This window comes from Mesoplodon densirostris, chromosome 8 (genome assembly GCF_025265405.1).
Source record: "Mesoplodon densirostris isolate mMesDen1 chromosome 8, mMesDen1 primary haplotype, whole genome shotgun sequence".
In the NCBI taxonomy this organism is placed as follows: Eukaryota; Metazoa; Chordata; class Mammalia; order Artiodactyla; family Ziphiidae; genus Mesoplodon; species Mesoplodon densirostris.
The window spans coordinates 84,668,846-84,813,024 of NC_082668.1; the positions used below are offsets into that span (position 1 = coordinate 84,668,846).

The 144,179-nt window shown below is 37.8% G+C and overlaps 1 protein-coding gene and 1 pseudogene across 1 annotated transcript; one reads left to right on the forward strand and one right to left on the reverse strand.

Annotated features, from left to right (window-relative positions):
- Positions 1 to 6,692: 6,692 nt before the first annotated feature.
- LOC132494896 (small ribosomal subunit protein eS4-like) lies at positions 6,693 to 7,489 on the reverse strand (annotated as a pseudogene).
- Positions 7,490 to 31,543: 24,054 nt separating this feature from the next.
- Positions 31,544 to 101,350, forward strand: CSRNP3 (cysteine and serine rich nuclear protein 3). The gene is made up of 4 exons (XM_060107130.1): positions 31,544 to 31,721; positions 83,229 to 83,488; positions 97,974 to 98,270; positions 100,295 to 101,350. The coding sequence occupies exons 1-4, from the start codon at positions 31,574 to 31,576 to the stop codon at positions 101,348 to 101,350; spliced, it is 1,761 nt and encodes a 586-aa protein (XP_059963113.1). The 5' UTR covers positions 31,544 to 31,573.
- Positions 101,351 to 144,179: the final 42,829 nt, after the last annotated feature.

Genomic DNA, 144,179 nt, shown 5'->3' on the forward strand with positions numbered 1-144,179 from the left:
TCAGGTTCTATTGTCACCATTTAGCTTTGACACATTAGAATTTAAGGGAATATAACTAAATTGAGATCTATAAGAATAGGAAAAATGTTAAATTTGCATTTTAAGCCATCTTTTTAGTCTCTTATTTGTCCCATATTATGGAATTACTCTGCATGTGATACTTTTTCAAACCTAATATCATTTTTTATTCATCCTTATCCAAGGACAAAAGGTTAGAGTTAGGTCCTATTTCTTGTCTTAGAGAGCTCACAAACTATTATTTTATCTGGAAATTTCCTCTTGTTAAATGATGGGATCAATGGACTTCTTCCCTAAAAATATATTTTTAATAGGAGTGTCAATTTTATATAGTATACATATACTCCCAGGAGCAGAGGAAGTTGCTTAGTGACTTCTGTAAAGCTTTTTTGAAAATGACCCATGGTACTGGTCTATGTAGTAAGAGAATCAGGGAGTTACGACTGCTTTTTAGCACTCAGCTCAACCATACTTTTCATAATACCTGTGAACAATCCTTATATGCCCATCTCTTTTCCAGCATCTTCGTCTATCATGTTATTCTATAGCCAACCCAAGCTGTATGCTATCTTTTCTCTCTACCCTTAAGCAATGTACTTCTCACTGAGTGATTCCGTGCATGCCCTGCAGCCTATTTAGGTAGACAGTGTCTACCCAAACCACCGGAAGCCTGGCTACCATGCTGAGCTTCAGTTCTTCAAATCACTCTGTTTCTGATAAGAAGAAAAGCAACACAGTAATCAGGTGATAAAGTACTATTTAAAAGCAAAGCTCAGAATATCTGTGTATAATTTGGTTAAGTACTTGATCAGATATGAAATGCATGTCCGTATGGCAAACCAGACTTTTTCCCGTTATGTGCTTGGCTTGCAGATCTACTCTGTTAGTGATTTGTCTTTAATCTCTAAACTGTGTATTTCACTGGTGTTTATGATATGATTTGGCTCACTAAAGCTTAAACCTTTGAAGGGTAAAAAATGCTATTATTTTTATATTTAGTTATAGCTGTCCACTTTCACACTGTGCATTTAGGAACAGGAAACTTCCCCTTAAACACTATCCATTTATCGAACATATAAAAGGAAAGACTTTAATTCCTTATAGTAGTTACTAAGGGCTACCACTTGTCAAATACATTTCTGCCGTTAAATAATAAAAAGCCAGAGTGTCTGAGTGAAAAGAACACTAGTCTAAGCTAAGAAAGTGGCTACTTGAAATATTTATGCCTTACTTTTCCCACCAGTAAAACTTCTTCCTTGCATGGCTACTTAAGGATGAAAAAAATATTTAAAACACCTCAGGAGAAAATTCAAGTCCATCAAAAGATTGAATAAATTCAAGTTACCCAGCAAAACCCTCTCAACCATCATATGAAATTGGACTCATAAAGGGAGAATGGTTGAAATGTTTTTTTCTTCCTCTCCAAGAATGATTTCTTACTTTTCCAATTCAGTAATGATTCTTCTGTTTATTCTGTGCTCTTGATATTCAACAAAAAGTCATTTCAATCTTGGCAATATATTCACTGAAACCGAAAATGAACTGTTCATTTGGATTTCATTCTCTCTGCAAATATTATAAAATCACATTTATTCTCTCTTCTATAAATGTAACACCAATATTTATAAAATTCTTGCAATACAGGCCACATTATATTCTCTTTTGTCCTATGAAATTCTCCACAAGTAAACTGAAATCTTACTATTTTCCATAGCACAGTATGTCCCTTGCCTCAAGAGGAAAGAATAGACAGTTGTGATAGACAAAAGCTGAGTAAGAAATTTCTACTTCATAAACCCTTTTTCCTTCTGGTCCATCTGCTGTAGATTTGATGTGGGAGGGTGTTCTCATCATCAATCAGTGTCTCAATAAGTATTTCTTATATTAATGGCCATTAAAGTCTAGTGAACTTAATGCTGAAAAAAATATAAACACAAAGCTCTTCTATATGTAATATTAGTGTGTGGACATTTTAGTCTATCTAGCATACTTTTATTTAACACAGGTCATGAATTGACAGAAAGCTTCTGTTTACAGAAATAACATTCTTAAAATAGCTTACATATTGGCAGACATGTTGATCCAAAATGTGAAATGTTTGTGAAGGCCCATTAGCAAAGCCTGAATACCTCTTGATGTGCAAGTGTCTGTACTCTAAAAGAAACCTACCTCTGACTTCAAAGAGACTATGTTAGACAAATAAGTACGTGCAAAATCACAGGCACTGCTCTTGGACATGGGAACAGTTGAAGCACATCTCTTCTGTATTTGGAAGAAAAGGAGGGAAGGGAGAAAAGCTGTTGGCAAAGGGGGTAGTAATGATGATTGGTACTTGAGGAAAAGGTCTAAGATGTTTTATCAGTTGGAGGAATTTTTAACAAGGCTGAAAATGTGTTACCAGCTGTGGAACAGCTATCAGAGGAGAAAAATTGCAAGGTATCCTGTCTGATCCAATTCTCATAACCCTGTTGTGACGGGTGGGGGGAGGAAGTGTGTGCAATATCTCCAGCTCTTCATTTGTTTTTTATTGAAACAAGCTCAGAAAACACAAACTGGAAGCTGGTGTTAAACAGTAATTCTGTCCTCTGAATAACAACCTGCATGTTGCCAGCATTATCAAACATTATAAAGACAGCTATCTAAAAGCTGTGTACACCTTATGTCTATATTCTAAAAACATTTTTGCAAGAACTTGTGCAATAGCATTGAGCATCTCTGGTGTGAAAAGCTTGTGGTAGGCACTAAAGATATAAATATGTATAATGTGGAGCCTTTATCTTTGAGATCCCAGTTTATTGGTATCTTTCTAGAAATGTAGACACATTAATACAGTATGATGTTATAAAGTGGATAGTAGAGTACTAAAAAAAGACACGTGAAAGAGAGAGAAAGGAATGGCCTTTTCTCTCCATGTGCAAAGGATATGGAGATAGGTTTTAAAAGGAGGGCAGGGCTTCCCTGGTGGCGCAGTGGTTGAGAGTCCGCCTGCCGATGCAGGGGACACGGGTTCGTGCGCCGGTCCGGGAGGATCCCACATGCTGTGGAGCGGCTAGGCCCGTGAGCCATGGCCACTGGGCCTGCGCATCCGGAGCCTGTGTTCCACAATGGGAGAGGCCACAACAGTGAGAGGCCCGCGTACCACAAAAAAAAAAATAAATAAATAAATAAATAAAAGGAGGGCAATTTTGAGCTAAGTCTTAAAGGAAAGGCAAGAGTTGATTGATGAGGGAAATAAGAGTATAAGAAATCAGAGGACCATCTCACAGTTAATACTGGCCTGTGGACTGAGAATAGGCTTCTATTCCAGATTCTCCTATTTATAGCTAAAGATTTATGGGTCATTACAGATTAAAAGTTACCCCTCAAATTGTTGCCTAGGAAACACTCTCCAACTATGTTATGATTGGTTCTTTTCCAGTATACAATTAATAACTATAACAAAACTGACAATAGTATATTTAGGTTCAGAAGTTTCAGCATCATTTCTCTCTGAGATAGCAAGAAAGCAAGAGCTCCACCCCTGGACATTTGCTTTGCAGGCACTCTCCAAGCATAAGGAAAATTTAGTATGAATACATCAATATTTTACCAATTAGATGTTTTTACCTCAGGCTTTCCAATTTTTCTGCTGTTAAATTTCAACCAGAACTACATAATGCCCAGCTATAGATTTTTTTTTTTAATTCTCAGGGTCTTCTTCCAGTTTAAACATGTATCTCTTACCTCTAGTGCCCTTACCATTTTTTGTGAAAATACAATCTCTCTCCTCCAGGCAAGTAAAATAATTTATCATAATGTAGGGCTCAGCAGCTAGGTCAGAAGTAGGGTTACTCTACTCACTGAGACCTTCTTGTGCCATCTCCAGTCACCCCTTCTCATCCACTGCCACTGAGAGAAAGCATGGGAGTAGATATGTGAATCTCTTTGCAGTGCCTCAAAAGTGAATTTAGAAAAGCAGTGCAGTATGTAGTTGCTTAAAGAAAATGTTGAAAAGGAATCTGTTCATCAATCAAAAGAAATCACATCTTTAACAAAGCTGGTAGACAGGATGGCATCATGTCCAATCCAGCCTAAGGGTGGAGTTTGGAGGCAGAGTTCCATTTCCTTCATATCTAAAGGCTTAAACTTAACAGCAGTTGAAATTGTTTGAACAATACCCTTATTTGAAGAACCTAGGGGCAAGATGGGAATAAAGATGCAGACCTACTAGAGAATGGACTTGAGGATATGGAGAGGGGGAAGGGTAAGTTGGGACAAAATGAGAGAGTGACATGGACATATATACACTACCAAACGTAAGGTAGATAGCTAGTGGGAAGCAGCCGCATAGCACAGGGAGATCATCTCAGTGCTTTGTGACCACCTAGAGGGGTGGAATGGGGAAGGTCGAGGGAGGGAGATGCAAGAGGGAAGAGATATGGGAACATATATATATGTATAACTGATTCACTTTGTTATAAAGCAGAAACTAACACACCATTGTAAAGCTATTATACTCCAATAAAGATGTTAAAAAATATATATATATCCTTATTTTTAAATGCCTTTCTTTTTTTTTTTTTTTTCTTTTTGCTGTATGCGGGCCTCTCACTGCTGTGGCCTCTCCCGTCGCGGAGCACAGGCTCCGGACGCGCAGGCCCAGCGGCCATGGCTCACAGGCCCAGCCGCTCCGCGGCATATGGGATCCTCCCAGACCGGGGCACGAACCCGTATCCCCTGCATCGGCAGGCGGACTCTCAACCACTGCGCCACCAGGGAGGCCCTTAAATGCCTTTCTTACCATTAAGTTAGCATAATTAATTTTAATATAAAAGTTCTAATGTTATTAATTTTACATTGTATCAGTAACAGGAAACAGAACACTTGTAAAATATAGAAAAAGCCAAAGTCAAAAATCAAAATCACCTATTACCTAACGTCCAAAAGATAACTATTTTTTATGATTTTGATTCTACTTTTCTAATTATTTTATGCTTATATATACTTAAAATATTGAGCCCGTAGTGTGTATATTGCTTTAAACTCACACATAGTCCCTTAATTCCTTTAATTCCTCTCCAGTCTTCTTCTATACATATTAGTTTTAATCATGTTTCTTTATATTTCTGGGAAATTTCTTCACTAATTATTAATTTTTAAACATATGTATTTTTTTACATGGTCAAAATACTGATTTCAATGGCTATCTGATATTCTACTACATTGATAAATATATATTAAGTATATTTAGGTAATTTAAAGTTTTAATTATTGTGTGATTTCTTGAAATAGCTTTGTATTTAAAAACCTCATTCTTCTTGTCGCCCATTAAACCATAAATTTATTGCTGCCACCTGTTTCTACAGTGGCCATAGAATATAGTAAATTAAAGTAAAGGGAAAATGGAATAATGTAGCCATAGGTGTCCTAGGTCAAAGAAATACTGTATAAATAAAATGTAATAAGCATATGTAGACAAACTTAAAGTCACCTCACTGTGAATGGCTGGGAAACAGTAGCAATATAATGCCTAATTTTGTCTCAGCCATCATAATTGCATGTTCCATAGATAACTATCAGTAATTAAAGAGGCAAAGATCCAAATCTTGCTTTGGCTTCGAAAGAGTAGCAATAGCTGTGGTATCCCCAGTTGTCAGCTAAAGTTATCAGGAGTTATAGTATTCAGATAAAATGTATTTACCATTCTCTCTATTCTTAATCCCACATAAGAAATTCTTAGAATATCTGGAGTTTAAATGAGACTGTGATCAAAACTTGTTTTTACTGTTTATTTGCAAGGCTAATGGCTTTTCTTCAATGGCATGTTGATGTTCTAAACTAAGACAAGTGTGACTAAGACAAGGTTCTTTAGCCTAACGACTGAATTAAATAACACCACCTTCCAAAACGAAGGAACACATATGCACTATGATCATATGCATACATAACAATCATATACTAGTATAATAAGGGTGTATAATTTCCTTCCCTCCAGAGATAAAAATTAGAGCCAAACATGCTTGGATCATGGTTTCATGTAATAATGCTCTTTGATAAAACAGACATGAATAGTGAATACTAAACAGGAAGCTGACTATATGAACAAGGAAGAAAATGCATGCCTCATTTCAAAGAAGCCAGTCACTAGCATTAATAGTAAGCCATGGGATTAAGCTCATTAAAAAATTTGCCTAAAGGAGAAATCTAATTTGTTTCTTGTATTTCTTCATGTCGTATGTTTAATATAAAGCATAGAGGTGGATTTTGTGATCTGGATCATGATTTTAATCTGCATAGAACACTTTAATATAGTTTCCTTATCTGAGTACCACAATTAAGTTCAATTGATGGTATCCCAGATTTGAAGTTTGATTGTGAAGTTGTTTTTCTTTCCTTACCTTTAATCAGGCCACTGAGAGAAATTCTGTTCTCTTAAAAGTTAGCTGTGATAGAGGGAATTGTTTATCTAGGTAATCGATTTTGTCTATGAGCTCCTCTGCCAGGCATTGAGCACTCAGAGATCAAGAAGGAATCTTTGTGTCCTTAGAACCATGTACTTTTGCCAGGTGCATGGTAGGCATTCAATATTTACCACTGAGTGGCTCCATATCTGATATTCCTCTTGTATTTCTTTCTTTCTTTTTTAATGTATTATTATCTTTAATTAAGTACAAAGACTTTCCCAATCATGTCACCTAGAGATCATTTTCTCCACTGCTCTGTTTGGCCGCCAGTCTCTTGTCTCTCTTCTCAGCAATGGTAAGGCAGATACCCCTTCCCTGGGGAAGAGAGATCCATGGTTTGTTGTTTTTGCCAATAACGAAAATGTTGGAGAGCCAGATGGCAAAGCTGTTGCCATTGGCATCCTTCACATGAACTATATCAAAAGAAACAGAATGTCTTTTCTGGTTGGTGGTCACACCAGTTCTTCCCAGGTTAGCATCTCCAGTCACCATGCTCAGGTTACCAGTGTCAAATTTGACAAAATCAGTAAACTTGCCAGTCTCCAAATCAACTTGAATGGTGTCACTTACCTTGACAAGGGGATCAGGGTAGCTGATGGTGTGAGCACCATGGGTCACCAGATGAGGGATTCCTTTTGTGCCCACAAAGATCTTTCTCACTTTGCACAACTTATACTTGGCCTCCTCAGGTGTAATATGATGAATAGCAAAGCGATCCTTGGTGTCATGGATCAGACGAAAATTCTCTCCAGTCTTGTCAATACTGATGACATCCATAAAACCATTAGGGTAGGTTATATCAGTGCGAACCTTGCCATCAATCTTAGTGAAACTCTGCATGCAGATCTTCTTTACTTCATCTTCTGTTAAGGCATACTTATGTCTGTTCCTTAGGAAAATGATTAGGGGGAGACATTCCTTCAGCTTGTGGGGACTTGTAGATGGACAAGGAGAAAACACACTAGTCAGTTTATCCAATGCTTTGGAGTTTCTACACAATTCAGGTGCTTCTTGGGACCACGAGCCATGGCTGCACTAGGCATGAAAAGAGTTCCTCTTATATTTCTATCCTTGGTTACTGGTATCATCATCCATACTGTCTCCTAAATTAAAAATCCTAGATTCAGGGTTCCCTCTCACTCCCACTTAAGTATCTGTTGAATTATTTCCTTAATATCTTTCCTCTCCATCGCCAGGGCTGCCACTGTTTTCATTCAGAGCTTTATAACTTTTTTCTAGGATATTTCAACTGTCTCATTTGGTCTCCTTTCTTCTAGACCCTCTCTCTAATTCATTCTCCTGAGTTACCTAATAAAACACAGTTGTAGTCAAGCCACTTAAACATCCCCTATAAGTACAAATTGATTCTTAGTTGAACTCCAAACAACCCAGCATTACAAACGCACAATCCCATATCAAGATCAAATAACATTACCATTTTCACAGTGAAAGTTTTAGTTTCTTTCACGTATACATTAGTCATGCCTCAGAATCTGTATAAATTATAGCTCTTCTTCCCAGAATACCCTTTTCCTTTTCCACAAAAGAACTCCTACTCATCCTTTAAGATTTATTTTCCATGTCACCTCCTCTATGAAGCCCACTGTGACTACCTTAAGTGATACCAGTAGAGCCACACTGCATTAAAGCCATACTACCTGGATTTGGATACTGACTCTGTCACCTTGGCAAGTCACTTAACCAGTCTATGCCTTAGTTGTCTCATAAATGAAATGGATATGGTAAAAGTAATTACCTCATAGGCTTGTTGCAATGGTTATATGAATCAATTAATACATGTAAAGTAAAACACTTCAGTCTTGGTTAAGTGTTTGATAACTGTTAGCTATTTTTATATAGTTTATTCACTCCTGCCTTTATGTTCTTATATAATTTTCAATTAGAGAATGTATCCCGTTATGCTGTATCTATCTCTTTATATAGGCCCTTACCTCTAGATGGAAAGCCACTTAGCTTGAAGACTGTGACTTATTCATCTCTTTAACCTGTCAGAGCACCAAACCAGATTCTGAGCACATAGTATTCAGTGAATGTAAAATGAATAAATGTGTGAGTGAATGAATGAATATACAAACTCAGGTAAATAATATGCCAAATCTGTTTCTGTATGTGTCTGTTACACAAATCAAAGTAGATTCAATCTATTAGCCAAGCATCTATAGACTTGTATTGGTGGAATAAAATATAGGAAACTCTTTCTTGTGCCTTGAACCCCAAAGCAGTGTCATAGCCCTTTTAGTTATGATGTAACCTTCCCATTGACATGGAAAAGCCACTGGTCCTATTAAATTATTATTTTTTTTCTTTTTTACCTACTCAGTTCACATTTGCTTTTGCATATGCTGTTTGACTCCATATTTTTGGTCCCAGGTTAGACATCTACTTCATTAATAAGAAGAAATCATTATAATCAACTCTGATAGTCACTAAGAAATAAATGTATCCTTTGTGTTCTCAGAGAGGAGGTTTGCTTCATTTGCTCTCTTCTCTTGATATATGCTGTTTTCTAATGCCTTTGTGGTGATAAAGAGAATGAAGGGTAAGGGGGAAACCTAGATACTTTCTTCTCTGGGTCACTTTGCATAAAGACTTCTTTACAGCCACGTTCAGATGATTTATGTACATATTGTATATGCAGCAGCAGCAGCAGTTATAGAGCTATTCCTACCATTTAACCTGCATCATTCTGAGTGGCCATTCACTGGCTGCTTAACTTAACATCTGCTACTTTGGGAGTCTAATATCCAGATAGAATGAAGAATCAGAAAAATAAAACTCCAATAGGCTTGTTTACTTCGATAGATAATGATGTGTGGTTTTGCGGGGTGGGGTGTATTTTGTCTTAGTTTGCATTATCCAAAATTATCTATCTTTTTAATCTTTGCAGAATTAAGACATGTTTGTCTTTTCCCAACTTAGGAATCAGACAGCAGAAAGAAATATAAATGGTCTCCTCTATGTACTCTATTTAAGGAAGGTCTTGTTGTTTTATAGTCTTTTGCAGCTTCCCAAACACAACATTAACAATATTTGATATTAACAAATTTTCACAATATTTGAAAGTAGACAGAGGCCAATACAAATCAAAATACCCATACAATTGCTAAATCTGTCTAACTAAACTAGTTAAATGCTCTCTAGTTGTCATATATAATTGGTAACTGAATCATAAAACCATTGACTTTTAAGGCTATAAATGAGATCAGAGCTCGGCTTAGCCAACCAATATAAAATTCCTTCTTTCTTTTTGACGAATTCCTTTCTCCTCATTCCTCAGTTGTCACCTTTAGTTCAGGCTTTCATCATATCTTCTTAACTCCTCTTCCTCCACCTCTGTGCTGCCTTGTTGCTCTATGAGTCTAGACACGCCTCAACTGCCAAAGGTGCTTTCTTTATTCATCACTTTGACTATACCGCTTTTCCTATGCCTTGGTCACTTCCCAACATCTCATAGGTTGCAAAAATCTCCTCACTTCAAGCTTCATTGCACTCCAAGAAGGGGCACCAGACTTCCTTTTCTCCTTCAACCTCCCAACACATGCCTAAATCTCCTGTCACCCAAAAAACTTCCTCAAAGTCCTCTCACTGTAGTTAGTAAAGCTCTTGCCCCTGTTTCTGGACTTTTCCCAAAGTACCATTACTGGGAATTCTCTTTTCTCCTGGCTAGTGAGGCAATCTCTTCCCTATTAGTTCAGAAACTCCATTCCTGCAATACAATCTTCTTAGATAAATCAGTCCTTATGTGCTTTGGACACACCCTGAATTTTTTTTTTTTTTTTTTGCTTCTTTCTCTGCCCACCTAAGTTGTATTTTCTTTTAATGCATCCATTAAATTCATCCATTTCACTGAATATATGTATCAGACAGTCCTTTCACGTACTTTTAGGTTTAGTATGTTGTCTCTGTCATACACATGTAAATAGGTTCCAGTTATCAATTGCTGAGTAACTACCACAACACTTCGTGTCTAAAACAGCAACCATTTAATTACATCTTATGAATTCTGTAGGACAAGAATTTGAGAAAAACTCAGCTCAGCGATTCTCCACATAGTGACAACTAGGATCACTTCATGATATCCGTTTGGTGGATGGGTAGGTTTGGAGGGTCCAAGGTGGCTTTACATACATGTTAGGCATCAGGAATGGCCAGAACCCTGGGCTCGGTTTGGACTGTTTGAACAAAGTGCTTATATGTGGCTTCTCCAAGGCAGTCTTAGGGTAATTAATCCTCTTACATGGCAACTCAAGGCTCCTGGAAGACTCAAGAGGCTCCAAGAGGCCCAAGTAGAAGCTTTAAAGTTTCTTAGGGCCTAACCTTGGACTTTCTAAAACATCACCTCTGCAGCCTCTATTGGATTAAGCAAATCATTAAGACTAGCTTAGAGTAAAGGCAAGTGAAATTAGATTCAACCTCTTGATGAGAAGGATAGCATAGGAATATGTAGCTATTATATGTAATATATAGATATAGAGATTAGATATAGATATGTAGATATGACATTTGATAAATGACTTTAATTACAGTAATGATTTTCTGATTTTAGGAAACAATATTGAAAAGAAATTGTATTGATTGTACCTATAATGCATGTTGTCAACAAAATATTCAAACTTTAGAAAACATTTTCTCTACTTTACCACCCTCCTGTAACTTGCTCAGCACCTTTTTTTTTTTTTTAACCTAGATAGACTACAATCTTCTTGGGTACAGTGTATATTTCATTTTTATATCCCTAGCAACTGTCTCAGAGCTTGGTACACAGTAAACTCTCAATAAATGTTTGCTGAATTGAATTGAATTAGTCCTGGATTTTGAGGCTGACATGGCCAACTTAATAACTTCTCTGAACATACCATAAAGAAGCATAAAGGTAGCAAGAAAATCCAGCCTTATCAAGGGTAAATCCAACAGGAGGTACTGATATATATATTAATATATATATTATATATGTTAATATATAAAATATATATTAATATATATGCCAACTAATACAGTTCTAGAAAACACAGGTGATGGTATCAGTTAATCTTTTCCATCTCCCTTCATGCAGTAGAAATTTTGAGACCATCCATTTAGCATGTCTATGCCCAAATTACTGCAAGAGCTGGATAGCAAACATTCTGGATTACTTCTGACAAGCTTTAGTTATTTTGGAGAAAACGGGGGCAAACAAAATGATTCTATTATGCCTCTCTGTCATTAGAGAAAAGCCAAACTACTAAGAGTCAATAATAAGAATTGACATATCTTTTTGAATTCGCAGCTTTTAATATACAAAGTAAATTAAAACGTCCTTTTAATCTTGGATGGAATTTCCTTCTTTAAGCTGTGATCTTGTGTTTCTCTGTTAATTTCAGATTTAAAGAACTCTTGGCTGATGAAACTGTTGTATAAGCAGAGGCACTGTTGTTCATTGTGTAATGTGAGAATCAGAAACTCTGCTGCAATTCTCTTGTCATGTTGCTGACAGAGTTCCAGAATTTTGATTGGAAGGATGGATATATTTTATAATTTGTTTTAATCCTGAGGCAATTTTATGAGATTTGTTTCAAATTACTTACTAAATTCATTTCTATTTTTTTTCTGTATGTATTAGGAAAATACTGCCTCTTGTTTCCACAAGTCCTATCTACTTATTATATCTGTTTGTCTTGGCTATTAGGATAATGCATTTAAAAATTCTTTTAAATAATCATTAGAAATTTACATCATTTTTTCTCATTTTACTAATATTAGTGGACAATGCTTGAATAAAACCAATTTAGGGAACTGAAGTATAAAAATATTGCTATATATTTCCAAGACATGCTTTCCAAAAAATTTTCTGTTCCTGTTTTGCAGACTTGACAAATAAGGCATAAGATGATAAAATAACTCACCAAGGTCATTTAAGATAATAGTAAACCTGGGAAGCTTATTACTATTTCGTGATCATTTTGTCTCTTTCTAGGTCTTTCCAACTCTGTTGTCCACCTTTAAATACCTTTTTCAACATTAATGAATTTAATAAGCTTTTACATTTAATACATTGTTTACAGACTATAGTCTTTCCATTGGAGACATTATTTTACTAATTTGTTTTAATTGCTAGCTATTTCTATATCCCTTGTATTTATTTATAGTTCTTTCTTACTGTAAATTATTTCTTTACATACATTCATACAAAATTCACATATATGGATTTTTATTTCTAATTTCACACCCATTGCCCTTCCCTATCCCAAGAATTTGGAAGTAACAGTTTTCTACTGTGTCTTTCCTTCCATTTGGCAACCATTTTATTTCACTGTTTTTGAAGTGATGCAGTAAGAGAAAAATGGCTGCCTTTTGTTTATTTCCTTGTACATTAACATGATGACATCATCAAAAAGATATTAGCTAGAATGTACATATCTTTAAGAACCAAGAGGTACACTATAAGCCAGAAACACTCTGTTTTCCTTTTCCTCTTAATGCCCCAAGGTTTTGCAGCTTTAGCGTAGCTCTTGTGTGCAGGGGGAAAAAGGAACTTGAGCGTTTTGGAACAAATGCATTAAAATGGTGGCATTTAAAACATATCTGAATATTTTTTTCAATGTTAAGAAAAATCCATGAAAAGGCATTTATTTAAGTCATGAAACATTCTAAATTAACGCTACCACTACAAAAAATATTATAAAAAATGATGTTAAATCATTGTATTTAGAGACTGGCTAAAATATTTAGCCACATGTGCCTATTCTGGCTTTGAATTATTTTTAAAAATTTCCATTGACACAAAAAATTTTGTTATAATTATTTCCAAAAAATAACTTCTCATTAATGGAAGGTTTAAGCAGGTATATAGATTTACTATTTTTAAGATTACTGTATTACTTACAAACACTATTAAAATGTACAGAAAATGTATAACTGTACAGAAAATTTATTTTCTGATCTTCATTTATGATACTTCTGACTTTTCTTTCTGTGCTCTTTGTTGCACATTGCATGTACTTGTCATAGGATTTTCATTAACAAGCCACAAGCTTTCAGATACAAATTCAATTTAGATTATTAAAGAGATAAGAAGTTTATTTTTTTCATCAACTTCCAATTATTAAATAGCTTTTTCATTTGGAAATACACAATCCATTTTCAAATTTTGAGAAATAATTTTAGGTAATTATTTTAAAATGTATTTCAGAAAGATAATCTGACTATACCTATGTGTGTGTATGTATATGTATTAATTCAATATTTATATAGCAGAAAATTCCTGTAAATGTTGAGTAGTCAGCTCTGAAACTACTTGTTAACACTGAAATCAGATAAGGTAAACCATATGCTTTATTGAGGTAAGTGGTCTAAAATAAGTTACTGAGATTTTAAGAATTAATACGAACCACATGTCCTTTAGATCTTTAAATTGAAATCTTCATTGTTCTTTTAAGTCAGCTGTTCTAGGGATGTGTCATCTTTTGAGAGATAAATTAATCATCTACCTCACTTATATACATCAATAAAAGAGACACCCTCTCATCTACTTTATCAAAAATAATTAGAACATCTATATTTTTATTCATATATTGTATCTTATTTTTATTCATATATTAGTGATTGAGATTTTCATTGAGGAGATTTTTAGGGAAACAGCCACTTATCCTTTTAGAAAGCAACCTCCTCCAATAAAAAGAAACGCCAGCAATCTAAAGGTTAAAACATACTGTCAAATCATTCAGTTAAGCAAGGCTCTTTAATAACATTTGTACAACAGTATTTTCAGAAAGCAGAAGGTAGGAAATAGCTCTTTGCTAGTTCCCCTTCCTTAAATTATTATCCAGCCTCTTATTAAAATAAAATCTAGTGAACTTCTTTTGAATGCCTGCTCAAACGTTTTCTATAATAATAAAAAAAAATCTTGTGAAGGGATTTCCATAAGTTGTGCTGCATTAATGACTTAGAGCAGCTTCCTAATCTGTTATTCCTTCCTCCTAGCAGACCTCAGCTGATAAAAATATCCATACACACAGTGAAGTCAGTGGCATGCCTGGCTTTCTCAGACAAAACTCCCATGTGATCACATATAGGCAGCCTCAGTGAGGCTGATGCCGTGCAGCAAGCAGTAGGTAATGAGTCTTTGTGCAGAGTGAAGCTCTTGTCGCTGAACAATAAAGCATACGGTACCAGCAATAAAACACAGGGCTGGCAAATTTCAGAAGATTCCGCTGAACCAGGAAGAACAGTGCCTTCGGTGATGCTGACACACATTATAAAATGATAATCAATTTATTTTGGATTCTAATGAATAAAGAGTGCAAGGACTAAGACTACAGCTATTTGAACAGGTCAGTGATTTTACAGATTACTCCAACACTTCCTTGTGTTTGATTGGATTTAAATTAGGATGGTCTGATGTGTGTTTTGCCTTAAACAAAAACTTTGCAAGATATTTACAGTGTGTAATATGAAGGATGCACTTGAATTGACCCAATTCATTTAAATGGCTGATGTAGTCAGATGTGATAGAGAAATGTTTATATGATTATAGTAAACTGAAAAGTAATTTATTCTATTTAAAAATTTATGGGTTAAAAATCATTCAATAATTTCTAATCTTCTATGATTCAGAAAGAACATAAAGCAGAATACTACTAAAAAATAGCTCAAATAAAAAGCTTCACATTAATTTTTCCGGTATTAAAAAATCCTGTATTGCAATAGTTTGTGTCTTATGATTTGGATGATATATCCTTCAAAATTTATTGATATCTTTCAGTGCACTGCAAGAGGTTTAGTATATTTAATTATTTAAATAAAAAATTTTAAAACTAAGAAAATTTTGAAATATTAATAATGCTATCTCCCAGAACAATGCATTTTATATTTAACTATAATATAGTATATATGTATAGTAATCTGTTGTGTGCCTTTTATTTTGCATGTTATATTTCTTTTGATAGATGGAAAATATTATTGCATTAAACCTTTTATTTCATAAATATTCACTCATTAGTGGAGAAAACAAATTAGCTTAATTTAAAAAAGAAGAATTGATTAATTATGTGATGATGCATATTTCCATTGACACCATTTAGAAAAGAAGAATATGTGCCTTCATCGGTATTTATAAAAATATGTACACACATGACCTTCTGTATCTAGAAAATAACCACTTCTTAGGTTTATGAGCAAGAGAGTTTATGTTTTAAATAGAGAGATTGCTGTGTGTAGGAAGACAAGGAAGAAATAACTAACAAATAATAGCACAACACTGAACATCTCTGTCAAAGGCAGACAAGCATTACTGCTGCATGAATCTTTACATTAAAACACATAGTTTAACTTTGCTCTGCATTTTTACTGCTGTATTGTTTTAAAGGCATCGTGGGACCTAAATTCTTTACAATTAATTTCTTGGACACCATTTAGGATGATCTTCTCTAAGGCACTAGGGTACATTTAACATTTTATAGAATTACCGGTGACTTCATGTATTTGTATAGTGACTCAAATAACTGTATGGCTGTAAGATGTTGTTTAAACCACAACAAAAAGAAATACCCTATGTCCCTGATTATGCGTGTACTATGTATTCCAAGGGGAAAAAATAGCTATGTTTCAAAAACAAGAGAAGTTAATGAAAATTTTAAATTGGCCTTCCACATGTATTTAAATGAAGTATTTGACTATTTGAGTTTCCTTGGTTACCACTGTCGCTGCTGACAGCTTCTTTTTGGTGGGGAGGGGGGAAAGCAGCACTCCAAAACAAAGAGTTAAAAAACACTTATCCATTAATAGTCGCGGGGCGGGGGGAGGCGGGAGGGTGTGATGCGGACAGCCCGGCGCAGTTGGTGCCCACTCCCCATCGCGTATTCCAGCTCTCGGGCGATTCAGGTATTCTGGCAGAACCGCAGTTCCACAATTCCTTACCCAGCATTCCGTTTCAGCTGCTGGAGGGCTGCCTGAGCCTTATGCAAATGAGACCAGCTCCGAGGCTTTGACTGCAGAAGCGAGAGGAGGGGGGCAGAAAGGAGTTCAGAGGTCACAGGGCTGGTGGAAAGGCTGGATCAGTTGCCCGAAAAAAAAAAATGCACTGGGCTCCTCTGCAGCAGTGTTTTGCAGCAGTTACATGAAGTGTGCTTTATTTCTCAGAGTGAAGATCTTAACAGCGTGTGTGCGGTAGTCGTTTAAAGTAAACGCAGGTACGATGACAGATTTCATGATGCGCCTGATTTTATTTCTATAAAAGACACTGATGAGGATTGGCTATTGTAACTCATTGTGGAAATTGGCAGGGTGTTCTCGATTTTCAGCTTCCCTTAACTAGTTTATTAAATCATCTTAATGTTGTCTCAATTTGAAACGTAAGTGTTTTGTTCCAATGGAATAATGTCATGAGAGAAAAAATTGGTTTGGGGCTTCTAAATAATTCCATTTTGAGGAAAGTTTTTGATTGCAGAGAGGTGTCTGGGTTGAAACATCTAGCTGAATATCAAGACTTTCAACTTTTAGAGGATTTTCACATTTTTAAGAAATGTATTTTAAATAAGGCATCTGGAAGTAAATAATGGAGTTCTTTTGTTCATCCCCCACATGATATCATAAGGACAGTTTTAATAAGTTATATTTTCATTTCATTTTAAGAGAGGGTTTCAGTTTCGAGATTCTTCTTTCTATATTTCATTGTTAAACATCTTATCAAAGAAATAATTTATTTGGGGGTCACATCCTTTAAATACTTTAATTTTCATAATTGTTATTAATTTTCTTTGGAACTTTTTAGACAATGCTATTTTGAACTCAACATGTTCAACTTCCTATGACTTTTCCTTTCAGTTAAATCTGGATTGTGAAGTGATCCTCATAAATGTCACAGGCAGGACAAAAGTCTTTTTCCATGCACTAAATTTCCCACTTTTGTAAAATGTGTGATCACATCATAGAAAAGTCTGACCTGAACCAAACAAATGTGTACTCACTTTTATTGTTCATATTGCTTTTTTATTTCCAAATCATATTTTTAAATAAACTTAAAGCATTGTGATCAGACTGTTTATCTATATCATTAAAATTTTAAAATATATCAATTCAGCAGTTACAATGCTGATGGGAAAAAATGTTATTTTAATTTGCATCAAGTGTGCATCTGTCTACATTATAGGTTGTACGTGTATGAAAATAAATTGGAAAGATGAAGAGGGAAAATAACGTTTAGTCATGAAATAACTGCTTTATGCTTTCATATTTGCATAAGATATTTTGGAGTGAATTTTATGAAGTTTACATACAAAGAGCTAGTACATGTTTAGATAAACTTTCTTTTGCATTGAAAAGGGGGCGTTTATTTTATTATAATGATTAAGGCTTGGCAGTTTGGCAACAATATCTTTTATTTTTAAATGGGAGGTTGGGGGGAGCATGGAAGGCAGACCAAAACAGGAGGATGGCCATTTAAAACAGTGATTTAAAACAGTGAAAGACAATTACTTGAAATATTTATGAAATCACTTCATAGTAGTCATCCAGGGCCAGATTCTCACCCTTTATCACTCTATGGGGACACTGTGACATTTATCCAGGATCCCGAGATTAATTTAGGAAAAGAAATTCATATTTTGGTATGAGTTTTTAAAAAACAAATACTCTGCCATTTTCTTCTAAATTCTCTTTTGAAACTTTCAGTAATGACTGAAGCTTAAGGGGGTATATTTTAAATCAATTATTTCCTTTTTATGTTGAATGGAAAGTGCTGTCCTCTGTCCTCTGGTCCAAACAACGTATTTGTTTATTTTTGTTTTATACATATGTATATAATTTGTTATGAAATACCTATGTTTACATATATTTATATATGTATATATTGTTATGCATACTATAAATTATATATATTTTGTATGTATACATACATATATTTCAAACAGCCAAATAAAATCTTCCTTACGGTCAACTATATTTAATCCAACAATTTTGAAAAGCAAAAACTCTGTATTTCATTTTTAACTCAGGTAGTGCCCATAGTTTATACCTCCCAACCTCTGCGTGTGTTCTAGGCAGGGCACAGGGAGGAGGAGAGAACTGGGTTTCAAATTCATTTAGCTTGTCCAATACTATTAACTTTGTAAATGCAGCCGCTACCCGTTAGCACATTCTGAATATAGAAATAAAAACACTGCGGGCAAAGAAGGAGAGCCTGTGAAGATTCTTGTAGAAAACGTGGTAATAGACAAATGTGAAATAAAGAGAATTGTTATGCTTCCGTGAGTCACGAGAGAGCTATATATGTTCTGCAGCAAATTTATGGCTGTGAATATCCTGGAGAATTTATGTTTCTATGCAAATTCACTCAGAACTTTGAAGTCTTTTTTGCATTTGCTCGAACCATACTGCTTCCATTCAAATCTCAGCAGCGTGTACCTAGTAAGTTCATGGTCTGGATAGTTGGGTGTATATAGAAAAATGCATTTGTGTACATGCAATTCAAATTAAATTTAGAAAGCTAAAGAGTAAATAGAATAACGTAAAAACAAATCATTGAAGGAAGTGCAGTTAGTGTACTTGAAGAGGTGATGTTACATCAGACTTCAAAGGAATCTTTAAGGATTTTTCAAAAATTAATTTCCTGCTTTCTGATTACCAGTCTGTCTTTGTCATCACTTGAAACTAGAGACCATATTGTAAGCTTGGAAAAGATGTTAGGGCAAACATGTTGTACTCAGTCTAGCAGTATGGAACATAGTCTAAAATCTACAAATAACTTGTCATCTCAAAATCGCATGTGTAGGTTTTAGGTTGTATTATCACTATATGTGTCCTCCTGAACTTCTGGTGCCTATGAAATAGAAAAAAGAAGAAAATAACATAACATATAGCAGGAAAATGTTCAAAATAATTGAGAATTCAAAACAATCACATTTCTTCATTTTAACCTGGCATTTCTTAGGAAACAAAACATATGATTGCATTTTTATCGCCTATTCTAAAATTTAAATAGAATTGTATCAGTTTTATTGAAGAGTATAAGAATGATAAATTGCAAAATGATTTTAAAGATCTTATTTTTATTCCATAGTATTTGACACATGGCATAATTATAGTAATACTTTGTCTAGGACAGTTGGAAAATAATCTGTACTAAATTAACCAATTTTCCAAATAGGTAAAGTTTATGACTTAAATGGCCAGTTTTTTTAAATGTGTTAATTTCTTTCATGAAAGCAAAATACAGTACATGCCATTCTGCCTTATTGAGCAAACTGGAAATCCATTTAGGCTTTTCTTCATGGCATAAGAATCATTATTTCCATCGTTACATTGACTTATTGCAAATGATAACACTGTTCCCCAACTGTACACCAACACTAAATGGTGTTGCAATTATATGCTTTTTGCATATAGTTTTATATGCTTTTTATATACTATATATGCTTTTTATAAATTTACTCTTTCTTTTCTCATGTTAATATTTATTTTAATGATTAGCAATTATTCCTTATCTGAGAGTAATTCGAAAATCAAGTTTATGCACTTTATTTTACATTAACTTCTAAATCATTTAGACTTCAGTGCGCCAAGAGAGAGAGATAACATCCCTCTATGCTTCTCCTATGTACTGAACTTATGACACGTACATATATGTAGTATACTGAGAATAGAAACATAGAAAATAGAATTTGTTTTCATTTTCTTATGTTCAGGATATTGAAAATCATGTTTGAGCTCTAGATAAATGAGAAATTGGTTCTTGTTGCTACAATGAGAATCTGTCATAGTAAACCGCCATCAGAAATTTGAAATTACTTTGTCTAATAAGGAAATGAGGAATCTCTAACACGTATACCAAAGAAAACACACAGACCAATTGTTTTGGTGGTGTTTGACTAAACATTGGTGTCATATACCTATCCTTGCCAATTTCAGGAGTTGTGTCTATTTCATTCTTAAATCCTGGGGCTTTGTGATACACCATCACCATGCTAGTTAGGAAGAGTTGTTACTCAGGCAATCTCTTATCTCTATGCAAGCTTACGAATCCACATATTCATTTAGAAATGCATTTAGTCGTGTGTGTGTGTGCATGTGTGCGCATGCATGCACATACACCTGTGCACACCTAACAGTCTCCCCAATCACATACAAGAAAAGTAAGACAACAGAGCCATCGATCCCCATTTCTTTTAAAATTCACTAGTATAATTCATGTGTAAAGATACACGAGGTGGCTAATACCATACCAGCTAGTAGGTGGTCTCTTACACTTTGAAGACCTTTGAAAAGCTGAAGGAATATTGCTTCTCATTCTGTAAGAATTAGAATAGTCCAAACTATTGGGGAAAAGCTCCATATTCTGGTGTTTTTTTGCCCATTAATATTTAAAAAGGCCTGAGAACTACTTTAACAAACCGGGGTAACTTTGTTTAATACAATAAAACGTTGTAAACTTAGGGCAATTCATGAACAATTGAAAAACCAGGAAAATATTGTATATTGTTTTCTTGATAAGTAAGTGCTTTTATTATGTAGTTTATTGAGTGTGTGAGTTCAAGCTATATCACGGAGTGTGAAAAGACTGAATAGAACCGTGGTTTGGAGCTTACCTCCATGTTCCAACCCTGGTGTCACTTCTAAGACATGGTCTGCAATTTACAATCCATGTGGCCTTGGACAGGGTACTTGAAAACTCTAAGCCTCATCTTCATCTGCAAAGTGGGGATAATTGTCTCTAGATCAAAGGGTTTTTATGAAAATGAAATGGCATGATGCATGCCTGGCACAAAATAAGATCATTTTAAGTGATAACTAATATTACTATTTTTCATCCCACAGGAGTTGATTCCCTGGTGCGGATAACACAAGTTCAGCTTAAGCCTATAGTTACAGATAATCCTGATAAAACATCTTAGACTTCAATGGATGAGGAAAAGACGTGTTTTCCAAAAATAGAAACCCACTAAGAGTTTATTGGAGGTCATACCTAGGAAGTACTAAACAGCTGATATCTTATATTCAGATGGGACAAGTAGAGAAGGCAGTCACCAAATTCAAACTATATGTGGCTTCATAGATAGCTTAAATCTTACCAACCAGAAGCATAATAACCACAAAATCTTCACATAGGCTGTAGTAATATGCGATTTTCTGAGCTCTCTTGTTTTATATCATTTGTTGCTTTAAAATGTTTCATCTTTGGGCCTTTGCCTACTATTTTTTCTTTTCCCTGTTGACTTTGTACAATTAAGGCATTAGTTGTTCATTCTGCTCATCGCAGTTCCTATCTCATCCATAGACTATGGACCTTTCAATTACAGAGGGATCCTGGCTCATGTTAGGTGCCCGAGAAACGTTTGCTGAGCCAATGCTGTTGTGGAGCATGAGTCCAGTTCTACCTCATGACTTAAAAGTGCTAATTTGTTTGAATCATGAAACGATCTCTATTCATGGACTTACTGCTATTTTAAACTTCCTGTGTATCAGAATGATGTCTAGAAATATTGCATCAATTGATTTAGCCACAAGGTTTTTCAGAAGAAATTTAGAAAATATATCTACATTTTCTTACTTAAAAATTATTATAATAGTAGCATACCTAGAAGTGCTCTGTGATAACTATACATTGGTAACAAGTGTTGGATAAAATGGTTGGGGAGGAATATCATGACTCTGCTTTTGTGAAACTTGTTTGAATGATGAAACTTTTCTAAATAGTGGGTTTCCAAGTTTTAAAAGATTTCATGAGCTTGATGTGATTTATTTCTATTGTGAACCAGTTTTAATTTATGCCAGTAGAACCTTCACTGAGACTTGAAAATCCAAGTATTTAATCTTACTCTCTAAATTCTTTTTACTAATTGCTGCTTAATGTGATGTCAGCTGAAGGTTGAATAACTATTGTCCTCTGCCTTAGATAGTAGAAATCTATATCTTGCCTGAGGTAGTAATCATTTTAAAGAACATCCAAAGTACTTTCTTCTACTTACTCTAATTTTTTAAATCTTCTTTATTTTTTTGCACAGTATCTTTGGCAGGATCCCAGTGCTTGGATGGGTATAGTCCTAAAGCTTGACCATATTTTATTCTGATGTCCACTTTAGAGTATTTTATGAGGGAAGTGTTTTTAAATATCCTTTCACTTCAGACTATTCTAATGATTCTTCTGAAGGAAAAGGATGTCATATTTCTTACATACCTTTTGAGCTACACTGACTACTTTATTATTTAGTCAGAAACTTTCTAAAAGACTGAAGAGAAACTCCTTAAGTGCTAAGGAGAAAAAACTACGTTATCTTCCAGTGCTGCAGTAATAATTCTAAATTATTCCATGTCTGTGTGGTCTTTTTTTTTTCCTTAATGTCGTAAGTCTTGCCAATCTTCCAAGAAACTAGGCTAAATACTCCTCTTTAGTCTTAATAGCTAGCACATCAAATAAATTTTTCGTTGGTACTTTTGTCATTGGGGTAGGAAAAATAGGCTGACAACAGACATTTGATCAATTTTCAACAGTTTTAAAAGCCTTATCATGTTCTTGGTTGGGTCTCTGTGCTCTTGCTAACTGAAAACACGTCCTGAAAGTTAACGTTGGGGAAGGACTTTTGGTTTTCAGTTCACATGTATTCTGCTATATCGTGTTGACAAATAACAAGTAATGAACAATGTTTAGGGTTAAGAGGCATTAAAAACCAAGCTCTGGGTATCGTATATGGATACTAATCCCAATGACAGGTAATATGGAAAGCTTCTTGGGGTCTCCCCAGCCAGAAATTCATAAAGAACCCCTTTACCATTAGTAAGGGGAGTAGCCTTCCATCCCTTTATCAGCAGGGCATAAATCAATTTAGCCATTGCAGTTTGCACACAGTGAGAGAAGAGGTATGGACAGTTAGAGGCACCTACCTTTGATGGAGAACCCATGGGTAAATGACATGCATTTATGCACTTTTTTCAGGGGTAAGCACTCATTTCTTTAATCAAATTCTCAAACTGCAAATCATCAAGCTGCAAAACTGTCAAAATCCAAAGCACATAAAGTAACTCAGACCTCTAACTCAAGGTCATGGGCAACTCTGGCACAAGGAATTCATACATAATTGGGGAACCCTACAATCATTTCTCCAACAAAAATATTCATTAGACAAGAGTGCTCCCAGCATTTTTGGCTTAAGCAGACACCTAGACAAGAGAAGTGTATTTGGCTAACTTGTACTTCTTGAATTGGCAAGCCACCAGTAGCATTTTTCACATTGGTGGTGCCCCATGGAAACACCTTGCAGGATTTTATCTTGTGAATTAATTGCCAAACCCCTATCTTCTTGGCGGCAGATAGGTTAATTTCTTGCCAAATGGGTTAAGGCAGAAATAGCCCTAGTATTGTGAAAGAAGTTATCCCTTTTTTTTTTAAAGAGAAATGCATAAGCATTCTGAGACCTGTGGCGTGATAAGGGTTCAAGGCATTGAAATCTGATAACAGGTTCTTAAGATAATGATTATCTTATTTAGCAGAAACTTTAGCCAATAGTCAGTGTTTGATTAACATAACAGTGTAAGGGCAGTAGCAATGTGAGTGTTAGGGCAGAACAAAGATTACTCAAATTCATGTCGTAAAAAATTTGAGGAGGAAAAGGATTGAATATAAATTAACTTGTTTAAAATTGTATCCTGATAGTTAGGAACACATCTGGATAACTAATGATATCCCACCAGAAAATAAAAATAACACAGTATGATATTTTTTTAGCCAAGCTCTCTTTTGTTGAGTATTGGAATAAAACCTACACACCATCAATTGAGCAACTGTCCTCTTCATCCTCTCTCTGGCCCTGTAGACAATCTGGTTGATGAAGTGTGACATTGTGAATAATCTTGCTTTTGCCAACTCAGCTTCTCCCACCTGCTATCACAGATGAGCCACACACCAGTATTTTCATCAACTTGTTTGCAGTACTTCTCATTTCATCATTTGAATTTGGTGAAGCAACCAGAAGAAACATCAAAATTGTTTTCCATTCTGCATGAAAGTAAAGAAGAATAAGCTTCTTTTTCTACACAACTTAATCCTGGCACTGGTGTTTCCTGTTCAAAGCGAACAGCCTGAGCTTATCAAAGTCGTTGGGAGAGAACAGTCATGGTTTCTTAGCTTTTTGTGCTTGCTGGAAGAATTTGATGAAGATGTAAAATAGATGATTTTGTTCTTTGACAAATCATGAAGAAACGTCCTTCATGTCAGGTTATAATGCAGTTAACATGCTCCTTTGATGTATGCCATATCACCAAGGCAGAAGGGTGTCTGTTAATGACCTTTGCAGTTAAAGGTTACTCTCATTTTGATCAACTACAAAACTAGCAAGCAAGCCATGCAAAGGATATACGCAGACTCCCAGGTAAAAGTGAACAGAGGGGCTCTAGACACCCCCTTTGTTCCTGATAGAGGACCATGTAAAGCTCCCGGTTTAAGCAGCCTCCATTGGAGTTAAGGACCTGCCAGGTCAAATGAACCAGGAACTCACAGCTCACCACCCTTTCTTTTATCAGGCCAGGGAAGAAACAGCATCTCACCAAAAAGACCTCCTCACTACCATATAAGGACATTCTTGCCATGCCAGAATTACTTCCTTTTAAATTCATTTTTTCCTGTGTCAGTGATAGGCCATGCCTGCCCTAAGCCTATTAACCGTCTCCCACCCCCTCATCTTTTTTTCAGTTGTTTGATAAACTCTTGATTCACCCTAATAACCTTACATATTTTATTTACTGGATTTTGTCGGATTGGTAAAGGACAGGAATATTCATGTATGGTATTTCCAATTGGTAGGTGGCATTTTTTTATGTAGATGTTTTGTTGATTTTATAGTCATTCTACTTTCTCACCAAGAGCCAAGAGCACCAGTTAGGGCTGTAGAAGAGATGCAGGCTGCCCAGTTAAGTTTAAATTTCAGATAAGCAACAAATAATAAGGAAAATTATATCTCAAATGCTATTTATTTTTTATCTAAAATTCAAATTTAACTGGGTGTCCTGTTTTAATTTGCTGAATATTTTAATTTGCTAAATCTGGCAACCCTAAAATGATTCTTCTCCAAATCAGACAACTTGCTCTTCAGAACCAGGAGATTGATGATGCTCTTAAGGCATTTTTCCTGTGGTCATTTCCTTATAATGCAGAGCAAAACATTGGGAAATAGGAACAGAATGCAAGAAGAAAAAAGGATTAAACATTAGATGAATATCTAGTTAGTAAGAACTCAATGTGTTACCTGGGAAAGCTATGAAATTTTTAGGCAGTCAAAAGAGAGGGATATGAACCAGATTCTAACAAATACCCAAAGTTTAGCTTCAGTAGTTCTTCCAGAGGCATTAAAATGTACATTTTTATCCAGTGTCTTACTTATCTTCACCCTGCAGCTTTCTGGTTTCCAACACTTTTTCCAGAAATATATTAAATAAAATAATTGTATTTACCTATAACCATAGAAAATCTAGTGTAGTTTATCAGTATCTTTTTTTGTGTGTTTTTTTTTTTTGCTGTACGCGGGGCTCTCACTGTTGTGGCCTCTCCCGTTGCGGAGCACAGGCTCCGGACGCGCAGGCTCAGCGGCCATGGCTCACGGGCCCAGCCGCTCCGCGGCATGTGGGATCTTCCCGGACCGGGGCACGAACCCGTGTCCCCTGCATCGGCAGGCGGACTCTCAACCACTGCGCCACCAGGGAAGCCCTATCAGTATCTTTTTGAGGAGAAATGGAAACATTTATACTTTTCTACTACTCTTTCTTTAAATGTGTCCAGAGACTTCTTATATCTAACACAAATATGAAATAAATAGTATATGATAATTAAGAATAATAAGTATCCAAGATTACAAGATGTTTATTATAGTTTTAAAATAAAGTAGTTCTTAATTGAATTTGGCAATAGAAAGGGCACTTATGTGTAGGGAAAGAGGAATCCCAAACTGAGACTCTGGCCAAGTGTTGAATTCATGGATGTTTTGCCGAAGCCTTACTTTCGGTTTCAAGGTTTGTAGGATTCGCTCGCAAAATAACCTCTCTACACTCAGTTAAACAAGAATTTAGAGGGAGTTTATTGAATTAACAAATTACAGTATACTAATTAAGAGAATAGTATAACTAAGAAAGAATAGTAAAGACAGAGGTTTATACATCACCGAATTGGGGAAGCACCTACATCCAGGTCCAAGCAGTGCTGGGAAGTCCCTTGAACAGCAATCTGGAGTCCCAGTTGAGAAGGTCCTGGGCCATGCGTCCACCCCTCAGGTGAGACTTCAGTTTGCCACTCGAAGGAGCCCAGCTTTTAGCACCAGGCCGCAGGCTGCTAACAATCAGCCTACTTGCAAGTTTGCAGCTCTGGTTGCTGTCATAAATGCCTTGGTCTTAACTCATAAGTTTTGGAATGTTCTTGATCCCCAGGGGCTGGCCAGACCCTCAAGGTGAAAGAAGTCCCATGACTTACTCTCTATCTTATCTGGGGGTTTGTTATTGATTCTGGCCTGGGTGTAACTCGGCAGTTTGGCATGCAGTCAGCTTTAGCATCATTGTCCAGTCAGAGAGAGACCTGGTGCCGCCTCTGAAGCCTGAACAAGACTACTTTACTAGCTTCCCCAACAATAGACTGTATTAATAAGTGAAAAAATTAGATAAATCAGTGTTAGACAAGGAAAGAATATTGGCTTTGAAATACAATTGAACTTATTGAAGCCTGTGAGTGAGGTTCTCTGAGGTGATAGCAAATTGGCTGCCTCCTTGTCCACTGGCCACATAGTTGAATGGTCGCAGGGCTGACACCTGACCCAAAATGGGCTAAAAGGTTGCTCATGCTTTGGAACATTAAACTTGAACTGTGAGACATAGAAGTTGCTGGGCTTAAACCTGGTAACTGTGGTGCTCTAAAAAAAAGATCATGGAATTTCTACAACCACAATCCCAGAAGCTCTCCTTATTCCTGCAGTTCCTCAATTTTTCATTTCAGCTCTTAGATTGCATGAACTAGTTCAGTATTTTTCCAACAGATGCCTTTGTGCTTAAGTTAGCTAGAATTGGCTTTTGGGTTGCTTGCAAGCAAAAAAAAAAAAATTATATGATGTTTTGAGGTCAATTTCATCTCATTTTAATTCTCATCTAATCAAATATGCCAGATATTTTGTTAGGAGAGATAGAGTGGTGAATGAGATGTATGTGATTCTGCTTATGGAGCTTTTAGTCTATCAGAGAAAATAGATACTGATAAAATAATTAAAGTATGGAAATAGAAGGGTTTCATTCATTCATCAAACAAATATTTATTGAGACTCTATTAGATATAAAGCGTTGTTCTAGACCCTCGGAACATCAGTACAGAGATCCCTGCCCTGGTATCTTCCAGCAGGGGATAAAAAATAATTAGTTAACCTAAAAATACATAAATAAATAATATGGATTTAGGAGGCGGTAAGTGCTGTGGGAAAAGAAATCAAAAAGTAGATTGGAAAGAATCATGCGTACATCAAAAGGCTTAGAGTCCAGAGAGAAAAAGCAGGTTAGAGAAACTGAATTATTATTAGCGCTGAAATATTGGCAAAAAGGCCAATGGGGGGCTTCCCTGGTGGCACAGTGGTTGAGAGTCTGCCTGCCGAAGCAGGGGACGCGGGTTCGTGCCCCGGTCTGGGAAGATCCCACATGCCGCAGAGCGGCTGGGCCCGTGAGCCATGGCCGCTGAGCCTGCGCATGTCCGGAGCCTGTGCTCCGCAACGGGAGAGGCCACAGCAGTGAGAGGCCCGCGTACCGCAAAAAAAAAAAAAAAAAAAAAAAAAAAATGGCCAATGGCTCAAAAAGAAGATGAAGTTAGCCAGAGTTAGCCAGAGTATATTGTTAAGGACTTAATAAGCCATTTTGAGGATTTTGAACTTTACCCTAAGGTAATCCAAAGCCACTTAAGAGTTTTAAGCTTCTGAACATGATCACATTTGCAATTTAAACTTATCATTGTGCCTCCAACCTGGAAAACCCATTGAAAGCAAACAGTAGTGGATGGGAGAGAATAATTAGGATGTGGCTGTCCTAGTCCAAATGAGAAATGGTGATACCCTTGACTAACATGTGTTTCTTGAATTGGAAAATGGTAGCTGTGTTTAAATGGCTGATAAGGAGACTTAGATACTCAGCTTATCATATTTAGAGTAAATTAATGCCTGTTCAGGTTTATCTTCTGTTCTTTGAGCTCTGATGCTGTTTGCCAACTTGAAATGTTGACCACTTTTTCACTGGCTTCATACCTACCAAGTTTAATTATGCCTTGTCTTTGGGAACAAAAATACATTATTAAATGACTATTTAAGGAGCTATGGCAGCCACAGGACAAGCATTGATTCTGCTCACTTGCATCTATACCTAGCTAGCCACCTATTGTCGTCCTCAAATTCTGAGGGAACCAATACAGGGTACAAGCAAACCAAGTATATACAGCTCCTTTATTAACAGGGTCTTTTCCTTAAATTCTTGTATTCTTTTCTTTCCTAGTGAGCTAGTATAGATGCTGTAGGAGAAAACCACATGTTCCCTTTACCATTCCACTATTAGGTCTTGATCAAGGTTTATATACTTGTAAGCAATAGGTCATTTGGCCCTCATAATTCGTTATGACATCTTGTTATGCTCACAATGTTTTTTAAAGGCTGTGAAACTAGACAGGTGTTACGCTTGGTTGCTGCACAAGCAATTTAGCACTTAACCAGTTTCATGAGTATAAGTTAAAGTTATGCCCACTTGTAATTATTTGAATGTTTAATTTCCAGCACAGATACTAATCCCACCTTAAACAGTCAGTTCCTTTGTCCCTTTGACCTGGGAATAGCTCAGGCTCTTTCAGTCTCAAAGATGTAGACAGAAATTACAGCCAACCTTCAACTCCATTGCTTCAAGTCTTGCCAGTACAAATGTAATAACAAAGGGAAAACAGACTTTTGAATTCCCTTATCATCCCTCCAAAAATTTCCCCTCTCGTGCTTGAGGAAGTGAGAAAGGAAGAGAAGAGTACCATGTACCACATTTTGCCATGTTTGAATATAGTTCCCTTTGGTCCAGTTGGGTATCCTTGAGAAATCTGCCTTTCTTAAGGAAGCTGGGGAAGGTCAGATGGGAATGTGGAGCTTAAGGACATGGTTTTTAACTGTTCCCATTGCAATATCTTATTATAAAAATGTACTTTTGAAACATGGATTTCCATTTTGTATTATTTTGTGTCTTGGTGTCTCTCCCTCATGAATTACTTTGCATCTTGTTTGAAGTGAACATTTTTAAAATGTATATCCTGTCCTACTTTTCTTTCAGGAACTTTACTTAAAATATCTGTTTTTCTCTCCACCCTCTCAGATACGCATGAACATCTTATGCATTTCACACTCTTTAAGATGGAGAAAATAATAAGCTAATCTGAATAGTGGTAAAATCAGTCAGAGTAGAGATTTTATTCTCAAAAGAATAGACTGTGTAGTATCTTCTTATTGCTATCAGTTATTTCTATTGTTAACATAAGTCGTGAAAAAGACATAAATTAGTAAAACAAGGCAGTAGAACATGAATTTGCAGGTTATTCTCAATTCCATGCAGCCCAGCATAGTGGATGCTTGCTCCTTGGGAGCAGGTAACACATTCTACTCCTTTTTGTATCCCCTACTCCACCCAAGGAGGTAAGCATATGCATACCAGTTACTAAACATGTGAAAAGATGAGTAGAGTAAGTTGAAATTAATGTTACTTAAGAGACATCTAATACTGTACTTATAGAGTTCACACCAGTGATGGACCAAGAAGAAGATTTCGACTAGGAATTGAGTGCTGGGTTATATAACTCTAGGGCTGGTGTGTGGACGCACCCAAGGAAGGAAAAGTCCAAGGAAGGAGCTACTGGAGAACAGACGAGAAATTAGACAAATGGCCTTCCAATTTGAGGATGTATCAGAATCACCTGGAGGGCTTTGTAAAGCACAGTCCCAGGCCCTACCCTCTGGGAGCTTCTGATTCAGTAGATCTGGAATGAGGCTTGAGAATTTGCATTTCCCTCCCAGGTGATGCTTATGCTGTTAATCCCAGTAGCCGACTTTGAAAACTACTGAATTAAAATTTGGAAATCTGGCCCAGCTAAGGGGATCTGGTCAGGCTGCCTGCTCTGTGATCTGCATAGAGAAGGGGTTATTACAGAGATTTCTGAGGGCAGTGCCTAGATAATGTAACTAAGAACTCAAAAGAGAGTTAAAATCAGCTGACATAATGAGATGGAAGATAGAATGCATGGAATCAATTTAGCAATACTTTCAGCTAAGTTAAATTAATTTAACAAAGTAAGACCATCACATATATCTAAGCTAATTTATATATAAGTTATTCCTGAAAATATTCTTACACTGCAAGGAAAGTTTATGCCCTTCAGCTGACTATGTATATGTCAAGGTAAATGGGGAAGGTGGAGAAAGGGCAGCTCAAGGGGAGGGGAAAACCCATTCAACCTAGAGAAAGGATTCGGGAGAAACCGTACCCACTCCCCACACCTCACTCTTCCCACCCAGCTAGTGCTACGTCCCAACTAACTAGCCTTAGGAGGTTTCCAAAACAGTAGCAACAGCTTCAGCAACCAGGTGTCATAGGGACATACTTCACCTTATTGTAATATTTCAATGGAAACTACCTAAAATTTAGACCTGATTTCCTATAACGCTCAACTAATTAGGTTTCTTACATTTTAAAACTTGAGTATGAAGTTTTTGCATATTTACATGTGTTCCTTCTAGCAATCATTTAGGACTTTGGGGAACACTGGTGTTTATTTTCAATACAGAATTTTATGGACTTAGGTGGATTTTCTCCATTTGCCAACAAAAAGGAATAAAGGTATTGCATTAAAATGAATTATGTCTAAAAAAGCTGATACATTTTGGTAAGCAAATGCTCATATTTAATTTAATTTTTGTTAATTTGAAACTGTTTTTTAAAAAGCTGCTTAGTGATCCTTTCAAGGGAAAGCTCAGCTCATGTATAAAAAGCCACATAAAAATGACTCCAGAGACCTTGGCTGCACATCCAGCGGTCAGATATTTCAATGCTTCATTGCTCCCGTTCCTGCTACAGGTACATGTGACAGCGCTGCAGCGATGAGTGGAATTTTAAAGAGGAAGTTTGAAGAAGTTGACGGCTCCTCCCCCTGCTCCTCTGTGCGGGAATCAGATGATGAAGTTTCCAGCAGTGAAAGTGCTGACAGTGGGGACAGTGTCAATCCATCCACTTCTAATCATTTTCCCCGTGAGTACGGAAACTATACCTGAAACTGATTGTCTGCTTCTACAGTGAAAATAATTGTATCATCTTGGTCATTTTTTAACTTTTATTACTAGTTTGTTTTTACAATTGAGCTAAAAACAGAACATGATTAAGTAAAAATGAGATATTTCTGAGGCATCAGTGGGTTCCTTTATTTAGAATGCTTTTGGGAGTGGATTATTTGATAGTGTTAACCAACTGATTCAATGGAAAAAACGACATTTTATTATTATTACTTTTCAAAGGAAGCACCCTACTCTAACAGTAGATGGGGAAGGACAAGTCCAGGCACAAAAAAATGTATCCTCCCATAGCTGAAATGATATTCTAGGAGAAGAAAAAAGTGGGGAGGATGTATTTGGCAGTGGAAGGTCTAGGTTCAGTGGGAAAGAGCATAGCCAACCATGCGTTAAGAAATGAAAAAGCAGCAAAACTCTCCCAAGTGTGTGAGTGCAGTTTATACCTCTTTTCCACTCATCCCTTTATTCTCTTATCCTTAAGAATAATATTTAAAGCCCACAAAGGCGAAAAGGTGTATGCTTTCTCTTTTTCCTTTTTCTGCCACACTGTAACATCACTCCTTCCTGTCAGATAAGGTGAGGTTTGAAGGACTGACAGGAAGATTTTGTAAGGAAATACAATCTACAAGCTAAAGGAAACTGACTCTTAATAGCTAAATAATCTTGAATTTATATTTACAACAGGAAGATTTTAATATATCATGATATCATGATAGATAACTAGTCTTAGTTTTTTTATTTTTCAGTTAAGTAGCTGATTTTATTAATATGGGATTCCATAACATAAAATTTATTTTGGAAATGTGACAACGCAGAAAACCAAGAGAATTAACCATATTTTTAAGAGGTAATAAGGAACTCAGTAACACTATTGGACATGAAACAAACATACAAAATCAACAGCATTCCTTTAAGTAAGCAAAATTAATAGAAAATATAATGAAAGGGCAACTACACTTATTATAACAGAAAAAAATCATCAAATATTCAGGGACAAGGTTATTGTGTGATGTAGGTGATCTTCAAATACATTTACATATATCATTATGATGTGAAATGAGCTTGTGTTTTGATTCAAAAGAAGATATATGTTTACCTATTTGGCCTTAATATTAACAGTGATAATAACAATAATATCATCATCTGACAGGGTTCTGTGAAGATCAAAGAACAAGTAAGATAATGCATATGAAGGAACTTTATAAAATGTCAAGTACTAAGCACATGTTATATTAAAAATTATTCTCATAGCTAACATTTACTGGGTACATGCTGTGATTCAGTAGTTTTATATACATTATTACTACTCTTTAGAGCAATCCTGGAAGTACCATTACCTTCAGTTTACAGAGGAAATGACTGAGGATCAAAGAGGCTAAACATCTGGCCCAAGATCACACAGGATTAAAGCCTAGACACACACACACACACACACACACACACACACACACACACATATATGTCCGTATATTTATGTGTTCCACCCTCTAGCCTTCACCTTTTCCATTATCTCATTCTGCCCTTTAGTTATGTAATATTGGACATATCTTTAAAATGTGATTTATTGTGAGTTAGAAAAGAATACTGGAATTAATGAAGAGACAGGTTATGTTTCTGGTAAACATTTATAAAGGTAAATCTGTTAAAGCTTTCCACATTAATTTATGAATATAAAAGGATAATCTCAATAAAACCCTCAACTGGATTTTCTTAGAAGATGATGGAATAATAAAAATCCATTTGGAAAAATAAGCTAATGAGAATAAAGGGATATTTTTAAAAAGAAGCCATAAATGTTGAAAAGCCACTCCAGATATCAAATAATAGTAGAAAATTATATAGTTTGACATTTTCGGTACCATGTTAGATCTAGGAAAACAGAGAAAATCTCAACGTAGTATAGATAAGAATTATATATATATATGTATATATACACATATATGTATATGAATAGGGCATTATAAAACAATGGGAGGGCTTCCCTGGTGGCACAGTGGTTGAGAGTCCTCCTGCCGATGCAGGGGATGCGGGTTCGTGCCCTGGTCCGGGAAGATACCACATGCCGCGGAGCGGCTGGGCCCGTGAGCCATGGCCGCTGAGCCTGAGCGTCCGGAGCCTGCGCTCCGCAATGGGAGAGGCCACGACAGTGAGAGGACCACGTACCGCAAAAAAAGAAAAAAAAAAAAAAAAAAAAAACAATGGGAAAGAGGAGTATTTAATAAATAATTTTGGTATTAGAGTTTGAAAAAGAAAAATTTAGATACACATCTCACAACATTGCCAAAACACATTTCAGATGGATTAAGTAAGCAAATATTTTTAAAAATCAAATCACGGGGAAAGTTTCATATTTGGTAGGATTGTTATCTGAGGGTTGAAGTAACATAAAAAAGTTACATTACAAAATACTTAACATATTTATATAAAAATATTACACATACCTGATCCCCAAAAAAACCCAAAGTAAAAGTACAATAATCTATATTGGAAAAAAAATATTTGCAGTTAATATGGTAAAGGATTACTGTCTGAATAGCAAATAAAAAAACACATAAATTTTTATATAAATTAAGATACATACCCCCAAACATAATCTACATGATAGGAAATATGATTAGCAAATATTTTGAAGCATTTAACACCAGTAGTAATGACAACACAGATTAAAATAATACTAATGAGATTTCATTAGTATGAAATCATGGAAATTTCATCTCCTTGAAATTAGTGTTCCTCCCTCCAACAGAAAATACTAATACCTAAGTGCTGGTGAAGGTTGCAATACAAATTTTGCATACATCCATATTGCTGTTGATGGCAAGGAAATTTATAAAAGTGTCTGTTTAGCACTTTGGAAATATAAGAGCCATAATGATATTCATATCTATAAGTCTGTACTTCAGAGAATTTATCTGAAGGGGGAAACATCAAAAACATGGGGAAAAATGCATAACTGAAAATGTTGGTTGTTGAGGGCAATAACAAAAAATGGGAACTGGGGCAGGGAAGAGGAAGGTAACATGTCTAAGAGTGGGGAAATGATGCATTAAGTTATGGTAGCTTATACAATTAATTAATTTGCATGATAGGTATGAAGACAGGAGATAATGTTAAGAAAAGCAGAACACAAAATTTTACCTACACTGTCAGGGAAAGTCTCTGTATCATAATGGCAAAGAATGATAAAGTGCTTTAAAAACCTCCGGATGTGCAGGCACAGCGGCCATGGCTCACGGGCCCAGCCGCTCCGCGGCACGTGGGATCTTCCTGGACCGGGGCACGAACCCATGTCTCCTGCATTGGCAGGCGGACTCTCAACCACTGTGCCACCGGGGAAACCCCATGTTTATTAAGTTTTATTTCAGTTAATATTTATACATCCCACAACAAAGAAATTTTAAATTTAAACTAAAATGATAACTGTAGTTCTGATTGTGTTTATGTAAGCAAATGGCATGGTCAGCTAAATCATGCAGTACTTCAGCTAACTAGTAAAGGGTTTTTATGAGTTATGTCCAACAGATGTTATTTTTCCTGTTGAAGAAAACAGACATATTTTGTGATACCCAAGAATTTATTGAAATTTTCAACTCATCATTTATTATCAGTGGTAGTTGGCAATGGTTAGTTTATGAAATTGCTGATTTAACTTTGTATTAAATGAAATCTGGCGGAGATTTTTCATGATTTTTAAAGATAATTAAATGATTGATTTAATAAAAAGTGCCTTTTTGATTTAATAGTCTGTTTAGTTCACCATATTCACATTATGGAGAAGGAGAAAAAGAAAAAGTGAGAGAAAAAAACCCAAAAAATTAAAAATCAAAAATTCTCCCTCAAATATTTGCTGTATAAAAGATCTGAACATGTTAACCAATGTAAAAGAAATAGTTTAAAAGATTTCTTGTTTCTAGAAATGTATTTCAGATTATTTGCTAGCCCCAAATTGATGCACAAATTTTTATAAAATGTTTTATTTATTTTTTCAGTGATCTTATCTGCATATGAATCTATGAACATACATTTTTAGAAATATTGTTATTGATGAATCTTATTTCTTTAATATATTTTTCTACTTTCAAGAAAAAAAAAGTAGTTACCTTAGAGGAAAAAAGGATTTTTGATGACTATCAAATTTGTATAGTATCAGGAAACCAAATTTAGCTTCACACTGAGATCTCTCTTTTTTTTTTTTTTTTTGGTACACGGGCCTCTCACTGTTGTGGCCTCTCCCATTGCGGAGCACAGGCTCCAGACGCACAGGCTCAGTGGCCATGGCTCATGGGCCCAGCCGCTCTGTGGCATGTGGGATCTTCGTGGACCGGGGCACGAACCCGTATCCCCTGCATCGGCAGGCGGGCTCTCAACCACTGCGCCACCAGGGAAGCCCTGAGATCTTTTTAAGATACAGTTATTTAAATCTCACTCATCATGAGCTCATCTTTCAAGTTTAAAATGTCAGATGCACTCAATGCTTTATAAGCATTAACATATTGTATAACATAACATTTTGCTATCATTGCAAATATAGGAATTGATAAAACTGTGTGGTACAAGTCAGCAGCTATGGTAGTAGAAAATTCCATCTATTCTAAGCTTTCTATAAGCTATTCAACTTGCAGCACATCACATTATGATATTAAAAGCTTCAAAATATAAATCAGTAAAGGCATATGGCTTTTACCTTGGACTTTTGAGTTTTGCTAGGCAACTAGCATACTTACCAGCATTGAACCAAGGTCATATCTTATACTGCCCTTGAGATAGAAGTAGCTGGATTCTGTATTGCTGTGGAACGCTTTGTTTCATCAAATCCCTGTGGCTCTATAGCCAATCAGCCTGTACTTGAGTGCTGTCAAAAGGAGAGGTACAGAGAAGCTGGAATGATTTTTTTTTTCTGCCCTCTCAAGGTTCCTGGCACTTCACACGAGTAATGAGAAGCTGTATGATGAAAGGAACACATTTTTCCTGAAACAGAGTGTTTCTACAGATAAATATATAGTATTTAGGAAGTGGAAATATCAAAAGGCAAAATGATAGGTATTCTAAATTGCACATGAAAACAGGTAGTGGATGTCTTATATAGGGATAAGAGTTTCTAATTTACACTTTTACATTCTTGGGTTCATTTGATATCCTAAAGTTGTTGTGTGATTAGGAGCCATTATTGTACCCACTTTATAAAAGTAGAAATTAACTTTCAGAGATATATTATTAATTTATCCAATGGCTGAGATTTTAATCTGTTTTCCTCCCTCCTTCCTTCCTTTCTTTCTTACTTCCCTCTCTTTTCTCTCTGAATACACAGGGCATAAATACGCTGCCATGTGCATCCAAGTCACAGTCTTCCTCCAATGTCATTTCCCTTGCAATGACTGCACATTTCATAGTGGGATTAGAGATAAAAAATCAAAAGAAATCAGATCTTGACATGAAACTTTGTAGTGGAAGTATGACCAAAACATATCTATTCTCTTTACCAAGCAGTTAAAATGCATTGAAAATCCAGATTCAGTTTTGACAAATATAGTGTCTTATGTTACAGTCTCTGTGGTAGGTGCTTTCAGACATGTCAAAATGATAGACTACAAGTAATAAATACAACTCAGAGATACAGTGACAGATCATGTCTACTCAGCATTGTGGTATTAATTTGAGAACTTACTATAGCAAAGACAAACATAGCAATCTATCCCTAGATCAATGATTTTTCAAACAATGGAGGAGTGTTAAGGCAGAAACTGAACATAGAAATTTTAGGGAAGTCTTTGAGCAGGACTTAGGACCACATGACCCTCAAAAGCTCCTTACTACCGTGTAATAATATGGTTCTAAGAACAAGGATCAAAATAGCATCTTAAGTTAGAGCAGACACCAAGTGGGAAAAGATAAGCAGCGTAGGTCAAGGCATCTCTGATAAGCTATTAAATTAAGACATTTCCAGACTCTGACTCTCTGCAGCTCCTTATGTTGGAAAAGAACCAAATAGCCTGGCCTTGTGAGATCAGACCTGGAACCAGTTGCAGATCTATTATACTAGGTCATTTCCCTATCTGAACACCAGACATGGACCAGTTGAGTCATTAAGTATTAAGTTTAGTGTAGTGGAAATGTGGGAGTTTAAGTAGTTGGCACAATTAACGAGTGGAGGAAATAGATACAAGTTAGTGGTCCATTTGGAAAATACTCACTTGAATGTACTATAAAAGCCATTGGCTGATACAGTAGAATTGTTTTCAGATCATTTCATCTGAGAGATCTGAGAGATCCAGTATGATAAATCAGAAATAGTCAACCGTTGCTGCCTCCTCTGACCTTACTTAGACCATCCTTCAGGTTGAAATGTCTTCTACTCTGCCTCTCAATCTCTAACTGTAAAGTTCTGTACCTGCTACAAGGTTCATATCAAGTATTTCTTTCTCCATGAACACTTTACCACATCTCTCATGATACTCATCCTCTTTGCCTGAATCTCCCGGTATTTCATCAACATTCAAAACCTTTGGCAACGGTTTTCTAACTTCTTTCCATCCCAGTATTGCCCACCAAACCATGATGTCAGTAGCCATGTGATGGCTCATTGAACCATTAGCCTCATGTTTCCTTGACCACCTCTATTCTGGAGTCTTCCATTCCATTCACGTCCTTTACCTCCACTCCATATAGCTGCTTACGTCCACAGCTTCACCCGGGATAGTTCTATAAACTAGTACAGCTCTATCACCGAAATATCAAATTTCAGTGTTCCAAACTCAGACCATAACCTGTTTTCCTTCCACTTCCTTTCTCCCCCTACCCACTTTTTTTTTACCTCATCCTGTTTTCCCCCAACATAACACTCACATCTTGTCTTTACATATCTTTCCACTCCACCCTTTACATTCGCTCCATTATTTCAGCTTTTTTTTTTTTTTTTGGAGACTTGGATTCAACCATTTTCCTCCCATATCCTTCACTCCATATTTCCTTTTTATTCAAAACATCCGAACACTTTAAGGAAGTTTTGGAGAAAATGACGAAACTGTATGTTTTCAAACTCAGCTGCCTGTTACTGCCACAAAACATCCTCCTAAGGTGCCCACGGTCATTTTCTCTTCTATCTCAAAGAGCAGAGTGTTCATCAGATTCATGAAGTCCCTCCACCTCCTACCTCATATTCAACATATCACCTTGCCTTCACTGTGAATGCTACCTTCCTATTTGTCCTTATCTGCATGTCCTTACGTTCTACCTTTAAGCAGGGCCGTCAAAATGAGTTTTAAAGGAATGTGTAAGCTCATCAAAGGCAGGAACTCAGTCTTTGTATGCCTAGTATCTAGTAGGCACTTAATAAATATTGGATAACAGATTGAACTGAAGAGTCAGGTTTATATATATGTATACAACATACGTGTGTGTGTATATATATATGTATATATATACATATATATATATATATATATATATATATACTGTTGAGTGAAATACACAAGTTGTAAATAAGACTACTTACATAATTAAAACACACAGACAACATTCTATTTTATGGAAGTAAAAACATGGGAAGGGCTGATACACAACAATGTGAGGACTGGTTCCCCTAGAGAGAAAGGATATAAGAAGGGGTGGTGGCTGCTTTAGCTGTACTTTCTCACTTTCACTTATATTTTAAAAGGAGCAATCTAAAATAAGTATGCAAAATATTAACACTATACACTGTTATACTGTATATACAGTAAATCCCACATAACATTTTTGCCTCTTCTATGGTGTTAATATAGAACGTTGTTTCTTTATTTGATTATCAGTGAAGTAGCTGCTTGTGTGTGGGAGCTATTGTAAAAGAAAAATATTTAGGTTTGCTATGATTTTGCTTTCCCTAGTGCATCAGGTGAATTTGTGAGAATGAGACTCTACTGCAAATTCCTTCAATTTGTTGTAACTGAAAAAGCCACAACCAAGGAGCCAGAAGATCCTCAATCTAGTTTTAGTTCTGTTACAAGTAGCTCTGACTGTGATTATATCATGTTTTTTCATTTGAAAAATGTGAAAATAGATTGATTTTAAGGTACTTTAAGTTGCATAAGATTCAGGTAATCCTTTTTACCTCCAAATATAATATGCCTCTGATAGTCTTTTTCGCTTGAGTTATTTATAGTATTGTATTTGAGGACATCTTTGTGTTTTCAGTGTTTATGCTTGTGTACTATTAGTGTACCTATATACAAGTCCAATAGAATATTCCATCTGGTGCTTTTAGTTTGTAGATTCCACCTCCCAAAAAGAAGACAATCATGTGAGTTATTTTAATTGATGACATTTTGGGCTGTCTTGATTAAACAGATAATGCACTCAAAGAATAGTACATTAGAACTGTAAAAAAGACAGTTTCATAAGGCCTGAGTAAAATTAAGTGATGATGGCTGGAAGAAGGAGTTGTGTATGTTGTTCTGTTGACAGTGAAATGTTGGAGAATAAATAGAATATTCATGTACTTACGATTTTAAAAATTATCTTCAAAGCTGTCTTTATCTGAGATGTATAAGTAAACACTCCGGAACATCTCATTACCACAAAGGAATATTCTAACTAAAAATTTCTAAAGAAAGCTGCAAAAGAATGATGCATCGGAAGGAATGATTTATGTGGAATATGTTTAAAATGCATAGTCATTTGAAGCCATGGAATGTTATTTATAAAACTAAATATCTACATTTGTCTCATTTATGTGCTAATTGTGTTTTAATATTGGTAGGGTCAACACTACTTGTCAACAGAATGTACAGGCATTTAGGCAGTATATTTTAAGAGGCTTTTCTGTCCTAAAATATATTCTACCACATGATTGGAATTCCCACCATTAATGTAATTGCTTTGGGATGATTCCTTTGGAATGTCTATTAAAATCCACATATAGGTGGCCTATGTAGTCTATCTAGTAGTTAAAAATGTAATGTCTATACTCAAATTGCTTATATTCTCATCAAAGATTGTCTACTCAGGGGCAAGTAATGTAATATCTCTGATGTTTAGTTTCCTCATCTATAAATACCAATAAAAAATAGTACCTACATTATAAGTTTAATGGTGGCTTAAATGGGAGATATAGGCAAAATGCTTTACATTGTACTTGATATTTAGTAAGTGCCCGAGAAGTGTTAACTATGATGGTAATAATGGTTCCAGTGAGGGACAACACAAATTTTATTAACAGTTATTTTGGAAAACTACCTATGCAGAGAATAGCTCTCCAGAGGAAAGGAGACATATGATAGCTGTGGTTTTGGTAGGCTGGGAGAGAAGTCTGGAAAAGATCTAGATTAGAGATGCAAATCCAAATATCTTCAGAACCAGGCAAGTCATAGAACTGTGAGAAAACATCCAGGTGTATGACATGAAGGTATGGCGGATCTAGAGTATACCTCCCTAAAAGGAGTTAGACTTAATGGTAACAATAATAACAATAAACCTGTCTAATCCAATGAAATTCTTCTTGAGGCTGTATTCAGTTTACCAACTACCTGTTTGCTACTCCTGGCCTAGGCATTGGAACATTATTCAGAGGATATCATGAGATTCAACACAACAGCTATGGAAGTAAGAATTTCCAAAGTATACTCTCCACTCTTGCTGGCATTAGTCCTAAAAGTCATAAGGGTTCAGAATAATAGTCATAGCAGTAATAACTGCCATTTATTGAAACTTCATTAAACATTCAGTGCGAGGGACTGCGCTTACATTTTATGTATGTTATCTTAATTAGCATAACTTATGAAGCATCTGATGCTGATTTTAAGTAGCTGCCCAGAATCTCAAAGCTAATATGTAGTGGGGCCAGCTTTTAGTCTTTATGTCAGTGTGACTCTGGAACCTGTACTTCTGTGTTATTATATCATATTGTTTCCCATAATTATTGTTGAAAATAGCATTAACAGTCTTTCTCATTCGAGCATCACTTCTCAGACTTCTGAAAACATCTCCTAACTGTTTAGGAAATATAGTATAATCTACTGCTAATTAATAAAATAGCACATGGATTGCATTTCAAATGAGAGACACTCAGTAAATATTACATGGGTTGGGTTCAAAGTAAATAAGCTATATTGGCTGGCTAACTCTTTCCTTTGTGTTTAAATTGCAGGGCAGATAGTCAGAATTTTGTCCTCTTAGGTTTTTCTGAAGCTGAAGCACTTAGTCTTTTTCTGAATGGCATTTTCTTTTTAGAGTAAAAGGAACAGGGAAGAAGAGTTGCTGACATTGTTATGACTGAGGGTATAAGGCTGGGCATTGTGGCACCTCCCAGCCAGGCCCACTTCCCCACAGGAAGCGCTTCAGAGCTGCAGAGAAGAGGGTGTCTTGTCAGCTGCCTCCCATTTGATTGACCACATCAGGCTTTAAAAATATCTATGAGCTCATTAGCATCAGCCATTTGCAGAGCTCTCTTGTAGACCATCTTAATGGAAACGTGAGAGCTTTTATGAGTGCACTCTAGGGTAGGATTTATGGGAAATAGTCACAGCAGGTGTTTGATGTCTTTTGGACTTATTCTCCTGAATTCTAGATACCATAAGAACATCAAGAGAGTGTGACTTTTGTGTAAATACCAGGACAGAGAAATAAGTGTTGGCACAGGTATTTCTGGAAATTTTTCTATAACATTTATCAAGGACAATTTACTAGAAGAAATGGATAGTAACTTGAGGCTTAAAAGTCAGAGAGGGAAGGAAGGAGGGGAGAGGAAGGGAGGGGGAAAGAAGATAATGCAGTCGATTGCACTGAAAATGTATACTTATATACTCAGAATATGGGAATAGGAAAGGAAAAGGGTAGTAAGCAGGAAAAGCATCATAGGGTGGAGGCGTGTGCTTGGCTCAGGCCTGCAGCACAGACAGCAATCAAGTAATAAATAAAAATATGTATTAAAAAACCAATTGCTACTGTTCCAGTTAGCATCTCTTAAAGTTTCCAGTTAAGAGGCAGAATCCATCGCAACCTCGCAAGAAGGGTGGGTTTCCTTTCAAATGGTAAAAGAAATGTGAGATTTTAAAAAATGATGTTTACTGCTATACTTTACATGCATTAATACAGTTAATGCCTATTACTTTTTTTTTCACGGTACGCGGGCCTCTCACTGTTGTGGCCTCTCCTGTTGTGGAGCACAGGCTCCGGATGCGCAGGCTCAGCGGCCATGGCTCACGGGCCTAGCCGTTCCGCGGCATGTGGGATCTTCCTGAACCGGGGCATGAACCCGTGTCCCCTGCATCGGCAGGTGGACTCTCAACCACTGCGCCACCAGGGAAGCCCCACCTATTACTTTTAATCCTAATTTTTCACATGAAGGAACTGGAACTCAGAGAAGGTTAGTGACTTTTTTCAGGGTCCTAATTTTAATAAGTGGCAGAACCACATTCAAACCCTGGCCAGCTTCCTTCCGGTGCCTGCATTCTTAACCATGCACCTTTCCCTTTCTATGGAAGTCTCAAAGGACCTGCTCAATGAAATCTTTTTCTTCTCTGATTTGCTTCTTAATCTAGGCTTGAATTTAACCCTTGCAGAAATCTATGTGGGTGTGATTTAATTTTCTAAGTATAAAATAAAATCATTAATTCAAGGAAGTCTTCATTGTACAGCTTTTATTAGTATTGCCTAAAATGTAAAAACATTTATAATTTATCATATATGCCCTTGTTTTTAATAAAGACTACCTTTATATTGTCTATGTAATACTTAAAAAATGACAAGATGCTTGCTAAAATATTAAATACAAATTTGCCACATGCAAAGATTTTTTTAATATTATTTTTGTGGTTATTCTTGGTAATCATTTAGTTCTCCAATTTTCAAAATTGTGTTTTGTATAGAGTAGCAAAATCAATTACCTTAGAATTCTTGAATAATAGAACTATGCATGTGTAAAGGAGTGTATGTCAGAGTACTATATAACCTGCATTCATTTGTCCAAAGTTTTGAGGACATATGGGTGGAAATATTGCTTGTAACTGTTAAGCAAAATTTCAGAAACGGAGACCTGACTGAAATAAAGAGGAATTTATTTGGGGTTTGTTAAGACTGCAGCCTGGGAGACAACAGATTTAATAAGCACTTGAATTGTGTTTGCTAGGACTACAAAATGGAGCAGGCTTACAAAGGCAAAAAAAACTACAAGGTTCCATAAGTTGTTTGTCAATAATTAGGATTGGAGCTGGCAAGAACTAAGGGTGCCTGTTAAGCAAGGATTGGTTTGGGGTCTGAAATGATTACATAGTTGCAAGGTCCTTTGGAGGTGGGATTTTGAAACTACAAGGTTGCAGCTAGCAGCTGCTAGCAGATATTGTTTTGAAAATGGCTCGTGGTGTCCTTCAGTTTGATACAGTTTAGAGAATATTCAAGTTCTCAGTGATGCAGGAATGTGTCTGAAACCACATCTACAATGGTAACCCGGCTCCATTTTGGATGCCTGAATCATAGTTACTCCATTTTGATTTTTAAATAATCTTAAAAATGTCACCATAATCATCAGAACAGTGAAATTCTAACAATACTGTTTTACACTGTTTTGATGGTTATCATAAGAGCTGTTTTGCTTTTACTTGTATGTTTATTGTGTACTTTGAGTTATTCCCATAAATATTATATTGAAATAAAATTATATTTACTTGCCAGCCATGGTGGGGTTATTTACTCCACAGAGATTGGCAAATACCACACATCAGGGCTATCCATTTATTGTTTTGTAGATTGTGCAATGGAAAAGCGATGGAAAAAAATGTGAAAAATGAAAATTAAAATTATATCATTTCTGTACCTTTTACATTGTGAATAGCACAAAAACCTGAATAAATATTCTTCTAGTCATCAAAAATTATTATTCTACTTAGGAGAGAAGTCATTCATGTCATTGATGAATGAGTGAAGTTTCAATATGTTTTTGATATTTCATTTTCCTTTTACCCATTTACTTAAATGAAAATATCAATCAGTATTCATATCTAAGTATACTCACTTATCAATTGCAACCAGAAGTTGGTGATAGATACAAGAATTAGGCAAAAGTCAATTAATAATTGACTCTGTGAGAATCAATTGATTAAATAGAAGTATAATAAAGAATATTTATATTTTATTATTTGTAAATCATGGGCTATACATTCTTTATATAAATAAATGTATTTATGTGGAGAGCCAGTTGTTAACTACTTGGTTAGCTCTATGATTATTGTTAAACCCAGCAGTTTTTTGTGCATTTAAAAATTTTTTTGCACTTTTCCTTTATCCTTTTGAATACCCTGAGTATAAAATTTTAGTGTTTCTTAACTGAGAAAATGGTATTTTGTTAATTTTCATAAATATTGACTCATTAAAAATTCTTAAAACTGTAAGAAGTAGAGGGGAAAGCCACTCATTACACTAAAATGAAAAAATAATTTGGGCGATCATTTATAGATATTTAAATACAAAAAAAAATAATCCGGCTTTTCTCTTATGTTTCTCAACCATTTCAGGTCTTTTTATGCTGTAAGCTTTTGTCTGATTTGTGGTCAGCTCAGTTAGAATTTGAGTGTGAACATCAGGCACAATTCCAGACTGACAACTGCATCAGCTTCCTTCTCCTCCACTGACGCAGGCTACCCCCAATTCTGATCATATAGCTACACTGTCTATTCTCCAATTCTACAGAAATGAGCTAGAGGACAAATAAAAGAATATGTTCCACAGCAACAGAAAAACACAGTTCAAAGTGTGTGGTGCTCAATGATCTTTGTACACAGATCATAGTCACATCTGATATACCAATAAAAATGTTCCATCTGTGAGTTTTCAGCACAGTGGTGACAGGTCATTTGCTATGCTATCTTTAAGCAGATGCTCGAAAAACTAAGAGTGTCTTTTTTCCCCTCTTGGAAATTGAAGTGTGTTATCTTATTAACATAGCTCTCATTGTCATCAGTGTTAGCGAATATTTACTAACAACACCCAAACAGTTCTTTCATTTAATTGGACTCTGAAATTCACAAAGTTAGGCACATTTGTTATTTAGGGGCAATAGCAGCAGAAAGACAGTATGAACCAAGAACTAAACAAATTGACATTTACACAGATTACACCATTTCATATAATTGTGAAGCCAGCATCAGGACATGTTTGCTATCCATTCACCTCTTTGCCCTGTCTACAGCCCATGCAGAGAAAATTATATATGTGGAAGGATTATGGAGTGCTAGAAATAATAGCCTTCACAGGGATAGGAAATGCTCTGAGGTTAATTATAAGAGGTTTATTAGGAGACCCAAATTTTGAGTTGGGCTTAAAGAATGATTTGGTAATGTATTAGAGGTGGAAAAAGAAGTATACAGTAGGATTATGGCGGATTATCTTTATGAATGTTGTTATTTATGTGGCATGAGTTTGGGAGGCTGTTCTAAAGTGCTGTAATATGTTAGGAACACATTCCTTTTCATTTAGACCCACACTTCACATTCTTTCTTTGGGGATGGTTAATATCAGGGCTTTAAAGCCATAAAGCTGTCAATCACAGCCAGCATAGTGAGTGACTTGGTTACTAATAGAAGGTTTATGGGGCCCCAGTCGTGTTCTACATATCTGAATTAAAGAAGAGCTCCAATGAAATCAAGCAAAAGAGCAACAAAAAGAGAACTAGAGCCAAAGCTCTTCTAATTTATAATTTTAGCTAAAATTATTCCTAAAAGAATGCAGAGTAGATGAGGGATTGTAGGAAAATCCCCTCTTCTGTGTCCTAATTTTCCACTTACTGAGTTGTGAAGTGAAAAATTACGAGGTATTTTTTTTTCTACTTACCTAAACTCCTTTCAAGTCAGATTCATACAATCTGAAGATTACAACTGACCCTTTTTGCTACCACAAAATATTTCATTACATTAAGAGTGAGCCTAGGGAGTAAACAGTGCTTCTTGGTGAGTTAGTTTGTTGGGGCCACATGTGATTTTTCCCCCTTAGTGTACCTCATAGCTGCTGGCAAAATCAAGAAAGTGTCAAAAACACTGAGAGAACATATCTTTTAAAAACCATATGATCATCTCAATAGATGCAGAAAAAGCTTTCGACAAAATTCAATACCCATTTATGATAAAAACTCTCCAGAAAGTGGGCATAGAGGGAACCTACCTCAACATAATAAAGGCCATATACAACAAACCCACAGCAAACATCATTCTCAATGGTGAAAAACTGAAAGCATTTCCTCTAAGATCAGGAACAAGACAAGGATGTCCACTCTCGCCACTATTATTCAACATAGTTTTGGAAGTCCTGGCCATGGCAGTCAGAGAAGAAAAAGAAATAAAAGGGATCCAAATTGGAAAAGAAGTAAAACTGTCACTGTTTGCAGATGACATGATACTATACATAGAAAATCCTAAAGATGCCACCAGAAAACTACTAGAGCTAATCAATGAATTTGGTAAAGTTTCAGGATACTAAATTAATGCACAGAAATGTCTTGCATTCCTATACACTGACAACGAAAGATCATAAAGAAAAATTAAGGAAACAATCCCATTTACCATTGCAACAAAAAGAATAAAATACCTAGGAATAAACCTACCTAAGGAGGCAAAAGACCTGTACTGAGAAAACTATAAGATACTGATGAAAGAAATCAAAGATGACACAACAGATGGAGAGATATACCATGTTCTTGGATTGGAAGAATCAATATTGTGAAAATGACTATACTACCCAAAGTAATCTACAGATTCAGTGCAATCCCTATCAAATTACCAATGGCATTTTTCACAGAATTAGACGAAGAAAAATGTTTTAATTTGTATGGAAACACAAAAGACCCTGAATAGCCAAAGTAATCTTGAGACAGAAAAATAGAGCTGGAGGAATCAGGCTCCCTGACTTCAGACTATACTACAAAGCTGCAGTAGTCAAGACAGTATGGTACTGGCACAAAAACAGAAATATAGATCAATGGAATAGGATAAAAGCCCAGAGTTAGGGCCTCCCTGGTGGCGCAAGTGGTTGAGAGTCCGCCTGCCGATGCAGGGGATACGGGTTCGTGCCCCGGTCTGGGAGGATCCCATATGCCGCGGAGCGGCTGGGCCCGTGAGCCATGGCCGCTGAGCCTGCGCGTCCGGAGCCTGTGCTCCGCAACGGGGGAGGCCACAACAGTGAGAGGCCTGCATACCGCAAAAAAAAAAAAAAAAAAAAGCCCAGAGTTAAACCCACACACCCATGGTCACCTAATCTATGACAAAGGAGGCAAGAATATACAATGGAGAAAAGACAGTCTCTTCAATAAGTGGTGCTGGGAAACTGAACAGCTACATGTAAAAGAATGAAATTAGAACACTCCCTAACTCCATATACGAAAATAAACTCAAAATGGATTAAAGACCTAAATTTAAGACCAGACAGTATAAAACTCTTAGAGGAAATCATAGGAAGAACACACTTTGACATAAATCGCAGCAAGATCTTTTTTGACCCACCTCCCAGAGTAATGAAAATAAAAAGAAAAATAAACAAATGGGACCTAATGAAACTTAAAATCTTTTGCACAGCAAAAGAAACCATAGACAAGACAAAAAGACAACCCTCAGAATGGGAGAAAATATTTGCAAACAAAGCAACTGACAAGGGATTAATCTCCAAAATATACAAACAGATCATGCAGCTCAATATCAAATAAACACACAACCCAATCAAAAAATGGACAGAATACCTAAATAGACATTTCTCCAAGGAAGACATACAGATGGCCAAAAGGCACATGAAAAAATGCTCAACACCACTAATTACTAGAGAAATGCAAATCAACACTACTATGAGGTATCACCTTACACCAGTCAGAAGGGGCGTCATCAAAAAATCTACATACAGGGCCTCCCTGGTGGCGCAAGTGGTTGAGAGTCCGCCTGCCGATGCAGGGGATACGGGTTCGTGCCCCGGTCTGGGAGGATCCCATATGCCGCGGAGCGGCTGGGCCCGTGAGCCATGGCCCGTGAGCCATGGCCGCTGAGCCTGCGCGTCCGGAGCCTGCGCGTCCGGAGCCTGTGCTCCGCAACGGGGGAGGCCACAACAGTGAGAGGCCCGCATACCGCAAAAAAAAAAAAAAAAAAAAATCTACATACAGTAAATGCTGGAGAAGGTGTGGAAAAAAGGGAACCCTCTTGCACTGTTGGTGGGAATGTAAATTGGTACAGCCACTATGGAGAACAGTATGGAGGTTCCTTAAAAATCTAAAAATAGAACTACAATATGACCCAGCAATCCCACTACTGGGCATATACCCTGAGAAAACCATAATTCAAAAAGACTCATGCACCCCAGTGTTCACTGCAGCACTATTTACAAAAGCCAGGATATGGAAGCAACCTAAATGTCCATCAACAGAGGGATGGATAAAGAAGATGTGGTACATATACACAGTGGAATATTACTCAGCCATTAAAAGGAATGAAATTGGGTCATTTGTAGAGACACGGATGGACCTAGAGACTCTCATACAGAGTGAAGTAAGTCAGAAAGAGAAAAACAAATATCATATATTAATGCATATATGTGAAATCTAGAAAAATGGTACAGATGAACCTGTCTCTATTCCTGCTTTCTTGCAAAGCAGAAACAGAGACACAGATGTAGAGAACAAACGTATGGACACCAAGTGGGGGAGGGGGCGTGAGATGAATTGGGAGATTGAGATTGACATGTATACACTGCTATGTATGGAATAGGTAACTAGCGAGAGCCTGCTGTATAGCATGGGGAACTCTACTCAATGCTCTGTGGTGACCTAGATGGAATCCAGAAGGGAGAGGATATATGTATACATATGGCTGATTCACTTTGCTGTACAGTAGAAAGTAGCACAACACTGTGAAGCAACTATACCCCAATAAGTTTTTTTTAAAAAATCAGTTATAAAGTTCTGTACACACAATGTAAAGCATTATCAAAAGGAGGAGAGTTGGAGGCTCAGAAATGCTTGCCTTGTATCCTAGAGTTTATTCACTGGCAAATATGCTGGTGTAGGTAATTTTGACCTGTGCTGTTTCCCTACTCGCTCAATCTGATGAAGGTACTGAATTGCTTATACAACCACCTAAGTCAGAAGGACTTAGAAGTTCCAAGGAAAAAGAATTTAAAGAATTCTTTCAAACTTACTAGTGAAGTCATTCATTTGATTATTAATAAAACTAAACTTACTACTCTGGTTGGAGGAGTAGATGCTTAGTAAGAGCAAGGCTTGGAAATCAAAGAAAAATTCTCAGATGAAGGGCATATATCTGAAGTGGGCACCCACAGGAAATGCAACCTTTTCTCTTCTCTTATTTTTAGAGATTTTTATATATCACCTAAGCAAAAAATATTTAATTGCAAAATTTTTAAAAAGTAGAATTAAAGCAGCTTTGTATTTAGTTAATAATTACTTGATACATCATTTTCTATAAATGTTATTGGATAAAGCATATAAGCACTTTAAATTTTTAGTTTTTCTTTTTGATCAATTTGATCCAGCCAGAGCTTATAACCTTCTAAAAATTATCTAAGGTCTCTGGTCATCTACTGTTCAAAAAAAGAATGGAATCTTGTAAAGTTAATAAATATTTTTAATTTTCTTTTCTTTTTTTTTTTTTTTTTGAAATCTATGCTGCTGTAGTTAAATAAAATGTATTCACTTAAACTGATTACAAGTACAAAGTGGCTTTTTTGGTGTGTATTTCCCAATTAAAAGATAAGGTGGGGAATGGTAATATTGATATTAAAAGGGATCCTCAGTGTTGAAAACACTGAAAAACCATTATTCTAGATCCTCAAATATGATTTATTCAGAAATGAGGGTATGTCCAATGGGGTTGATAAGGTAGACCATTCAGCACTTAGTATTGCATAGTTGCCTCTGTCGCTTCCAAATAGACTACTCTGTTCAAATCAATACTACATAAATGTTTATTTTAAGAATTGTTTAGAAGGTTAATAAAGCAGAAAAGACTTTTATTTAAATATTGCTATAGAATTTGCAAAATACTGCAAGCACACCCTTGATAAATTATGACTCATTTTCCATTATATTCTGATATATGCTCACAGTGGGTAGTATTGGTATCCCATAAATGTGGTGGCTGATATCTTACATTTGGTATTTGTAAGGTGCTTTTTCATTCAGTGAATGCTCACATATTTTCATAGAAGGAGTTTACCTGAAGGATATTACATTATAATTCCTTTTCTACAACAAAATGTCAATGTTACCTACGGCTTAAATGGCCTCAAGCTTTGTTTACCATCCCTTAATTTTATCTTCTCTTTCATATGTGTATGTGATATATATATATACATATATATATATAAAATGATTCACATATAATGATATATATTATATAATTATAATTGTATTATATATAATTATATATATATTATATATATAGTATAATATATGTAATGATCAGTTCTTTAGCTGACCTCTTTCTAGTCTGCTTTTCTTCAAAATTACACTTTTAGGAGAGCAATGACCACTATATAGTAACCTCAGTTTTCTTACTTTATTTCCCCAATGTTTGAAAGAACATAATGGTATGGTCCCATTATGACACATCTTAAGCTGGAAATCAGAAGCCAAACTAAACAAATACCAGTCCTTGGTAAGCAATTGTGGATCATTGTAGTCCTGGGTGTTATGCTGTGTCTTTTCCAACCACAGCTGTTCTTGGCAGCTTTTACTGCAGGCGTCCTACCAAAATATTTTTATTTGTGTTCTGCTTGCCTTCTTCAATCTTTTTTTTTGAAATACCATTGATGCCAGCTCTTTTCTGGCTTTTCATCTCACTTTCCTCCCAGCAGGCAAAATTGTCCTCAAGTATTCTTTTATTCGGTATGCTAAGAATGGAAGACACTAGGAAATAAAACATGGTTTGGCCCTCAAGGAACTCCCAGTTTTAGTGATGGGAAAAGAAGATGCAAGCAGTTTTCAGTAGGAAATAAAGTGAGTCAGTATAAGTAAGGAAGAGTGTGTGAAGCAGCACAGAGCAGAATATTTCTGTTGAAAGGGGAATGGACCAAGAAGGTCTTACAGATGAGGAGATATTTGAGCTGTTTTGTTTTTATTTAGTTGAAAATAATAACATTTCTTTATTAAAGAGAATTTAACATATGTTCTCATCAAATTATCTTTTCTTGTTCTTAATAGTTTGTACCATTGAAAAAAATTAATCTATTTTAAATAGTCTCAACACATTTTGCCTTTATGCATGCTTGAAAGTGTGCACACATGCACACACACACCCACACAGGATTTATCTTGTTTCCCCTATTGCCTTAGCCTCATTTACTCCTTGCCTCTTCTTATTTTGACTTCTCATTTGATATTTCTACCCAGGTGTTCTATAAATGTTCTCGCAGGGGATTCAAATGTTTATTTTGCTCTTTGGAGACATCAGCTTTACCACGTAGGGAATTTTCTTCAGATCATTTAACATGTTCCCCTACTCTGACAGATCTTGAATTTCAGGTAGAACTTCCCTCTTTGTGCTGGTCTTTCTACTGTATTCTGAAATGTCTCCTTTCTAATAGGTATCTTACTGTATATATTTCTGCCATATTTTCCACGTTGAAAAATAAATTCTGAAGTTACTGTGGCAGTCAGAAAAGAGAGTATGTCTCAAATTGAATTCAAAAAGTTCTTTTTTCTTGCAAATCAATATTTTTAATTCTAGTAGCCTATTTCCCTTCTTTCATACGTGTATTTTCCACCATGTTATTATCCAGCTAAGCCTCCTTAATTCTCATCTGGCTTTATAGATCTTTGATGGGTTAGTTCTGGGTCTGTATATTTTTGTAAGAATCAAAATATGTATTTTAAAAATAGTATACTAAAGAGAGACATATATTTAAATAGCTTTTCTTTAGTACCTATGTATTAGTTTGGCTGATGTAACAAAATAATAGCCGCTTTAGCTACATTATAGAATATAGCTTATGTTTAAGGTTATTATGTAGCTTAAAGAAAATAAAGTTTATCTCTAAACATAAGGGTCGGGCTTCCCTGGCGGCGCAGTGGTTGAGAGTCCACCTGCCGATGCAGGGGACATGGGTTCGTGCCCTAGTCCAAGAAGATCCCACATGCCGCAGAGCGGCTGGGCCTGTGAGCCACGGCCGCTGAGCTTGCGCGTCCGGAGCCTGTGCTCCGCAACGGGAGAGGCCACAACAGTGAGAGGCCGGCGTTCTGCAAAAAATAAAATAAAATAAAATAAAAAATAAAACATAAACATAAGGGTCTAAGCATAAGGAGCCCACTGCCCGTATGGCAGCTCCGTGGTTGTGGGAACTCAGGTTACTTCTATCTGGTTGACCTTTGACACTTCACATACAACTTCCAGGTTGGCTATTTGGTCTCCTGCCACCATGTTCACATTCTCACTCGTGGGTAGGGAGTAAGAAAAGAATGGTGGGGAGAAAGACACTTCTCTTAAAAACAAGACCCGGAAATTGCACATATGATTTTTACTCATACCCATGGGTCAGAACCTAGTCACTTCATGACCCCAGTTAACGGCCAGGGAGGCTGGGTGACTAGCTTGAAAATATTAGCAGAGAAAAAGTCAAGATATTGGCAAAAGAACTACCAGTCTCTATGCTAATCTACACCTGTACGTCCCACTTTCTTCTCCTCCAACCCAGACCTACTGTCCTTAAATCCACTTGTCCCTCACTTTTCTGAAGAGGCTCCATGCCCAAGCCTTTTGACATAACCAGGCTTTTGTATGATGTTTCATGTATTTGTTCTTTGACATCCCTGCCCAGCAGAGCCTTCAGCCATCAGATATTGTGATGGTGTGCGGTCACTGATTGTCTCTCTCCCTCCCTTCTGATTCCCACTTTTGAGCCTCAGATTTCTCTTATAGGTGGCTGTTGTCTTGGCTTTTTGTCTCCTACCATTACTTTTTCTAACACTCTTCCTTTCCGTTTTTGGAGCAACCTCAAGTGAAGTGACTCTTCCTGTCTCTTTCTCTCCACAAAAGCAATGGTCTCCTTCTGTGGCTTTTCCCAGAATTCCACAGGAAGTCTGTCAGCCTCATTTTTCCATTCCTCTCTGGAGCTTCCTCTTGCCAATCCCCAACCCTTACAAACAATAGCAGAAGAGTCCTAGATACCCTGCACTGTTACTCCAGCCCAGTTATCTTGTTTCTTCTTTCATCCTTGACCCTAAAATGATTCAGGAAAGCCATCCTGGAATTTGGCGGGGGGCGGGGAGGAGAATAGTCTCTATTTTATATAATTTTGGCTTTTTAATAAAGAAATTTTATTAAATATTTTATTTATCTTAAGCTTTTCCATATATATTCAGAAGCTAAAGGGTACAATAATCTTTATCAAAACTCAGGGCTGTGTTGGGATTCTGAGTATATATGCCCTAGCCTGGTTCTGTGGGACCTCCTGAGGGAATGAACAAAGGCTTCCGTGCCAGCTCTGCAGAATCACATAGAGGGCTCCCATCAAGCCAGTCCTTTCTTCTTCCTAAAACGGCCTCCAAAGGCAGTCTTTTTTTTTTTTTCTTCCTTTGATGTAAGCTCACAGTTTTCTCACTTTCAGGGATTTAAATTACTACAAATGTTCTGGGGGTTCACCCATTTTTTTTTCCTCCGTGTATGTTTTTTTTCCATTGAGGTGAAATTCACATAAAATAAAATCATCATGTTAAAGTATACATTCAATGTAGGATACATTTTTATTTAATTAATTAATTTATTTATTTTAAATGAATTTATTCATTTTATTTATTTATTTTTGGCTGCATTGGGTCTTTGTTACTGTGCACAGGCTTTCTCTAGTTGTGGCAAGCGGGGGCTACTCTCCCTTGCATGGGCTTCTCATTGCCGTGGCTTCTCTTGTTGCGGAGCACAGGCTCTAGGCATACAGGCTTCAGTAGTTGTGGCACGCAGGTTCACTAGTTGTGGCACATGGGCTTAGTTGCTCTGCGACATGTGGGATCTTCCTGGACCAGGGCTCGAACCCATGTCTCTTACATTGGCAGGCGGATTCTTAACCACTGCACCACCAGGGAAACCCAGGATACATTTTTAAAATTTCATCTTGATTTTCTCCCTTTTACCTTGAAGGGTCAAGATACACCTTTCATTTTGTTTTTTTATTTTTAAATTTTTAAATAAAAATTGTATATATGTAAGGTATATGACATGATATTTTGATATACATATATAGTGAAATGATCACTATAGTGAAGCTAATTAACATTTCCATCTCCTCATATAGTTACTGTGTGTGTGTGTATGTGTGTGTGTGTGTGTGTGTGGTTACAGCACCTAAAATCTACTCTTTTAACAAATTTCCAGTCTACAGTACAGTATTATTAATAGAGTCATCATGCTGTATGTTAGCTCTCCAGACTTATTCATCCTGTATCACTGCAACTTTGTGGTTCATCCATTCCGAGGTACTGTAGTAACTACAGAGTCCCTTGCTGGCTAGTTGTTCTCATCCATTGTCGAACTGGTGCCTCATAAATTTCCCCTTAGAGGTCCTCCCTCTTCACAAATGCTGCCTGGTTTCCTCTTCTTTTTTTTTTTTTTTTTTTTTTTTTGTATTTAGAAGACGTTGGGGGTAGGAATTTATTAATTTATTTTTGGCTGTGTTGGGTCTTCGTTCCTGTGCGAGGGCTTTCTCTAGTTGTGGTGAGTGGGGGCCACTCTTCATCACGGTGTGCAGGCCTCTCACTATCGTGGCCTCTTTTGTTGCGGAGCACAGGCTCCAGACGCGCAGGCTCGGTAGTTGTGGCTCACGGACCTAGTTGCTCCGCGGCATGTGGGATCCTCCCAGACCAGGGCTCCAACCCATGTCCCCTGCATTGGCAGGCAGATTCTCAACCACTGCGCCCCCAGGGAAGCCCCTGGTTTCCTCTTCTTAACTAAGAAGTCTTCTTTCCATCCTACAGCCCTCAAGGAAAGCCAAACACACAAAGATTCTCACCTTTCCTTCCCCAGCTTCTCCCTATTTCCTCCTCCTTCCTAACATCTCCTTCCTTTGTTTATTCTGTCCACTCCAGTTGTCTCACCTACCATTCACCAGGAATCGCTTAGGTGCCAGATGTTATACTTGTTAATCACCACCCAGTGAGGTAGATGTTCTCATTTTACAAAGAGGAAACAGGCAAGAGAGGTTACAAAGCTGGAAGAAGGCAGGAAACTAAATAGTGGCTGAGTCAGGATTGAAATCCCAGTCTGGCTCTGAAGCCAACACTGTGTCACACTGCCATTCAGACATACTTGTCACGTTCTGTTTTTAAAGAAGTCGCACAGAGTCATTGAAACAACGTGACAGTCCAAAAATCCAGTTTCAAATCCTGACTCCATCATTTGGTTTGTGTCCTAGCCAAGTTACTAAACTTCTGAGTTCATTTTCTCACCTGTAACATGGGGCCAATGATCCTTTCTTTTATTCAATAAATATTTACAGAGCACCTCCTATGTGCCAGCCACAGTTCTAGGCCATGAGGACATGGCCCTGACTAAGAGAGACGTTACCCTGCTCTCAAGGAACCAACATTTTAGTGGGAAGGCAGATAATGAATATACATATCATGTAGTTGTAAGCACTCTAAAGAAAAATAAAACAGGGAAGAGGAGAGAGTGAGACAAAAGAGGGGAAGAAAAGACCATTCCAAGAATGTGAAACTTAAGCAGAGACTCATAAGAAAGGGAGGGAGCAACATGGGTATCTGTTATAAGAATATTCCAGGCGAAAGGAAAGGGCAAAGGACCAAAGGCAGGATTCAGTAGTAACTAACTCAAAAGCTTGTTAATGATTAAGTTAATCCTTACAGTGTGTATGGATTGGTATATTTCAGGCACATAAATATCATCTTTTCCCCTTCAAAGTTTTCATGCATTACCAACACTCGATATTTCCTGTCCAAGTCATATGTGAGAGCTGCACACATCTAAAGACTTCCTGTTTTGCTCCACTGCTATGGTGTGCAGTTTCTTTGTGCTTGCTGCCACTACCTTTCACTGCCCCTGCTCTCTCCTCTTTGTACCCAGTGGCCAAGTGGTTTCACCCCAGTGTGGACCAATCTCTCCCAGTGTGAAAGCTCTTGATACTGCCATGCTTTTTTTTTTTTTTTTTTTGCGGTACACAGGCCTCTCACTTTTGTGGCCTCTCCCGTTGCGGAGCACGGGCTCCGGGCGCGCAGGCTCAGTGGCCATGGCTCATGGGCCCAGCCGCTCCACGGCATGTGGGATCCTCCCGGACCGGGGCATGAACCCGTGTCCCCTGCATCGGCAGGCAGACTCTCAACAACTGTGTCACCAGGGAAGCCCTGCCATGCTTTTTAACATAAAATTAAAGTTACTTATATTTGTCCCCAAACCAGAGAAAATCCCTACACCTACCTCTAGTTTTCCATATCCCCAGTCACATCCCACTTCCCCACGAACACAATGAACAGATTCTTTTTTTTTCTTTCTCCAGTGGCACTCCCCTCACCATTGTACAGGCTGCATCTCTGGCTTCCTTGTTTCTGGTGTGATATGTGTTGCTTATTCTGGCTTCAGGCTTTCATGCACTTTAGAGAAGAGGTTATTCATGGCTTCCTTTAAACCCCTTCACCTCTTATTTGACTCTTCTCTTTTACTCCCTGCTGGTTATCTCAAATATTCTCTTAAAGACTCTTCTTCTCATCCAGTAGTTGACAACACTGAGAGCTTGTGGGAGCCATTTAACTAGGCTGGATGTTCCCCTCGATCCTCTCCTTCTACCCTGAGAAGACCTCTACCTCTGATGTAAGCCTACCCATCTCCTCTCCTCAGGAGGTGCAGTCATTTCCCTTTCATTTTCTTGATTTCTCTATTGTCCAAGCCAGGCTAGTTTGTTTTGCTTTCCATCACCTGAAATCCTCTGCCATTTCCCCTGCAAGCCCTTTTGCACTAGCTGCTCTTTCTATGCTATGATAGCCACAGGTAGCTTCCCTGAGTTCTCTTCTCTTTCAGTCTGGACACTTGAAGTAGGCATAACCTACATTTATTGAGAAATGATTTGTGGCAATCTGCTAGAAATAGCTTTTTCTCCCTCTTTTAAAAGAATTCACTGATAGTCTCTCCTTTTTGAAACCCCTTTTCTCCCTTCACATTGTACTGATTGCTTGAACCACATGCAAACCATGCTTTTGGTGCCCTTTCTTGGAGCCATTGTAGAATTCTTGAAAAAGAGAATGGGTAGTTTTTAGCGTTAACCTGTTCAACTTGATGAATACACATTAGAGTTTGATATGCATTAAAGTTTGAGAACATTTTCACAGATCACATGTGACCCTGCTAGAGGCATAATCTGCTTCTTCAGGCCCTCACCAAGTTGTTCTGACACTCCTCCCTCCTTCCTGCTTGGGGGCCCAGGGACAGATAGAGGACTACCGTGTGTGCTCACTGTTTGCTTCCTGCTGACTCATTAAATAATATGCAACAACGGCAGATTCCATGACCCTGGAATGCTCCCATAACCATTTCACTTGGAGTAGCTATGCTTTCTCATTCCCCGGTTCATACACCTCATTCACAGAGGTAAAGCTCCCATGATTTTTCTCCAAAATGCTTTGAATTCAGGAGTGCACTTATGCTCTGTCTATCTCTGTGAAGTGGCTGAAGCATCATAAGGTCATGTGGTTACCTGTCAAGTCGGGAGAGAGGGCAGAGTCAGAGGTAGAGTGTAATCTTCTCCCTCCAGATCGCCGTGATTTAGTCTACCAAGTGAGAAATGAAGATATCTCTACATGTTTGTTTCAGAAACCAAATCAGTAAACTCCAGAACCATTAAATTTCTGTGTTTGTGAAAACCTGAAGCATCAGCTGAGCATTAATCCTATTCAATCGCCCTCTCTTTCTTCCATTTAAAAGTTTTCATCTTTATTTATCTTCATTTTGCACTCTACCATTCATTGATTCCCTCTTTTAATCCCGGACGCCCTGCCTGGTGTATTCAGCAAACTCTTCCTTCTCTCAGATCTAGAGGACGCTGAGCTGACTTCCTGTGGTTCGGTTCTCAACCACTTAAAAGAAAGGTTGCAGCTTTTTCTTTTGTATGCACGTGAGTTTGATTGTTTAAAACAAGCTTTCTTTCAAAGAGTCTCAACAGACTGTACAAAAGCTTAATCATCGTATCTGTATATAGACTAAAATAAGACCTGGGGGGCAACATCTGAGGGTTTCTGCTCTTTGATTTTTGAAGAAATTTTTGAATGCTCCTTTTTGTTTCCTTTTCTGCCTGAAAAATTAAATTCTAGTGAACAATGTATTAATCATGCATACATATTTTGGATTGGTCTTTTCTTTTTTTACTAAGACGGCATTTAGAATTGCAATTTTTATTTCTTCTACTGCTATATCTGACTCCTTTTCCTTCAGTGTTGATTCACCCTGCTTTGTTGCCTTTCTTGCTTTACCCATTTGTAATGCCTCCTCCTTAATCACTTTGAAATCCACCATATTTTCTCCTGTTTGTTAGCCCACAATCTCCCCGGGGCATTAACTGTAGTGAGTGGTGGACACGTTTTGGGTACCCGTGAGAGCCTGCCATGGAGCGTTGTCCCTTCAGCTGGATGCCAACCATTTCTGCAGCCTGGGTCTCCAGTATCCTCTCCAAAACCGCTCTCACACTACATCTCTTTTTTCCCAGATATCAGATGAAAGACAAGGTAGACATTTTATATTTACCCTGTACATGGATATCTCCCTTATGGTGAATTTCAACACCATTTCAGGAAACATTAACCTTGTACAGCTATCCTCTAGTGGGAATTTTATCAGAAATTCTTTTATTTCTCTTATCATAAAATTGCTAATATTCAGCATGTTCAAGGTCAGCTCTTCAGTTCTTCAAAGTTGGTGGAGCAAAGGCCTATTGCCCTCATTCATTCAACAAACATTTACTGAAAGCCTACCCCAGCACACACAGGAACATGTGGATGCCCCAGGGAGGCTAATCGTTTGTTCCACATTCTCTTACTAGGACCAGGGTTTTCAATTACTTGTATACCTTTTTCATTATGTTCAAAATGAGAGATTTATTACCTGCACTAAACATTTTGTAACATTATAACTTAAACGTAATTGCCTTGCTGCTGCAATTTTCTGAACCAGATAACTTCTGAGGAGGCATATAAGAGGGTTTGAAATTTAAATGATAAAATAAATCACGTGTTCCTGGTAAACAGTAGTTATGCCATGCATCAGGCGCTTTCAGAATTTCATCTCCCGGTGACCGTGACTTCAGGTAACTGACTAGGGGCTGGGGGCAGCACGCGTGCAGGGACATGGCTCATTCCTGTCCTTGCAAGGAGAAGCTTGGTGTGTGTGCCATGCATATCCTCAACAAAGATGAGTGGTGACAGTGAAGGCTTTTTTATATACTTTGTTGGGAACGAGACCAATTTACAAGTTGCCAGCCTCCTTTGGAAACCCAGCTATACTGGCACAAATATTTTATTTATTCCAGTGATATTCTAATATCCCGATATGGACGCCCTAATAGGAATGCTTGGCAACTGCCCAGCTGTCCTGCCCTTAATATATCAGGGATATTAAGGAAAAGCTAGATGCACTCCATGCTCCGAAATACCTCAATACAATAGAAGAAGCAGAATTGGAAACAGATAAGTTACACAAACTGGAAATTAGACAATCAGAATATGTCTTGTTTTAAATGATATTTTTATAGTAATAATATATTTTATAATTCAGAGTTCAGCAAACTACAACCATTGCAAGCCAAGCCTCTCCTGTCACCAGCTTTCGTAAGTAAAGTTTTACTGGCATACAACCATCCTGGTCCATTTACATATTGCACATTGTCTGTGGCTGCCTTTGCACTGTAATGGACCAGGGTCGAATAGTTGCAGGAGATGGAAAGGCCCACAAAACCAAAATGTTTACTATCTGGCCCTTTACAGAAAAAGGTTTGTTGACCCCGGCAATAAAATATGTATGCACCTATTTCAAAGTGTTGAGTTCAAATACTATTGGCATTTAAAGCATTTGACTCAAGAATTGTTTGCAGTATTTTCACACTTTCTGTGCTGTGTGGCCAAACCTAGAAACAATAATGAAATACGACCATCCTTACACTAATGATGATAGAAAACCATTAAGCATTTTATAAGTGCTTAGAATACTGCCTAGGTACTAATTCTGAATTTAGTGAGAAAATGTTCTTTTTATTTTCTTATCAATATCACAAGTCTGACATCTTATTAAGAAAAAAAAAAGTGAAATAAGAAGAACCAAATGTTGTTTCTCTCTCTTCAACAGTCTCGCCCTGCAATGGGAGTTTAGAGTCTTACATTGACATTTTTAAAATCTAAGTCTAGGAAATCAACAAATCAAACCCATTTGTGTTTTAATAAATTCTCCAGCAGAATATTTCATTGTGATTCATAAAAAAAAAAACTTGGATTAAATGAATATCTCCTCATGGGATAGTTCCAATAAATATAATTGTGGCATACCCTATGATTCATCCACATTTTTATTTTGCTTCTGTGTTTACCAGAATTTGCACTCTCCAGTGTAGTTGAACCACATGGACCAAGCGACTTAGCAGCTGTCAATTTCCATTTCCTATCTGCAGAGTAGAAGCCCTTTATCTTATCTGTAGGGCTGTGCCGAGAATTAATGATATAAAACCTGAAAAACATTGAGCACTGTGGTAGATGTGTGAAAAATGTTATTTTCCTTCCCTTTTTTTGATACCTTCTGTGATATTTGACCATTCTTTCATGTCATACTTAATGCAAATGTTCCTGTCACCTTAAATGTAGCAAAAGGACCACCCAAAATGAACCAAATGCTGACGGAATGGTGAAGCTAGTTTCTTGTCTCTGAAAGCCTTCATCTCCGTCGTTACCTGATAAATACCATTTCAACTGATTGAAACCTAGGGATGCTCAACTCCAAAGGACTAATAATGCAATAATATTGTTAAAAAGAAGGCGGCCAGGACTGTCTTTTATTGTTTCTTTCTATCACGTAAATCACCTGTAACTATGTTGGAGTATAGATCATTAACCTCCCAGAGTCAGCAGGTTTTGAGTTTTTTTTTTTAATAAATTTATTTTATTTATTTATTTTTTATTTTTGGCTGTGTTGGGTCTTTTTTGCTATGTGCGGGCTTTCTCTAGTTGCGGCGAGCGGGGGCTACTCTTTGTTGTGGTGCACGGGCTTCTCATTGCAGTGGCTTCTCTTGTTGCCAGCACAGGCTCTAGGCACACGGGCTTCAGTAGTTGTGGCAAGCAGGCTCAGTAGTTGTGGCTCACGGGCTTCAGAGTGCCGGCTCAGTAGTTGTGGTGCACAGGCTTAGTTGCTCTGTAGCATGTGAGATCTTCCCAGACCAGGGCTCGAACACGCATCCCCTGCATTGGCAGGTGGATTCTTAACTACTGTGCCACCAGGGAAGTCCTTGAGTTTCTATCTTTAAGGAAGAATGTAATGGTCTATCATCAAGCCTCAGCTTTCTGGCATCAACTGTATTTTGATCTTGTTATTTTTCTAAGATTTCTTATGAAATTGACTGGGAAATATTTACTTTTTAATTACAAAAAGAAAGAAATCTCTTCTGATAATTGAAGCTTCTTTAGTCTTGCTTTATTCAACATTCTAATGCCTTTCTTTGTTTTCCACATAATAACTTCAATCCCCCAGCTTACAAGCTTCCCAAGACTCCCCACTGAGAACAGACTAAAATCCGGTCTCCTGATCACAAGATTTGAGTTTAAAACCAAGCTGGTCTATTCTATTCTATGTTGGATTCTAGGGCTTGTGTCTAATTCCTCTGTTCATTTCTTCAGTGCTGAGAATAGTGCCTGGCACATAGTAAGGTGCTCAGTAAATATCTGTTAAATTTAACGAGTAACTGAAGTATAAACAGAACTGCAACCATCCACTCTTGGTGGTTCCCTGAATGTGTTCTGTCCCTGGCAACCTTGGGGTTCTTTTCAGTACTGTTGAAATCCTACCCACACTTTCAAGGCCCTGCTCCATAAAGCCTTTCCTGATCCTTCAGGAGCCAAGATTAATTTCTCCATTGAGTTTTCATAGCATTCCCTACATCCGTTACAGTATTAAAGCAATTCGTTCATTCTACAAGTATTTATTTGTTGTGAAATATTATTTATAAAATATGTATTGAGCACCTATTCTGCAATGTTCCAGGAACTGAAGATACAGTGGTAAAAAGTCTGATAAGAGCCTTGTAAGTTTATATTCTGATGGTCATAATGAAAACAAACAGACAAATGTATCACATCAGGCAGTGATATGGACTCTGACAAGAAATAAAGGAGGGAAAGGAATGGAGAATGATGGATGGGCCTCTCTGAGGAAGAGGCACATGAGCAGAGACTTAGATTACATGAGGAAGTGTGCAAGGCCTTGTGCTAGAGGCTGAGAAGATAAAGACTGTGAAGCATGCTCCTGCTCTCAACAACATGAAGAAACTTACCTGTTAGGTGATAATAATTGCACTCTAGTGTCTGGAAACAATGCCAACACAACCTGTAGACGAAAGCCATTCTAGCACCGATGTGTTTGCCTTGCTATTTTAGGTGCTTCTGTGTTCCTTATTATATTGTCCTTTTGTCTAGGAAGAAATCATGAGTTGTTCATCTTGGTGTCCCCCAGCATGCTCACAGTGCCTGGTGCCTTCCCGGCCCGGCAAGCTGGTGGGTTTGGCCAGTGCAGTCCTGAGCAGAGCCTTCCTGGCACTGAGGCTGGCACTGAGGGAAGAGCTGCCTGGAGCTCTGTCTGGGTGTTCTCCGCAGAGGGAGCTGATTGCTCTCCCCTGTGAATTACTGTCCACACTGAGAAGCCCTCGGCAGCGGATCTGATGAGTGGGAGAGCTGCCAAAGCAGTGCAGCCAGGCTGGGCCCCTGGGGCACCTGCGAGGTCATCCTCTTGCTTTCTGTTTGAAAAGCTTACTGTGATCACAGTGGAAGTGAGTGGGTGGAACTGGGAGAAATTCTTACTCTTTTCTCTCTATATATAGATATCAAAAATGTACCCCAGTACCACACAGGGCAGTTTGATTCATCCAGGTTGGTAAAAGCCTGCCTCTCTTTTCCTCCCAGGAAAAAAAGGAATTTTAAATAGAAACTAAATTCCAAAGTCTTCAGAAACCCTAACCCTCATTCTCAGAGGCACATCTGAGACTTTACTCTCTGGGATAATTGTCGGCTTTAACAAGGAGTTTGGTGTTCATTGAAGCAGACAGAAAGAGAGCAAGTGAGAAAGTGCAAGTGAGTGATTTGTACGCAGGTAGAAACATGGCATCATAGAATGTTAGTACACCCAGGACGCATAGCTATTTTGAATCCTTAATCTTATTTATTATACTATTTACATAGGAGACAGTATTATCTTGTCTGCACACAGTATCTCACTTAATGGTGAGACTAGTCGGGACTGGTCTAGATTTTGTGACAGATGACAGTAGTCATCTCGATGTTGTGGCCATGGTCCAGTGCAGTTCACCAGGATTACAGATGAGAGTGACATGATTCTGTAGAAATGAAAATCTGTTTCAGAGTCATAGGTAATCATTGCGTAACAAAATGTGTAACCTTGCTCCTCTCCCTGGCTCTACTCTTCCTCACTCCGTACTCCTTCTCTCTTTTCCCCCTGAATTGCTCCCCTGAGAGCTGCAAGGCACATCCTTTCATGATGCAGAACCATTTAGCTCCCCTCCCTCCAGTGTCTGCTCCCAAACATTCAAACACAGCATGGGAGTGGCAGACTAAAGGGTAAAGAGTAAAGAAACATGGTTTTTGTTGTAACTCAGTTTCCTGAATCTATGTAAACACATGACACTGTTTTAATAGTATTCCTATAGACATTAAGAAAAATAATGTCTTCCACTGGGTCAAATGAGTTTCCTTGTCTTTATCAGCTGTGGCCAGTGGCACACTCATTTTGTCAGCAGATTGGCAATTTATGCAGAAGCCACTTAGAAATTGCCTGGTTTATAGGTGCTTAATATATGTTTCTTCAGTGAGTGAATATGAATGCATGCCTACATAATTGGGTGCATAAATTAGGAGCGTATATGTGAGGAACTCCTTGAAGGAGTGAATGACATAAGTAGATGATCTGTGTGTTTTTAGAGATCTGTGTATGAGGACAACCATTCTAACTTCATTGATAAGACATGTCTTGAGATGCTTTCCCAGTAATGTTGATGTATTTGCCTTACTCAGGTTCATCTCTCCCATTTAGTTCTCATAACTGACAGCATTGATGTACAAGACAGGACAGGTGATTACTGTTACCGTGTACAACCTTGGCTTCGCTAGAATCAAATTAGCAAATCAACCAGATACTAATCACAAATGGATATATGACTATAAAAACATATACCTAGGGCTTCCCTGGTGGTGCAGTGGTTGAGAGTCCGCCTGCCCAGGCAGGGGACACGGGTTCGTGCCCCGGTTCGGGAAGATCCCCACATGCCGCGGAGCGGCTAGGCCCGTGAGCCATGGCCGCTGAGCCTGCGTGTCCGGAGCCTGAGTGTCCGGAGCCTGTGCTCCGCAACAGGAGAGGCCACAACAGTGAGAGGCTCGCGTACCGCCAAAAAAACAAAACAAAAAACAAACAAACAAAACCCATATATCTATGTTACTTGTATTGGGTTGGCCAAAAAGTTCGTTTGGGTTTTCCATAAGATGTTACGGACAAAGCCAAACAAACTTTTTGGCCAACCCAATATATGTAAGTCACATGTATATTTGAATTCTAGCAAAACTTAGACTCTATGGATATTTTTTCCACCCATTCCAAGATTCCATCATGCTAATTCTCCTACACTTGTATTATTTTTTAAATAATTAGAGAATGAAGCATTAGTTGACTCATTACCTACAAAGTCTTCTGGTTTTTACCAGTGCTGGAGCAGAGCACGCAGAGATGTGGTTTATGATTGGTAGATTGGGATTGAGGGCAGTGACTGGGCAGTAGGGTTGACCCCTATGTAAGAAAATCAGCAGTCCTATTCACGATACCACAGGTATCATAGCATATGGTTCTGATCTAGGCCAATTTTTTGTTTTTAGCTAAAATGTCTGATATGGTGAAAAGAAGTATGGCAGAAGATATTGTGGGATCAAGGAAATAGGCAGGTCACAGAGTTAAGATTCTAGGTAGATTCAACAAGTCCATATAGCACTAACTCATAAAATAACTTGGAATTGAAGGAATAAGACCAAGTCCTGAGTAGGAGGAAAGAACTAAAAGACCAGGGCTCTGATAGGAAAGCTTCAGTTCTAACAGGGAAATGGAATGTGAATTCAGAACCAAGAATGAGGCTGCTTTAAACTGTCTGGGTCTTTATATAGCGATCTGACAGAAACGCTACTATCCAGTGGATGTCAGTATGCCCTGTGAGGAAGAACAGACTAATTGTATACCTGGCATGCTAATGGAGATGAAGTTATTAATATATTTCCAGGCTCATCCTCACTGGCTCCAAATTAGTACTCACAGCTGGTTGTGATGAGACAGGCAAGGAATAACATTCATAGCCATTATGGAGTAGTTTAGGCTCTTAAACATACTATATGGAATTCTATGTATAAGTACTTGTGCTTATATTTAATGGAATTTAGAAAATGCGAAACATATGGTCATAAATGCTGGGGTATAAGATGACTCATTTATAGTAATGCCACTTCATAAATGCACTAAACAATTTTATTGTCTTATGTTCAGAAAGCTATAGAAGTGTTCTTAAAGTGCACAATGGAAATTTTACAGTCTAAGTTTTCAGCTTTTTGTGATGTTCATTGTAGAAGAGTTGGAAAATTCAAAACAGCGTAAAGACATGGATTTTTTAAAACTATAACCCTATCACTCCAGAATGATCAATATTAACATTATGGTATATTTTCCCAGTATTTCTTTCATGTATTATTATATAGCTGCTATGTATTGTTAAGCATTTTTTTCTAATCTGCTATTGTTTTTTACTGAACACTATATCAGGCATTTTCTAGTATTATTGAAACATCTGCACAATCTTATTAATCTTGTTGGCTACAGAACTATCCCTTCATATGGATAGAGGCTTGTTTTAACTCACCCGTTTCCATAGTGTCAAGCATCTAGGGGTTTTCATTTTGTCAGTATGCATAACTTGAACATGTTTGGACATAAATAATTTTTTAGATTTCTTAATTTTTTAAGATCAATTTCTAGATTCAGAATTATTTTTATTCAAAACAAGTTGAAGATTTTCTAGGTTCTTGGTATACATTGACAAATTGCTTTCTGAAAATGTTACAATAGTTTATATACCAATCAGTAGTACAGAAAAGTGCTCATCTCTTTGTACTGTTGCCACGATTTAAGGTTATTACAATTTTGTATTATTTGCTAATTAAATGGGAGAAAATTGGATTTTGTTATTGTTTTGATTTTTACTTATTTGATTATTAGTGAGTTTGAACACTTTTTATATATTTTAATCATTTAAATACCATTTTTGTCACTTTTCTATTTATTAACTTTGCTCAGCCGTCAATTGTTGGAAAATGGCCCATGAACAAAGAAGAAGTACAGCTGATTCTCATTATTCATGGTAGTTGTGTTCTATAAAGTTGCAGCAAACACCAAATTAGCAAATACTGAACCACTGCTCCTAAGAGAAATACAGGGCTAGGTTTCTAGGAGCCTTTGGTCATAACATTTTCATCCACCAATCAATACATACCTTGTTTAGTGTGTTTCTATTTCAAAACACCTTATTTAATATTTATTGTTGATTGATTAATGTTAAACTCATGGCCCAAATCACTGTGACTCATGCCCGAACAAAGCTTATCTAACACGTGTATATTTTCTCTGTAAGGCACATCACAGCCTTGCACTTAGGAATACTAGAGAACATTTCAGCACTACACTTTGGGGCCATTTTAAACAGCAAAATGACCAACAAGAAGCCCCAAAGTGCAAATCCTGTGGCACTAAACATACTACATGAAGGATGCTGGTTTACACTAGGAGAGCTGAAACAGAGAGGCAGGCAGTCCCCTTGTTCAGTCTCAGCTGAGAACATGAGACTACTCAAACTTTTCACTGCTCTGGGCATGTCTGTGAATGACCATGAAAGTGCCGTGAGTATTGATTGGAGGTTACAAATAAGTTTCAGCAAGAAGGCAAATTCACAAATACAGAATCCATGAATAATGAGGATTGACTGTATCTTCATATCTTAGTGATCTGGCCACAGATAAATGGTGATAAATATGGGTGAGTAAAGAAATGAATAGACGGATAAATGTAAATCAATTCATGTTGAAGGGAACAAGAAAAAGAAAAGTGTTCTTTAAATCCTATAATTTTGAAGTATAGACAGGAGTTGCAATACGCACAACAAGGAAAGAGTAAAACTGAGAATGGCAAAGCAGGTATGCTGACACCTGAGGAGAAAGAGCAGAACAGGGCAATGCAAAGGGCACCAGCGTGAAACCAGACAGAGTTGAACGTGAGGCTCATTTGCCAGCTTGTGACCTTGGATGAAAATCACTCTGAGCTCCATTGTCTCCTCCACAACATCAAGATTAAAATAGCCTCCTTAGACTAAATGTCCCTTAGGGGTACATTTTGTCTTTTATTCAGTTACAGCCCTAGGACTTTGCATAATTCCCAAAATATGTATGTCAGCTATGTCAGATATATATATGTCAGATACTCAATGGCCAAAATGTACCAAAACTGAAAAGAAATATATTTAAAGTTCAGAATATTCTACATTTAAAGTACAGAATAAAGCATTTTCATTGTAAAACACTTGTCATACAGGACTAGTCCCTGACAATGAATACTTAACAAATGTTGATCACTCCATTTCAGATACTCTACTGCTCTATATAAATGATTTATGTGAATTCAAATTATATGAATGATTTATTAATTTCTTTACTTTTATTTAACAAACATAGTACTTACTACGTGCCAAGCTTTGTTTAATGCTCGACAAGTGTTAATTTGTTTAATCCTTGTAACAACACTATACAGTAGGTTTTATTATTAAAACTATTTTATACATGAGTCATAGAGGGAGTAAGTAACTTGTCCAAGGTCACACAGCAAGTAAATGGCAGACCCAGGATTTGAACTAAGTGCTTTGGCTCCAGAGTTCATGTTTATAACCTCTACTTTGTCACAGCAGCCCTGGGAGATTCGAGACAAGGAAACAGGGATTAAGTAACTGACCTAAGTTAGCAATGAACTTGCTGGTGTGTCTGACTCCAAAGCCTGTGTCATTAGGATTTATAGCTCAAGGCCACCAGCATTCTGGTAATAAAACAGCAGAGGCTTACAATGGTTTACTACCTATGCTGCTTCTAACTGCTTCTAAAACACAAGCAACTTGCTTTCTCTCTTCCTGGTTTCTTAATAATGCAGCTAGATTATCATTGCCATAATTCTATATTTTTTCTAGATTTTTTCTGAGTACTGAGAACAGGTGTTCATAGAATATAAGAAGGAAGAAAAAAGAGTATTAGCCCATTCCGGAACTAAGGAAGGGAGGCAGGATATTGTCAAGATTAACAGCTTGATCTATGGACTGACACTGTCTGAATTCAGATTAGGCTTCCCTCCTACTGGTTGTGAGGTTTTTGTAAACAGCTTCACCTCTCTGGACCTCAGTTTCAGCTACAAAATTGAACAGTTCTACCTATTCAAACCATGCTTGTATTGGTGTGAGGATTCAATGAATTACTACCTATAAAGCAATAAGAAAGGTCCTTGGCACACAGTGAATACACAAATAAAACTTCAATAATAGAAGCAACATTTTAAAATTATCCAAGTTTGTCTTTTACAATTTCACCTCTTATGTACTAGTAAGTTTCCAAACTTTGTGATTACACACCTTTATCATTAAAATTGGCATATGTACAAACATCCTTACTTTATGTATAGATTATCGAAATGTGTAGCAATAGATTGTAGTAACAGATTGCATGAAATTTTAAACTAGATAACAGCAACAGTTCACCAAGTCCTGGTTTATCTTTCCCTAATACACTTAAGCTGCCCTGGGGCACCCTGGATCCTTGTACCCAGACCTCCCCTCCCCAAAGAGTTCTTTGCTCAAAGCTACCTATGGCCTCCTCTAGTCTTTCTTAATTTCAATGACTTGTAAAAGAAAAAGGGGTAACTTCTTCTGTTGATGGAAAGTAATTATATCCATTACCATCTGGGAACAATAATAGTCCCTTAACTCTTCCAAGATTATTCACATACTCAAAAAACATCCTATGTTATCTCTACTGAATTCTTGATCAAAGGCCAGAAGTCTGGGGGTCAAGGCAGGGTCTACCTCAGATTGATTCTGCTTCTCACATTTTTCCTTTTGCCAACTCCCAGCACCAACTCCCTTTGGTGAATGAATTGGTCTGTGGCAGGGGTTGGAGATGAGTATTTTGCTTGTGAAAGTCACTTAAAACTTGGACTTAGCAACATTGAAGACCATATATACATGAGAGGGAGGTCAGGGAACTGGTTAGTGGAAAATGCTAAGAAGTAAGATTCCAAGTTTGAGTTCACTCCAGACAATAAAAGAAACATAGAAATCATTGAGAAGTGGTGCTCTTGAAGATAGAAGAGGCTGAATCCTTCTTTTATTAAACACAGTATACTCATTCTGCTAATTTTTTCTCTTTCATCCCAAGGAATATAAAATCCTAAAATGTAGAAGGAAAAGAAACCTTTTTACACCTTTGCTTCTCCCTTACAAAGCCCGAACCTGAGGTCATATTTAGCTTTGGAAAAAATATGTCTTGTAACAACCCATATGTCATAAGAGTAGCATAGGAAAGGGAAAACATAGATCCCAAAAGGAGGACTGTTTCTATACCTCCAGAGGTACCTGAGAATATATATGGATACACACAGTTGGCCCCCCATATCCATGGATTCTGCATCTGTGGATTAAACCAATGAATTATCAAAAATATTCAGAAAAAAAATCCAGAAAGTTTCAAAAAGAAAAACATGCATTTGCCATGCTCTGGCAACTATTTACATAATATTTACATTGTATTTACAATAATCTACATAGCATTTACATTATATTAGCTATTATAAGTAATCTTGAGATGATTTAAAGTATACAGGAGGATGTACATAGGTTATGTGCAAATATTATACTAATTTATATAAGGGACTTGAGTATCCATGGGCTTTGTTTCCATGGGGGTCCTAGAGACAATTTCCCATAGATACTGAGGGACACCTGTATTCCCTTACATGCCCCATAGATGTGATAGCAAATCATAACTGGTACCACTCCTGGGGGCTGCCAAAATCATTCTCAAGAACTTTGGACTTATTCTCTCCTTTGGCAAGATGTTTGCAAAGGGAAGTATCTGTGAGCTATGAAGAGGCCGAGGGAAACAATGCTATACTTTACAGGAATAAAAATACCTCACGAAGCATTCTCTAGGAAACTCTTTAGTTCATAGACTCTTTGTAGGGAAAATTGTTTCTTTATGTGTTTTGAATATTGCTTTCACATACTAAGTAATAAATACTTATGATGTAAGTGCTTATGAAATTTTTATTTTGCAAGAATTACAGAGTTTAATAAAAGTAGAACCCTATCAATAAATTCCATTCATTCATTAAAAAACTATGTATTAAATATATCCCCACACTATTCTAGGTGCTTGGGATATATGAATGAACAAAATAAATAAAAAATCTGTTGGGAGACCCTTCTCTATGGGTTTTTGCATTCCTACATGTCTTTCTGAGGATGCCAAGAATGCACTGTCCTCTATACCTGGGCCATTTCTCAGTTTTGTGTTTGTAGCAGCAACCCTGAAGGATGAGATAATGTCTCCTTCCTTCCAAGACAAAGAGCAGGCTTGCTTACTGCTTACTAAAAAAACAGTGGGTTCCCAAACTTACTATGCTTTCGGTACAATGCAGACCTACTATGCATGTAGCATCTATTTGACCCCTCCACATTGCCCCCGTAGAATCTGGGGGACAAGGAGTACCAACAAGAACGAGATGCTCATGCTGCTTGCTGTACTGTGAACAATGAAGTAGATTGTTTCTGACCCAGAAACTCATGTTTTTTTTTTTGTTTTGTTTTGTTTTTTTTTTGTGGTACGCGGGCCTCTCACTGTTGTGGCCTCTCCCGTTGTGGAGCACAGGCTCCAGACGCACAGGCTCAGCAGCCATGGCTCATGGGCCCAGCCGCTCCACGGCATGTGGGATCTTCCCGGACCGGGGCATGAACCCGTGTCCCCTGCATTGGCAGGCGGACTCTCAACCACTGCGCCACCAGGGAAGCCCCAGAAACTCATGTTTTTGTCCCCATCTGCAAAACATTAACAAGATAACTCTTTAGTGTCAAGGTAAAATTGTCCAAGAGAAGACAAATCTCTGCCTTCATTCAATTTACATTCTAGCCCATATTGTATCAATTCTATCTTGCTTTCATATTTCAATAAAAATTTAAATCCTCCTTGCTTGCTTCTGCAACTTTTCTCAGGAGCTCATCAACCATGGTTTTTACTTATGTTTAATCACCACTATCAACAAAAGGAGAAAAATTAGATGACTTAGAATATGGATGTTATTATAAAATTTCATAGGAAATTATAAATCTTGTGCAATATGATATTTTAAGGTAAGTAACTACTTTAAGGCTAAAGGCACGAATTTCAATCCTGTTTTTGCCAGAGGTCAATACCAATTAATTATTATTATTTTTTTGTACATGGGCCTCTCACTGTTGTGGCCTCTCCCGTTGCAGAGCACAGGCTCTGGACGCGCAGGCTCAGCGGCCATGGCTCATGGGCCCAGCCGCTCTGCGACATGTGGGATCCTCCCGGACCGGGGCACGAACCCGTGTCCCCTGCATCAGCAGGTAGACTCTCAATCACTGTGCCACCAGGGAAGGCCCATCCAATTAGTGATATTTTATCAACAGGATTTCTCTTTCAAAACCGTTTTATAATATTCAGATAACTCTTTCCCCTACCAGCTACTTGCTTTTCAGAGATGAGTTTACCAACTCATTATTAATGGATTATTTAGAGGTTTATTATGGTGCCAGGGTTTGTTTTTTATGTTAGGTCTAGTGAAATGTAAAATATAGCATATTTCAAATGGTTTGTTAATACAAAATTTATGTGTACCCTCAAGCCATGAGGGCGATGTGTCCCCTCTTCAGTATATAATGGTTTTTATTGAAAGGTGTCTCTAGAAAATAAAGTGAGTAGAAATTAGTGAGGAAGGAAGACACTGACCATGAGGCTTTAGGGGAAAACTGTCAACTGTCATCTTATCATTTAAAATTAAGGAAAATATATTTAGGAAATGTATATGTTTATTTAGCCTATAGTTCAGTTATTCATTCATCGAATTTAGTGACACAGACATTATCGAGTGAGTCCTCGGTGCCCGGCTCTGTGCTGTACGCTGAGGGTTCCCCAGGGAGCCAAATGCAGTCGTTGCCCCTTAGGTCCTTACCAGGCAGTGGAGGAGAAATGCACACTCATATTATCTGTACCAAGGCAGCGATGTTCTGGAAATGTGTAGAAAGAGCATTTACCTCATCTTAAGGAGTCTGTGAAAGTCTTCATGAAGTTGACATTTGAGCTGAGTCTCAATTTATTTTTCTAGTTTTGCTAGATATTGGGTAGTAATTTTATGCCAGACATGATACTTTAGAGATTTCCTTATTCGTAGTTTTAAAAAGTGTTAAAGCAGACAAGGAGGGGATTATGAGAACTTGAAGAATATGCTCAATCAAAAAATATGTTTGTTTGTAGAAAAATCATAAAGTTTTTCTTTTCTTTTCTTTTCTTTTTTTTTGATGTTTACAAGCCTCCCAAATCACTCATTGACACCAGGAAGCAGAAGGTACCTCAGTAACCCCAGCTGCTCCCCTCCCAGCTGCCTTCCCAGCCTCTGCTTTAATCCCAACTCTGCAGCCCTCGATCTCTTTTTGAAATTTAGAATATCTAACATATGGAGACAGTAATACAGCATTGATGAATTTCTTCCTTTTATGTTTTTAACGATTTGGATTTTTATTGGGGGTAAGTATAATAAAGGCCTTTTAGGCCTGAAGGTAAAAAAAAAAAAAATTGTGATTCCAGATTTCATCCTTCCTGGGAAAGTTCAAAGTTTAAGTGTACTATCTTTGACCCAGTGTTGCTCTCCAGAATGACTTGCTCTTAGAAGAGTTTTTTTGCTCTTGTTGTTTTAGAGGATTTTGTTTTGTTTTGTTGTTATTGTTGTTCAGTGATGTTCTGACCTGGATTGTCAAGATATGTGAGGCTTGATGGGGCTATATTGTTGGATCAGATGAGATACTGTGTGGGAAAGTCATTGAGCAGGTGGGAAGTGCTGTTTAATCCTTCTAACAGGAGAGGCTCATGGTGGTACTGAGAAAATGTAAAAAGCAGCAAAACAGGTTAGTAGAGCCAAAGAATAGCAAATGTCTCCTTCTGTCACTGTGTGAGCATTTTAATCAAATGGCCTGCCTCATGCAGTTTTATTTTGCATTGAGATATTCTATATCCCCAAAATATTTCTCCGATGGTGGTAATGAATTGCATTGCCCTCTCCGTTGTAAGAGCGTGGGTATTCTGCTGTGGAGCCATATGGTTCCCGTTTATTTTAATGTGTCTTTGACATCAGGAGAATTGCTGAGACAGCAGAGGAAAGTGCTTACAACTTGGACTGCAGCCAGAACTGCGAATATTTATGTTTAGTAATGACTACCTTTTTTTCCCAATTAAAGAAACGGTATAGTCTTAAGATGGTATCCATGTTGAGATTTTAATAAAATGAGAGTTTAAGTTTATATATTTTGGAAATAGCTGTTACTTTAGTAGCAGAGAAATGTATTTCTTAAGCATGAAGTTTTAGGGTTTAATTGCACATATGAGAGATTAAAGGAACAAGCTGGGAAGTAGGTGGTACTTATTTTCTCACTGATAATAAAGAAACACACTTTTTGTTTGGTTTAACAGCAATACCAAGTTAGTAGTCTGCATACGTAATGCTTTCCATCTGTGATTCCTAAGGCTTTTAACAAAGGTAATTATTTCTGATAATATTCCTGTGAGGTAGATAAACATAATTCTGAAAACACTAATGACTGAGAAATGAAGGTGCCCATTAATCTAATCTGTATAATGGAGATCAGCGAGTTTAGAATTCAGATTTTGAAATAAGCACATGATCTAACAATTTATTATTTTCCAGGTATCAGGATAGGATAATATTTTCTCTAATTCATTAGTAATACTGTATGCTTATAATAAAGAAGCATTCTTTAAAGGTGAGAAGACAATAAAGACCTCAGTAATAATGAATGTTCCATATGTAAATGTTAATATCAGCTCTGTAGAAATCTTAGGTTCCTTGTAAAATTTTAATGTTATCTAAAAGAATATACATAGTGTGAACAGAGAAAAGAGGTGATAATATTGATCACAATTCTGTGAAATTGTTCTCACTAGTAATAAGGTCAGATGGCCAGTTGAATATATGGAACAGGAAAGAAATTTCCCAACTTCCAGTCTGTTTGGGGCAGAACTGAACAGAATGCAGGGCCCAGATTTAGCAAAACACTTTAATATTATACTCTCTTTCAAATATTTTGCTTAAGGATTTTAATGTGTAAACTTTAAGTGATGTATCATACAAACACACAATTTATCATATAAAGACCAGAAGGAAGACTTCATGTCAAATATAGAATTAGAACTCCAAGATTCATGATGCCTAGTACTATTTGATGGATGAATTGATGAAAAAGGAAAATTAGAATGAAACTTAGTAGATCGCTCAGTTAGTGGTACTATTTTAATCTACGGTTTAATCTAAATTTGTTTTAGTTTAACAATTCACCATCCCCAGTATTAACTGCATTTGATGTTGATGGCTAGCGCTTTCTAAGTCACATCACATTTTCAGTGGAACAGCAGTTTAATGTAAGCAGGAGAGGGTCAGTGCCAAGTCAACTATATATTAAGATTATATAAAAGAGAGAATATGATTTCTTTTTAAAATTTTTGTTCTTTCAATTTTTAAAACAATTTTAATTGAGTATAGTTGATTTACAATGTTGTATTAGTTTCAGGAATACAGCAAAATGAATCAGTTATACATATACATATATCCATTCTTTTTCAGATTCTTTTCCCATATAGGTTATTACAGAATATTGAGTAGAGTTCCCTGTGCTATACACTAGGTCCTTACTAGTTTCTTCCAATTTTTTAATTTCAAGTTTATAACTCCAAACTATTGTATTTATTCCTTTTGTCCTAACAAGTATGAGAACAAAATGACCTCCTCCCTATTTTTTTATATTACTCACAAGAATTAGGGGGAAAGTGCAGGGAGCACCTTTAATAAATAAAAATGTGTGAAAGAAAAACAGAGAGTTCTGAGAAATGACCAACCACTCTTTGTGAGTTAATCATCTTAATTATTTATGACATCAAAGCTGGAAGGTCGAAGTTTGAACTTAATTTTTATATGCATCTTTCTGAATTTACATCAAAATCCTGGGCAATAAACCTTATTTTTTTTCAAGCTGAGGATTGCAAGTAGATGATTACACTATTAAACCACCCCTATAATGTCAAATTGCAGTGCGCTGAGTGGCCTGGGCTGTAGCTGTCAGGAGAGACTCAGGAGAGAACTGGTTCCCTCCACGCAGATCTTGTGCTTGCTTGTGTGGACATAGCTGACGGACTCAGTGGATGACGACGTGACATGCATGTTCATGATCCAAAACAAAGCTTTAGCTTCAAGGGTCATCTTTTTGTATTATTTCTGTTCTTGTTAATTGTTTTTTGCTTAAATGAATATACAATATTTTTACATATCTTGATAGAAAATGTATTATCACACAGTCTTATGTGAGAGGGCTTTTTGTTTTGTTTTGTTTTTGCAAACTAAGGATTTAACCAAAAGGGTCTCACCTTGAATTATGTCACTCAGAAGCTGCAAATAACAAAAGACATTATTAGTCTCAAAAGTAATCCATTGGTGAATATTTTCATCTTTTTATAAGATGGAAAATACTTACGGTTAAACTACATAATCTTGTCTACAAATTATAAACCTAGTCCTCCTCTACAGAAGGACTGACATCAGAATGAAGACGACTGGTTCTTATGTATGTCTATCATATTTTATATTCTCCAGTCTATTTGCTGCTTTACTAATTCATAAATTGGTTGGTTGGTTCGAGATGGGGAAGAATGGCATTTAGGAACTGAAGAGACAGATGTGCTACAATCTGAAAAGCATTTAGAGCTATCATTCACACTATAGGAAATCAAATACAAATTGAGACTTGATATCTTGAGCATCACTTCAAGTCGGAGCTACTCTTCCTTGATTTTTGCTTTTGAATGCTGCTTTCATAGAAATAAAGTCAGTAGTAAAAGAAAAAAAAAAAGCCCCTGGTTTGCTCTTTGGTAGATTCTGATGTTTTCTTACACTTACTGTCTCAGTTCTGATGAAATTTTGGGAAATACAAAGCACTTCAATTCCAAAACATTGGGAATACCCCAATATTGTCTCTAACATGTTCAGTGTTTGGGAAAGTCTCTTTCTTTCCTTTGTGATTGTTTTTGCCTGTGTTATATCCTTCATAACTGAATATAAAGTAACATACTGAGTATAAAATACCATAACATTGATTTGGCCATCACTTAATGTTACATACTTAAGGTAATTTGGATTTTGTTCATGATTGGAAGGAAAATATTCCCAATTAGTCTTTACTTTCATTTTGCCTCTCATTTACCCATGCCTTAAGATATTTCCTTCTTATCAGTCTTTTAGAATTGCTCCCACTAAAATGATTTACTACGGCCCTAAGTTCCTTACTTGAGCAAAGTAACAAAATAAACACAACTGGGACAAATATATTTGAGAAACTTGAGAATGTGACTTAAAGGAATAAAAGGGGACAATTAAACAAGGAGGGATTGCTTTTGATAGCAAAATTGCCTTCATTTTCAAAGGAACTACTCCTATGTTTCTTGGTCACTAGATCCATTTTCACTCCTTACTTGTGGTTAAGATTTGAGACCATGTGTGTGACACCATGATCAAGAGGGGCCAACCTTGACAATCATGTCAAGCTGGAGAAGATGTGAGAATATGATCACAGGAAATTTGCAGAAGTCACTTGTGAAGATTGAGGACATTTTTTTAAATCTTAATAACTTTAAACATTGGAAATTGATTTAATATCTAAGCTGTTATGCTAATTTCTATGCAAAATATTTTCTGATGAAACTGGATTTTCTGTTTGAAAGCTAGTTTTCATGCATGATTTCATAACTGATTTGATCTTGATTTGTTCTTCAAAAGGTAAGAAACAACATGCATACTTTCAGAGCCCCTGACTAATTTGGTCTGTATGATGCAAAAACACAAGTTTTTATTGCCCAGGATTTACCAAGATAAACAAATTAATTTCAGCAATCTTACTTTGCTTCTACTGAATTTCCCACAAATAAATGAAAAATAAACTCAAAATATTGACTTACAAATCACCTGGTATTTTCCTTTTGAGCATAGCGCATAGAAGTATGCTATTAACTTCAGACCCAAATGGTAGAGTTAATATTTTCCACAATCTACCCCTTGTTTAGCATCAGACTGGACCATAAACTCTCAACCTCCATGTGTCAACCTTAGTGCCAAAATACATAGTTCTGTTTACTGCTTTCTGCCTTTCCAGCTATACCAGGGCTTTGCTGATAGCTGTTGACACTAAAAGAGCCAGGTGTGCCTTAAGAGGGTAACTACATTGCTGCTCAAGCATTGGCCCCAGAGTGACTACACTATGGCTTCCATTTTTTCTTAAGTTAGTTTATTGATTTACAATGCTGTGTTAATTTCTGCTGTACAACAAAGTGATTCAGTTATACATATATATTCTTTTTCATATTCTTTTCCATTATGGTTTATCGCAGGATACTGAATATAGTTCCCCGTGTTATACAGTAGGATCTTGTTGTTTATCCATTCTATATACAGTAGTTTGCATCTGCTAATCCCAAGTGGCTTCCATTTTTAATCCACTCTGATCATGAACTCTTTATTATAATGTATGGTACAGCTTATTTTATTTTATCTACTTACATTCTGACCCTGCCATTGTGAATTAGTCAGTTTCTCAACTCTCTTCTTCACTCATTTTTAAAAGCATTTTTTAAGGTTGGGTAGCTTCTGCAGATGGCTAATGTCAGTTACTCTGTGCTCTTTATTCCTTTCATTTACAAGGGTCAATATTATCTCCATAATATGTGATCATTTTACAGCAACACCAGTATGCCCTGTTGTACCACCATAATGGTGGTCCCAAAAGCTGTGTCCTGGGCAGGATATATAGTACTGTTGCATTTAGACACTTCTGCTTCAGGATGGTAATGGTGAATGGGATAAAAGAAGAGGAGCTGAGAGGCAACAAAAAATTAGCATTGTGTATGAAAACAGACTAGTTATTTTTCAAAGCAGTAATAAAAGCCACCTTCTCCTTCCTCTTTCTTCTTGCTCTTGACCTCACGGTAGTAAAATGAACCCTGAACTGTGTAGAGACACAAAGTTGAGTTCAAGCTTTCTGTAAAGGGCACAGATTACTAGGTAGATATATCAGGGAGGTTTAGGATTCCCTAAGGCAGATGGGCTGAGTGAATTTAATCTGCTTTTCCCAGGCTTGAAGAATACAGACTCTTTTCTGATAACTTCATTCTGTGATGTTAGTCAAATCGGGGCCTGGAGACAGGAGATAGCCCACAAGAGCCCATTCTAGGACTCCAATTCAATCATCAGAAGAGAGACATGAGTGGCTCCTAAGTTTAGGAAAGCCACACTTAAAATATCCTTCATAAGGCTGATCCTGTGGCATTTCAAAGCCTTCCTCTTAAATATATCCCATAGGCTTTTTGATCATTGTTTCTACAGTGCTACTTATAATATGCAAGTGCTAAAACAAGTATAAACACATGTTTGAATTATGAACCCTAGTGGATAGGAAGAAGCACTAATCCTAGTGCACTTTGACAGTGTTAGAAATGCCAAGAGCCCAGGTAAAGGGGTCCTGCTCTCTGCCACTATTGTCTTCTTCCAAGCCTTGGAAAAATATCTCTTAACTGTCTTTTGAGGAAAGTGTAATCTGGCTTTTTGTGAAAGGATGGTACAAAAAATTCATCCAGAAGGTTGAATAATTTTTTTAAAAATATATATATTTATTTTTGGCTGCGTTGGGTCTTCGTTGCTGCGTGCAGGCTTTCTCTAGTTGCGGCGAGCTGGGGCTACTCTTCAATTTGGTGCACAGGCTTCTCATTGCGGTGGCTTCTCTTGTTGCGGAGCATGGGCTCTAGGTGTGCGGACTTCATAAGTTGTGGCATGTGGGCTCAGTAGTTGTGGTGCCCGGCCTTATTTGCTCCGTGGCATGTGGGATTTTCCTGGACCAGGGCTTGAACCCATGTCCCCTGCATTGGTAGGCGGATTCTTAACCACTGTGCCACCAGGGAAGTCCATGAAGAATTCTTATAATCTAAAAATACAGGTGCAAAATCTAAGTAAATTTTTTTAAAAGGAAATTTGTCTAGAGTGAATTGTCTAAAAAATAAGTAATAAAATTATCAGAGGTGTTTATAGTAATTATTGTAAATGAGTACATTAAAATGTTTTTATTTCATTTGTAAATTATAGCCTTGAAAGATAATGTCTTCAGGGCATCATTTGTATGATACTAAGAGTAAAATAGGTTGAAAGTTATCACACAAAAAGCAGAGGCTCTAGCCTGCTGTAAGGTGGTGATGGATGAGTTTGTCAGATAGGGTAGCAGATTACTGGGCAGATTATTGAATTTTGCTTTCTACAGTGATCTGATCTTTTACATTTTGACAAATTCTTCCCCGTTTTGAGATGATTTAAACATACAGTTATGAAGCAGATCAGAGCTTCTAAATCTAAGTTGAAAATTGTCACTGCTGCCAGGAGTACAAGTATTTTGCCGTGAACGTGTACATAAATAAATGGGAGAGCTACGTACATGCTTGAAAGCATTTGCTTCCTGGCAATCTCTTCTGGAGAGGTAAAGCAATAAAGAGGAGAGAAAGCTGGGAAAGCAAAATTCTTGCCCAAATGTCCTACTTCTCTTGCTCTTTAATCTTTTGAGTCTGTTTCTTCTGTCTGAGTTTCTCATCACTGGAAGTGGAAGTTCCATACAGGCAGGGATCACCATCTGTTTTTTTCACCAGTATGTCCAATCATTTAAGAAGTGCCTGGCATATAGTAGGCCCTTGGTTTATATTTATTGAATAAATAAATCCTTGAAATGAGATGCATCATAGCACTTCTCTGTATTTGGCTTGTAAGATTTATGGGGAAAAAATGAGATAAATGAACTTGAACCCCCTTGAAAAAATATTCGTATATAAATCCAAAGTGATGCTGTATTCACTTTTCCTTCATTGCTTATACAGCCTTCCAAATAGAAATCATCTTTGATCTACAAATAACAAATTTTGGGAGGATGTGGAGAAAAGGGAACCGTTGTACACTTTTGGTGGGAATGTAAATTGGTGCAGCCACTGTGGAAAACAGTATGGAAGTTTCTCAAAAAAAAAAACACTAAAAATAGAACTACCATATGAACTGGGTATATATCCAAAAAAAAACAAAAACACTAATTCGTAAAGATACATGCACCCCAATGTTTATAGCAGCTTTATTTATAATAGCCAAGGTATGGAAACATCCTAAGTATCCATCAACAGATGAATGGATAAAGAAGCTGGCATATATATATATGATGGAATACTAGTAAGCCATAAAAAAGAACAAAATTTTGCCATTTGCAGCAACATGGATGGACTTGGAGGGCATTATGCTAAGTGAAATAAGTCAGACAGAGAAAGATAAATACCATATGATATCACTTGCATGTGGAATCTAAAAAATACAACAAATTAGTGAATATAATATAAAAGAAGCAGACACAAATATAGAGAACAAACCAATGGTAACCAGTGGGGAAGGGGGGAGGGAAAATAAAAGGATGGGAGAGTGGGAGGTATAAACTATTGAGTGTAAAATGGGTGCAAGGATGTATTGTACAATGCAGGGAATATAGCCAATATTTTGAAATAACTGTAAATGGGAAGAAACCTTTAAAAAGTGTATAAAAATAAAACATTTTTAAAAAAGAGATATATAACCCCCCCCAAAAAAAGTCATCTTTGGAGTCTGCAGCAGTTGACATCTACCAGAAGCAGTGTGACACTAAATCTCAGCCTTGTTCAGCTCCCTTAGCATGACCTCAGCTCTCTACTGTGAAATGATGGTTAAAAGACTGGGCTCTTGAATAATGAATCCCAGTTTCACCACTAGTTATATGACCTTGGCCATGTTATTTAACCTTTGGTGGATTGGTTTCCTCAAATGGAGACATGGGTAATTTCAACACAAGGAGTTATAAGGATAAGATGAGATAATTCATGTAAAGTTCTCTGCATAGTCCATAAATGTTAGCTGATATATGTATTTTTTACGTCCAAGGAGTCCACTGTTTCTTTCTGTCTGTTTCATTCATTTCTTTCTTCATGAAAGAAATAACTCAAATTCTGCAAGACTGGGTTACTTCACTACAAAATAAAAAGACTGGGCTAGATGATGTCTAGCGTGTCTTCCAACTCCAAAAGGTCAGGATTATAATGTGTAGCTCTCTTTCCCTCAAATACAGTGTGTATCTCAACCTTCCATGGTGCTCTGTGCATCTTGATTTCCCTGTAACTAGTAATAAAGGTTCTGATATATCTCATGATGTTTTTAATTTTCTCAATGTATACTTGGATTAAAATCCCACTGTCTGTAATGTCATTTATTGGAGTTTTCTTCAAATTAAAGCTTGGTTAGATTTAGGTTATAAAAATACCTAAATGGTGCCTTTGAGCCTTTTTTGTGTGTAAATTTTTACTGCTTTTTGGAATTTTCTAAAATTTAGAAATAGACATTTTTTTTCATGCCAGATGCCTTCCATATCAAAATAAGAGCCAAAGTGTTTGTAATATGTGTCTTTTCTGATTATAGTATGCTACGGCTCATGTGAAAACCATCAAAGTAAAACTTAAAAGGTTAGGGGAAATGAGAAATTAAATTGTGCCACTGATCCACAGACTACTGGCAACTTTCCTAAAAGTTTGCTTAGACTACCATTATAGAAGGACTTAAAAGTCTACTCTGCCACAGCTGGAAGAAAATAGGGGAAAGGAAAGAGAAATCGGTGCCAACTCTGAGAGACCACATTTTTAGTGTCTCCCAGCCAGAAAAGGTTGACCATAGATTGAAGATCATCGAGTGGCAATTTCTAATTCTTTGCCTCCTCTGAAGACTGCTGCCCTGGCTGTTCACTGAACTGTCTCTTTCCCTTTCAGCTTCCTCCATCCTTAAAAGGGAGAAGCGGCTGAGGACGAAGAATGTACATTTCAGTTGTGTCACCGTGTACTACTTCACCAGGAGGCAGGGCTTCACGAGCGTGCCCAGCCAAGGCGGCAGCACCCTGGGCATGTCTAGCCGTCACAACAGCGTGCGCCAGTACACCCTGGGCGAATTTGCCAGAGAGCAGGAGAGGCTCCACCGCGAGATGCTGAGAGAACATCTCAGGGAGGAAAAACTGAATTCTTTAAAGCTAAAGGTAAAAAAACCTTAGACGCTCACTTTTTTTTTTGCCAAACCCCCATCCTTACCTCACTTTGGTTGCATTAACCATTTTCATATTTAGATCCACAGATTAAACTGGGCATTTTCCACAACAGACTGTCTGCTGAGGCTTTTTAAAAGCGAAAACAATATGGTCGTGTCACTGAAAGCAGTGTGGAAAACTTACCTGACATTGTTTACTTATTCATCCTCAAAATATTTCTTTAGATCCTAGACCCTGTGCTTGGGCTGGGGCTATGTATTATGAAACTTAGATGTGGTCCCTTTTCTCCTGGAACTTACGTATCCATAGGAAAGACAAATATTAATCATGTAGACAAAATAAAATCACATCTTCGTGAAGTGCTATGAAGGGGAGTTGCAAGGTGTTATGAAAGTAAGTAACAGGGAATTGATGTGGTCCGGAGGTCAAGGAAGGTTTCCTCAAGGAAGTGACCGTTGAACTGAAATCTGCACAGATAGTTAGACAGGAAGGTTTGGCGAGAGTGGTTCAGGCAGCAGGGAGACTGGAGCTGCCTCGTGGCAGGAGGAATCACGGTGAGCACACAGAGCTAGCATGGCTGGAGCAGAGATGAAGAGAGTAGAATAACGTGGGGGGGGGGGTTGGGCTTTGTAAGTGTGGTTGAGGCATTTTTTTCCTCTTCATCCTGATGCCATCAGAAGTCGTACAGGAGTCTTAAGCATGGGGTTGGGGGTGGCAGGGTAATGTGATTCGGTTCATGCTATGATGTGAGGATAGTTTCGGGGCAGGGGCAGCCATGTTGGGGGAGCTTATGGAGTCAGACCAGGTAAGAGGCTATTACAGTGGTCCAGGAGAGAGATGGTGGTAGGTTAGATTAGACTGATGGTAGAGAGAGGAAGAGAGATGGACAGAGGGAGTAATTTAGGAAATAAAACCAACAGTCCTTGATGATGGGTTGGATAAGGAAGGGAAAGAGGGGGACTGTCAAGAATGACTCCTGGGCTTCCCTGGTGGCGCAGTGGTTGGGAGTCCGCCTGCCGATGAGGGGGACGCGGGTTCGTGCCCCGGTCCGGGAGGATCCCGCGTGCCGCGGAGCGGTTGGGCCCGTGAGCCATGGCCGCTGGGCCTGCGCGTCCGGAGCCTGTGCTCCGCAGCGGGAGGGGCCGCGGCAGTGAGAGGCCCGCGTACCGCAAAAAAAAAAAGAATGACTCCTGAATTTCTGGCTTGCAAAACTAAATGGTTTGTGGGTGATATATCTTTTCTCAATAACGAGGATATGACAAGGAATCCAGGAAGAGAAGCAGGTTCAGGCCGGTGGGCGGGGTGGGGGGTGGGCAGTGCGGTGGTGGTTATATAATGAGATCGTTTTTGGAGATACTGCTTTTGAGAGGCTTTTGAGTTATCAAAGTGATGTCTGGGAGAGGTCCAGGTGGAGATAACTATTGTTGTGCCACCTTAGAGCTTAAGTGGAGAGAAACACAGCTCAGAAAACCTTTTCCTCAACCGGAGACACTCTTTATGTTTGTATTGAGCCATCAGCCTATCAATATGTAGAAAATGCTCTCCCATCATTATCTAATAAAAAAGGAAATCTTTCTTAGGAAATCCAGAGTACTAAACATAAAGGATCACTGGTTAAATAGCAGAAGCACCGTAAGCACATCTGTGTTACCTGTACCTTTAGTTTCCAGTATGAAGTCAGTTGGCAGAGGTGTGATGTGTGTTTCAAAACACCTTGTTTTTATGTATTTTGCAATGTATGCATGTGCTTTGTTCCCAATTTACAAGAAGGCAGTTGCTTAAATGAAGCTAGACACAACCTAGCCTAAAGTGTGTCCCATATTTCCTTTGGTGGTATTTTTGACAGATTTCAATGAAAGTCTCTTAAGATTTTTTGGTAGCAAGACACTGTTACTGTTGTTCTCCATGATTGCTTTGCATGTAGCCTAATTTAATGATAATGCTCAGATTTGCTTCTGAAATCCACCCTCTGCCTTTCTAACCTGCTGCAAACCAACTCTACCCCCTACCCAAAGGGTGAAGTCATTCTCCAGATTCAAATATTGGCAGAACAATAGTGATGGCTGCTATTCATTAAGTGATTTTTATTTGCCAGGCATTTTATGTGTGTTTTTTTTTTTTGCGGTACACGGGACTCTCACTGCTGTGGCCTCTCCCGTTGCGGAGCACAGGCTCTGGACGCGCAGGGTCAGCGGCCATGGCTCACAGGCCCAGCCGCTCCACAGCATGTGAGATCCTCCCAGACCGGGGCACGAACCCGTGTCACCTGCATTGGCAGGCGGACGCTCAACCACTGCGCCACCAGGGAAGCCCTGCCAGCCATTTAGTAAACATTATTTAACCCTAAAAAAACCCCACTGGTAGGTAAATTATGAGACCATGTGTACAGCCGAAGAAAAAGAAGCACAAAGATGTTAAGTAACTGGCTCACTCAATAGAAAACTGGTTTTGTTATCTTGTTCCTTACTATTCTAAAATTAATTGATTATTCCCTATAGGCGTTGGGAAAGACAATCTCTGTACCTATAGGGAGTTGTCCCTTTCTGGGGTTTGGTACTGTGTGCAGTGGTTTTTTAACAGCTGGGGGACTGTAATTCTATCTGAGAGAAGATTTATTGTGGTGACCTTTTTTTTTTTTTTTCTTTTTGCGGTACGCGGGCCTCTCACTGTTGTGGCCTCTCCCGTTGCAGAGCACAGGCTCCGGCCGCGCAGGCTCAGCGGCCATGGCTTACGGGCCCAGCCGCTCCGTGGCATGTGGGATCTTCCCGGACCGGGGCACGAACCGGTGTCCCCTACATCGGCAGGCGGACTCTCAACCACTGCGCCACCAGGGAAGCCCTATTGTGGTGATCTTTGAAGCACATTGTACGTTCGATGACTATTAGGGGGAGCTACACACCTGTAGGGTCCTTCCTCCATACCAGGCAATGATATATTCTGATACTATATTTTGTATTCAGTTACTTCTACCCTTTTATTTTTAACAAGCTAAAGAAGAAGCAAAAAAGAGCCTTCTATTATTGATTCACTTTTGTCATTGTGCTTAGTTTTGGAAGTTGGAAAGACATTCATCCAAGTGGGTGTCATGTCTTGGTTTGTCATTGATAACTGAAAGCATGCAGCTTTCCCTTTTGGTGAAGATATAAACAAAAAGCTTTTGGACATCATCACTCCTTCCAAATGAATATCAAGCAAAAAGATAATGGGATTCTAAGGTGATCTGATCTGAGCCTCACTATACTGAAAGTATTCAAAAACTCGGAAGCACATGTCACATAAAACTAATGAAAGATCACAGCAATGTGGACTCACTGGCTAAAAAAATCTGAGGGGAATTAATGAAGGAAAACATATATTTTAATTGTGATTCCTCTAGTGTATTAACTTTTATGAGTTTTTAAATATCATTGACTATGCTTGTCTAAGGTTTAACTACCCAAAATCTAACATTAGCTATCCAAAAACATTACCTATCCAAAAATTTCACTCTGATACTTGAAATTTCACTTTTAATGTGACTTTTGTTTTGAAATATACCTCTGGCATAAGCAATGAAATGTGACTAAATTGATTCCATTTTTTTGACTGGAGCAGCAAGAGAGGGTCAGTAGCTGAGAGAGGGGTACAAAGAGGAAAGGGAGGATTATTAAAGACAAACTTTGCCACTTCGGTTTTGCCTGGAGGTGGTCCTCTGTGAGTGACAGTGAACTGCCCATTGAGTAAGGAGAGAGAAGGCAGCATCTGACAAAAAACACTTTCCAAAGCTCTCAGTATCAAACTTTTTCCTAAGCCCTTGCTAGGAAATTCATCGGACTTGGAACTGGGTAGTTTCCTTCCTACTTACTTCAGAACCAACAGCCCCAGAAGAGTAAGGAGAAGTTTCTCTTTCCACTCTACCTGTGCATCTTTCCAGGATGTCTCTCTAGGTTCTAAATAGTGAGCCCATTTATACAACAACACCTCCTCCCATGGGTCCTTCATAGTGAAAGATTAGTAAAAAGAACACAGACACGCATCTTGATGTTTCTTTATGTTTCTTTGGAAACAAAATAAGATAGAAATTTAGCCCGTCATTGTAAAATGTCTTCTTATTTAGTGATTCATCTCTTAATCAAATTATGAATTAAATATACTAAGAAATAATATATGCAATTAGATTTGTAGAACAAATCCAATTTTATTTTGGGGGTTCAAGTGTGTCTTTTTTGTTGTTGGCATTGGTGTTCCAAACATCGCCTAGAAACAATTAATAGAGAAAGCTTATTGAATAAAGTGCATGTTTCTAGAAGAAATAACTAGCTTTAGATTTCTAAATTACAGAGCACAGTACTTTTTCCCTGTCAAGCCCATTCAAACATGTTGTACTCTTCACAGTAATCAATGCAGTCATCTTAATACTATACTTTTTTCCAAACTAAGTACTTAGATTTCATCATCTGCACCACATTGTTGAACAATTACATTAGACTTTATTCCCATTTCACATGGGTCTGTAAAATGCATTAGGCGGCTATTTATATGTTTCAAAAGAGCCTTGGCATTCGAATTGCCTCTGGGGTTATATCTTACTGGATTCTACTACCTTGGTGTAGGAAATGTACCTTAGTTTTCACAGCTTTCACTGGACTCTCTTTCTCAATGTATTTTCAACATTGATTGTTTTTCCTCTCCTTTCTAAGGTCAAGGCTTTCTCTACTCTTGTACCATTTCCAGAGGCTTTCCAAGGTTACACAGTTTTCTCATGTGTTCCTTGACTAATGCTTGGTTGTTTGCTGTCTTTATTCATAAAAAAAGAGTTACCAGATGGTGACTCTTCCTTTAAGGAGCAACTTGAAAATATCTCTATCTAAATCTCCTTCGCCCCAAATCTTAGATTTTTGACTGTGTGTTATTCATTTAGAAATTTACCTGTACAATATTATAATTCTTCCTCTTCACCCCCAGCCCTGCCCCTTGTATCCTCTTAAGAGTCTTGTGATTTAACTAACCTACAAGTAAAGTTCTTAAATACCTAGGAGATAGGAGGCATTAGTGGTTTGTGAGAGGTGGTTGACACCGAATATCTCTAACCTATAATTTCAAAATTTGGGGATATGGTTTTAACCATTTCCTTATACTACAATTCTTATTAGATGGGTCAGAATCTGCTGATCTTGATAGTTTTAAGCTCCACTTATTCCTACAGAACTTCTTTGTCAGCCGCTGTAGAGATTACTCAGGAGCATACTTAGTACCAGTGCTTCCAGAATGCATCCCTCAGTGGAGGCCTGCTCCAACACTGAGTGCAAAGCTTTGATTTCCATTTGCCATGTCACATGTACAGCCTATTTTGACAAGAACAGAGAAGACACACCTAACCAAAGTGATGCATCCTGAGAGACTGGGCTTCAGCCCTGAGCAAACGCAATATATTTAAGAATAGGTTCTTTCAAAATATTGCTGGTATTTTCATTTAAATGGAAAACTTAAGCATATGTAATCACATCTCTACATTCTTCCTGTACAGTAAACATTGATCTTCTCATTGAGGAGAAATCTGTTGAACTGATTCTCCTGATTAAAATATGGGGTTCATGCAGCGGTGCACTGTAACCAGCTTGTAAAAATTCTTCACTAAAGAGGATTGTGCTCATCTCTTCCCCATGGTAGCTCAAAATCACCCATGATGGGAGTATTCACACCGTGCGACTTGCCAAACACAAAACTAACAGCACAATTAGACAAACAAATTCGACAACAAATTAGAAACCTCCCTCCCTTTTTTTTTCAGAGACCCAGTTGTTAAATATTTATCAGCACACTCTTGGATTCATTTAGCTTATTAGCTGCCGCTAAAAGAGGCAAAGTTTGTCTGAACCAGAAGGGAGGATAAAGGAATGTATGAAAAATTTATATGTCTTATTGTTGATATTATCATCTTTTCTAGTGACTTTTGGGGTGATATGTAAACCAAAGACTCATTGTAAATTCAGGTTGTTGAAATACTTATTAGCTGACAAAACAACCAAACATTTCTGGTTCTTCAAGGACATGATTAATCTGGTTCCAATTTGCCACCTGCAATTAACAACTAATGAGCCAAAGAATTATACTATAAGATTTGACTGAATATCAAAATGATATGAATGTTTTACTTCAGTTTGCCAGAGACCTTAATGACCAGGTTATCTATCCAGCTCGTAGCATGTAACCAGGAATTCCTTTCATCAAATACATATCGTGTGTGTATTTGCATATAAAAATGCAGATTTGTATATCCAGCCTCTTACTATACATCTCTGGCAACCCAAAGCACACTGCTTTTTAAAGAATTTTATTGTAGCATAGTTGATTATGGTTACCAAAGAGGAAAAGGGGGGAGGGATAAATTAGGAGGTTGGGATAAACATATATACACTACTATATATAAAAGCACACTGCTTTTTGAGAAAGCCAATTCCATTTTGTAACTGTAAATTGTTAGAAAGCTCTTCTTTCTGTTGATCAAACTGCTATCATCTAATTATACCTTTTGACCCTAATTCTGGCCTCTAAGGACATAGAATAAATCTTGTCCCAGTTCTCCAAACTCCAAGTGTTTGAAAGCAGTGTTGATGGACACGCAAATATTTGATAATAGGCTATATGGATGGGCTCCATGTGTCTCTGTTCTATAAGATTAAACATCCCTAGTTCTTTTCACTAATCCTGCTGGTTTTCAGACACTTTATGGCCTTGGTTACCTTCTTCTGGATATAATGCTATTTATTAATGTCCACCTCAAAATATGGTACTTGATCTGGACATTGTACTCCTAGTGGGATTTGTTCAGTATGTTACATTACATTCTCCCAAGTTGTGGATACTCTATCCACAGTGTGCACTAAAGGTACAGTAGCTTTCTGGACCTTAATCAATTTTTTTGTTCATATTATGCTGGTGGTAAGTAAAACAACAACAACAAACAAAAAACAAGCAAGCAAACACAGAAAACCCAGGTAAATCAGGTCTGCATCATCACATAAATTAAAACTTTTTAACATCTCCTGGGCAAGAATCCTCTTTAGTGCTAGACATGGTGTACAGAGAGGGCTCAATAACGTTTTGTTTTTTATTTTAATGAACCTAATCTTGTCACCTGAAGATGCGATTAGCCTGCCTTTTAGTTATTCATCCAATATATTATTTAAAAACTATATTTAACAAGACAGGGCCAAGTTCAGGATACCCTCTCAGAGTAGTGACCCTCAAGAGGAAAAGGGGGAGACTTTCCTGTCACCACCCCACAGCGACCTCCCTGGAGATTCCTTGCCAGGTGGGTTACTAATGCCGATAGGATGTATAGGTGCCACATCCCTTATTGGTGGTACAAAGGAGCCGAGCATCGCTGTTCTTTGAAACATTTTCAACGTTTCAACTAACTAAAAATCCATGCATTCAACCATACCATTATTAATCATCTTGTATTCCATCCTTCCATGTACAGAACATAAGAAATTTTGTCAGAGAATCTCAAGACTAGATCACTGGTTTTCTAATTATGTTCCATGGGATCAGAGCTCTGGGTGCCTCACTCTTGCTTTTGTCTGTTTTATATGTTAAGATTCTTCATGGGCTTTAATTTGACAAATGGACATTCTCTCCCTAGTGAGCCCAGGCAACAGTCACTGTTCCCTCTTTTCACATGTACAGACCATCTGTTTAAATCATCTTTTCTGGAATTTTATCTAGAATTAGCACTTTTTATTTTTTATTTTTTTTAAATTTTTTATTTTTTTTTGTGGTACGCGGGCCTCTCACTGTTGTGGCCTCTCCCGTTGCGGAGCACAGGCTCTGGACGCGTAGGGTCAGCGGCCATGACTCACAGGCCCAGCTGCTCTGTGGCATGTGGGATCTTCCCGGACCGGGGCACGAACCTGTGTCCCCTACATCGGCAGGCGGACTCTCAACCACTGCGCCACCAGGAAAGCCCTAGAATTAGCACTTTTTAAAATAATAATTCACATGCATTTTGATTACCTTTTAATTCCTTTCCCTATGACTCTTCACAGATATTTGACTGAGCAGTCATAACTTTAAGCTTTTTCATTGCTCTAAAACATGAATACCCTGGGCCTAGGTATTCTTACATAAAACAGCTGAGTACACTTTCACTCTCTCCCACCTCTTGTTTTTACATGAAATCCTTCTTAGCTGTTTTCCCATTTCTTGTTTAAAGGTTTTTCTCCTTGATTGAGACTGTGGAATCAGAATAAGAAGTAAATAATTCTACTTTGTGTCTTTGTATCTCCCCTCCCATTTTATTTGTCAATCATTTCCCCCTTCCCACTGCTTCTATAACGTGCTCATATATTTTGTTGCACTTACCACACTGTATCATATTTGTTACATGGCCATCTCCCCAGCAGACTAGAAGCTACTTAGATGGAAGCACTGTTATACATATGTAAACCCTGGTACCTACTACAGCGGCTGGCAGCATAGCATAGTGATTAAGGATATTCATTCATTCTTTCAAAAATATTTATTAATCAATTAGTATGAGGTTGCAGTTAACACAGTGCTGGAGATAGAGTTATGAGCAAGACAGATATGGTCCTTGTTCTCAATGTATTCACAATAGAATGAGGGAGATATACATAAAGCCAATTACCAACACTAATATATTACTACAAAATTAGGCAGCATACTATGCTGATTAAATGCAGGCCAGGGTAAATGAGTTAAAAGTCAGCTGAGGAAATCAAAAGTAACACATTATTTCAACAGTGGTAGCTGTCACTTGGACCAGCTTCTTTTGCTGGCATATCTATTAGAAAGAACACCTCCGCAAGCCCACAAAATATAAACTCAAAGGAAATGCTAACTGGTGAGAATGCCATATCTTCAGCTGGCTTCCTGTCTTCTTTTTTGAGCTCTTGTTCTCTGTATATGAGTCATATATTTTTTTTATTTCTGAATGAGCTAATTATAAGGAAGCTTGTCTGCTCTTTGCCTCCTGCCCTTCAGTGCTGAGATCAGCTCTTAGAGGGTGACTGCAACCATATCCTTTTCTTTTCTTCTATACAGGTTTCCTATTACTCTAAGAATTTTCACTCCAAACTGGTCTCGTGAGCCTGGCTCAAGCTTTGGAGTCAAATAGACTTGAGTTTGATTCTCAGTACAATCACTAATTATCTATGTAACTAGACTTTGGCAAATTATCTTCTCAAGGCTCCAGTTTTCTCCAAATACCGTATTCTAAGGCATATATATGGAATCTAAAAAAAAAAAAAAAAAAAAGAAATGGTACTGATGAACCTAGTTGCAGGGCAGCAATAAAGATGTAGACATAACGAATGGACTTGAGGACACGGGGTGGGAAGGGAAAGCTGGGGCCAAGTGACAGTGGCATGGACATATATACACTACCGAATGTAAAATAGTTAGCTAGTGGGAAGCAGCAGCATAGCACAGGGAGATGGGCTCAGTGCCTTGCGATGACCTAGAGGGGTGGGATAGGGAGAAAGAGAGGGAGGCTCAAGAAGGAGGGGATATGGGGATATATGTATGCATGTGGCTGATTCACTTTGGTGTACAACAGAAACTAACATGGTATTGTGAGGCAATTATACTCCAATAAAGATCAATTTAAAAAAAAAGAAAAAAGCACTGTTGCAAAACAAAAACAAAAGCTCCAGTTTTCTCAACTGTAAAAATACTTCCTAAGATTGTTTGCAAATCAGGTGAGATAATTTACATAAAGTATGGAGGGAGTTCAGTACCTGGTTTTAAATATATGATAGCTTGGGCCATTCATTATACATATCATCATCATTATAATAGGCAGGAATCAGTGTTTGTGGAATTAAATTATTCTTTCACATTCTTGTTTCCACTGTCATTGTTACATGTGTTAAGAACTTTGTAATAACCAGGAGATTTTATTACTAAGAACACCTTTTAACCACTGAAGGGAAGTGTTTTTATTTTTGTGGGTTTTGTTTTGTTTTGTTTTTAACATTATAGTCAATCCACATTTTCAGTATTGTTTCCCTCTCCATAATCATTTTGCATTAAATTAGTTTCTTCAAGCCCTTAATTCATCAAAAAGTTCATCTCGTAGGAATTTACAGTGGAATATATCTGCTACATGCTATAACCCCCCCCAAAAAAAAATTGAATGCTGAGTTGATAATCCCCTCCCCCACACTCACTCACTCCCCCGCCTGACCTGGTACTTGATTCAGGATAGTCTGAGAATCACTCCGCCGATTCTGACAGTAATGTGTAACGTGTCCCATCCCGCAAATGTATTTAGATGGGCAAAGGTTTTACTCTGTTGAGCTTTGGGAACTGTTTACTCATACTTAACAGTACATATCAGACAGATTTGGAAAGGTAAGATGTTTCAATTCTGTTTAAGAATTGTTATAGTCTTTTCATTTGTAGAGTGAGTCTGGACAAGTTTACACAGTGGCTCAAGAACTAAGTCCTATCTTAAGTAGCATCATTGGAACAAAGCAAGTACACACACACACACACACACCTTAAGATACTTCCCATACAGTATAAATAAATGCACATATATATGAGATAAATATAAAATAAGGATCACTAAATCAAATTATGAGTTAAGTCATTACTTTTCACCTGTAAAATGGCTAGGGCAGGGGAAGGGAGATGCTACTTTCTGAAAACCTGATGTTTATTTACTTTTTTGTTCTTTGCTTATGGATCAAGACAGGAAGGGATGCCACACAAGTTCAGCCATTCTGGCTAATTTGCAAGCCAATGAATGCATCATGTCTGTCCCATCTCAGGCCTTTGAAGCTGTTGTTGCTCAGTGGGGAATACCTTCTGCCTCCACCTGTTCAGCTAACTGCTACTCCACCTTCAGATTCAAGCTTGGATGTGAAAGTCTACCCTCCTCACCCATCACCAGCCCCACCTCAAGGTGGCCCTCCTGCATGGTTTCAATGCCTTGTGTTCAAGCTCAGCTAGGAAATCCTTATAAATTGGATTAAAATTACTAGATTCCTCTTCTCTTTACTCTAATCCATTGATTTCAAGACCCATGTCTTGTGCACCAACACACTTAGAGCCTAATGTAAAATAAGCACAAAAGATTACTGAATATATATTAAATATATAAAAAGTATATCTATATAATTATCAAGGCAGTTAAGAACCCAAGCTGTAGAGTTAAATATTTAGGATTCTGATGTGGTACACACCTCACTGCTTATGATCTTGGGCAAGTTATTTAGCATTCCTGTGCCTCAGTTTCCCCATCAGTTAAATGGATAGAATGCTAATATCTACTTCATGAGATTTTTGTGATGGTCAATGAGTTAACGCAGGTAAAGTGCTTGCAGCAGTGACACACAGATTCAAAACTGTTGTCACTATTATCGTCTCCTGTCTGATTCTCTCACCTTTCTTTCACCCCCACTCCAATCTCTCTTTTTTTCTCTTTCTCTCTCTCTCTCTCTCTCTCTCTCTCACACACACACACACACACACACACACACACACAAAAACAGGCTTGAAGGTCAGGATCCTTTGGTGGTCTCCTTAAACCACATTTTTGGCAAGCTTTCTTTGAGCTCTTGGAAAGGCAGTGTTCTTTGGGAAAAGAACACTGAGCTAGAAATGGTCCAAATCCCAGATTGGCTTCTAAGGAATCTACTTCAAAAGAGAGCATTCCTTTGAATATGCTGGTTACTCTATATGTATTTATTTTGTAAACAAAATAGCTTGTTAGACACATTGAGGTTTAACTCCACATTACAGTCCCTGTACTGCATTAGGTACCATTGGAAACTTGGAATCTATTTGTTTTACACAGGGAAAAGCATGCTAAAATAGGGTTCAGGGAATTAGGTTCTATAAGCATGTCTTGGAGAGGACACAATTAATCTGAGCCTCAGTAATGCATAAAATAAGGAGGCTGTATTTGATGAACTAACATCTGAAAATTCAATGATTCTATTCTGAGATAGGAAGAAGACATTTATAGGTATCACTCATGTCAAAGAGACAAAATGTACAAAATAAATATTCTTGTGAAGATGGGCCAGTGGGGTAAAGGAGTAAGCAAAAACAGATGAGGAAATTATGGAAGACTCCCTAGAGTTTGTTGTACGAGTTCTTGAAAGCATGATGAACATGAGTTGGTGGACAGAAATAGAGAGCTCATTGACTTATTTCCCCATTGCTCTAATATAGAAAAATGCATTTGAAAATAATGTATGTAATACTCTGATTTAAAGGAGCATTTAAACTCGATAGGTTTGGCCTGCGTTTTAAAGGGGCAAATGGACATATCCTGGAGGAGAGGGCTGGGGAAGGACTCTCAAGGGGACAGCAGAGAATAGTATCTGTCAGTGGTTACATAACCAAACCAGAAACCATGAGGAAAAAGAGATAAGCCAATTAACCAGGTTGAACTAGAATATTTCAAGTCTTCACTAGAAATGGCAGAGATGATATTGGATAGATGAGGAGAAAACCTTGCCAGATCACTTCAATGATAATGTGAGATTTTTTTGAAAATCTAAATTAGGGCCCTTGTGGGCTCTTAAACAAGAGTAAGAACAGTATGTAGCTAGCTGTGTATCAAGGACTTTTAGATTCTTAATTGAATTTTTATTTAAAAATGAAACTGTTTATTGTAATTTAAGTGTGGGAATAAGAAATGCCGGTTTTATTTCCAAGGCCTCTTATATTTGTTTTTTTATGAGCGAAGAATTGTTTTATTGTATTTTTAAAATTTTTATTGAAATATGGTTGATTTACAATGTGTTAGTTTCAGGTATACAGCAAAGTGATTCAGTTTATATATATACATATATAAATATGTAGTGGCGCAGTGGTTGAGAGTCCGCCTGCCAATGTGGGGGACACGGTTCTTGCCCCGGTCCGGGAAGATCCCACATGCTGTGGAGCAGCTGGGCCCATGAGCCATGGCCGCTGGGTCTGTGCGTCCAGAGCCTGTGCTCCGCAACGGGAGAGGCCACAACGGTGAGAGGCCTGCGTACCGCAAAAAAAAAAAAAAAAAAAAAATGCCCAACTTTATAAGAACACAGATTTAAGCTCTGAAATATAAAAAATACATAAATTAGTAGCTTTTGATGATGCATTTCAGGGACCCTTTGCAATATATTTTAATATACACTTGCTACTGTGTTGTTTCCTCTACCTGAGGGCAAAGATCAGTCTTCTGTTTGTTTTTCAATACATTCAGAGTTGTCCAGATTCAGATTTTTGGTCAGTAATAAATATTCTTATCTAAATATAGGACTTTTTCCTAGGAAGATAAGAAAATGATGTCTGGTGTCACCAGGGTATTTTAACTGTGTAATAACTGAATTGTTATTAAGATCAAAAGGCATAGTAATAATTACAGTAAATGAAGTTCCTGAAGTAATACATCTAAAAGTTAAAGAATCAAAATAGCTTCCCTATCTAGAACTTCCTTGAATAATCTCTTACTGAGTTTCTTCATTTATCCCTGTGCTGCTTCCCAGAATATAGTTCTTGCTTATATTCAGAGAAAATGTCTCTTTCTAAATGCTTTTTTATGAAGAAAACATATTATGTGGTGATATGGCAGTTAAGAAGTGAAATAGTGACTCAGGGTTTCCCGATGGATGAAATTAATTTAGAAAAGAAATATACACAGAAGCAGAAAAGTTATGGGTATGAGACACAGTCGTCCACAGGTGCTGTTATGTGGAAGGTATTGCTCTGGGCAGTTTCCTATGAACTCCTTCGAGGGAGGAGTTCACTGTTTGGGTTGCCTGTTGGCAAGAGCCTGCCACACTGCCCTCTGCTCCTTGCCTTACTGAGAGCACAGTGACCTGACTAAGTGCGTCATGTCAAGCTCTCGTTCATGGAACATTCTGTAGGGAAACCGTGTTTGTAATCCCAACAGCACAGAACAGCAAAACTTTACTTCCTAGTACATGGTTTCTCTGGAGCCCAAAAGACAAGCTTGTTATTTCAAGGACACGTTTGCTTATTTAGGTGGCAGATGCTATCACCTCTGAACAAGGACACATTTATTCCAACATCAAATCTGCCCATCACAAACTGAGTCTAACGATAGCTTTCACTGATGGGCAACTGTAACCTTTGGCCTTTTTCACATCGTGCAGGCTGAAAGCTCCAGCAACTATACCTCCTAATGTTAAGAGGTTAAGAGTTCCAATTAACAAGTCTTGTGTCCATTTAAAAGCCTATCATTTTGATGCATTCATTTTCCTTCCTGTAATTTCTCTAAAGAGAAAAGCAAAAGGAAATGATTTGACTCACTAACATTTTCTTCATCCCTATGAATCATTTATTTTGTAACTGGAAGTTTACACCTCTTAATCTCCCACACGTATCCACAAACACTTATGGATTATGGGGACATAATGTTATATAATAGCTTCATTCTTACCAAGTGCAGAAGTAGGGGTTTTAGATCCTGTCCATGCTAAGTCTCTTTTTTGCTGCTTTGTATTTCTAGATGACGAAGAATGGCACCGTGGAATCTGAAGAAGCTAGCACTCTTACAGTGGATGATATTTCTGATGATGATATTGATTTAGACAACACCGAGGTAGACGAGTACTTCTTTCTCCAACCCCTGCCAACAAAAAAACGGAGAGCACTGCTGCGGGCCTCTGGGGTGAAAAAGATTGATGTGGAGGAAAAGCATGAGCTACGAGCCATCCGCCTATCTCGAGAGGACTGTGGCTGTGACTGCCGGGTGTTCTGTGATCCAGAAACGTGTACCTGCAGCCTGGCAGGCATTAAGTGTCAGGTAAGGATTGGGATTTCAAGGAATCCGAAGACATGACATTATACACCAACCCCTAAAGAGGCAGTTGTGTTCCATGTAATGAAGTTTCCCACACGTGGAAGAAAATTCTGGGGTAAGGCAAGACACATGATTCAAGAAGAGAGAAATACTAATTCAATGACATTTAGGGGTATATGTAATATTCATATATATATATATATATGGTATAGTGTGAAAGGCAATCCAAGCTGCAGTTGTCAGTTGAAATTGTTTGCTCTTGGATTCATTTATTATGCAAGCTTATTTTGGCTTCTTACAAGCATTCAGGGAGATCATGACATCCCTAACATTTAAAGTTTGTATTCTCTGATCCATCCATGGGGTATAAAATGATGATTGGTTAGAGGTAGTGTAGATTAGTGGAAAAATTACTAGACTGGGACTTAAGAAAACTGAGTTTTCCTCCTGGCTCTGCTTTTTGCTATGATGTGAAATTGGCAAGTCAGGTAAGCTTACTGGGTTCAGTTTTCCCACCTCTAAAATGAATGGGCTGTACTAGATCAGCGGTTGGGAAATGATAACTCACAGGTCAAATCTAGCCTGCCACCCTGTTTTTTTTAAGTAAAGTTTTATTGAAGCACAGCCATGTATTTTTTGTGTGTGTTTACATGTTGCCTATAACTGCTTTCATACTTCTTCAGCAGAGCTTGAGTAGTTGTCGCAGAGACTGTATGGCCCACAAAGCCTAAAATAATTATTCTCCAGCCTTTTTACAAAAAAAGAGTTTACCAACCCCTGAACTAGATGCTTCTCAGGTTCCTATCCATCTATATCATTGGTGCACCATGATTAGTTAGGGGTTGTTATTTTATGCAGAAACTCAATGTTTTCAATAAGAGCCTCTCAGGCAGACAAAAGGAGAGGACAGTTCTTATCAGTTGAACAGTTTTTTGAGGTGGATTCACAGAAAAGGGAATCACAGGTAAGAAAGTAGCTATAGATGCTGGCTCGACATCTGCTACTACTTTTTGTGGGGACCAGGATGACTGTGCTAGAATCCACTTTCTCCTCTCTTGCATGGGAAATACCCCATGCTTGGATAAGGTGGAAAGAAAGGCAAGTTCTTTCTGGTTGCCTGTGCTCTGGTCTGCATAAAGGTGGAATCTAAGCCAGCAAATATCTTAGGAGTTCCTGAGATTGCCCAGAATTCCACTCATCACCTGAGTGAAGAGCTGAGTCCAACAACACTTGCTGAGGCTAATCACTCTATCTACGGAGTCCAAACACTCGAATAATCATGGGATATTGATCAAATGAACATCTCCTTCTCTCCAGAAGCTTGTAGTCTAAGGGAGGGGTAGGGAAAGCTGGGGAGCCAGCAACTAAACAGAAATCCACCAGTCACCATCATGAATGTGCGTACGCATCGCAGCCTGCAGTGCATACGTGCATCACCTACCAAGGATCCAAAAGAACTAGAAGGTACACCAATGAGAGTGAATTATCACGCTGCTTGATCCTAAGGTGGTGTCAATCTGGACACCTCAGGCAGAGAAGTTCATTTTATAATAAGCAAAGAAGAACTCCTGGCTAGAATGAGGAATGTCATGTAATTTAGACTAAAAATAGCAGGTGGGGATGAGGGCAGTAAGTTTGTTTAAAACTGAGCCTGTGAGCTGGCATGCAGCAGAAACAAAGGGAGCTTGGGGAAAGGACAGAGCATTGAAAAAAGGAGCAAAATTAATGGGATGGAGAGAAGAGGGAAAGGGAGAATGGCGACAGAAGTAAAGAAAGCACGGGAGGGATAAATGAACTAAAACTACACACCATAACTCATTTTTATTTTGAGTATGGGTTTAAAATTAGGTTAACTCATGTTCTAAGCCTTCACTTCCCTTTTTGTTTCTGTCTGCAGTTTGATTGTCGTTTGTTCTGGCGTAAGTGGGTTTAAGTCATCCCAGATTCAAAGGCTTTGCCCCGAGGTACTGGATTTTTATTTGATTTGTATGAGTTCCAGGGGGCTAATCTGTGTTCTTCCCTCCAAGGTGGATCGAATGTCTTTCCCATGTGGCTGCACTAAAGAAGGATGTAGTAACACAGCAGGTAGAATTGAATTTAATCCTATCCGTGTCCGGACTCACTTTTTGCACACAATAATGAAACTTGAACTGGAGAAAAACCGAGAGCAGCAAATCCCCACGCTGAACGGCTGCCACGGGGAGATAAGTGCCCACAGTAGTTCCATGGGCCCTGTGGCTCACTCCGTCGAATATTCCATCGCAGACAATTTTGAGATTGAAACGGAACCCCAGGCTGCAGTGCTGCACCTGCAGTCGGCGGAGGAATTAGATTGCCAAGGAGAGGAGGAGGAGGAGGAGGATGGCAGCAGCTTCTGCAGCGGAGTCACGGACTCCAGCACCCAAAGCCTGGCCCCCAGCGAGTCAGATGAGGAGGAGGACGAGGAGGAAGAGGAGGAGGACGAGGAGGAAGAGGAGGAGGACGACGAGAAAGGGGACAGTTTCGTGGAAGGTCTGGGTCCCCATGCTGAAGGGGTCCCTCTTCCTTCCGTCCTATGTTACTCCGATGGCACGGCCGTTCACGAAAGCCACGCGAAAAGCGCTCCCTTTTATGCCAGCTCTTCCACCCTCTATTACCAAATAGACAGCCACATTCCAGGAGCTCCCAATCAGATCTCCGACAACTACTCGGAAAGAGAGACTGTCAAAAGCGGTACCCTCTCGCTGGTGCCTTACACCATGACCCCGGAGCAATTCGTGGACTATGCCCGACAAGCGGAAGAGGCGTACGGCGCCTCCCACTACCCAGCTGCCAACCCCTCGGTCATCGTTTGCTGCTCCTCTTCGGAAAATGACAGCGGCGTGCCCTGCAATAGCTTATATCCCGAACACAGGTCCAATCATCCTCAAGTGGAATTTCACTCATACTTGAAAGGCCCCTCCCAGGAAGGGTTTGGCTCTACATTGAATGGGGATAGTCACATTTCAGAGCATCCTGCTGAAGAGTCTTTGAGCCTTGCAGAAAAGAGCAGATTGCACGAAGAGTGCATCAAATCGCCCGTGGTTGAGACTGTCCCTGTTTAGTAGCTTAAGTTATTCTTGGACCAACTCTTCTCCTATTTAAAGCACTGTATTTAATTGGGTTTCCTGGGCTCATCGTGGTTTCAGCTGAGGACCAAGAAAACTTGGACCATGGTGAATCTTCCAGACTGTATTTTGTTTTCTCCCTTCTAGCTACGTGACTGTGCCGTTGCACAAATGCAGTCTCTATGAGGGTTTTAAACGATTTCAGACTGTTTTGATAGAAAATGCTAATTTTAAAAAAGCATATCTCACAGTTGCCTACCTGTTAAACTGTGTGAAACCTGCCAAGCTGTGTAGATCAGAGCTCCAAGTTTTGGATTATCGGGCCTGTGCAAGATTGTTAACTAAGACTGGGAAATAATAAGATTTAGAGTCCTAATTTTCGATATATCTGAAGATGATGGTGACTTTTTAATGTAAAAGTAATTATTGTAAGAAAAAGATTTAATTGTTCCATGCGTATTTTATTTATGGTAGTTAGAAGTCATGTTTTGATGAAAATGAACAGCAGCATGTTCTTTTAAGCTGAAGACACATAGTTAGTACCACCGAGCATGCCCACATGGATTGCCTCTGGAATCCATTCACATTTTTATGATCGTGTCTGATCAAATTTGCAAATACTTTCTTAAGGGTGAAATAGGCCTATTTTTGCTATTTTGGACAAATAAATGAGTCTATATGTGCAGGTCCTTACACAGTTTTCTCTAAAGTTAACAGTTAGGACAATCCTCTGGTGAGGGTCTAGTTCATTGCCCTCCCTCAGTTGACTCCAGAGATGGAGGTAGAAGGAATTGCCTTTCTTTTTTAAACAGCATCATCTTGGTTCTTAGCTTGGACAGCACCTTCAAACTGTACTCCCCTGCATCAAAATGCACTTTAGTGCCCCTTCATGGTACCTTGTGAGGGGTGGGGACTAAGAACTCTTTGAGATGAAAAATTAAAAAAAACATTTTTTAATCTGTAACTATTATAAGGTTCATGTAATTAAATAGAGGAATCACCCAGTGATACTTTATGAAGGAAAAATGACCTGTTTTCCTTCACCACTCTCAAGACCTAACTCAGTAAAAGCAGAGGAGGCTGAGAAAACACAGAAGAGACAGAACGTCAGCAACCAGCCTTTTTCTACAGCATGATCAATCCATCTCTACACAATGAGCGTGTAATGAAATTTCCATTTAGTGACTAGCTGATTGAAGGGGGGGCCTCTACCCAAACACTCAACTAGGCCTTACTTTTCTGAAGCATTTTGATTTCTCTTGCCTGGGACAATTAGCAGAACAGTCCAGAATGCATCGAATACTTTCTAATTACCTCATGTTCTCTTATTAAAGGGGACAGATAGAAATAAAACATGCACTCCCCACCTTTAGATTATCTGCGCTTGGTTCGTCGGAGGACTTCTAAGATCCCATTTTCCTGTACATTAATTTAGGTAACTAAATAGTGCGTTCTACTTTTTTTTTTTCCAATGCAATATGACTATGCTAAATCTGTTTCATATTTTTGACCTTCTATTATATCATTTCACATTTTATGCCTCCTTGAAATGTGGACATGCCTTGCTATTCAGTGACTGCATCGCTACTTATTTTTTATGTCTTTTAGACTTGGATGTTTGGAAATATGGATATAAATATATTGTAGATCTCAAGTCCTTAAAAAATACTATTTTATTTCGTTGAACTTAAAAAATGTTTGATCTAGAGAAAGTCCTCCAATGGAAAAGTTTCTACTAAGACTTGATTTGGGGAAAACATGTTTACTTGGCAGCTCTTCCACTGTGCAGTTGGTTCCTGCCCCTACTCTACCCCACCACTGGGCCAAACTAGAACCATTAGTATTAACAGTACAGCAGCTTTGGGTTGGTCCTTATGGAGGTAACAGTAATGAGGGCAGGGATGTTCCTTTTGAATGACAAGCCCTTTGGGCTAATCAGATTGGGGTTTTGCTCAAATCTTGATAGTATATCCCATGTTGTCTACAAAGTTACAGTTTTTAGTGTTTGATCTCCAAATTTTTCCCCCTATTATATAATCTAAAGAGCACAGGCCCAAAGAGAAAATGACAAGAGACTATTGTTCCTTCATTTGAGCACGTGAAAGAATCATGTGTGCCATATTGGCTGGGCCATTACAAGCCTTTGAAGCAGCTACATGTGAAGTATTCAGCTTATTCTTGGAACACAGTGTGGCAGAGTGGGGCAGAGGTGACTCTGGCTGGGCAGAGTTGAAGGGTAGAATGCCAGTCCAGATTCTGAAATGATAGATATTTAATTTAGTTCAACTTTATTTTCATAAGAAGGTTAACACCTACTTGTTTATGTTTGGCTGGGTCTCTGTTTTGTAGCTTCATTTCCAAAAAGATGTTTAACCTAGAAACAGTCAAACAAACAAACAAAAACAGAGCTTTTGTCCCTATCCGTACAACTGGGGTGGAAAGTCACTGCTACACAGAAGGATTAACCTTCTAGCCACAACAGCTTCTATTCCAAATGTTCATATACATAACCTAACCCCTAAACATCTCCCACAAACTACACACACAGATTACCTATTAAATCACCCTGGGACGTCACACATGCATGCACACACACACACACACACACACACGTACACACACACACATACGTAGTAGGTGTATACCACACATCGGAGAATGACAGATTTTAGGCAATGGCCAGTAATGAGTACTGAATTTTTCCCACCCTAGCATCTGGTTGGCTTTTATGATCTAAAAATGTGGTTTAAAAATAAAGATAATTTTTAAAGCTATAGTTTAAAAATATTGGTTCAAAGTTGCAAGTAATACTAATGAGGGAATCATTTCATTGTCACTTCCTTTCCCAGAAAAGCTGAGAGAGCACTGTGTGCCAGTGGACTTTTTTTTTTCCATTAATAGACCTTCTATTCAACAAAAAATGCCCACATGCCAGGAAAGTGCTACAGTTTTTCTAAGCTTTTTTAAAATGGGGATCAAGCTGGATGCAGCCAGTGGATTCTTCAGATCTTTATACCAAGACACAGTAACCTGACCTGCAGCTGTTGTATTGCCCCCATAGTATAGCTAACCAAATTATAGTCTTTTTTGACACACAGCTTTTTGTCATTCACTGTCAATGGCAAAGCTTCGTGCTTTGGTCCCTGTTGTTTTAGCACCAGCCCTCTACCTTTTATTAGGGCTTAATTCCCAGTTTATAATCCAGGCCAAATTGATTTGCAAGTCAAGTGGCCGGAGCAGCTTGCATTTCCTTTGTCATTCTAGGTTTCTTCTGGGAGAAAGAAGTCAATGAAAGAGAATTACTTAAGTTTTTCCCATCTCTTGATCATTGATTATAAAGACGTTAGTAAAATCCATTTGTCTCATGTCTTTTGGTTAATTGAAGAATATAGTTACTTTTTGAAAGCCAGTCTTTTCTTTGTGATGAAACTATATTTTTCCCAGAGTGCCAATCACATATAAAATGTGAAATTAATACTTACTAATTAAATTTTATTATTAAAATCTTCACAACATATATGGCCCAGCAATACCTCCCCCAATAAAAGCTGAATTACAGAAACACTGGCCGCAAATTAATCAAGAAAAAAGAAGATTATAAGTGATTGTGCTCTTTAAATTTTTATACTCCAACAGATGACTTCTAGGCAACATTCTGGTTTGGTTATCATTAAACAGGAAAATATATGATTTATTTTCTATAAACATATCACTGATTCTTTGTTTAAACTTCTGAGATTGTTGTACAAGTTAAAATCCTTTGGTCTTGATATTTAGAATGTATTAAGTATCAATTCTTTCTTTTAACAAATATTTATTGAACACCTACTGTGTTAGAGGAATGGTCCCAAAAAAAGAGGGGGAAAACACTACAAATTCTAAGGGATTATGATAATAATGAAAACTGGAATGAAATAATCAAGCCCCATTCTAATCCTTTTAATCTGTGATTTTATAAAGTGATATTAGAAATAATGACATCAATTCTTGTCTAATTACATTCAAACTGCGACTAAGGAGAGAACTTCTTTTGCCTAAATTAATGGAACTCACTGGATCCTCCTTCTCCCCTCTCTCCCCATCTGAAATTTATGAATTAAATCTGGACTCAGCTAGAAGAACTGTAATCCAATGAAAAAGAGATTGTCAGATAATTGCTTCTTCCCTGTTAGACCTATGTAAGTGATGCTAAATTTATACCAACAAACTCCTACCCGACAGTTTCAAAGGCAGGTTGACTCACACATAACCCAGGAAACATTTCAGGAAACCTTTGAAACAATAATGTAGAACACCATCACTCTTCCTTCTATTTATAAACAGCCTATCAAAATAGCTAAGCCTGAGTTCCTGGTTCCAAAGCCATTGCCTTGCAGCTTGTAGAAAACAGATTGGTCATTCAGCACCCTCACTTTTAGCCAGGGATACAAACCATTGAATTAGCAGGTAGAAAACTGACATCCTCAGAAGTTGAGACAGCCTTTTTACAAGGTGCCATGAGCCTTCCATTTCTCCAAATACAGACTTAATCTTTCTCTTTAAAATGGCATCTGCTCCTTGTCTCCAAGACAGTTTAGAGTATATTATTGTAGTCAGTGTATGAAATACCAACCTTAAACGGGAAGTACCTTCATGCTTTCTTAGGCAAGACTTAACTGTAATTCAAAACTGGAACAAATCTATGTATTCTTACCACAACCAACACCAAAAGCTTAAAGCCTTGATCACTCTTAGTTCTAACCCAAATTTGCAACTACTGATTACATTATTCTTTCTGAGATCTGCTAACTTGAGTGACTTAAATGCCTAAGCCAAATGCCACAGCTTTGCACAGACAGCGCAGATCATCAGATGTTCTCTGTAGCATTAAAGAATGTAATTGACAATTTAACTGAATATCAGCAATTTGAAAACTCACTAGAATTATGGACGTGTCGAGGGGTTGAGGATGGAATATAAGCTTAATAAGTGGTGGTGTCTCCAAGGAACCATAAAGTTTCAACAGAGCTGACAAACTAGAATTTTATTATACTGGAAAAACTAGATTCATAAATGGCAGCCCAAAACCTAGAAGGGTCAATTACAATGTGGACACTCACAGCCCAGTTGGTGTTCCCATCTGTGACATACTATCCCCATCAATTTCACCTTCTGATGTAAAAATCATTTGATGCTTAAAGAAAATAAAAATACAGAGCTACAGCATGCTAAAGAAACTGTTTTAAAGATTTAAACACATTTTATATTAAAAAGACTGATAGACTCTTGTCAAAAGTAATGAATATGGAAATAAAAGAGCTCTTTAATATTTTACCTGCCAAATCTGTATATTCAATGTGACTGTTTAAAACAGTCACTTCTAAGTTTTATTTCAATTCCTCTCATAGAAAGGGGAGCATGAGGCTCCCCTCCCCCTTTCTAACCAATGCAAGTGTTTTGGTTTTTTTCTTTCTTATCAGAAATTCAAATTCAAAAGCTTGATATGACCAGGGTTTTACCTGGTGAGCAGTCCTGGTGTTAGTCTAACTTTGTGCTATCTGGATAGTAAGCGTAATAATGCCTTGATTTCCGTATCCTGACAGTGGTGATTCAGACAAAATGATGGGAAGCAGGAAGGTCTATACAACCAGATTCAAAGCCTAAACCAGTTCGTCTTTTATATGCAATTTTTGTAATCTAACATATAGCCTGGGATTTTAGTAAATACAGGTACTTGGTACATTCATGGAAAATGAATCTCAAAGATTTAAGTCAGGTTGTTGACTACTTTCTTTCACTTGTGATAAATATACCACTATACAGGGTAATTGTTTTCACTTGATACTCGACACTTGCTTATAATTCAAGAAAAGCCAACTCTGGTGTGTCATTTTATTTCATTTCATAAAAGTTTCTGGCAGAAGTGAAGTTTTAAAAGAGTATGATAGAATGTATTTTGGACAATATTTGTATTCAACGTGCTAATGGTGGCATTCCTTTCTTTGCATTTCTTGTTACCATGGTGGTAGTCAAGTCAGTTCAATGACTCTCATTTTAGTGACGTGTGAGGCCACTTAAATATTTTTAAGCTAATGTATATTGATTAGAAGCATTTAGGAAAAGACAAATTTATGGTAGAAATTAGCCTTGCCTTTGTCTAAGTTAATTTATGTGACCTTGTTTGAATTGTTTTAGTTGCAATTTTGGAATACATCTTTGCTAGGTATTCCTCTCCTTTCTCTTGTGGCTTTCGCCAATATTTTTATCTGGCTTAGCAGTATCTTAAAAGTTATTTATTAATGAGTATTAGGGAGGAAATTGATTTAGAAAATATCTCTTTAAAAATTGTCTAAGAGTTTCTATCACCAGAGATCTTCATCAAGCCCTCCTGCCACACTGGGTAAGACCCGAAACGACCTTGTCAGGGATGTGGCCTCCTAATATGATTTTGCTGTTGTCTCTAAATAGGGAAACTATAAAAAATACGGTTGAGGGGCTTCCCTGGTGGTGCAGTGGTTAAGAATCCACCTGCCAATGCCAGGGATGCGGGTTCAAGCCCTGGTCTGGGAAGATCCCACATGACGCGGAGCAACTAAGCCCGTGCACCACAACTACTGAGCCTGCACTCTAGAGCCCACGAGCCACAACTACTGAGCCCACGTGCCACAACTACTGAAGCCCACACACCTAGAGCCTGTGCTCCGCAACAAGAGAAGCCACCACAGTGAGAAGCCCGCGCACCACAGTGAAGAGTGGCCCCACTGGCTGCAACTAGAGAAAGCCCACATGCAGCAATGAAGACCCAACACAGCCAAAAGTAAACAAATAAAATAAATTTATTAAAAAAAAATAAGGTTGAAATTTCTAACTTTGTAGCATAATTTATCCAATTTTGTTTTGCTCTTCCTTTTTATGTTGGCCACCAAGCTTTCCTCCTTAGCCATATATAAAGTGCCCATCTTTTAAAAAAAATTCAAAGATCTATGTACCATTTTGAAATGATACTTAAATATGAAAGAGAAAGAAGAAATAAAATAAAATCCAAATCTGAATTCTCCTGAAGAGGAAAAATCTAAATACTTAAAGCTAGAAAATAAATTGCCTGAGATTAGTTGGTTTTGTTTTTAATCTAGTGTTGATGCTTGGATGGTTTAATGATACCCAAATTATATCTGAATATAACTGATTTTAAATTTTAGTAGTTGGCAAAGTCATTTCCTTTGTACCATAATCAAATAGGGTACACTGCCAAAGGTTACTGTCTGAATCTTGATTCATTAGGCACTAGTCATGCCAAACGGGTATCTCAGAATAGTTTCATCTTTTCAAAGATACTCACAATGGCCAACTGTGTGTGAATAATGGAAAGTTTGAGATTCTTCTGTATTCTTCAAATTTTATAGCCCTGAGACTAGAAGAGATCTCCAGAGGTCATCTGGCTCATCCATCTACCTCCAGGGAGGACAGTCACTCAGGCATGCTCTACAGGATAGATACCCATCTATTCTTAACATCTCTAGGGAAGGCAGTTTCCTTGGCAACACAATCCAGTCCTCCTAGGTTTTTCTCACAGTACGAAAATATCTTGGCCAGTCTTTGTGAGTTAGGCACCTGGCAACAGTTGTGGTGATTTGGGCCATTGTACTGGGAGAATCAGAAAGTTAGGTTTCCCCTACCTTTGATATTTGTTACACTTGATGATTCCATAATTCTCCTAAGAAATCAGAGTTTTAAAAATAAAGATATAGGTATTGGGACAGTGTTCAGTAACGTGACCTGCTCTCAACAAATATGGCTGTAGTTTTTGTTTGTTCATTTTTATTTTCTCTTTTGTTTCACCATTGCTATTATGTCAGGGAAAGTGACTGTTTCAGATCCCCGGTGACAGACATCAACACTAGGATCAAGTGACTCCACTTTTTAACTGTTCAATTTTCTGAGAAGTTACAATTACAAAAAGTGAGCATTGTCTACCTTCTTGCTTCTAAATAAGTACCTTCTTATTCATCTTTCTATACCCTAAAAATGACAAATGCGAATCTCAAGTTTTTCCACTTTTTCTGGGGAAGTGACTGGTTGTGGCAAGTCTGGTGTGGAATGAAACGACTCCAGAGAATTACTCAGCTACCATTTGATCCCAGCCTTTGTCCCCATGTTGTTAAAACAGTGGCTGCTTGCCTTCTCAGGGATCAGCAAAATGATTTAAAAATTTGTCATCTTGACAAGGCCTGAAAATGAAAGGAATCCGGGAGGGTGGTGATTTTTTCCTGATTACATCACTTGACCCAAGCACCCCCCGCAGAGAGCTTCTTCTGTTTGTTCAGAGTTGTCTCCAACTCAGAGTAAGAACTAACCGGAAAATGAAGAACATCCTCAAAATCGATGTTTCCTTTCTCCATGGGATTTTTTCCAATCTAAGTACAGCTGCTTATGTCCCCCAACTCAGATGCTCTTGTGAAATGACAGCCACGTCAGTGCGTGGTTTCTCCCCACAAATAACATTAGGGGAAATAACCTTTTTTGCTTAAAAAAAAAAAAGCTATAGAATGCTTATGTAAAGAATGTTGAATCATTTGGCCCATGTTTTAATTAACTTTAGACACCTCTTTGGAAATAAGTCCGAGGCGTAGTTTGTGAAACATGTTTCAAGAGTGTTTAATGTAAAATAAACGCTAGACATTTACAGTACAGAAATAGTTAAAAAAAAAAAAAACCTGTAGATTACAACTCTGTTCCTGAGAACCTCAGCCTTTATTGTGTCTTAGTAAAGTTGATCTGCTTTCATTTTAGTTTATTGCATTTCTGGTGTAATAGCCTCTTAAGATAGAACTATTAATACATATGTACTGGTTAATGCCTGTTAATGCAGAAAATGGCACTTTGTTATTTCAATGTGTTTCCCTCAATGTCACAGGGTATAACAATTTGATAAGAAAAGGTCATTTGACATTGGTCAAAAATGCATTCTCCCCATTTAAAATGTATATGTATAATTGGTTGCATAGACAAATGTCACCTTTTGCAGTATCTTTATCTCGATCATAGTCTTAGACATCAACTGTGTGCCCACTTTCCAGCTGCCATAGAAATTTGGTACATTTGCAAATTCTGGTGAAATCTAGTGAGCTGAATGTAATGGTAGATTAAATGATCCAAAGCACTTGGGTGTTATCTTTCAGTCTACATTGAACCATTCGGACATTGGGAATGGTTTTTACACAAGGGAAGTCTTTTGAGAGTATTTGGGGGGGATTGTTTTGTTTTGTTTTGTGTCTTTTGGATTTCGCTGGCCAAAAAAAAAGTAATCTAAAACCAGTGAGATCAATCCACCATAACATTTTCAACATTGTGATTGGTTTTTATCTTTTAGTTGATTCCTATTATGAGTTTTACTCAATTTCAACAGTATTTCAATAGATATTTTATTACTGTTATGTTCAATCTAATCATTTAGAAAGGTTGAAAGGGAAGAAAATCAAACTACAATTCATACATACCTTCACTTTACACTAAGTTTTCATGTTGTATGTCACGTAGTTTCTAGATTGATTTCTCTTGTGTATAAGTTACAACATCAAAGATGCCAAAGGGTATATAAAATAAGCTACAATAATATTCAACAGAACTTAACCTGGACCTTATGTTGTAATAATTTATTCATATTAGCTGTAGTCTTCTGTATTTATATTTTCAGTATTTATTATGAATGACATGGAAATTCGTGTATTTATTGTGGCTTTTTATTGCAGTGTGTATATATAGATATCTATTACAAATAAGCATTTTTAAGTCTGATCCTTAAGTTTCTTTTATTAGTGGCACTTGTATTATGCTGTACTTTTTATTATATATTGTACAATATCTTGTCCATTTGTTTGCAGCAGAGTAAAACCGGTTTCTAAGTTGTATCTACTGTTGCATTTTTGTTGCATTTTGTGTAAATCATTTGTTTTTACCTTCTGAGCCGTCACACACACACAAGAATACCTCCCTCCCCTGGTGCAAAAGATACATTCCTGAAAGTTGTGTGTGAAGCCAATTCCTGTGAAATGGCTCATTACCTTATCATCTCAAAGATGTAATAACTTTATTATGATTGATCTCTAAGTGGACATGCTTAATAAAATGTTTCCTCCTCAACTCTTCAACCCTGTCATCAAGTAATGACATGTAAACAAATATGAGGGCCAGAGAGGAGCATCTTATCCCAAGGAAACTAGGGAGGATATTTTTACCAAGACAAATCCAATCTTTTGCAAGTAGTATCCTGCAATTCACCAGTTTAGTAGCATTTGTGTTTTGCTTTGCTTAAGGAAGAATCTGCGTGATTTGGGGTTTAGAATATATATGTACACATAAGTGCATATATATGCCTATCTATTTGATAATGCCAACTTAAGGTAACCAAACTTCTTTTTAATGGCAGTAGAATGAAGAGAAAAGAAAATGGGTCCTTCTTAGTCTCCTATGTGCAGGTCACTGTCTTCAAACAACTTGTTTTTCTTACATCTGGACACTGGTCTACATTTTTGAAAGTTAAATAATAATATGTGATTTTGTGATCATCCCCAAAGGCAAATTTGATTGTGTTTCTCACTTAACAACTCTTCTGTACTCTTCCTTCCTCATTGCCAACAAGATAAAACCCAAACTCTTTGGAATGCCCCCACAAGATCACCTAAGATCTGAGTACAGCAAACCTCTCCAGCCATTTTGCTCATCAGGCTCTCTCTTTGCTTCCCTTGCCCACAGACCACTTAGACTTTGCCTACTGCCCTATTTTTTCTCTGCCTCCCTTTTTGCCCAGAGTATACACTCCACACCCCATCCTGATAGCACAATTATAATGACTTCTTATTTTTCAAGAGAAGACTCAAATGCCCCTTCCTTTATGTTGCCTTTCTGATTTTCCTGAAGATTGATTACCTGCTCTTTTATGCCTAATGCAGACGTTTATTAGTGCCCCTCCCATCAAGTCTCACTGCACTTATTTAGGTACATAATCTCTCTACAGGACTCCCTGAGAACAGAAAATGCGTCTTCTTACTCACCATGTCCTCGGCATCCAGCTTAACGCCCAGAACATAGTAGATGCTTAAAGTATGTTTACTGACGTATGTGCAGTACAAAACTGAGTGGTGCACTTGTAGGAGTTCAGATGAGGGAAGGATGGGTGGCTGAAAGTGTGGAGAGGGTGTCAGATTCAGGAGGAGGAAGAAATTCAGCTGGTAGGGGACACTCTAGATTCCATGTTGTGGAACAGCTTGAGGAAGGGCTGAGTCAGGACCAAATCACCCACTTCTGTGTAGGGTAGAAGGACGTTGCTAAGAGCAGATGATTTACATTCAGGAACAAATGAGCATCAGATGAGGAGAATCGATTCAGATATTGCAAAGCTCTGAAGACCAGTCTGGAGAGTCTGACTTGTATCCTTAGGGAAACAGGGAAATCTTGAAGGGATTAGAAGAGGAAGTTCAACCAAATAAGAGTGATGTTTAGCAGAGTGGAATCAGTGTGGTTGCAGGACACAGACAGTTTGGGAAGGTGGGAACACCAGAGTAAAAATCGTCCTTGTAGGTATTGCAGTCATTACTCATTCAGAAAATCATTGTCAAGGACCTACTCTGTTTGGGACACTTTGCTAGATTACAAGGGGGCAGAGCTGAGCAAGACAGGCAGGTCCCCTCCAGACAAGCCAAGATAGGGGTCCTGATGATGATGACAAAGAAAACGTTGGTTATTCAAAAGCCTACTTAGGTGTGAGAGATTAAGAGCAGCAAAAAGATGATGAGCTTAAAATACGACAGATGGAGTACGGGGAAGGACTTAAGAGAATGGATATATCGTTAACAGAAATGAAGATGTTACAAGGAAGAAGAGGTGTGTTCATTTTGGACATTGAATTGTGGCTGGAATACTCAGTGAAAATACCAAATGGACAGAAGGAAATACGAATCTAGAGCTTAGATGAAGATGTGAGATTGGGAATGAATGGGTGTTTTAAGAGGAAACCAGAGAGAGAGAATGAGAAATGTACAGAGGAGAGGACTGAACCTTTCAAAGGCTGGGGTTGCAGGTTGTGCTCTCAGGCAGCGGTGCTAAGATGGAGTTTAGCAAGCAGGATTTTCGTTAGGGACCAGTACTCATGGAAGCTGGAGGAGGACGCAGGTGAGGAAGAGGGAGAACTCAAGCTACAAAACAGATGCAACAAAGCCCCGGCCAGCCATTTCCACCTGGGTGCTCTGGAGCATAAAGGGCTCCTCCAAGCCTGGGGGCTGAAAATAGCTGGGCTTTTATAGTCACCCTGCAGTCAGTTACTGGATGTGTTCCCCTGGGATGGGAGTGCTCTGGGGCGAGTTGGTACTCTGTAATAGAAGAAATGCCCAAAAAGAACCAGAAGCTGGAGGCTGTTTGCTAGGAGCACTCTCAGAAGCTGGGAAAGTCCTTCCTTGAAGGGGAATCCTTGAAGGTGGCACAGCTCTGTGTCTTCCACAGTCCATAATTCAGACCCACTTCTTCATTTGAATTTCAGGGAGCAGGCCCTCCAGGATTCAGGAATACTTAGAAGAGCTTCGTTAGTAGAAGAAACTACAGCTCTTGCCCCTGCAGTCGGCCTTAGAACCACCACTGATATTCATCATCTCCCCGGTTCACTATAATTTCTACATTCTCCTCATCTTCAGCAACCACTTCTGCTAATCTCAGTGGCTTAGTTGGTGGTATGACTCAGACCCAAGAGGCATCTTAGTGCACTGATATTCCTTCCTGCCCCCATTGTGTAATAGTAGACCCATCTCTTCCTGATGATCAAGATGGTGACTCTTCTCCCTGCCCCAAATGCCCAGGGAGCAGCTTACATTCTATGGGAATCTTTAGTCTCCTGATAAAAGTGTGCCTCCTTTGGGAACTAGGGCCTTTAACCCAGCAGAGTCTATAGAATTGTGGAATAAGATGCACAGTTTTCCCCAGTGGGTCATGTTAAGCGGGGCCACTTCTGCTTTCACCCCATGGAAGGAACACTTGGTTTCCTAGACCTGTGTGTTCTTTCTCCTGGAGATGTAATAGTATATAAAGGTTTTTGATCCAATGTATATACTGCATCCTGAAGCACGGTACCCCATCATATAGAGCAGCGGTCACCAACCTTTTTGGCACCAGGGACCTGTTTCGTGGAAGACAATTCTTCCACTGACAGGGGGGTGAGGTGAGGTCCAAGGAGGTGTTCAGGAAGTAACGTGAGTGATGGGGAGCAGCAGATGAAGCTTCGCTTGCTCGCCCGCCACTCACCTCCTGCTGGGCAGCCCTGCTCCTAACAGGCCACAGGCCGGAAGTGACCTGCAACCCAGAGGTTGGGGACCCCTGCTATAGAGTATCACCTCCAAACTTGTACTCCAACTGTACCTTTAGCGGGTCAGTCAACACTCTGTCAGGCTGGCAGCTACTGAGTCCATGATATGACCAGTGGATCTTGTGGTCATGGGCCCACTCCACACCTCCTTTCCTATAAGTTAGTTCACAGTTCTGATATGATGTTAAATGGGACCCCATATGGGCAGATCATATATACTGTAAGCCCTGCAGCTAAGAAAGGCAAAATCAGACTTAGAATATATTTTTTTAATTAAAAACAAACAAACAACAGCAATAGCAAAAAGCAGCCTCTTGTCCATCTAGGATGTAAGAAAGTCCAATGTAATCAATTTGCCAGCAAGTGTCTGGTTAGATTTCAGAACAGTGCCATATCGAGAGCCCAGCATGAGTTTCTGTTGCTGGCACTCTATAGATTTGGCAGTAGTTGTAGCTTCATCAACCTTGGTAAATTGGAGGCCATGCTCATGGGCCCAACCTTCCTATCTCCCACTGCCACCCAATTCATGTGCCTATCACGGCAGCACTGGAGTAGCCAATGGCTGAGGCTGGCTGCTGTCAGCTGGCCGAGTTCTTCTGCCTACACCAGTACTATCCAAAACAAATATAATGTGAGCCACAGGGGTGTGTTGCACATGTAATTTTACAGTTTCTGGTAGCACATTAAAAACAGTAAAAAAAAAAAAAAAAGATGAAGTTAATTTCAAAATATTCTATTTAACCTAATATATAAAACATTATCACTTCAACATGTAATCAATTAAAAAAACATTGTTTTACATTCTTCTTTTTTTGTACTCCTAAGTCTTTTAAAATCCGGTATGTATTTTCACTGAGGGCATGATTCAGTTTGGACGAGCCACATGTGGATAGTGGACAAAGTATTGGGCAGCACAGATCCGTCCTGCTGTTTAGTGGCCCTTCTGCTGTGGATGCTGTCTGGTCAGCGTTAACATGCGATACTACGATCTTCACATCATGCGCCCACTCCCATATGTCCACCCGAGTGATCCTACCCCAGACCTCCTTTTCCCTAATTTTCCAATCTCTCTCCCTTCAGGCCCCTGACCAGCTGGCCAAGCCATTCACTTTTGTTCATGATCCACATATTCTAACAGCGCTGTTTCTCCTTCCACACCAGGAGAACAACCAGGTGCACCACTGATGCTCTGCCCGGATCTTCCCCAGACGGTGTCTTTCAAAACTACCCCTGAGTGAAGCTGCAGAGCAGCTGCCATCCATTTTCGGCTTACACTGCATCCACCCTCCAAACAAAATTCAACTCTTTGTCCTCCTGCATCAGCTAGCCATAAGGACTCCTCCACGTGGAGTGAGGGTGAGCTGAGGGAGAGGCTCTGGCGCAGCAGTGGTGGATGACAGGGAAGATGGGGCTACCTGATCATGAAGCTTCCTGTGCCTTCCAGTCTGCTCTGTGCTTAATCCCAGTTTTTCTACTTTGATCTTACCGTGGATTTGCTGCTAGCCCTGCCTTATCTTTTGACTTAGTGGCTTTGTTGGAAGCCAGTTCCAGAGACATGGTTCCAGAGGGATGGTCACTTGCCGTCCCCTAGGCAGGTACTTATTCTCGACAAGGCCTCAGTAATATATTGAGTTGTTTTTCAAAAGGCATATAAATTACTGCTACAAATGGCAATGGCTTGATCAATGGGCCTGGGTTGTGATTCTACAACTGGTACTTGCCCTAATCTCCACACGACCTCTTTTGCCATCACTGGTACCTCTGTTGTCATAGCGTCTGCCGGGTTTTGTGCCCTACAACCAAGACTTGCTACATAGACCTCATCTGCTCTATGTTCACTCCAAGCTGGCAGTTTGTCAGGTTGCCCAGTTTATGATCAGAGCAGTATTCCCAGATGTGCGATATGTTGTCTTCAGAACCTGAAGAGTCATGCCAGGTATTGTACTTCCCTCTTCATGGTGGGGAGTGCAATAATTTATCTCTACTGTGAAGGAGATGTCCTGGAAGGCCCCAGACCACAGGATCCCCAGAGATTATACTGATGTGGCAGGCTTCTGAATCTTCAAAGTGTTTATCTCCTGCCCTTTAGAGCTCCCGTGTTTTACCAAGGCCTTCAGCATTCATGATGACCATTTATTACTCATCTGGCCTGATTAGCATAATATCATAAATGGGGTGGTATTCTGCAGGATATCCAGAGAGTCAAGATTTCTTTGTACTGTATTATGACAGAGTACAAAGCTAAATACATATTGCCACCCATTCCATGTGAATGCAAATCATTTCAATCCTCTTTTCTAATTGGAATAGAAAGGAATACATTTGCCAAATCAATGGTCTCACCCATGTACCTGAGATTGGTTAGCCTTCTCTAGCAAAGATATTACATCTGGCACAGCAAATGCAATTGTGGTTACCACTTGGTTGAATTTGCAGTAATATACTCTCATTCTCCGGGATTCATCTGCATTCTGCAGGGGCTCAGGTGACTTAAATGGAGATGTGATGGGACCTCCACCCCTGCATCCTTAGGTCTTTAAGGGTACCACTAATTTCCACTATCCTCCCTGGAATGCAAACTTGTTTTTTAATTTTACCTTGATTAGGGGGAGGGCACAGGAATGGTTTCAGAGATTTCCTCTTGGTCTTCCTCACTATTATAGCCTTTATCCCACAAGCCAAAGGTCCTATGTGGGGATTGCATACATACCAAATATGCCAATCTCAATTATGTAGTCAGAGACAGGGGAAGCGGCCACTGGATGGGTCTACAGACCCAGTGGACTTAAGCCAGACCTTAACCAGGCCACTGTTTATTTCCTGGTTCTTATAGGTCCCCTCTTGAACAGGGGGCTCATAGTGAGGCTTCAGTTCTCCAGGTCATTGTCAAGTCTAATCCAGTGTCAATAGTCCTTAAATGTTGGGATATTCCCCTTTCCCTGGTGCACAGGCATCTAAGTAAATGGTTGTAGGTCCCTTTTCAGGAGGACTGGGGGAACCATTACCATGTATACTTGTATGATATAGCTGGGTCCTTCCTCCTAGGGATCTGGCCTCCTCTTGGGTCAATCAGCCTTAGTCTGAAAACTAACCCAGGTCTAAAAAATGGGCAAGAGATATTTGATCTTTTATTGGGGTGATTGCCTTCAGGCTCCAAGTCATCCATCTTAATTTCTTGTGATGGTATAAACTGAGTAATACTTGTGTTGGCTGCCCATCTATTTTTTGTCACATTATACCAGTTTCTATGAACCATTTCCATAGCTCTCTGTGTCAGGACCCTTCACTGCCACTTTGACTCTGCTGCTAATTATGATAATTGCAACCTCCTGGCTTTTAGCAGTTATGTGCCACTACCTGTCCTCTATTGTTTTAGAGTTCTACCATCCCCACTGGAATGCCACCTTGGGCCAGGAAGTATCTGTGCTCCATATATAATATCATCAGTGATGGGGTCCACATTACTAGCCAAGCAGCAAGTGCAGCAGCAAAATTCCATCATACTGATTGCCTTTTTTGGACCACTTCTGGTACAAATGTCAGATTGGGTTTTCTAGAAATAGATTCTAAAATGGAGATTGACATGCAGATATTTATTAGGTATCAACAACTGTGGAAGCAAGGAGGTGGAAAGAATTAAACAGAGGAATAAGTTGAACTGAGATGAAGCCTCAGAACAGCTCACAGGGAGCTCCAGAGCAAATATGGCCCATTGGAGTTGTCCCCTGATGAGTCAAGAATGTCAGGTCTTTAAGCCCGCCGTGATCAGTCACGGCATGTGAGTACCCCAGGTTGGTCATGCTTTTAAGCAAGGCATCTCTCTGTAGCTGAGGCCATCCCTGAAAGAGAAATAACAAGTCAGCCCTGAAATGAATTGGGTTGGGACATCCCCATATCCATCACAGATTTAGGATTCAAAAGAAGGAAGTGAAGATGTGTAAGACTTAAGAGATAAATGTAAAGTCTTGAACTAAGGTTTAAAAAAATGAACAGATATATTTACCTGCACAAGATTTGTCCTTCAAGATAGATTCCCCTCCTCCTCCCATGGAGTGCTGACTTCAATTCTGGTTACTGCAGTTTAAGGAGAATATCCACTTCCTGAATTGTGTTCCTGAATTGTAAAGAGGCTAAGAACTACAACAAAACAAGCCTAGTTAAAGAACTGATGTTTATTCTAAATAGAAGTTTTCCTCAGATACTTAAAAGACTCTGGAAATTATTCCCTGTGGAAATAATCACTAAAAGTCTAGAAAGGCGGAAATTTTCATAATATAGGGAGAATAGTTTTAATAATTAAAACCAAGTAATAGAGCAGTGCAGGTGTAAGTCAGCCAGATGAAGTGGGGAACGGGCATTTCCGATCAAAGTAGTTATCTCAAGCAAGTGTGCAAAGTTCAGGTTCACCAAATATAAGACCACAAGAGAGGCAAAAAGGGAGAATGAACACGAAGTCAATGGCAGATCATCAAGGTCTTTGTATGTCATACTTAGGACTTTGGCTATTAAGCAGTGGCGAGTTTTATTCCACTCAGAGTTTTAAAAGGGTAAGTCTGACAGCAAAATAGAATGGATTAGGAGAGGTGTACAAGACAGGAAGCAGAGAAACCGATTAAGAGTAGCCATGATCGGGGGCTTCCCTGGTGGTGCAGTGGTTAAGAATCGCCTGCCAATGCAGGAGACACAGGTTTGAGCCCTGGTCCGGGAAGATCTCACATGACACGGAGCAACTAAGTCCGTGTGTCACAACTACTGAGCATGTGCTCTAGAGCCCGTGAGCCACAACTACTGAAGCCCGCGCACCTAGAACCCGTGCTCCGCAACAAGAGAAGCCACCGTAATGAGAAGCCCATGCACTGCAACGAAGAGTAGCCCCCACTCACCGCAACTAGAGAAAGCCCGCTCGCAGCAACGAAGACCCAACGCAACCAAAAATAAATAAATAAAATAAATAAATTTATTAAAAAAAAAAAAAAAAAAGAGTAGCCATGATCGATGGAAGCAGTCCTGCCTTGCTCATCATTGTATTTGCAGTACCTAGCATGGTGGCTGCACACGGAAGAGCCTCCATAAATCATCATTAAATGAGTGTATACTCAAGCCAAGTACCAACGCTCGCCTGAACTAAGACAAGGGCCATGGGAACATCGAGGGGGCAACCTGTTCAAAACATATGTCAAAGGCTGAATGCAGATGAAGGGAGAGGAAGGATTGAAGGGTAATGCATATTCCCTGATTTGCACGTAGAGGTACACTTGCTCTAGACCAGAAACACTAAAAGAGGAGTAACAGTGGACAAGGGAAGGGAAAGAAGGAAAGAAAGACTGAACTCTAAGGTTCACCTAATAATCTATGGTTAAGAGCTGCCTTTGTTGAAATTTCTCAACAAAGTCTCCGCTGCTAATGTGCTTTCTCATAGCCATTTTGTATGCACGAGTTCCCGATGATCAGCACCTCCCTATCGGTATGGAACAACCTCTGCCTCTTTGTCAAGCTTTCACTGGTAAAGCAGAGCAGCAAGCCAATTACTGAGATCATTCAGATGAAAATTTTACTTTTGCTTGAATTAGCCAGAGAATTGAAGCATAAATGGACCTTTTCACTTGACTGAATGAGATAATTGCCTCACTTTTCTAGGGGAGACCTATAGCTGGGAGGCTGCGTTTGATCACCAAAACATGTTTGTAATATGCATTATTGACTTTTCCTGAAACATCTATGCTTGGCTAGGTGCCACACTCAAACGCTATACCTCATCTCTTGAGGTATCACTAACAATGCAGAGAAATACCATACCTGGGAAAACTCAATGTTTGAATGCTTTCATTCTGGGCCAACCTGAAAACGGAGGTGCTCAGGCCACCAGAAGAGGTAAAATGGCATCTAGGGGAGTCTTGGGGGAGGTGACAGGTCAGGAGGTTGGCTCAGTGGATAAGATGCAAGAAGTGAGAATTAGCTCCAGGTGCATGGAAATAAATGGTTTTTCCTGAAAGAAGTGGGTAGGTGGACTTGAAGGAAACATGTAATTTACATTTATTATTGGAGGGGTGAGAGGAGTTAATAAAGAGACCTGAGTAGGGGCACACATTAAAGCAACAGCAGGACTCAGATCAGAGCCTTTGGCCTGGAACCTATGTTATAGAGGCTTTTTCAAAAAGCATGGGACATGCGGAAAAAAGGATTCCAAGGAAACAGCACAGCATCTGAGCTTTTCCACAGCATTTACTATCTGCTGGCCCACTGCTATGACAGCCAGCGAGCGCACAGACAAAGCATGGTCAGTGATGACCTAGAAAATTCGCTGAAGAGCAAGACATACATTAGAAAAACTCTCACAAACTTTCATTCTAGGAGGAAAGGTTGTCATGGAAATGTGTTCATAATTACTTTGTGATGGCTCCCCTTACTGGCCGACAGGCAGAACGTCCTAGATCCCATTCTGAAGACAAGTGGGAGGACATACATAACACCGAGGCATCCTGCTTAACTTCTAAGTTTCTTGCATTAAAAAAAAAAAGTTGCTAAAGTAGATTTTATTTTCTGAATATCAAAGTAAAAGAAGGGAAATTTCAGCCATGGCATTTATAAAATCCACCATATTTATTCTTTGATTTTTATATTAATTATCCCCAGTGGATGGTTAGAGTCTAATGATAGGATCTGTGATTTATAAAGTAATATGATTGCTTTAAATGTTTTAATTCTTTAAACTTTTATAGTTACATCTAATTTCAAAAACGACTTGAGGTGATGGATGAGGTACACACAAGCACACACACACACATCAGGATTGATATATATAAATGAGCTGCATTTTTTGAAGACTATATGCTTACAATAAGGAGACTGTCATTGTTCAAAGCAATCTTGAATTTTTTTTGTTCTACTGTTTGGACTATAACTTTGTGGCAAGTATTAATACTTTAAAAATCTATTTGGCATTTTGTAACATCCAAAAATCATTCAGAATCAACTATGTTGAATCGTGAATGAACTAGTAAAGTTAAACAATTTTATCTAAGATAATAAAAATAAAATATATGTCTTCCACAATGTTCCCCAGGATTTCCCCCCAAATAATCTTTAAATCCCACTACTGGACATATACCCTGAGAAAACCATAATTCAAAAAGAGTCATGTACCAAAATGTTCATAGCAGCCCTATTTACAATAGCCCGGAGATGGAAACAACCTAAGTGTCCATCATCGGATGAATGGATAAAGAAGATGTGGCACATATATACAATGGAATATTACTCAGCCATAAAAAGAAACGAAATTGAGCTATTTGTAATGAGGTGGATGGACCTAGAGTCTGTCATACAGAGTGAAGTAAGTCAGAAAGAGAAAGACAAATACTGTATGCTGACACATATATATGGAATTTAAGAAAAAAAATGTCATGAAGAACATAGGGGTAAGACAGGAATAAAGACACAGACCTACTAGAGAATGGACTTGAGGATATGGGGAGGGGGAAGGGTAAGCTGTGACAAAGCGAAAGAGTGGCATGGACATATATACACTACCAAACGTAAGGTAGATAGATAGTGGGAAGTAGCCGCATAGCACAGGGAGATCAGCTCGGTGCTTTGTGACCGCCTGGAGGGGTGGGATAGGGAGGGTGGAAGGGAGACGCAAAAGGGAGGGGATATGGGAACATATGTATACGTATAACTGATTAAATTTGTTATAAAGCAAAAAAAAAAAAGACAGCAAAAAAAATGTCAAATAATGTGCTAACTTAGCACGTTAGGTGCTATATATATCATCCACCTTTCTCACAGGCTGTGTACGTTTTTTTTTTTTTTTATTTAAACATAAGGACTGGAATATTTTATTTAAAAATTTAAAATCTATATATAGGTATGGTCAAATATCTTTATATACACTTTGCCATCAAGAAGTTGGAGTAGAAAAATTCAGTTGCTAGTATAAGGCTAATTTTTTACTTTAAACCAATACTAGTAAATTTTGCTTGCAAGACAAATGATATTGGCATGGAAGTTATCACACTATTAAACTGAGTTTTTTAAAATTTAAGTTGACCAGCAAGAGATAGGGTACTCTTGAGATTAACAGTTTACATTGAAATTATTCATTCTCATTAGATTTTTCACTGTTTTATTTTTATTTTACTATATCCACTGTGTTAGTCAAGAGATTCAAAATTATGTTTAGGGGCAAACAAGCCTCTAAATCTCAATGGTTTGAAACCTGGTCTCACGTCAGGTCCATCTTAAATGGGAGGGGCACTCTGCTCCAAGCCGTCCTCACGCAAGTATTGAGACTGATGGAAACTTCCAGCATCTGAAACATAGCAGGCAGCGGGAGGAAAGTGGTTAATAGCTCACTATTTCTTAAGGATTTCTGGCTGGAAGTAACATGTCACTTCCACTACAATTGCAGTGACCAAAATAAGTCAGATGGGCAGAAATAGAATTGCATTTTACTGCCTATTGTCTTAGGTGACTCCCAACAAAAATATTTTAATCTTTCATAGAAACAAAGGGGGTTGGGTAATGTTATCCTACTATGTGCTTGGAAAGAGAACAGAAACACTGTGAACAGCATGAAAAACTACCACACTTACACTGAATGAGGAACTTTATCTTAATGCAAGGAAAGGGGACATTGCTTCCTACCTGAGAAATACAGCAACAGGATACAGTGAAATTTATGTTTTGATTTTTTAACAGAAAGAGGATGAACATAATATTTGCTGATTAGATTTAATGCCTGAACTTCTTTCCAAGTCTTACTTTTTACTGAAATAAATTGTACTTAAATTGAGCTCTCTGGGGATTTCACAGTGATTGATTGATTAGACTGTCGTTTGGACCACTCAGGATAAGTGTGAGACATGGGGCAACGGTGCGAGAGCAGCTGCTTTCAGGGCTCCGGCCTTAATCTTGAGTGTTGCCATGGTGACAGCTGCCAGCAGGAACCCACTGGGAGCCCAGTAGGTGCACTGGCTGCCAGACCTTTGTATCAGACATACCATCCCCAGCCTTTCAGACATAAGCATAATGAACTCTTTAGCCAGGGTGTTTCTGCTTCCTATCCTAGGGGACAGTTTATTCTTGCTTCAACTGTCAATTACCAGATGTCAATTCGGAAAGACAAACTCTATTTTCTCTTTCTTCCTGTACTCTTCCTCGTAGCTTATTTTCATATCACAGCCCACCCTTTTCCCCATTTTATAGTTATATAATTAACAATTCTTAATAGAGCAACCTCAACATATAGGTCCTCTAATACAATGCTGACCAGTAGAACTTTCTGTGATGATGAAAATGTTCTGTGTCTGTGCCATTCAATACAGCAGCCACTGGCCACATGTACCTAGTCAGCATTTGAAGTGTGGCCAATACAACTGAGTCACTAAATTTTTAAAATTTATTTAATTTTAGTCATTTTAATTAGCTACATGTGGCTAGGATGATAGCATTGAACAGCACAGTTCTAGAATCATATTTAAGCTCAGGAAGTTGTACGACCTACAGCTGCCCAGAAGGGAACCATCCTTAGCAGCTTCCTCTCATTTGAAGCAGTGTATTATCTGTTCTAAAGCATATTATTGCTACTGCCGCATAAGGTATGCCTTGCCCTGCACTAACCTCCTTGCTTCTTGTAAATTTAATTATGCAGCCAAAGAAAGAGGAGTAAAAGGAAATATGATGATTTGGGCCATTAAAGGTAACAGTCATCTAGAAGCAAACCTTAATAATGGGAAAGATGTTACTGTTTCTAATTAATATACTGGCCACATTACTGTGATTCTGCAAAAGAACCAGATCCTCACTAGAAGTCATCAATTCTAGTCCCAGAGCTTATGCTATTTAACTGTATTATTTAGGGAAGACACACAGCAGAGGGTTTTGGGGGTTTTTTGCCTAAAATTTCTCTTCTGTATGAAAAGGGGGATAATAATATTTACTGTGTGTTTACTCACATGACAGAGGCTTTAAGTCTCATTTATTCCTTTTAACAAGTCAATAAATTAGGATTTATTATGTACAATATACAGATGAGGAAACTGAAGCTTAGGAGGGTTAAGTGGTTAAGATTTCTCAGCTAGTAATTTTAAGAACCAAACGAACTTCCAACTCAAGTCTGTCTCCAAAACCCAAGTTCTTTCTACTAAATATCATTAGAATGTTTCTATAATCCCTTCCAATTCTTAATATCACTAAAGTGAGTGCCATGTATTTGAACGTATTGAATGAACTTTTCAAACAAGCAAAAATAGAATCCTTAACTGTACTCCAGTTTTAAAAACATTATAATGACTGTAACTATTAGATACTTCCCCAGCTGGACCCATCTAAGATGCCCCAGTTCCGTGGCTTTCAGTCCTGGCTTCACATTAGAATTATTTGGAGAGTTTCTTTTAAAATACGGGTGCCAGGGATCTTTCTCAAACTAATTAAATCAGAATTTCCAGGAATGGGGCCCAGGGTTAGCTTGTTTTAAGACCATCAATTTAAGACTATCAGTGTGCAGCAGGACTGAGAACTGATCTACCAGGTGTGGAAGTTGCAGAAACCTGGCTCTGTTGAGACACCTGCTAGAACTTCATGAACCTGCGTCCAGGAGAAAGCCCCTTGGCATCTCGGTTGATGTTTTTCATTTTACGGACATGTGCTGGGGGCAACTGCCATGTGGAGATGAGGAAACAGTCTCACACAAACAAGCTTCTCCTCCTGAAGATTGGTTAACCATGACACCAGAGGAATTTTTCATTCTGAGCCTTAGGATCCCTAAACCTCTGTCACACGCAAAATTGGAAGGAAAGTAGTGTAAGAAGAGTAATTATCTGATGGGAGAAAGGACTTGCCAACTTCATTCTGAATTTCTTTCCATGTGCATAGGAGCTATAACAGGGTAAGTCCAAGTTCAGATTGAAACAGCGTTCGAAAGGCTTCCCTCCTTGCAGGTAATGCCATAGAGAGCAGGTATGCTAAAGTGGGATTCCTCCAATGGGCAAAGGAGTTTAGTAGTTAGGTTGGTCCATAGACTAGAAAAATAAGCTTGCTCATCCTCTCACACCGAAACCAGTTGCTTTTGTTTTCCTTTATTTCAATCTGAATTCTGTGCAGAATTTTCTGTTACCAAAAAAATGAGCAAAAGTAGACCAAAATTCAGTAGCCCTCAACAGAGCTTAACTCTGACATGATTTTAAAGAGCTCAAGTTTATCGTCCTCAAAAATTTTGAGTGACATGCCTTTTCTCAACGCACTGATTCTCAAACTTGGAGAAGTTTGTTTAAAATACATATTTCTGGATCCCACTCCTGGAGGTCTAGAGTGGAACCCATTTGACATCTGTATATTTTAAGGATTCCAGTAAATCTGTTCTAAGTGATCATGGTAGGCTGAGTAATGGTCCCCATAAGATGTTCACATTGTAATTATCAGAATATGTGAATAAGTTAGCTTAAATAACAAAAGAGACTTTGCGGATGTGATTAAAATAAGGATCTTAAGCTGGGAAGACTATCCTGGTCATCCAGGGGGGCCCAATGTAACTACAAGGGCCTTTATAAGAGGGAGGCAAGAGGGTCAAAGTTTAAAAAGGAAATGTGACAATAGGACCAGAGGTTGAAATGAGGCACTTTGAAGATGAAGGAGTAACAAGCCAAAGAATGCAGACAGCCTCTAGAAGCTGGAAAAGGCAAGCAAATAGATTCTCTGATTGTCTCCTAAAAACTCCAGAAGGAATGCTGCTCTGCCAACATCTTGATTTTAGACTTCTGACTTCTAGAACTGTAAAAGAATAACTTTATGTTGTTTTAAGCCACTAAGTTTGTGCTCATTTGTTACAACAGTAATAGAAAACTAGTACAGTGATCCAGGCATTAACCCAACTAAAAAGCTGTAGAAATCAGCTTCAATACCTCCCATTATAGAAAAGTAACCTTGAGCACAAAGAGTGAAGTAAGTTAGCTAACTTCACTCACAGACCTGTGGAAAGTCCAGGACAAAAGTGGAATTTTTTTTTGTTTGGTTCTATCGCTTTAACCTGGCACTCAAGGTGTAACTCCTCAATCTAACCCAACTTTTCCACATTATCCCAGTACTCCTATATCCTCACTCCTATGGATGAGCAAACTAGGAGACACATTTCTCCCCCTGGATAAGCCCTATATTTTCTGTTTCACTACCTTGGCACATGTATTTCCCTCTTCCTTAAGTCCTCACATTCTTAAATGTTAAGGTTCATTCGAAGTCAAGTCCTGCCCCTTCTTGAGCTATCCAGCATCAGATGAACGTTGGCCTCTGACTCTTGTGGCATCAGTACAGCTGCTCTGTAGGGATCATGATGAAGACTCCCCGGTCAGTCTATTTATTCTTCAATACGATGATCTGATTAACTCTGGGGCTTATGGATACTCTGTAAAGTAATAATGAGGCAGGAATGGATAACTAAAGATGTTTAATCCAAGTCGAGCACCCGGACTTTCCTTGTTCAATAATTAAAATCTTCTAAGTGCCTTGATTTATAGATAGTAACCTCAATATTTACATCTCATTAGAGTAACAGGTTTTTTTAACATATTTCTTATTGAGATATAATTCACATACCATAAAATGCACCATTTAAAAGTTGTCTTTAGTATATTCACAGAGCTGTGCAACAATCACCGTTATCTAATTCCAGAACATTTTCTTTACCCCAAAAAGAAATCTTTTAACCATTAATAGATACTCCCCATTCTCTCTCCACTTCCCCAGCCTCTGGTAACCACTAATCAATTTTTTCTCTATATGGATATATCTATTTCATGTAAATTAAATCATCCAATAAGTGGTCTTTTGTAGCTGGCTTCTTTTACTAAGTTTAATGTTTTTAAGGTTCATCCATCTTGTAAATTGTATCAGGATCTCATTTCTTTTTATGGTTGAATAACATTCCATTCTATGGATATATCACATTTCTTTTACCCATTCATCAGTGAATAGATATTTGGGTCATTTCCACTTTTTAGCTAATATGAATAATGTTGTTATGAACATTTGTGCACCAATTTTTTTGTGTGTGTTAAAATATGCTTTTAATTCCATTTGGTATATAACTAGAGGTAGAATTGTTGGGTCATGTGATAACCTATGTATAACTTTTTGAGGTACTGCCAAAGACAAATACTCTATGATATCACTTATATGTGGAATCTAAAAAATAAAACAAATGAATAAATATAACAAAACAGACTCACAGATATAGAGAACAAACCAGTGGTTATCAGTGAGAAGAGAGATGACAGAGGGTCAAGAAAGGGATAGGGGATAAAGAGGTACAAACTACTATGTATAAAGTAAATAAGATACAAAGATATATTGTACAGCAATAATTTTAAATGGAATATAATCTATGGAGATATTGAATCACTATGCTGTACTCTTGAAACTAATATTGTAAATCAACTATACTTCAATAAAAAATAAATAAAATCTGTTTCACTGTAGGAGTGACTTGGGGACTTGGTACCATTTGGAGACTTTCCAATTTCCTCTTTCCATTGGTGTTGTTTCCCAAACTTAGCTAGATAAGGAGATGTTATTTGAGAACGCAGATTCTGGAATCTGCTCCAGTCCTCCAGGTAGTAACCTGGAGACCTGCAGCTTAAAAGCTCTTCAAGGGGGCCTCCCTGGTGGCGCAAGTGGTTAAGAGTCCGCCTACCGATGCAGGGGATACGGGTTCGTGCCCCGGTCTGGGAGGATCCCATATGCCGCGGAGCGGCTGGGCCCGTGAGCCATGGCCGCTGGGCCTGCGCATCCGGAGCCTGTGCTCCGCAACGGGAGAGGCCACAACAGTGAGAGGCCCACATACCGCAAAAAGAAAAAAAAAAAAAAAAAAAAAAAAAAAAGCTCTTCAAGGAACCTAGTGATTGACCAAGTATAGAAAATTGATGCTATATGTTTTATTTCTTTTCCAGAAAGACTAAACACCTCAAAGTTAAACATTAAAGATAGTCTGAATGAAGTTGGTTTGACTCCTGGGATAGAAATGATGCTAAATAATTTAATAGGAACTTTTGTCAGGACTGTAAGAATGAGTTGCTAAAGATCTATTGTATCAAGCAGAGGGAAGGCAAAAATTTGCTGGGGACACACTTCATCAAATGCTGTTGTATATGGAACATGAAACTTAAGAGTCTCAATTTCCCTGTCAGGTCAGGTTTCCTCTTCCATAGCTGTACGTAACTGAGTATGTGAAAAACTGAAAAGTTGTTTCAATTCAAAAGTAAAAATGTACAGTGCATTTCTTAGTTTACAGTCTTTGTTCCTAAAGTTACCTCTAGATTAGTTGCTTAGAACCACATAAATATCTTTTAGGAGATATAGTAAATGGTTAATACACTTTTAGAATTTTTTGCAGCATATTAAATGTCTATTTAAAGTAATATAGCAGAAAAGCAGTTCAATAAACCTATCTGAAGTTCTGGAAATAGAAGGTCATGGAGAGAAGGAAGGAAGAAGACACAAGAGGTGAGAAAAGAGGAAACAAAGGGAAAATGTGTTTCCTCTTCTTTTCTGAATGCAGGGTCCACCATAAGGAAAGTGGTTTTGCATCTTTCTTTGCCTTTTCTGTACCCCCTTCTTTGGCCTGTATTGTCCTCATAGCCAAACCACAGGTCGGCTGGCACTACCCCAGTCAAAGCTCTCCTAAGCTTAGTGAACAGAACACTTGTTCCTCCAGCACAGTGCAAAAACCTCAGCTAAGCTTAGCTGGAAAACCTTGATCTCATCTATAACCCTTTTACAATTTCAATGGAACCTATCTTGTTTTATGAAGGCCATAACCCAAGATAAACACACACACACACACACACACACACACACACACACACACACACACACACATATATAATTAATTAGGGAATATAAAACAGTGAAGAACAATGATAACAACAATGAAATCAGGATATAGGCAGGAACACTTGGACCTCTAACTTTACCCCACTTTTCAAAAAAACTTGAGGGGTAGTATGTACGTGGATTGAAATGTGAAATTCTCTGTCAAGTACTAAAAGACTCAAATTCCTTTCATTCACAGATAGTTCCAATTCTCTCAAGTGGGCAGCATTTAAAATAATTTATTACCAAAAACTCAGTGGTGCCCAGCTTTCTGTAATATGTGCCATAAAGAGGGATGGACTCAATCCTTTATTTAAATTGTTTGTGGCGGTGTTTACATTATACTAAGGAAAAAAGTAGGGTCAAAATGGAGATCCATAGTGCTTTTTTTATTGTTTTGTTCTGTTTTTAGTTTGTTGTAGTTGTCATTGTTTAACTTTTTATTTTTACATAATTTCAGATTTATAGAAAAATTTCAAGAGTAGTACAGAAAATTTACATCTACCATTCACCCAGTCTCCCCCATGTGAAATTTCATCATCTTTGCTTTCTCTTTCAAACATTTTTCCTCCTGAACCATTAGAGAGTAAGTTGCGGAAATGATGCCCCTTCACCACTAAATCCTTCAATGTTCCACAGAGATTTGGATCCGCTCTGCTAGCTAGGTGAGTTCCCATACACCCTGAAGCACACAGGCTGGAGGGTTAGAATGTCTCTGTCCCTGGGTTTTCAGATCAGCATTAGACCCAAGCTTCTATTGACTGAAACATCTCCTCAATGTTTCAGGAATTTAGAGCAGCTCCTGGAGTCCCCTGAAAAAAAAAAAGAGGGCAATAACTATTGTCTACCCTGTCAGGGCCTTTGTTTTCTAATGCTTTTTGACATCCAAAGCTGCTCCAGTATTTAAAAAGAAAAAAAAAAATACAGTTCCCCTCCCACCTTAGCTGCTGACCTAATCTAGCTGAACACACCCTATTAAATATTTATTAAACATCAGCTTGAGGAGACACTATATCAAAATGGGTACACAAGGGCAACGCCTACTGGGCAGGTTTTCGGTAAATCAAAATGCACAGCTCAGAATTAGGAGGGTGACTGATGCTCTGAAAAGTGTAACAAGAACTTGATTATTTGGAAAAATGGTTCTACATGATAGCAGGAGCCCATTTTTTTTTTTAAAGTGGGTTAAAAAGCAGAACCAGAAACATCATAAATACAGTGGAAGAGAAGCTACATTTCATCTTCCTATGTGGATTTGGAAAGAAGTCTCCTTCGTTTATTGTTCAGCTTTCACGTTTGCAATTGTTCATTTCCTTGAGCACCAGGGGCAGTTGCAAGTGTTGTGGAGGCTGAAGCTTTTACAATTTGGGAGTTTCTTGTTATGAAAATAAAACATAGAATTATGAACCTAGAGTACAAAGGTAAATACCCATAATGAGAATTGAAATCTCAACAAATGACACATTTTAAAAAGCTGACAAATATCATAAATGCCATAAAATCAATAAAAATAAGCTTGGTTAATTAACTAATATGACTCTATATTTTCCCGCATTTTTTAGCTCTATGCTCTCTCCATACAATGATATTTTACTGTCATTTTCTACATAGAGAATATAAAAATAATTCTATCACAACTCTACCGTGAATGGATAAAATTTCTATCAAAAATAAATAAACTGACTCCTTTATTAGGGCCAATTTTAAGCAGTGATTTAAACTTCTTTTTACAAGTATGTGCCTCACCCTCTAGACAGTACAGGCAAAATTCTCCTGTGACGCACAACAGGTTGGGAGTGATATATTATGTCAAGCCCTCTCTTGTAGGAACTTTGATCAGTCTTTCTAAATGTGGAGCCTTTTGTCAGAGTGAGGGTAGAAGAACCAGAGGACCTTGGGACTTGGGGGAGAAGGACGGACAATGAAAAGTAACAAGAGCATAAAAAAAGAAGCAAAAAACAGAGTTAGATGAGAGGATGCTGAAATCATCTTCCTGAACACTGATTCATAAGGCCTTTGGTAACATTTTCTCTGCTCCCATCACAAAGTGAATTTGAATGCCAACGGGCGGGCACACTCCCGTTGTTGAGAAACAGATCTAAAAGTAAGTACCAAGCAGACAAAAATGGGTGATAAACATGATGAGCAGCACTTTTCAGCTAACTATAGAAGATGTAAGCACAGATGGAGGAGGATAGTTTATCTTTGCTGCTGCTTGAAAAATAAACACCAGAAATATAAATGCCATCAAAATGTTGACTCTTCTCAAACCAAAAATTTTGGTTTCGTATTCAAAGCCATGCCCATTTAGAAGAAAAACACATTCATTTGGGTTTTGTGGTTTGGAGAAAGAACTGCCAGAGAGGAGTTGAAGCCACAGTGGAGCATTCCTGGACAATCTATTGCAGTCCTGGGGAGATCACCATGCAGGCAGCTGCTGCTCCCCTAATCGTCAAAATAGCAACAGGACCACAAATAATTCAAAGCCTGAAACATTTTCTTCCCTCCAGTTCAAACTCCTCCTTCCGTTAAATGGCTCCAGCAATTCTGCCTCTTCCACAAAGCCTTTCCCAACTGAAACCGTGGCAACTCCCTTTGTACTCTACTTTATATAAACAGTTCCCATGGTTCCTTTATAACTCCCAAAATGCACTTGCTCTGTGGTCAGATCATAATGCAAATCCTTTTATGCTGCATTTGTTCAATGCTCGTTGCTTTGGCTCTCCAGCGTTCATATCCGGTAGGCCCTTCTGAAGTATTCTAAGTTCCACATCTAATTCACCAAGCATTTTGCTTAGCAAAGCCTCTTACACAGATAAATATTTATCATGAATGCTTTAGGGCATATTAGAGACAACAGGGCCATTTTAGAGAAAATAAGAATAGTAGGAAGCAAAGCAGACCCTCCTCGTGATGCGTACCCCACCTCCGCCGGCACCCCCAACCCTCAATCATCCTCACCCTCCTGCCTTCTTTACCTAACCATTTCTTTCTTTTAATTATAAAATGCTTCATAAATACAGAAGACTGTATGAAATATAAATCTTCATTTTCAAGAAGAATGAAATGAGCACCCACCTTAAGAAATAGAATGTACCTTAGACAGTCCTTGTGTGTCCCCTCCAAATCACAGCCCTGTTCTTCCACATTCTCAGTAAACACTGACTTTCATGTTAGTCATTGACTTTTGCTATTCTTTAGGTTTTTTACTACCTATGATTTTTCTCTAACAACGCACAGTTTAGTTTTTAAAAACTCAGTAGCAACCACAAGCCTATCTGTGTAAGAAAAAGATCAATATTGCTTCTGATAGAGGACATCTCCCAAAAGAAAATAAGCCGACAGAGGCTCCCTGTCATAGCATGCCTTCACTTTCCCTGAGAGTTTACAAGTCACTAGTAAGGAAGCAGAGGAAAACAGACCAGGAGGGAGGGACTGCCAAAGCTAGGGCATCTGGGGTGTGAGTCCGGAAGTGGAGGTCTGGAAGTAATAAAGTCAGGAGAGGGGCCAGCTCTGCCCTGTCTGCATCTAAGCTCACCGTGGCCCACCTCCTGCTCTCAAGACTGGGTGAAAGATGACCTTCTTTTACCCGATTCAAAGGATAAATGCCAGATTACTGGGGGAAGCTGAAGGGCAGTCAACCTGGCTAACACAAGGTTGTTCTTCAAAGTACAGCTCCTGGGCATGTCTTCCAGTAAAACTTCCCTGACTCACAAACACACACACCGTTGTGTGCAAGGTCACCCCTGTAACTCTCTTTGCACTCTGTGCTAACTTCTAACACCTAACTTTGGTAGGTGCCGACTCCTACCTCAACTGTAATCATATGACCAGTTGTCCACTTCCTCCTTGAACTGGACACTCCTTGAAGGAATAGATCATATCTTACTCATTTTAATAAGTCACCTAATGTTTGCCTAACTTACTGATGTGTACAAATTTCATTGAAACTAAATACCAAGACTTGATAAACATAAAGCAGAATATGTGGTCTTGCTACCCCGCCCTTATTAGGAATAGGGGGTTGGGGGTATCTCTTCTGTTAAAGTGCTTCTGTGAATTCTCCTTGCATTCTCCTGGCTTCAGGCATGTCACATCTTATACAGATATTTCAGTACTGTCTTTGGCACAGGCAAGGAGACCTTTCCACAGTGATGCCCATGAAATAAAGCTGTCACAAAAATATTTTTGCCCTCATTTGTGCCTAAAACCAAACACGAGTATATTGTACTAAGTAAATAAATGTATGATGTAATCATCTTCTACTTTTCCTAACACAGCTAGTAGTTGTTTTTACTTTTATAATTAGAAGGTGAACAATGTATTAAGAATGCCACTGCCTTTTAAATGATCTTTACTAACCATAGTTTTCTATGAGATAAGCACCTTTACTGATTTAACTAATCTATAAAATAAAAATTAGTAAAAATGAGGTATCTAGATTATCAGATATTACCCCACCACCCAGAATTAACCATATTACATTACTGTATATCCTTCCAGATTTTTTCCCCCCAAAAATGAGATCATTCTGAACACTGATTTTTAACTGGATTTTTAAAAATTCAGTATGTCCTAGATGTCTTCCCATCTCGATAAATACACTTCTAAAGCAGTAATGTTTAGTGTCTGTATATGAATCTATACATGTATAGTAAAATTATAATAAAAAAACAAAGGAAAATAAACACGAAACTCAGAAAAATGGGTGTTTTTACAGGGGGGAGATTGGATCTGTGAAGAGTCTAGCCATGATTTTAAAGACATAAATATTTTTCATTATTTTTTACATGATATTTTATATACAAAATTTATATACATATACTATTTCATAGTATAGATATACAAAACTTTATTCACAATCTTATTCCAATAAGGATTTATATTGTTCCAATCTTTCACTAAATAACATTCTGATGAATGTTCTTACACTAAAATTTACAAAAACTTTTCTTTTTATCCTAAGATAAAGTTCTAGAAACTGAAGTGCTGAGTCAAATAGTTTACACAATTTTAAGACCATTAACACATATTGCTGAACTGCCATTCAGAAAGATTATGCCAATTTCAATTCCCACCAGCAACTTGTGTCCTTTTCTCTCAGCCCTCACCAACACTAAGCATAATTATGGGGGGGAAAAAAAAAAAAAACTCTCTTCCAGTGTGGCTAGTGAAAAACTTGTCTTCTATATTTTTTCTAATTTGTATATCTTTAATTACTAGATTAAACCTTTTAAGTTTTGAGCCATTTCTACTTTTTCTTTTATGAATTATTTGTGGACATTCTTTGCTTATTTTTCTGCTAGTGTTATTATTCTTATTGATCTGTAAGAGGTCCTTATATAATTCAAGATGTCAAACTTCTGTCTTATATTGTGTGAAGCAAAACAATGGCCTCCCAAAAATGTTCATGTCCTAGTCTCTAAGACCTCTAAATATGTTACGTTACATGTCAAAAGGACTTAAGGTTGCAGATGGAAGTAAGGTTGTAATCAACTGGCCTTAAAAGAAGGAGATTATCCTGGATTATCCAGTGGGCTCGAAGTAATCATAGATATTCTTAAAAGTGGGAGAGAGGGACAGAGGAAGGATCAGTCAGAGAGGGATGTGAAGATGCTGGCTTTGGGGATGGAGGAATGGAGCCACAAACCAAAGAATGTGAGTGGCCTCTAGAGGATGGATAAGGCAAGGAAACAGATTCTCACCTAGAGCTCCCAGGAGCACAGCCCTGCCAACAGATTGATTTTTTGCTTAGTGAGACCTGTTTAGGGCTTCTGATCTCCAAAACTATAAGGTATTAAATTTGTGTTGTTTCAAACCACCAAGATTGTGGTGACTTATTATAGCAGCAATAGGAAACTGATACACATGTTGCCTATGTTTTTCCAATGTTTAATGTACAGAATATTTACAAAGCTACCAAAGTGTCCCTTGTGACTTGTGCTTTTTAAAATGTGTTCACTGTATTATTATATTCTCACCTACAGTGAAACAGATGAGATTTGATCAAAAACACAACTAGTCTAGTTTGCTTCAAATAAATTTTTCTCTGTTTCAAGAAATGTTTATAAAAAGTAAGAGGCTGTTTTCTCTTCACCACTTTTTTCTTCTTTTTCCTTTCCCTTCTCTTGGAGGTGGGCTGGGGGCTAAGGAGGTTAGAAGGACAAGAAGGAAAGGGCATTTTCTGGGAATAATGAGGTCAGTACATTGGATATATGTGACTCTAATAAACATAGTGAGAAGAAGAAATGCCTGAAAATATAATTTGGGATCAAATTATAAAGATGTTTATATTCCACATGGGGTCTTTTGGCATTATCTGAGAGTGAAAAACCATTACAGGCTCTTAGGTAGGCAAATAATGTGTTCAAGCCTGCGAGTTAGTGGTTAAAAATATTTTAAGCATAGAAAATACAGTCCAACTAAATTGAACTAAAATTCAGTTCAAAAAAAGTACAGTGGGGTTTCCCTGGTGGTGCAGTGGTCGAGAGTCCGCCTGCCGATGCAGGGGACACGGGTTCCTGCCCTGGTCTGGGAAGATCCCACATGCCATGGAGTGGCTAGGCCCGTGAGCCATGGCCACTAAGCCTGAGCATCCAAAGCCTGTGCTCCGCAACGGGAGAGGCCACAACAGTGAGAGGCCCGCATACAGCAAAAAAAAAAAAAAAAAAAAAAAAAAAAAAACAGTGCACTAAAACAAGATATTTTTTTAAATTAATTTTTATTGGAGTATAGTTGCTTTACAATGTTGTGTTAGTTTCTACTGTACAGCAAAATGAATCAGCTATACCTATACATATATCTCCTCTTTCTTGGATTTCCTTCCCATTTAGGTCACCACAGAGCATTGAGTAGAGTTCCCTGTGCTATACAGTAGGTTCTTATTAGCTATCTATTTTATACATAGTATCAATAGTGTATATATGTCAATCCCAATCTCCCAGTTCTTCCCACCCTCCCTTCCCCCTTGGTGTCCATACATTTGTTCTCTATGTCTGTGTCCCTATTTCTGCTTTGCAAAGAAGATCAGCTATACCATTTTTCTAGATTCCACATATATGCGTTAATATATGATATTTGTTTTTCTCTTTCTGATTTACTTCACTCTGTATGACAGTCTCTAGGTCCATCCACATCTCTACAAATGACCCAATTTCGTTCCTTTTTATGGCTGAGTAATATTCCATTGTATATATGTACCACACTTTCTTTATCCATTCCTCTGTCGATGGACATTTAGGTTGCTTCCATATCCTGGCTATTGTAAATAGTGCTGAAATGCACATTGGGGTGCATGCGTCTTTTTGAATTATGGTTTTCTCTGGATACATGCCAAGTAGTGGGATCGCTGGGTCATATGGTAGTTCTATTTTTAGCTTTTTAAGGAACCTCCATACTGTTCTCCTTAGTGGCTGTATCAATTTACATTCTCACCAACAGTGCAAGATTTTTCCCTTTTCTCCACACCCTCTCCAGCATTTGTTGTTTGTAGATTTTTTGACAATGGCCATTCTGACTGGTGTGAGGTGTTACCTCATTGTAGTCTTAATTTGCATTTCTCTAATAATTAGTGGTGTTGAGCATCTTCTCATGTGTTTGTTAGCCATTGGTATGTCTTCTTTGGAGAAGTGTCTATTGAGGTCTTCCACCCATTTTTCAATTGGGTTGTTTATTTTTCTGATATTGAGCTGCACGAGCTGTTTGTATATTTTGGAGATTAATCCTTTGTCAGTTGCTTCATTTACAAATGTTTTCTCCCATTCTGAGGGTTGTCTTTTCATCTTGTTTATAGTTTCCTTTGCTGTGCAAAACCTTTTAAGTTTCATTAGGTCCCATTTGTTTATTTTTTATTTTATTCTCATTACTCTAGGAGATGGGTTAAAAGAGATCTTGCTGCGATTTATGTCAAAGAGTGTTCTGCCTATGTTTTCCTCTAAGAGTTTTATAGTGTCTGGCCTTACATTTAGGTCTTTAATCCATTTTGAGTTTCTTTTTGTGTATGGTGTTAGGGAGTGTTCTACTTTCATTTTTTTACATATAGCTGTCCAGTTTTCCCAGCACCACTTATTGAAGAGTCTGTCTTTTCTCCATTGTATATTCTTGCCTCCTTTGTCATAGATTAGGTGACCATAAGTGTGTGGGTTTATCTCTGGACTTTCTATCCTGTTCCATTGATCTATATTTCTGTTTTTGTGCCAGTACCATATTGTCTTGACTACTGCAGCTTTGTAGTATAGTCTGAAGTCAGGGAGCCTGATTCCTCCAGCTTCATTTTTCTTTCTCAAGATTGCTTTGGTTATTCAGGGCCTTTTGTGTTTCCATACAAATTGTAAAATGTTTTGTTCTAGTTCTGTGAAAAATGCCATTGGTAGTTTGATAGGGATTGCATTGAATCTGTAGATTGCTTGGGTAGTATAGTCATTTTCACAATGTTGATTCTTCCAACCCAAGAACATGGTATATCTCTCCATCTGTTTGTGTCATCTTTGATTAACAAGATATTTCTTAAACATTTTTATTTATTATCTCCAGTGGAAATAAATGAAAATGTGTTCAATTAAGGAATCTGTTATAAAATAGGTTATGAAAGGAAAATGTAAAAATTCTTCATCCTTAGCATCTGCAAGTGCCCAAAGATCACAGAATCATAGCACTTTAAAACTGATGTGATTTTTAAGAAAACTAGTAGAGAAGTTGCCTAGTATGTACAACAAAAATGTAAAAATATTAATTCATGCTTTTTTAACATGACAGAGAACACCTTTTTTTTTCCCCATTCAAACAGGAGTCTTGCCATCTTCAAGAAGACACTGGCAGAAAAGAATAACTGACAAGGATAGAAAATGAAGAAGTTGTGATTCTCAATAAAATAACATATTAAAACTAAATCAGTACTTCAGTTCTAAAAATTTCTGCTGAGCAGCCTAACAAAGACTAGGGGCATATAGGAGAGCTGAGAAATACACCTCCCACCCCAACAGGCAAGGTGTTTCCTCAAATGCTAGGCAGAAATACACCAAAGATTGGAAGTTGGTGCAGTAGAGTTGAAGGAGTTATCCTAAAGCCATCTCAAACATAAGTATCAGGGTGGGACAGGTGAGCTAAGGGAAGCCTAGTCCCTCCAAGTGCACTAGGCTTCACCAGCTGCCCACTGAAAACTGGGTGTAGGCAGAGAAGTATCCCAAGTTGCAGAAAAGGGGGGCTGTGCTAGAGAGAAAATATAACTCCCAGTAACACAAAGAGTTGACAGCCAAGCTATAAAGTAGGGAGAGCTCTTTCATGATTTGAAAAACAGGTGCCTGCATTGTAAAGTATAAAGAGATCTCTGAAATCTCACTGATGCTAAAACATCAAACTCTGCTAAACAGAAGACCTTAATCCTGCCCTCAAGATATGTTTAGGCAGTAATGAATTGAATCCTATTAAATTTGTAAAAAAATCAGATGCAGCTTAACAACAAATTAGATTGACCAAGTCTCTGACTCTGGCAATTATACGGAAGGAGCATGCCCTTTTCTGCAGGTAAATATTAATTACTTTGGGCTCCATTGTTCTTTCATATACAATGCTCAACATAAAATATAAAAATAGCAAGAAAGACTAAGATGCAGAAAAATGTAACCCACAGTCAATAGAAGCAGACGCAGCGAGTGGGTAGATGTTGAAAATAACAGACAGGCACATTAAAACAGCTACATTAAATCTGTGAAATGCATCAACAATTGGGAAATTCAGAAGAATGGAAACTTTAAAAGATCCAAATGGAAATGCTAAAAATAAAAAATTCAGTGTCCCAAAATAGAGAATTAACTTGATTAACATTAGAATGGACACAGAAAAATAGTGGAGACCCTCCACCCCCCAAAATCAGTAGTACTACAGCAGATTAGAACAGCATTAACCAATTTGACCTAATCAATATTATAGAACTTACATTATTTTTCAAGAGCACATAGAACATTGACCAAGATAGATCATATGCTAGGCCATAAAATGTCTCAATCAATTTCAAAGGGTTGACACCATACAGAGTATGGTATCTGGTCACAAAAGATAAACTAGGATTCAATGGTAATAAGATATTTAGAATATCCCCAAATATTTGGAAATTAAACAGGACACTTATAAAGAACCCATGGGTCAAAAAAAACAATCACAAAGGAAATTGGAAAACAATTTGAACTGAGTGAAAACACATCATAATTTTTAAGATGCACCTGAAGTAATAAAGGGAAGTTTATAGCTTTTGAACAAAAATGAGTTAAGATCAACTATTTAAGCTTCCATCTTGAAAAGCCAAAAGAAAAAAAGAGAGAACATATTAAAGTCAAATTAAATAGAAAAAAGGAAACAATAAGAAGAATACAAATCCATGAACAGAAAATAGAAAAATAAAGAAAATCAACAGTCAAAATATGGTTCTTTGATATAAATTAATAAAATTGATAAATATATAGTAAGACTAATCAAAAGAGTAAGAAAAAAAGTGCAAATTACCAATATCAGGCATAAAAGAGGCACAGCACTAGCAATCTTCCAGATATTAAAAGGATGATAAAGGGGATGTTTTAGATAAATTTATACCAATAAATTTGCAATTTAGAGAGAATAAACTAATTCCTTGAAAAGTATACAGCGAAGTTGATATAAGAAAAGTTGAAATACTTAAAGAACACTAACTTAATCCTTCATTAAAAAGAGAAGGTTAATGTGTAAGATATGTAAAAGAAGTCAGACAGCTCAACAGCAAAAAAAAAGGCAAAACTAAACCAAAAAAAAACAACAACAACAACAACACGGTTAAAAAATAGGCAGAGGAATTGAATAGACATTTTTCCAAAGAAATATACAAATGGCTAACAGGTACATGAAAATGTGCTCAGCATCACTAATCAACAAGGAAATGTCAATCAAAACTACAATGAGATAACCTCTCAGTCCTGTTAAAATGGCTATCATCAGACATATAAGAGATGAGAAGTGTTGATGAGGATGTGGAGAAAAGAGAACCCCTGTGCACTGTTGGTGGGAATGTAAACTGGTACAGCTACTGTGGAAAACAGTATGAAGTTTCCTCAAAAAATTAGAACTACCATATGATCCTCAAAAAATTAGAACTACCATATGATATATATCCAAAAGAAACAAAATCACTATCTTGTAAAGATATCTTTACCCCCATGTTCATTGCGGCAGTGTTTACAATAGCCAAGACAGGAAAACAACCTAAGTGTCCACCAAGAGATGAATGGATAAAGAAAATGTAGTATATATACAAATGGAATATTATTCGGCCATAGAAAAGAAGGAAATCCTGCCACTTGCAACAATTTGAATGAACTTTGAGGGCATTATGCTAAGTGAAATAAGTCTGACAAAGAAAGACAAACACTGTACAATTCACATATACATGGAACCCCCCCCAAAAAAAAAACCAAACTCAAAGATACAGAAAACAGTTTGAGGTGCCAGAAGTAGAGCCTGGGGGTGTGGGTAAAATGGGTGAAAGGAGTCAAAATTTAAAAAAAAAAGAAAGAAAGAAATCCAGGCCAAAATGGTTTCTCTAGTAAATCCTATCATTTAAGGAAAAAATAATATTTCTATTACACATTGTCTTTCAGAAAATAAAGGAGGAGGAAACAACTTCCCAAATAGTTTTATGAGTCAACATAACCTGAATAACAAAACCTAACAGAGACATTACAAGAAAATTCCAAACAAATGTCTTTCATGAACATAGATACAAAATCCCTAACAAAGTATTGGCAAATTAAATCTTTTGATATATAAAAAGGACATTGTAATGGAGGTTTCAGCCAGAGCACCTAGACAAGAAAGAAAAAAACACATAAAGATTGGAAAGAATAAAGTAAAACTATTTCTATTCAGTTATGGCACAATCTTATGTACATAAAACCTTAAGTATTTCACTAACAAACTATTGGAACTAATAAACAAGTTCAGCAGCTTTGCAGCCTACAAGATAAATGCAAATACAGGATATAAAATCAAAGACCAAGAATCTAGAATAGCCAAAACAATCTTGAAAAAAGGAATAATAAAGTTGGGCAACTTGTTCTACAGGATTACAAAACCTATTATAGAACTGTAGTAATCAAGATAGTGTAGTATTGCCATAAGGAAAGACATGTAGATCTAGATAAAATAGACTAGAGAGCCCAGAAATAGACACACAGAGTGCACTGATTTCTCAACAAGGACACCAATGCAATTCTTTGGGGAAAGAAATGATATTAGATATGTTCTAATATCACAAATGTGTTCTAATATCACAAATGTGTTCTAATATCACAAATGTGTTCTAATATCACAAATGATATTAGAACAACTAGATATCCTTATGAAAATTAAATAAATAAATCTCAAACTCCTACATCACTCCATATATAAAAAGTATTTCAAGATGAATTATTCACCTAAAATAAAAGCTAAGACAATAAAGTGTCTAGAAGAAATAGAAATATATCTTCACACCCTTGGAGCAGGTGAAGATTTCTTAGAACACACAAAGCAAGAAACAGAAAAGAAAATGGGAAAAATTATACCTCAATAAAAAGAAGTTCTGTACACTAAAACACATCATTAAGAAAATAAACAATCAAGCTTCTGACTGGGGGAAAATATTTACAATACGTATGTCTAACTAAGGACTTGTATTCATAATATATGAAGATCTTCTACAAATCAATAATAACAAAATCTACTCAATAAACATGCACAAAAAACTTAAACACTTTACAAAAAAAGATATATGTCTGTCCAAAATGAACATGAAAAGGTGTTCAAAATCATTCCTCATCAGAGAAATAAAAATTAAAACCACCATAAGATACATGTCCACACTTGCTAGAATGCTTAAAATCAAAAAGGTTGAAAATACTAAATGTTAGTGAGGACTCAGAGCCAGTGGGAACTCTCATATACTGCCAGTGGGAATATAAACTATTACAACCATTTAAAAAACAACTACTTGGGGAATTCCTTGGTGGTCCAGTGGTTAGGATTCTGCGCTTCCACTGCTGGGGGCCTGGATTCAATCCCTGGTTGGGGAACTAGGATCCCGCAAGCTGCATGGCGTGACCAAAAAAATTAATAAATAAAATAAAAAATAAATTAAAAAAAATTTAAAAACTACTGACAGTATCTTTTAAAGTTAAACATACATCAAATCTATGATCCATTCCTAGGTATCTATTTAAAAGAAGTAAAACCATACATTTACAGAAAGACTTGTACGTGAATGTTCATAGCACTCTTGTTCAAAATAGCCAAAAACTAAAAACAACTGAAATGTCCATCAATGGAAGATGGATAAACAAAGCATGGTGTATCCATACATGGAATATTACTCAGCGGTTAAAAGGCAAGCCTACAGATACATAAAACTTCATGGATGAATCTCAAAAACATTATGATGAAAAACAAAAACTCTGTGCATTTTATTGTGTATAAATTATGTCTCAATAAAAACTTTATAAGACAAACTAAAAATTGTTACTGGTAGAAAACAAATTATCTAACTCTACACAGCACAGGAATGAAAAAGATATAATACCTTTGACCTGAGAGGCAAAAAAAGAGGACAGTGAGAAAGTGCTCACAATATGATTAAGTGGAAGCATTTTCATACATATAATATGTATAATCATTTAAATATGTGTGCTTTAAACTTTAAAGGAAAAGATAGCAAGGAAAGAAATCATGTTATATTTTACAAATCCTAGGATTTGTTCTAAAGTCATCTGTCATTTATCTTTTTTTTTAGCTCCCTGGCATCTGAACTCCCTTCTTATGCCTGTGAAATTTCTGCCTTCTGCTGCAGAAGCCCCAAAGCCAGATACCAACTTTCATAAGCTCCATTCCCTTGCAGGGAGGGCACACGAACAGCCTGGATACTGGCAGTGGGAATTCATGCTAGCAGCCATGGCAGTAACTTCGGGAATCCAGTCACAACTATAGCAGGAGGGTCATCTTGTAGCCAGTGTCAGCAGTGGCCAATGGCAATGCCAGGTGACTAAGAGGGGCAAACCGTTCATCTGGTGTTTGGTAGTAGTGGAAATGGTATCCTCACCAGTATCCTTCTGCAGCATGATTTTAGCTTCAAAGCTACATGCTTTGCTTTGTCCTGCCCATTTTTCTAGCGTTATCTCCAGTGTTCCAGATGATTCTGTGAACCTACTCAGTATGCTTTCAACAAATTCCTTTTCCACAGAAGTCATCCGGAGTTAAGAACTCTGATGGAAAAATAAAATAATAAAAGCACTCTAATACAGAACGTGAAATACTGCTCTTCCAGTTAACAAGATTTTACAAATAAGTGTAAGTTACTTGGTCTTTTTTTCTTTTTTTAAATTAAGTCACTGAAAGTAACTTTTTTTTAAACACCTTGGATTCCTCTCATACTTTCAAAGAAAAGTGTTTTTCACAATTAGTGTTGTTTTAAAAGGGGAGAGATTTTCAAAATATCCACTGAAAAAAAGTAGACATCTCTATAATTTACACAATGGATAGCTGAGGTTCCAAAGGAATACCTTAAAATTAAGAAACTGTTAAATAGAAAAAAACACTCTCATAGCTAACATTCAAAGTAGTATGTGTCTGTGACTGATGTGCTCA

Coding starts and splice junctions, on each gene's coding strand:
- CSRNP3 (XM_060107130.1), top strand. CDS start 31,574: ATGAGTGGAATTTTAAAGAGGAAGTTTGAAGAAGTTGACGGCTCCTCC. Junction 31,722..83,228: donor CACTTCTAATCATTTTCCCC/GTGAGTACGGAA, acceptor TTTCCCTTTCAG/CTTCCTCCATCCTTAAAAGG. Junction 98,271..100,294: donor TGGCAGGCATTAAGTGTCAG/GTAAGGATTGGG, acceptor CTTCCCTCCAAG/GTGGATCGAATGTCTTTCCC.